The 142,160-nt window shown below is 43.6% G+C and overlaps 5 protein-coding genes and 1 non-coding gene across 8 annotated transcripts; 4 read left to right on the forward strand and 2 right to left on the reverse strand.

The window, feature by feature from the left end:
* The first annotated feature begins 6,409 nt into the window (after positions 1 to 6,409).
* Positions 6,410 to 15,920, forward strand: Spink4 (serine peptidase inhibitor Kazal type 4). Its single transcript, XM_048362655.1, has 4 exons — positions 6,410 to 6,470; positions 13,166 to 13,206; positions 14,055 to 14,167; positions 15,781 to 15,920. The coding sequence occupies exons 1-4, from the start codon at positions 6,410 to 6,412 to the stop codon at positions 15,824 to 15,826; spliced, it is 261 nt and encodes an 86-aa protein (XP_048218612.1). The 3' UTR covers positions 15,827 to 15,920.
* Positions 15,921 to 19,599: 3,679 nt separating this feature from the next.
* Bag1 (BAG cochaperone 1) lies at positions 19,600 to 34,562 on the reverse strand. The gene is made up of 8 exons (XM_048348156.1): positions 34,548 to 34,562; positions 33,448 to 34,285; positions 30,608 to 30,736; positions 29,412 to 29,494; positions 26,097 to 26,210; positions 21,398 to 21,505; positions 20,540 to 20,602; positions 19,600 to 20,022 (listed from the first exon to the last, which is right to left on the reverse strand). Exons 1-8 carry the CDS (start codon positions 34,560 to 34,562, stop codon positions 19,933 to 19,935), a joined length of 1,440 nt encoding a protein of 479 aa, XP_048204113.1. The 3' UTR covers positions 19,600 to 19,932.
* On the forward strand, positions 34,550 to 50,023 carry Chmp5 (charged multivesicular body protein 5). The gene is made up of 8 exons (XM_048362950.1): positions 34,550 to 34,718; positions 35,819 to 35,923; positions 37,791 to 37,837; positions 41,804 to 41,897; positions 42,225 to 42,296; positions 44,586 to 44,694; positions 46,541 to 46,653; positions 49,664 to 50,023. Exons 1-8 carry the CDS (start codon positions 34,650 to 34,652, stop codon positions 49,712 to 49,714), a joined length of 660 nt encoding a protein of 219 aa, XP_048218907.1. The 5' UTR covers positions 34,550 to 34,649; the 3' UTR covers positions 49,715 to 50,023.
* Positions 50,024 to 53,456: 3,433 nt separating this feature from the next.
* On the forward strand, positions 53,457 to 110,911 carry Nfx1 (nuclear transcription factor, X-box binding 1). 2 transcript variants are annotated; one of them, XM_048363008.1, is made up of 24 exons: positions 53,457 to 53,601; positions 58,144 to 59,142; positions 62,614 to 62,772; positions 66,024 to 66,101; positions 69,094 to 69,199; positions 81,121 to 81,192; positions 84,104 to 84,243; positions 84,646 to 84,745; positions 84,828 to 85,045; positions 86,575 to 86,672; positions 91,153 to 91,183; positions 94,980 to 95,062; positions 96,146 to 96,254; positions 98,407 to 98,526; positions 99,165 to 99,244; positions 101,489 to 101,719; positions 101,902 to 101,975; positions 103,331 to 103,432; positions 104,043 to 104,084; positions 106,421 to 106,519; positions 107,090 to 107,156; positions 108,290 to 108,435; positions 109,113 to 109,217; positions 110,557 to 110,911. In XM_048363008.1, the coding sequence occupies exons 1-24, from the start codon at positions 53,577 to 53,579 to the stop codon at positions 110,627 to 110,629; spliced, it is 3,357 nt and encodes a 1,118-aa protein (XP_048218965.1). In that variant the 5' UTR covers positions 53,457 to 53,576; the 3' UTR covers positions 110,630 to 110,911. The 2 variants fall into 2 exon arrangements, with proteins under 2 accessions (XP_048218965.1, XP_048219044.1); XM_048363087.1 differs by having other exon boundaries at positions 94,983 to 95,062.
* Positions 96,743 to 96,863, forward strand: LOC125341695. The gene has a single exon (XR_007209053.1). It is a non-coding gene; the product is annotated as a small nucleolar RNA SNORA26 (small nucleolar RNA).
* Positions 110,912 to 122,272: 11,361 nt separating the features above from the next.
* On the reverse strand, positions 122,273 to 136,291 carry Aqp7 (aquaporin 7). Of its 2 annotated transcripts, XM_048363271.1 has the most exons (8): positions 135,285 to 136,291; positions 134,564 to 134,614; positions 131,747 to 131,852; positions 125,123 to 125,249; positions 124,595 to 124,732; positions 123,532 to 123,650; positions 123,136 to 123,353; positions 122,273 to 123,010 (listed from the first exon to the last, which is right to left on the reverse strand). In XM_048363271.1, exons 2-8 carry the CDS (start codon positions 134,587 to 134,589, stop codon positions 122,743 to 122,745), a joined length of 1,002 nt encoding a protein of 333 aa, XP_048219228.1. In that variant the 5' UTR covers positions 134,590 to 134,614; positions 135,285 to 136,291; the 3' UTR covers positions 122,273 to 122,742. The 2 variants fall into 2 exon arrangements, with proteins under 2 accessions (XP_048219228.1, XP_048219166.1); XM_048363209.1 differs by lacking the exons at positions 134,564 to 134,614; positions 135,285 to 136,291 and having other exon boundaries at positions 131,747 to 132,247.
* Between the last annotated feature and the right edge of the window lie 5,869 nt (positions 136,292 to 142,160).

Below are 142,160 nucleotides of genomic sequence, written 5' to 3' on the forward strand. Positions count from 1 at the left end.
GTTTTAAGATTAAACATTTTCTCATGTGTCCATCCACCGCTGCCACTGTGAAGTGCAAGTTCCTTAAGCACTGGGCTCTGAGCCTCAGCCTAGGAACTGGCACAGTGGTGTCAGATAGGTGCTGAACAATGCCTGCTGTGTGGAGAGGGGATGAACCATGGGACGAGCAAATCAGCCATTCTCATCAAGTCTCCTTGGAGTCAGAGTTCAAACAAGTAGATGGATTCCTATAACAGGGGAGATTTCTCCTACTGCCCCATGCAGGGGCCCTGCCATTAGGGAGGCAAAACAAGTAGAGTGGGCTCCAGACCTTGGACATGAGTTGGGTGCCTGAGGAACCCAGGACAGGACAAACTGTGGAGCTTGCTGAATCCAGACCAGGCCTCCCTGAGTAGATGCATAGACTGCTCACAGGAGGTAATTGAGGGCTACAGGTAAAGACACTTCAAGCAGGTGGACGAGTGGAACAGGATGTGGGCTGGCAGGGATGGGGCGGGGCAGGGAAGGGGGTCCAAGGGCAAGCTGGCCTTGTCAGCCATGCCATCTGGTAGGCACAGGGCTTCTTAAGCTCAGTTAATCCACCTTAAGCCAGACAAGATCACTGCCCCCTCCACCCCTCAGTAGTCCTGGAACTCATTGTTACCGTCATCAAGGAGTGGTAGTATTGCTGAAAGAGCTGGGCCCAGTCCAAGGCTGAGCAGATGGCATGAGACTGCTGGGTGAGGCTAGAGGGATGGCGTGGCCAAGATGCATGTCTACAGTCTTCACTCGGATTAGGGCAAGAGATGAAGGAAGAACCAGCTTCCTTGGCTGAGCCTGGTTTGAAGACACTAATTTTCCTCATCCCAGAACCTATGTAGGTCATTGTCTGCCATGCTTCCAAGAATCCCCTTAAGCCCCTTCCTTGGTATCACAATGGCTCTGCATCTTATATATTTTTTCCCTGAGGCCCTCACAGACACTCTGAGAGTTGAGTTGATAGTGGTATGGACTTTCCCATTCATTTTACTCTAGCCACAATGGACTCCTTACTATTTACTTCTTGAGTATGTGAGCTTATTCCTACCATGGGGCCTTTGCATGTTTGGTTTCTCTATTTGACAGGCTCTTCCCCCAGATCTCTGCAAAACTCCTTCTCTGCTCATTCTTGCTATCCAAAAAAAAAAAAAAAAAAGAAAGAAAGAAAGAAAAGCAGCCTTCTCCACTTTGTCACTTTCTCTCCTTTTATGCCATTTTATTTTATTTATTTATTTATTTATTTATTTATTTATTTTGCCAATCCTGGGCCTTGGACTCAGGGCCTGAGCACTGTCCCTGGCTTCTCTTTGCTCAAGGCTAGCACTCTGCCACTTGAGCCACAGCACCACTTCTGGTCCTTTTCTATATATGTGTGCTTCATGTATACGAGTCAAGCACTCTTGCCACTAGGCCATCTTCCCAGCCCCACTGTTTGATTTTTTAAAAAATTTCTTCCCTCTAGCATGCCATGTTTATTATGTCCATCACTCCACTGCAGTATTAGTTCCTTCAGATATGGTTTTTCTCTCTTATTCATAGCTAAATTTTCTGGTGACTAAAACAGTATATGATAGACACCTGATAACAATTTGTTGAATGAATAAACAAACTGAATGACCTCATTCTGGGTCCAGAACTATCCCAGAGAAGCCAGAAGAGAGACACAGTGAATGAAGAGACAGTGGAGGAGGCTCAGACAGGGGGTATGGCATGGGGGAGGGAATCAGACACTCTGATCCACACCATATTCCTCAAAGTCTGGTGTACCAAGGACCCAATAGCACTTGCTTCCCATTTAGAGCCTTTCCCCCAGAACTGGCACCATCTCTATCCTTGGCACTAATGTCCTCTGTCTCCTGTTGAAACTTTCAACATTTATTGAGCACCTATGGTTTGCCATACTCAGGACTGGATACCAGGGAGCTGGAGATTGATGAAACATAGTCCTCATCTCCAGAGGAAAATTCTGAGAGAGAGGAGACAGAGGAGCAGTTGAGCTGTGGCTTTAGAGGTGAGTGTTGATGGCCATGCTCAGGCTGGCAATGGGCAATTAGGGAAGGTTCCAGAAAAGGCTCTAAATTGGAAAAAGAGATGTTTGAGTTGTTTCTTGAAGACAAAGTTGGAGAGAATGGAGAAGGGAGACCCAGTAAAAGCAGCCAAGAGAATAAATTGTACAGAAGGTTCAGTTAAACTGAAAAAGTGCGTGCAGACCCAAAGGTGAAACTGGGAAGATAGGTCAGAATTCTCAATGCTAAAAGTCCTTAAACATTAGGCTCAGGAGCCTATGTCAAGTCCTCTTGGCAGTGGATACCACTACAGCATTTCAAGCAAGGGTGACTTGGGTCAGGTTTACTCTCTTACAAGTTCATCCTGGCTGCTGTGTGCAGAGTAGTTTGGAGTGGCATGTGGAAATCCAAGGAAAGGAGTTAGGGCACTGTTGAGATGGACAGACTGGAGGTAACACTGGTTTGGACTAGGAAGTAGCAGTGGGTGTGGAAGAGCCAGGATAGGACTGAGGGACTCAGGGACTGGAGGCATGGCTTAGGTGGTAGAGCACCACTTATGAGCAAGAGCTACTCAAAGAGCAGTCCTATACAGTCAATAGGAAGACAAACTAGGTGACATTCCACTGCTGGAAGTTGTTGGGATATGGGATCTGGGAGCAGAGGTCAAGGTTGGTTTGATCCCCTCACCCCACTAACTGTCCTAGGCAAATCCTATTCTACAAAGTTTGCTTATCTTACCCTCCATGACTTCTCTGTTCCACAAAGGTACAGTCTTCTTTGCACCCTGGCTTGCTCTCTGACCTTCAGTCTTGGTTCCTCTCACAATGCTGAGCATGTCTCATGTCTCACTTCTGGGATGTTCCAGTGGTGATGATAAGCTCTGCTGCTCCATTAGTACCTGGCACTCCACTTACCCACAGGCTCCTTGAGGACAGGAACTGATATACTGAAGCCTTCTGCATGGAGCTTGACTCTTCTTTGCTTATGAAACATTTGTTGAATGAACGAGTTATGAATGAATGAATGAAATTTGCTTGAATGCCCTGACATCTATAGGTGAGTTATCCAACAGCAGTTGGATACAAGAGTTAGGCTCATTCTTGGATGATATGAGAGATTAGAAAGTTCCTAGTATGAATTAATCTAGAAAATGTCTGCTCTTTGGTGAAAATGACCTTGGGCAGGATGGGATGGTTGTAGTTCAGCACTCCATGAGCTTCCCTTGACTTTACTCTTCATTTTAAAGGATTCAAGTTTCCTAGTGCCTTACAGCAACTAGAACAACAAGGAGCCAATCCTGCCACAATGGTAGAGATCCAAAGTCTAAAACAGGAGAAGACAAAACCCTTTGGCTCACCCTTTTTTGTCTAATATGGGATGGTGACAGATAAGCCAGGGGATCGGATAAAAAGTGACAGTGGCCCAGAAGCTTCATTGTATACAAACTTCATTCATGTGTGTTATGATATATTATAACATATACATAATATAGATATGAGGGAGGCAGGCAAAGAGCTGGGATTGTTCAATCTGCAGGTGCTCCCCTGAGGTTCATGCAAGTGCTGGAGGCATGAGACAAAGCTAGGACCCCCAAGGAGACTCAGGCAGCAGATTTCTTGTGTGAGGAAGGATGTTCTCTGTTTAAAGCCTTCCAACAATGAAACTGGTGGGTAGTAAACTCCCCATCACTGAAGGATGAATGACTTCCTTATAGGGCTGCTGTAGGAAGGCCTGCACAGAAGGCAGGAAACTGAACCTAAATAACCTTTCAAGTTCTCTTCCCTTTACAAGGGAATTCTCTTGCTTTAAGGACAAGAAATAATCATTAAATATTTGCCTGGCTCAGTGATGAAAAGGTATTTGCCACCTGCCTCAGAGACATCCATGGGCCTGCTCAGGTACCTAGGGAGGGGCAGGAGGATTTTGAAGTAGAGTCAAGAACCACTGGGGACCTCAGGGTAGGCTCAGATGCCGACCCAGGGATGTCCATGGATCTATAGAGGTGGCTATCTGGCTACCTGCTACTCTCAGTGGGGCTGTTCTTAAACTACAGTGCTTCTATTGACTGTGCTGTTCTCACAACTTCTCTGGAGGCTTAAAAATATCTCAAAATAAGGGCTGGGAATATGGCCTAGTGGCAAGAGTGCCTGCCTCGTATACATGAGGCCCTGGGTTCAATTCCCCAGCACCACATATACAGAAAACGGCCAGAATTGGCGCTGTGGCTCAAGTGGCAGAGTGCTAGCCTTGAGCAAAAAGAAGCCAAGGACAGTGCTCAGACCCTGAGTCCAAGCCCCTGGACTGGCAAAAAAAAAAAAAAAAAAATATATATATATATATATATATCAAAATAGTTGGGTGCTGGTGGCTCACGCCTGTAATCCTAGCTAATTAGGAGGCTGACTGAGATCCGAGGATCGTGGTTCAAAGCCAGCTGAGCAGGAAAGTCCATGAGACTCTTATCCTCCAATTAACCACCAGAAAATGGAAAGTGGCACCATAGCTCAAGTGGTAGAGCGCTAGCCTTGAGCTAAAGCGCTCAGGGACAGTGCCCAGGCCCAGAGTTCAAGCCCCACAACCTACAAAAAAAAAAACCAACCCTCAAAATAGATATTTCACAGTAAACGATTTTGTAAACACTGATTGTGTGTGTGTGTGTGTGTGTGTGTGTGTGTGTGTGTGTGTGTGTGTGTGTGTGTGTAATGCTGGGGATGGAACCAGAGCCTTGTGCATGCTAGGCAAGCCCTCTATGACTGAGCTAGCCCTTTCTTTAGGGTCTTGCTAAAATGTTCTGGCTGGTCTAAAACTTTCAATTCTTCTGCCTCAGCCTCCTGAGTAGCTGGGATTACAGGAATGAGCCACCATGACCACCTAGCTTCCATATTTTTTAAATTTTCCATAGAGAAATCTAATCTGCCACAGAGTTGACAATCCTTAATCTAAACTAGAGAAAAGTATACATCAGTATAAGGTTTTTATTAACTTGTAAATCAGAAATTCCTTCAAGGCAGGTAATCAAATTATTCATATTATGAGAGAACCCATTCATATATATATATATATATATATATATCCACTTACATATATTATATAGGTATGGGAGAGATTTAGATATTACTTTTTCTGAAAAAGAATCTTGTCAATATTAAATTTACTAAATACAAATGAGCATATAATGTCTGCAAAGCACAAGGGCCTCTTCCTTTAATATATTTGGGGGGCAGGATATTGACATTGCTAGGTCTTGTGAAACATGTTACCAAAAAAAGTTTCTTTCTTTTTTGCTAGTCCTGAGACTTGAACTCCGGGCCTGGGCACTGTCCCTGAGCTTCTTTTGCTCAAGGCTAGCACTCTACCATTAAGCCAAAGCACCACTTCTGAGTTTTTCTCTGATTTAGTTGGAGATAAGAGTGTCACACTTGGGGCTGGGAATATGGCCTAGTGATAGAATGCTTGCCTCGCATACATGAGTTCAATTTCTTAGCACCACATATATAGAAAAAGCCAAAAGTGGTGCTGTGGCTCAAGTGGTAGAGTGCTAGCCTTGAGCAAAAAGACAACACAGACAGTGCTTAGGCCCTGAGTTCAAGCCCCAGGACTGGCAAAAAAAAAAAAGAAAGAAAGAAAGAGTATCACTCTTTCCTACCCAGGCTGGCTTCAAACCATCATCCTCAGATCTCAGCCTTCTATAGGCATGAGCTATTAGTGCCTTTCATTTTTCTCTTTATTCTATCTGTTGTGTCTGCTTCATGTTACTAAGATAAAATAAAAATAAGAAAAAAAGAAACCAAAACAATCCCTTGGGATTTTCATTGCTTCAGTTCTTTCTCTGTTAAATATCTTCCCATATGCTCTTACCATGATCATGCTAACAGCAGTCCTGAGAGAGTAGAACCATCTTGTTTCATCTCCATCTTGTACATGGGTAAACTGAGGCCTGGTTAAGAGAAGTGGCTTGTCCAAGATCACAGAGTTGGCCAAGACACCGATGAATCCATCCTCTCTCTCTGCCTCTTGCCCCCTACCACTTGCTGCTTTGTCTTTTGTTCTCCTCTGCCTTCTCTGTTTTTCTCTTTTTACTTCAACTTTCCTTTCTTTGTTCCAACCCACAGACTGGAGTCAGCTCTTCAAGTTGTCCAAACCTTTGCTCAGTCTGGAAACCTGCCAGTCCAACAGCCACAGCCCCATATCATCACTAACTCAACATCTTTGCCTTGAGAAAGCCCTTTCCAGATGCCAGGATGCAGGGATTAACTTGGGGTGACGCTCAGAACTCCAACTGGCCCCAGATAAAACAAGGGTGGGGATCCGCACTATAAACAGGACCCATCCTCCCTCCTGGCCCAGTCCCCAGTTAGCTCAGGGCACACCAGCTCAGGACCAGCATGGCTATCCGCTTGTGGGAGGTCGTCCTGGCCTTAACTGCCATCCTCATTGTGGACAAGGGTGAGTGGACAGAACCTGGACCCTGAGGGTTGGTGTTGGAGGTGAGCATGAGGTGGGGACAGAGACGAAGACAAGTTCCTTGTGAGGCCTTAGCCCTCTGCCAGTCCCCTCCTCCCTCCTTGGAGCCTCAGTTTCTCCAACTGTAGATTGTTCCAGTTCAATGTTGTACTTAGCAATTACTGGGCTGGAGGTAGCGGAGGCAGAAGGAGAAGGTGGGTCCCAGGCCTCAGGGAGACAGGTAAGCATGCTGGCTGTGGAGTGGTAGGTGCTAAAGGAAATCTGGCCTGGGTGATTGAGCTCTTGTCCACCATGGCAAGCTATGTTTTGGGATGCAGGATAGTCATCTGAGCATGTGCGAGCTCTTTCATGTGACAAAATACATGCATCAAGGGTGGGTCTTCTCTGGGCCTGGAGCACCTTGACAATCTCACAGCTTTTTTTTTTTTTTTTTTCTTTTCCAGTCCTGGGCTTTGGACTCAGGGCCTGAGCACTGTCCCTGGCTTCTTTTTGCTCACTTTGCCACTTGAGCCACAGTGCCACTTCTGGCCATTTTCTGTATATGTGGTGCTAGGAAATTGAATCCAGGGCTTCATGTGTATGAGACAAGCACTCTTGCCACTGGGCCATATCCCCAATCTCACAGCTTTTGTGTCAGGCATAGTGGGGACCAAAATAGTAAGAGCAGAGCTTAAATACTACTGGGTGGAGGAGAAGGGGAACAGACAATAAAGAAAATAAGTTCCATGAATGCTAAAAATGTTAGAATAAAGTTAGTAACGGAGGTTAAGGGGAAATATAGGACTTGTTAATGGAGACTGGGAAGAAATGGCAGTTTCCAATCAAGGAGCACCATGCTGAGAAGGTGGCGTTGAGTAAAGCTTGAAGGAGGCAAAGAAGTAAGCCATGTAAATATTTGGGAGAAGAGGGTTCCAGGCAGAGGAAACAGGTGGTACAAAGGCCATGAGGTAGAGGCAAGCCTTGAGTGTTTGAGGTATTGCAAGGAGGTCAGCATGGCTAGAGAGGATGGCATGAGGAAAGACAGTAGGAGAGGAGAGGGGAGAGGCAACTGAAAATTATACTGGGAAAGGCCTGTGGGCCAGTATGAGGACTTGCTTTTCTCTGGATGAAATGAAGTGCATCTTTAAAGAATTGCTCTAAGTGAAGCATCAGTGACTCACATCTGTAATCCTAACTAGTCAAGAGGAGGGAGATTCAAAGTCACCCAAGGAAGGAAAAAGTCCATAAGACTCATCTCCAATTAACCACCAAAGAGCCAGAACTGGAGCTATGTGATTCAAGTGGTAGAGTACCAAACTTAAGCAAATAAACTAAGGGACAACACCTAGGTCCTGAGTTCAAGCCCCAGTACTAGCACAAATAATAAGAAAGAATTGCTCTAGTTGGTATATTGAGAATACATTGAATGGGGAAGCAGAGTGACGAGTTGGGATCACCTGGACAGAAGCTACGTTATAAGGAAATATCTGGCAAGATTCCAGGGCCACTGACAAACCTCAGGACCATTTCTTCATCTATTTCTCTTGCTGGGGTCCCAAGTCGGGGAGGGGGCTGGAACAATGAGGGATAGGTCTGGGGGCTCTGGACAGAATCTCAGTCTGGCCCCCATTCCCTGAGCAGTTAGTTCTTCAGTTGGAAACATTAAGTAACCTGCCTTCAAGAAGGTCCTTGTGAATATTTGAGATTCCCACCTGGGAGGAACAGGAGGGGGCACCTTGAGTCAAACAAGCCTGAATGCAAATGCAACTCTTCCCACCCCAGATCCCAAGAAGAAACCCACAACATAGGGTAGTTCAGAACTGGGTTCTGAACTCTCTCTCCCTGCAGTAAACTGCAGAGATTGGTTCCTGAATGCTCCCTCTGGGGCAGCATTGTGGAGGCAGAGAGGCACCAGTGACTATTGAGTGGGTAGTACATGGTTTCTTAATAGAAGCTGCCAGTCTGTTTATGAAGCTTGGGGTGGGGGCACGGTGGGATACAACAGAGAGGCTTATGAGTCTTGAAAGGATGGTATGATTCAATACAAATGGGAACAGGGAAATTTCAAGCAGGAGGAAATGACATGAGAACCTGTCCCAGAACAGTGAGCTAAAAGTGAGCCAAGGAAACCGAGCACTGGTGGCTCACATCTATAATCCTAGCTACTCAGGAGGCTGAGATCTGAGGATCACAGTTCAAACCTAGCCCAGGCAGGAAAGTTTGTGAGACGCCAGTTAACCAGCTGTGCCTCAAGTGGTAGAGTGCTGCTAAGACTTGAGCACAAAAGCTCAAAGACAGAGGCTGGGAATGTGGCCTAGTGGTAGAGTGCTTGCCTAGCATACATGAAGCCCTGGGTTTGATTCCTCAGCACCACATATACAGAAAAAAACAGAATTGGTGCTGTGGCTCAAGTGGTAGAGTGCTAGCCTTGAGCAAAAAGAAGCCATGGATAATGCTCAGGCACTGAGATCAAGCCCCAGGACTGGCAAAAAAAAAAAAAAAGCTCAAAGACAGTACCCAGGCCCTGAGTTCAAGCCCCAGGACTCACAACACACACACACACACACACACACACACACACACACACACACACACGGATAAGAACAAATATTTTTAGGGGAAGAGTATGCCCAAGGTGACATTTCTTTTTTCTTTTTGCCAGTCCTGGGGTTTGAACTCAGGGCCTAGGCACTGTCCCTGAGTTTCTTTTGCTCAAGGCTAGCACTCCACTACTTGAGCCACAGTGCCACTTCTGGCTTTTTTCTGTGTTTGGGGGTACTGAGGAATTGAACCCAGGGCTTCATGCACGCTAGGCAAGCACTCTACCACTAAGACACATTCCCAGGCCCCAAGGTGACATTTCTTATCCTTTGTCTTACACAATGAAAAATGAAAAACAACCCTCCCTTCCTCTCTCCCTCCCTCCCTCCCTCCCTCCCTCCCTCTCTCTCTCTCTTTCTCTCTCTCTCTCTCTCTCTCTCTCTCTCTTACCCCCGCCCACAGATACAGAATAGAGCCAGGGATAGAGATACACATGTAATCCTAGTACTTGGGAGGCTGTGGAGGAGGGTGGAGTATTTGAGGTCAGCTTGGGATACATCGAAAGTTCAAGGCCATCCTGAGCTACTTAGCGAGACTTTGCCTCAAAACAAAACAAAATAAATTCTTTCCACTACCCCAGAAATGTTCCTTATACAGTTTGTCCTGGCCTCACCCTCTACTCAGAGGCAGCCCAGCAGAGCTCAGAGCCTAGCTCAGTGCCCAGGAGCAACCACTGCTCTAAGTTTTTTTCTGCCACAGATTAATTGGTTTGTGCTAGAATTTCATGCAAGTGGAATCCTGCTGTATGTAACGTAGTCTTTTGTGTCTGCTTTCCTTCACTCAGCAAAATGTTTCTGAGACTCAGTTGGGTTGTCTGGTGTTTATTATGAGTACTGCCCCATTGTGGGAAAGTATCACAGTTACTCATTGTCCTGTGGAAGTACACTTGGGTTATTTGTCAGTTTGGGCAATTATGACATGGAACCATTTGTGCAGAACACTGACAAGGCTAGACTGACATGATGATGCCCCGCTGCCAGGCTGAAACAGCACGTCAGAGGTGACACCCAGCTCCCTTCTCTGTCTTGGAAATCTCAGGAAAAGGGACAACTACACCACCTCACACATCTCCAGCAATGGAGAACTTTACTTCTGGAGATAGTCTCCTTTAGAATAATGTAGCTCCCACTGAGAGAAAAATTATGCTTCACATGGAACACAAATCCAACTCCTTGCAGAATCTGCATAGATGGGTTCTTTCCTGGGGTCTCCCTCAGATCCCAGAAAACCCTTCAGAAACCACAGGAAGCACCAGGAAGTGGTGGCTCATGCCTGTAATCCTAGTTACTCAGGAGGCTGAGATCTGAGGATTGCAGTTCAAAGCCAAGCCAAGCAGCAAAGTCTGTGAGATTCTTATCTCCAATTGATCACCAGAAAACCAGAAGTGGCACTGTGGCTCAAAATGATAGAGCACTAGCCTTAAGTGAAAGAGCTCAGGCACAGTCCCTAGGCCCCAAGTTCAAGCCCCACAACCAACAAAAAAAAGGGGAGGAGGAAAAACCACATGAAGCATTCTGCCCTTCTCCAACATACATACATACACAATAGCATGCATGCCCATTCTTCTCCCACCTTGTCCTTGTCCCTTCGATGTGGTTCCGGTTCCCTTATTCACCTGCTGTGCTTATAGTGTATGTCATGTCAGCACTCAGCCAAGGCTTAAGGGCTACAATTGTTGTATAGAAAGAACCAGGCTTGGGCTGGGAATACGGCCTAGTGGTAAAGTGCTTGCCTCGTATTCATGAAGCTCTGGGTTCAATTCCTCAGCCAGAAGTGGTGCTGTGGCTCAAGTGATAGAGTGCTAGCCTTGAGCAGAAAGAAGCCAGGGTCAGTGCTCAGGGCCCTGAGTTTAAGCCCCAGGACTGGCAAAAAACAAAAACAAAAACAAAATAAAACAACAATAACAACAAAAACCCGAAAGAACCAGGCTCTTGAGAGGCCATAGCTCTGCTTGAACCAAGTGCCATTTGACCTCTTTGAGCCTTTGGTTTGTCAAGGGTCCCAGGAAGTGTCCCAGCCCCTTGAGATCTGCAGGCAGCTTACTGGGGAGTATACCTGGGAGTAACACCCATAAGGGGTAAAGGATATTGACTGATAGAGTGCAACTGAAGTGTCAGATGACCCCCACAGGGACCTGTGGTGTTGGGTGGTTTCTCAATACTGTTCCGAATAGACAAGAGGGCTGGACCTTTTAAGTCACATCAGTGTGACATAGGGTTGGTCCTAGGTATGGAATGCAATGTTGTCTAATTCCTAGGAAGGGAGTTGCTATGAGTAAACAGCCAATACACCTGCTGAGACAAGGGTAGGTAACAAATCACAGCCTGCACTGCTGCCTACTTTTTTCCCTCTGTTACAGGATAGTGAGAGGTATTAAGAATAGTTCAAAACATCTGTTCCCAGCAGCAACCAATGGCTCATGCCTGTAATCCTAGCTACTTGGGAGGCTAAGAGATCTGAGGATCATGGTCAAAGCCCAGTCTGGAGTCTGTGAGACTTTTTTCTTTCTTTCTTTCTTTGCCAGTCCTGGGCCTTGGACTCAGGGCCTGAGCACTTGTCCCTGGCTTCTCTTTGCTCAAGGCTAGCATTCTGCCACTTGAGCCACAGCACCACTTCTGGTCATTTTTTGTATATGTGGTGTTGGGGAATCGAACCCAGGGCTTCATGTATACGAGGCAAGCACTCTTGCCACTAGGCCATATCCCCAGCCCCTGTGAGATGCTTATCTCCAATTAATCACCAAAAAGTTGGAAGTAGAGATGTAGCTCAAGTAGTAAAGTGCTAGCTCAGAGACTGCACCGAGGCCCTGAGTTCAATCCACACACAGAAAGTAAGTATTCTTGGGCTAGGGATATGGCCTAGTGGCAAGAGTGCTTGCCTTGTATACATGAGGCCCTGGGTTTGATTCCCCAGCACCACATATACAGAAAATGGCCAGAAGTGGCACTGTGGCTCAAGTGGAAGAGTGCTAGCCTTGAGCAAAAAAAAAGAAGCCAGGGACAGTGCTCAGGCCCTGAGTTCAAGGCCCAGGACTGGCCAAAAAAAAAAAAGTAAGTATTCTCAGCCCACATCGGTGGCTCATGTCTTTCATCCTAGCTACTCAGGAGGCTGAGATTAAGGATCCATTTTTTTAAGCCAGTCTAGGCAGTCTAGGCAGTCTGTGATACTACTCTTACCTCTAATTAACAGCTAGAAGTGGAGTTATGGCTTAAGTAATAAAGCACCAGCCTTGAGCAAAAAGCTAAGGGACAGTGCCCTGGGCCCTGAGTTCAAGCTTAATACTGGTACACACACACACATACACACACACACACACACACACACACACACACACTGTATTCTCAATGACAAGTATGTAGTTATCTGCTGGATCATTACCTATGTTAACATTTTATAAAACACAACTGGGCTGGGAATGCAGCTTAGCAATACAGTGATTGACTAGCATGCATGAAGCCCTGGGTTCGATTCCTCAGCACTACATAAACAGAAAATGTTGGAACTGGAGCTATGGCTCAAGTGATAGTGTGCTATCCTTGAGCAAAAAGAAGCCAGGGACAGTGCTTAGGCCCTGAGTTCAAGCACCAGGACTGACAAAAAGGGGCGGGAGGGGGAGAGCTGGGAATGTGGCTTAGTGATAGAGTGCTTGACTAGCATGCATGAAGCCGTGAGTTTGATTCCCCAGAACCACATAAACAGAAAAGGCTGGAAGTGGTGCTGTGGCACAAGAGGTAGGGCACTAGCCTTGAGCACAGAGAGGCTCAGGGACAGAGCCTAGGCCCTGAGTTCAAGCCCCAGGACCAGCAAAAAAAGAAAAGACAGCAATTCCAGTGAGATCTGACTAATGAGGAACAGGCTGGACTATCATCTCCCTTAGACTTTCTGTCTCTATTCCTATAACCGAACATGACATCAGTCTTCTGGCAGCCCCATTTTTTGGTGATTCATTAGCTTTCCTTGAGGAATTCCAGATTGATATCCCTGGGGAAAGGGGCAAGTCATCCAGAGAAGGAAAGACCACAGTCCTTGGACCCTAGGAAATGGAATCTAGAATTGACATCATTTAATTTGTGCCTTGTTTTCTTTTTGTCCTGCAGAAGTGCCAGCGTCAGCAAGAAAGCCCATTTTCTCAAGAATGGTAAGGCAACATCTCTCTGCAGCGACAAGTCTTCTCACCCAGGCTGGGGCACTACAGCCTTACTCTCCTCATGTGCCTACTTTCACCTTCAGTGACCTCAAGCAGTCCAGGTGGTCTCCTGAGACTGTCTGTATGTTTCCCCAGAATACCCCACTCCAGGAAGAACAGGCATAGTCCCCTTGACAAAGGCCTGTGCCTGGCCTTTTTAAAGTCCATACAATCTGCTCCAACCTGGTCTGTAGGGTCCCTTTCCTTAGTGGGCTTTCTCCACCCAGCTGGGCAGGACAAGGGTGCCTTCTCTACTTTGCACAGTGTGGGCAGCCCACAGGTGCAGGTCAAGAAGGTAACCTTGGCAGAATCCTGCAATCCCTACAGGGTGTTAGTCAGCCCCAACCACAGCTTATCATTGATCTCTTCACTCTCAAGTCTGAGTCCACCTTGACCCTGGATCAGATATCTCCAATGATCCCAAGGCAATAGTGCCAGCATCCACGGAACCCTCAATGAGCCATGTCAAATAAGTGAATGAAGTCTCTAAGCCATCTTCCTATAAAGCATCCTCAGCATTTTCCCAACTGTCCATTGATCCAGTCTCATTTACTTGATGCTACGGAGTCAAATGTTTCTCACACATTATTTCAATTAATCTTATGTGAGAACACTGCAATCTCTCGAGAGGGTTTTTATTGCCACACGCTACCTCCTGCACCCTATCCCTGGTTCCAGGACACCCTCCCCGAGTCCTGATCCTCAAGCATTGTCTGAAACCCTTTCACACCAAGCCACATGAGCTCTAAGCTCTGCCTCTGCATCCCTGAGTTCCCTCCCTCTTCTCTCCTTTTCCACAGCCCATTTGTGAGCACATGGCAGAGCTTCCACATTGTGAACAGACACCTAACCTGATCTGTGGCACTGATGGGGTCACATACAACAATGAATGCCAACTCTGTGTGACCCGGATGTAAGTTCTCCCTCCTGACCCAGTTCGCATGGATGGGCCTCATAGTCAGTACATGCAGGTCTGAAAGGAGCTGGACTTGACCACTTCTTTCCTCATACACACTTGACCTAGGAAGAGTCTTCTGACATTTGTTCCTAACCAAATGAGCACAAGTGAAATTCAAAGATGGTACATAGTTCCAAGCAGAAAGCCAGAGATGGTGGGTATAGGGGTGGATGGGTTCAGAGACCATGGGTTCTTTTCCTTGTTCTACTCCCTAGGTGACCTCATTGTTTTCTCCTCTAACCAATAACTATTCATAGGCATTTACTAAGTGCTGGGCAGAAGACAGAATAGAACATAGGGTATTAGCATTGCTGGCTTAACTGGAAACAAGGCTGATGGTTAACCAAGTGCAGCACAGAATACCCAAGGCTCAGCTAGGACACATAGGGTACCATGGAACCGCAGAGACAGGAAACACCTGAGCTCAGCCCCAATGGTTAAGTAGAAATTAGCTTGAAAAGAAAGGAAGGTAATTCCAAGTAGAAGAGTATGGAAAGGTCTAGAAGGAAATATTTGCACTGAGAAAATGTAAGAAGTTGGATATGCAGAAGGGTAAAATTAAAAGGGAGAATGGAGAAAAGACAATCAAAGAGGTAATCAGCGGCCAGAACATTACCTTGCGACATCAGATTACTTACTTGGTCTGTTTCTTCATCAGGAGAAAAACAAAACAAAACCTAGCCTGAGAGCTAGGTGAGATCATGGAAAAGAGAATGCAATAGAAAAGTTTGTATTGGAGGAAATATGAGGACATTGTCCTAAGCTTAGAAAAAAGTCATGAGGGGTGGGAGTGTCTCAGTACCACATGAACAGAAAAAGCCAGAAGTGGCACTGTGGCTCAAGAGGTAGAGTGCTGACCTTGAGCCCAAGGAAGCCACGGACAATGCTAAGGACCTGAGTTCAAGCCCTAGGACTGGCCAAAAAAAAAAAAAAAGTCATGAAAATTAAGACTTGTGGATAACAGATACATTGAGGCTAGGTATGTGATTAGATATGAAGGTTTGCGAGGAGAAAGGAACACATACTCCTTTTCTTTGTGGAGACAGGGTCTTTTTTTTTTTTTTTTTTTTTTTTTTGAGACAGGGTCTTGCTATGTTGTCCAGGCTGGTCTTGAACTACTAGGCTCAAGTGATGCTTCCTCTTTGGCTTTCTGAGTGCTGGAATTATAGGAACCACACCTGGCTTTTAACACACTGGTTTCTAATATGTGGGGAACTGAGATAAGCATTATGGGGGTAAGAGTATACCTGTTCTAGGGGACAATGATGTCTGTGATAAGCCCTGGTAGAGACATGTAATGGTCATGGACAGGACAAAGATCTGCTGGAGACATTTGGGGCAGCTATCAGCATACAGTGGGTTGAAACCCCAAGTAGTTGAACTCTCTAAGCTGGGAGGTGTTAAAACAAAGTTATAGAAGGATGTGCTGTGGACCCCTGGGATCTGCCTTGCATCTGTACACTAGGGGGAAGGGACTTAGTATAGTGTCCGGGTGGACTGGACGGGGCCTTGGGAAGGTATTACAATCCCTATGGAGATGGCCTCATTCTTGTCTCCTGTGACCCTAGGGAAACCAAAAAGGACATCCAGATCTTGAAAGACGGCAAATGCTGACTCCAAAGCAGCTCTTCCAGCCCTGAAGTTCCAGAGTAGAGAATACTAGTAGGCAAAAAAGAGGATGTGACATGAAATAAAAGATGCAGCCCAACTGAAGTGAACCAATGTCTTTGGGGACTCTGGGAGGCAGTTACAGTAAGGGGTGGACTGGATTTTGCACTGTCCTCCCTGCTCTGAATCTCCCGTCCAACTCCTCTCCATCCCTTGTCACATGTTCCCTTAGAAGTCCCAATTATCTTCTGTCTGCTTGAGAGGCCAATCTCTGGCCTCAGGACACTGCCCAGTGCTTCTGGCTGCCCCAGTGTGAACTATCAGGCCAAGAACCTAGGAAAAATCAATATCTGGTGCTGTTATTGAATGTGTGGTTCAGGCAGTGTGTGAAAGGAACTGAACGTTATATCAAACTAGTTGATTTTTCTTGTTTTGAGACAAGGTCTCACTAGGTAGCCCAGGCTAGTCTTGAACTTGCAATCTTCCCTCTTTCAGCCTCCTAAGTGCTAGAATTAGAGGTGTGTACTATTGCACCCAGCTTCAAATTAGGTCTTTAATAAACATTGAAAACTGGGGCTGGGGATATGGCCTAGTGGGAAGAGTGCCTGCCTCATATACATGAGGCCCTGGGTTCGATTCCCCAGCACCACATATACAGAAAATGGCCAGAAGTGGCGCTGTGGCTCAAGTGGCAGAGTGCTAGCCTTGAGTGAAAAGAAGCCAGGGACAGTGCTCAGGCCCAGAGTCCAAGCCCCAGGACTGGCCAAAAAAAAAAAAAAAAAACTATGCATTTCTCCAAGCCCTCTGAATTTCCTCCTGCACTTTAGGCCACCCAGATTATCACCATCCAGATTAACCCCTGGTCTCCCCAGTGTCTAGGGTTGAATTCTGGCACAGCAGGATGACTTCTAGATCCAGTTCTGTACTTCAGGCCAACATTTACTCTGACTAGCTGGCATCAGACAAAGTCCCAGGTATACACAGCACACGTGCATTTACCCAAAGATCAGAAATTCCACAAAAATTATTGATGTTATATATTGAATGTTCTCCTTTTGGGGAAAAACCATCTGAGGGAGCCTCCTGATAATGGTAGCAAGGAAAATGAGTATGGAGATGGCCCTGGTCAAGCAGTTTCAAAGACTCAGATTTCTACTCTGTGGAGGTAAAAATAGCAGTGAAGAGCCAGACATCCATCACTCATACCTATAATCCTAGCAACTCAGGAGGCTGAGAATCTTGATTCAGAGCTACCCTGGGTAGACAAATCCCAAGACTCTTATCTCCAAATATCTAGCCAGAAACAGAGGTGTGGCTAAAGCGGACCAGCACTGTGAGCAGAAAAAAAAAAAGTGAGGGTGAGATTGTCCAAAAAGAAATGTACTTTCTTAAGCTAGGTGCTGTTGGCTCACACCTGTAATCCTAGCTATTCAGGAGGCTAAGATCTGAGGATCATGGTTCAAAGCCATCTCAGTCAGGAAACTCCATGAGACTCTTACCTCCAATACCCAACCAAAACAAACAAACAAAAAACCCAGAAGAGGTGCTGTGGCTCAAGTGGTAGAGCACTAGCCTTGAGCCACAAAAGCTCGGGGATGGGGGCTGGGAATATGGCCTAGTGGTAAAGTGCTTGCCTTGTATACATGAAGCCCTGGGTTCAATTCCTCAGTACTACATATATAATAAAAAAAAAAAAAGCCGGAAGAGGTGCTGTGGCTCAAGAGGTAGAGTGCTAGCCTTGAGCAAAAAAAAAAAAAAGCCAGGGACAGTGCCAGAGTCCATGCCTCAGGACTGGCAACAAAAACAAAACAAAAGCTCAGGGATAGCACCCAGGCCCCGAGTTAAAGCCTCAGGCACAGTATAAAAAATAAAACTTAAAAAATTCAAAGATTGAATATAAACAACATGCCAGATAGTCTCCTGGATGTCTACGTAATACCGTATTAATAGACAAGGACTACACCAAGCTGTATTTTTATTATTTTTTTTCTGAGACGAAGAGTCAAACTTAGAATCTGATGCTTTTAGTCACTGACTGGTGTTTTACCACTAGCCTCCAACCCCCAAAATGTAAATGTTTGGGTCCTAAAAAACATAACTATGGATGACTAAGCTGCCCTGTCTACTGCTGATAGGCAAATAGATTCTTCCCAACAACTTATGGCCTCGTGCTTGCTAAGTGGGTATTCTACCACTTGAGGCACTCTTTATCAGTCCGTTTTTGTATTGGCTATTTTCCAGAGAGAGTCTTATTTATGCCTAGTCCAAACTGTGATCCTTTTGAGCTTGTGCTTTCCTTTTGTTTAGATGACAGGTATGTGCTGTACCTAGCTGTTCTGCTTTCAGGTTAGCGTGGGATGCCAGGCATGTATCTGCATGTCCAGCCACTGGTTGAGACAAAGTCTCACAAACTTCTATGCCCAGGCTGGCTTCAGACCACAATCCCTCAATCTCTACCTCTGGATTTTCCAAGTTGGAAAAACAGAAACAGAAGCACTTCCTCTCTGGTAGAGAAGCTATAGATATGTGATGTGAAGGCTGTTAGCAGTCATGTTTCCTATTTTGTGAAGAAGCAAGGCTAGTGAATGATGAATATAGGGAGTAACTATTAAACAGTAATAGGGATGATTATGAAAACCAAGCTGCCCGTGACCTTTCAAGTTACATGGCAGAAACTTGACATCCTGCTCACTCACTCTCTCTCTCTTACACACACACTTGACATCTTGCTCACTCAACGCTCTCTCGCTCTCTCTCTCTCACACACACACACACACACACACACACACACACTGGACACTGCTGGTAAGAGTGGGGAACAGCAATGCATTCCTATAGTCCCAGTACTCGGGAGATTGAAGCACGTTCTCTAGGCTTGCTATGTAGCCAGCCTGGGCTAAAAAAAAGGAGGGAAGACCATGACTCAAATGGGCATTTGCAAGGGCCTGGGTTGAATTTTCAGTACTGAAAACAAAACATGCTGTTAACAAGAGGGGAGAAACCAAAACACTCTTCTGACCAATAATGGACACACAAACTAATTTTATTGCAATGGAATTATACACATGGACAGGAAACAGCCACAAAGGAAGCACAGATCACAGAAGAATGTAAAGAAACATAAAGGATGTACCTGGCACTCTTGAGAAGTTTCTGATTCACTTCACCTCTACCCACTTTCCTCATTCTGGTTTCCCTTCTTTGCCCTTCTGAGTCACTGTTTTGGACTAGTATCAAGCAGTAGGCACTAGACTCTTGACATTCTGAAGATTTTCTCAGGGACAAGGCTTTCCCCCAGGAATAGCCTAAAAGGAAAATATCTCAAGACTTGTGGCTAAGGGACACTTGGATGTGAGGACAGAGTGTTTCAATCATTAATCCAGCCAGATGTTCTAGAAAACCTCACAACAAAGGACTGTGGATTGCCTGTGTGACAAACCCAACTTTCCTCATTAATAACCCTGGGACTCTGGGATTGCCAGGTCAAGAAAGCCCTTCTTCCATGTCTGAGCCCAGGATGCCCTATAAGCTTGGTTCTAGCTCAAGACAAGAACTTTCATCAAGTTGGATGCTGGTGTCTCACACTTGTAATCTTAGCTACTCAGGAGGCTGAGAGCTGAGGACCACAGTTTGAAGCCAGTCCTGGCAGCAAAGTCTGTGAGACTCTTATCTCCACTAAACTGCTAAAAAAGTTGAGCTGTGGCTCAAGTGGTAAAGTGCTATCCTCATGCAAAAGAAGCTCAGGGACAGTGCAGACCATTGAGTTTAAGCCTCAGGACTGGCACCAAAAATAAAAAAAAAACCCTAAAACCTCTCATTAGCTCACACAAAGCACCTGACTCTCAAGAAAGCTGAAAAAACTTGGGCAGGAAGGGCCACTCTAGAAAAGGCAGCTATTGGATTGTACAGCCACCCAAATACAGAATGAGAAAACAGATAAGCAACTCTACTTTAGATTGCAAAGACAGTACTTTTTCATTGAGAACCCGTGTAGGAGTAGGAAAATTGGCAATTGACTAGTTGACTCTGGTAGCCCTGGAGAAAATAGGCAATTTCTGTTCCAGAGCAGTGGTGCTGCAATTCAGAACAGTACAGCCTTTCTCCACTGTTCCTCACTCAGCAAGGGCCAAGTTTGTAGATAGTAACCGCTCGGTCTCCTGGCAGATGTTCTGCTCCACCGTGTCACACTCAGCTAGGAATGCCTAAAAGACAGACACAGGGCAGTGAGAGTTCTCCAAGGGCAAGCCAACCACTGCCCACATGAGGATCTTTGTTCATTGAGGTAAACTTGCATAGATGGAAATGGGCACCCAGCCTGGGCTCCAAGGTAAGGGGAGCAATGAAAAGGCCATGCGGCCAGACTTTCACCATTCCCTAGGCTTACAACTTCCTAAAACGTGGTAGACAGCGGCACCCTACCTCATAGCAAGGACTGTGCTACTACTCAAATGAAGGTGGCACTGAACAGTGAATCAAGCCTTCTAGAACTGTGTGATGTTCTAACCCTAGTCGCTCTCCAATAAATGTCATTCCTAGATTAAATTCAAATAGATACATGAAGTGGGATCTTTTCTGATATTCTGGGTTCATGCAGATAAGCAATAACCAAAAAAAGCCTATGCTAATTATCATATTTCTACACTACCCTACTTTGAACAGATAAACACACACCAGTTTACTAACACATTATAGTTTGTCATATGCTAATACACAACTTACCTGAACCTTCTTCACCAAGCCTTTCCTTCTTAACCTACTGTCTTTAAAATTTTCTGGTAGGATCTATGAAAGAAAAAGTTGACACATAATCTTTAGTGATAAACAGAACACACACTTTGAAAACATATTCCATAAACCAAGCAAATCATAAGTCACCAGTATGAGTGTAACAGTCATTTTTTTTCTCCAGGTCTGCGTCCAACATGGACATTGTCATAGCTTTCATCCCTATAAAAGCACCTGTTTTCCATATCTGGACCATAAAACAAATCTAGAACATAGACCTTTTTCTTTTTTGTTTTTGTTTTCTGTTTCCTAGGTATGGGTACTATGTCCTGGCCAGATCATGAGCTTACCATGCCAGGTTCTTTACCACCACCATGCCCCACTTCATAGAATCCCAAACCCAAAGCACTTCACCCTCAAGAATGAAGCATCAGGCTAGAAATATCACTACTGCCATTTCAAAAGAGAACCCAGGGTCTATGATTCAATAGTCACACAAGATCTAGTTCTGGTTGAATTCTACTCAGCAAATGTGGAATAACTAATTATCTAAGTAAAATGAGTCTTGCTGATGTTCTTTGAACATGAAATCATGGTCCACACTTAAGTCTTAGTTTCATGACTACAAATGCTGGTAGCATCCATTAGTACGTGATAAAAGCCCTCTGTTAATGAACTATGAATGCCTAGAGATCTGGAACCATCTTATTATCTGTGTATTCTAGGACCCAGAACAGCATCCTCAAGTGATGGGTTTTGCTGAGGCAACAAGGATATGGATATGTTACTGTGTGAAACTGACTGAAATATTGTCACAAGAAACTAGTTCTTCTGAGCTGAAAATTTACTTACCATTGTGTCAATCTCCTCTAAGATCCTCATAAACTGCTCAATTGTGCCCTTTACTCTCCTATCAAGTTTACAGAGAGCTTCAGCTTGTAAATCCTTAGCCAGAAAACCCTGTGAGGGGTGGGGGGAATAATGCATTATTACAAGGATTCCTTGTACTGAAAAGTAACCAAAATTTAGTTCACCACAGCCCAAAGAAGCCAACATACTACTCAGACCTGTAACTTCATCTCGTAAGAAAAAAGGAAAGGCTGACCTTAGACCAGTCCAATAATTCTACCCCACTGAAGGCTACTGTATCAAATGTTTCCTAAGGCCTCCATTGAAGCCCCTAGTCCCAAGTATATACCTGCACACAAGAAATAAGTATTAAGAGCAGAAGCTAGTGAAATGTAGCATAGTTGGCAGTGTTTGCACTAGCAAGTGTGAGGTCCAGGGTTCGATCTTAAACATAATTAAAAAAAAAGGGGGGGGAGATAGGCTTTTGGTTCTAAGAGATCTGACTTTTACTTACTACTTTTGATCTTGAGCAAGTTACTTAAGCTATCCATGCCTTAGCAACCTCATTTTTTATAGAAGAGATTATGATACCTACACCCAGAAGGGTTAGTGTGAAGAAAAAGGGGAATAACTTGACAGCAAGTGTTTGAAAGCAGCTGGACAACAGCTGCTGAAGTCTGAAATCCTAGTTACTCTGGAGGCTGAGATTAAGAGAATCAAAGTTCAAGACTGGGCTGGGAATATGGCTTAGCAGTAGAGTGCTTGCCTTGCATGCATGAAGCCCTGGGTTTGATTCCTCAGTACCACATAAACAGAAAAAGCAGGAAGTGGTACTGTGGCTCAAGTGGTAGAGTGCTAGCTAGCCTTGAGCAAAAAGAAGTTAGGGACAGTGCTCAGGCCCTGAGTCCAAGCCCCAGGACTGGCCAAAAAACAAAAGTTCAAGGCCAGCCCAGGCACAAAGTCCATACAACTTTACCTCCCAAATAACCAGGCATGGCTCAGGTAGTAGAATGCCATCTATGAGCAAGAAAGCTAAGCATAAGAGTGAGAAGCCCCCCTGGGAGGAGGGGTATGAGGGAGGAGGTAACAAACAGTACAAGTAATGTATCCAATGCCTAACGTATGAAACTGTAACCTCTCTGTAAGTCAGTTTGATAATAAAATTTTGAAAAAAAAAAAGTGAGAAGCCCAAGAGCTGGACTGAAACACACACACACACACACACACACACACACACACACACACACACAGAGCTGGCTCAACTGGTAGGGTGCCAGTTGTGAACAAAAAAAGCCAAGCAGGCAAGAGACCCTGGGTTCAAACCTCAATAGAAAAAAAAGGGTTAGAAAGCAGAAATATCTTGAGCTCATTTAATCCAACAAACAATAACCTTTGAAGATGTTTATCAAAGTTAAGTGTTATAGATGCCCATTTAACTATATGTAGCAAAAACATCAGATGGTACCTAGTGATTCTAACCCCCCAAAATCAGAAGTACCCCCAAAAAAGATCTATTTTCAAGAACATTCAAAGAAGCATTACATATATTCATGGAAAATTATATTAGGCTAGCAAGGAATGATAGCACACATGTATATCCCTAGCATTTGGGAAGTAAATTCAGGAGGATCTTGAGTTTCAGCGGGCAATAATGGGAGACCCTGTCTCCAAAATAGGGCTCCAACTAGGTGCCAGTGGCTCACATCTATAATCCTAGCTACTCAGGAAGCTGAGATCTGAGGATCCAGGTTTGAAGCCAGTGAGGTAGGAAAGTCCATGATGCTCTTATCTTCAATTAATCACCATAAAAAATGGAAGTGGAGTTGTGGCTCAAACAGTAGAGTGCTAGCCCTGAGCACAAGAGATCAGAGATAGTACCCAGGCCCCGAGTTCAAGCCCCAGGATCAGCACCAAAACAAAGGGCTCCAAGAGAGTAGCCATGGCCAAGTGATAGTGCCAGCTCCAAGTGAAAAAGGACTCAGCCCGGTTTAGTGTTTCCCACTTGCAGTCTCAGTACTGAAGAGGCTAAGGTAAGAGGGACCAGGAGTTCAAGATCAGTCTGGGTACTACTGTGAGACACTATCTCAAAACAACAACAAAAAATACCACAAGGGCTAGGAATGTAGATCAGGAGAACTCTTGCCTAGCATGCTCATAACTCTTGGTTTGACTCCCAGCACTACCAAAAAAAGACTAAGTGACAAACACTAGAGAGCAAGTTCACCACCTTATATTTATATATGATGAAATATGTAACTTTGAAAAATACCATTTTTCAGACAGTGACTCATACCTATAATCCTAGCTACTCAAGGAGGCTGAGATCTGAGGATCACCACGGATGATGAGCAAGTTACTTAAGCTACCCATTCAGCAACCTCTTTTTTTTTTTGCCAGTCCTGGGGCTTGGACTCAGGGCCTGAGCACTGTCCCTGGCTTCTTTTTGCTCAAGGCCAGCACTCTTCCACTTGAGCCACAGCGCCACCCCTGGCCTTTTCTATATATGTGGTGCTGGGGAATCGAACCCAGGGCTTCATGTATATGAGGCAAGCACTCTTGCCACTAGGCCATATTCCCAGCCCTCTTTTTTTTTTTTGAAGAGATTATGATACCTACTCCCAGGGAGGTTACTGAAAAAAGGGGAATATATGTAGATACTTATCATAACTCATGGCACAGACATAAGCTACTGAACCGGCAGCAGTGCTTGCTGTTACTACTAAACTTTCTGGTTGTTCATTCACATTGCCTAATGACAGCAGTAGAAAAGTCTGTGAAACTCTTATTGCCAATTAACCACCAAAAAGCTGGAAGTAGAGCTATGACTCAACTGGTAGGGTGCTAGCCTTGAGCAACAAAAGCTCAGGGGCAGCCCCCAGGCTGAGTTCAAGCCCCAGAACAGGCACCAAAAAAAAAAAAAAGATATAAATATATTATGTACAATATACATATATATTATATGCCATATAATATATATTACATATTACATGTAATATATTAATATACATATATGAAACCATTCTCAATGACAGAAAATTTTCAATTTTCTAGCTAATAAAAAATAATTCACAAAGTCCACATAACAGTTATTAATTTAAAATGAAAGTATATTTCAGACTTTCATAGTGGTCATCTCTGAGTCATAAGTGTATACCTATACATTAAGAGGCAGATATTAAAAACACAGACATTAAGGTCTGAAGGTCTGGGCTTGAATCCTGACAGCCAGATACTAGCTGGTGCTTTTACAAGTCATTTTTATTTTGCATATTAGTACCTATACATGTTTTTTAAACTTTTGTACTATCATTACATATTATTACAAGTTATTTTTCTGATACTGAGGGAATGATTAATTCAGGGCCTTGCACTTGCTAGGCAGGTAGTTGGGTGGCTCTATCACTCCAACCATTAACTCCCAGCCCTTTTTGCTTTAATTATTATTGGAATAGTCTTTGTTTGGTGGGGGGAGGGAAGTAGTATGGAGACTTGAACTCAGAGACTCATACTCTTGCTTGGCTTTTCTGCTCAAGGCTTGGGTTCTACCACTTGAACCATACAACTTCCAGTTTGTTTAAATGGAAATAATAGTCTCTCAGATTTATTGCCTGGTCTAGCGTTGAGCCTCAATTCTCAGATCTCAGCCTCCTGAGTAGCTATGACTATAGGTAAGAGACACTGGCACCCAGCGGGATAGGGTCTTTACCTATCCCAAATGGTAAAGAACATTTTTGCTCAAGCTGGCCTAGATGCCATCTTCCTATTTATACTTCCTGTATAGCTGGAATGCCAAATGCACACTACCATCCACAGTTGAGATAGGAGTCTTGCTAACTCCATCTTTTTTGCCTAGGCTGGTCTCCAATCATAATCTGATCTTCACTTTCCAAGTAGCTAGAATTATAAGTGTGAGCCACCTAAACATTACTCGTATAATTAAAGCACAAACACATACTCAATAGTGTTATAAAATGAAAGGGGAAATAGTTGGGCTTGAGGTATTTCTAATCTTTACTGGGTTTCAGTACCTATCTCTAATATGAAGAATTAAATAGGATAATCCTGATGTTACCAAGACCAAACTGAGCTTGGACTCTCCTATGAATCAACAAAACATTCTTCACTGGGCTGGGGTTGTAGATCTATGTGAAACACTTGCCTACCATGCTCTAGGTCCAAGGTTCAACTCTCAGCACTGAAAAACTATTTTATTTATTTTTATTTTGTTCTTTTGATTTTTTTGGCCTTGCTAAAAATAGTACAATACTTGGACCGTGAGAAGTCTATCTGTTCACACATGATGGTAACATGGTAGTTACTCCATTATGAACAAAAATGGATGATGGCTAAAGTCTGACATAACAGAACATTTACAAAGTACTTAGAAAGTACCCTCATAGCAGCCCTTACAGGGAGACACTATTATTCTTTTTGACAGATGAGAAACTTAAAGATAAACTTGACTGTAATAAGAGAAAGTGTAAGGGACTGAGGATGTAGCTTGCAGTGGTAAAAAGCAGAGCACTCATGAGGTCCTGGATTGTATCCCCAGCACAGCATTAAAAAAGCAAAACAAGATAGAAAGGTGGAGTCAGAATCCTAACCCAGGTAGTGTGACTGCAGAGCTTGCCAACATAACCACACAACATATCCACAAAATTCTTACAGGTGGTAGAAAGTCAAAGTTCATGAAGGAAGTTACCTGCTGGATTCCAGTAAATTCTTTATTCAACTCTTCCAGGTGGTCAGCTATCTTTTCCACAGACTTCTCCAAATGTCTCAACTTCTTTAGTTCAGCCTGTTCTTCTGAATTGTTCTAAAAAGAAAAAATTAAATGAAGCCAACAGTCACCAAGATCTATAACTGTTTGTCCTATTTTGAGACTATGGCCAGAATTGTTTTAAATCACTGACCTAGGAAGAATGGACTTAATTCTCCTGCTTCTTAGAAAGCAAGTCAAAGGGTTATATAAAGAAGTTTTGTACCTTAGCCTCTCCAGTACTGAGATTCTAGTCCAGAGAGAAGGAAGATGTCAGGAAAACAGTCTACTGAGGGTACTAACAAGAAAATGAAGCCAATCTAACATCTGTGTGCTGATTGGCAGCCAGACTGAAGCCTACAATGTAACAGATTGTAACCAACACTGTTGAGGGAGCTACAGCCAGAATTCAATGATTCCTTGGTTTTGTTGTTGTTTTAGTTTTGGTTTGTCTTAATTTTTCTGAGACAAGATTTTACTATGTAGTCCAGATTGGCTTTGATCAAATTTTCATTCCTTCCACACTTCACTCTCAGATGGAATTATAGGCATGCCTAGAACAACTACTCCTTTAAATGTAATTCCTAAATGTTGTCCTATTTAATGATAATAATGATAACGATGATTAGTGTTTATTATCCTTACATGTCAGGTACTATCCTAAGCGTGTTACCTGTATTGCTTTTTTACGCCTTATCAAAGCCCTTACAGATGATGAAACAGACTTAATATAGCAAAGTTATCCAATGTCACACAACCCAAATGAGATAGAACGGACTCCAAAATTCAGGGACAGCTCCAACTGCAGGTCCTAAAGCTTTTGTAGACTCAACCCATGGGTTCTACTGGATGTTTAGCAATGTCCAGCTAGAATTTAGGTTTTTGATGTAAAGAAAAAGAGAGCAGTACTGAGGTTCGAATTCAGGGCCTCACACTTAATAGGGAGGCACTCCAATCACTTGAGTCATACCCAATCCCACGAGATTTAGAACATTTTCCTTTCTCTCACCTGACCAACTGGTAGCCAGGGCCAGCAGCTTCCTGGTTTGTGTACAATAGTACTCAACTGTTCACATCTCTTTGTGGCCAAATCAAGCTGAAATTTAATCTCCTGGTAGTACCAAGTCTAGATTAGACTTTGTTTGGTTCCATTTTGTTAATCTCTGTTATCTCTCTACTTAGCCACCTAACTTGAAGCAAGGCAACTTCATATGCTCAATAATTCCACTGTGTCACAATGCAGAGCTGGCCACAGCCCTTTCTCAACACCTCAGAGGGCCACTGCCTCATCTGTCACCAGATGGCTCTTTCCCCAACTCAGTTTTGTTGTTTTTTTGTTGTTGTTATTGTTGTTTACTGGTACCACAGTTTGTATTCAGGCCCTTGAATTTTCTTTGCTTGTTTGTTTGGCTGGCACTCTACCACTGGAGCCATGCCTCCAGTTTTGCTTTTTCTTGGTTGTTCCAAAGATGGAATCTAACAGACTATTCTTATTGGGAGGGCTTCAAATACAAGCCCTTTCCCTTGCTGGGTGCTGGTGGCTCATGCCTGTAATCCTAGATACTCAGGAGGCTGATATCTGATGATCACTCATGGTTCAAAGTCAACCAGGGAAGAAAAGACTCTTATCTTCAATGAACCACACCAGAAGGAAGTGGAGCTGTGGCTCAAAGTGGTCAAGCACTAGCCTTGAGCAGAAAAGCTCAAGGACAGCGTCCAGACCCTGAATTCAAGTCCCACAACCAACCAAAAAAAAAAAAATGCAATTCCCTAGATCTCAGCATCTTGAATAGCTAGGATTACAGATGTGGACCACCAATGCCTGGCCCTACTCTTTCAAGTCAAAAAGGGTATTCTCCTTGTGGGAGATTTTAGTTTAAAAAGTGATTTAAGGCTGGGAATATGGCCTAGTGGCAAAAGTGCTTGCCTCGTATACATGAAGCCCTGGGTTCAATTCCCCAACACCACATATATAGAAAACGGCCAGAAGTGACACTGCGGCTCAAGTGGCAGAGTGCTAGCCTTGAGCAAAAAGAAGTCAGGGACAGTGCTCAGGCCCTGAGTCAAAGGCACAGGACTGGCCAAAAAAAGTGATTTAAATGTACAGGCTTATGAAACTGGCACTGAGTGTGTGTGTGTGTGTGTGTGTGTGTGTGTGTGTGTACAGGCTTATGAAATTGGCACTGAGTGTGTGTGTGTGTGTGTGTGTGTCACTCTTGAGGCTTGAACTCAGGCCTGGGTGCTATCCCTGAGCTTTTGTGCTCAAAGCTAGCTCTCTACCATTTCAGCCACATCTCTACTGCTAGATTATTTTTGTAGTTAATTAGAGATCAAAGTCTCAGAGACTTTCCTACCCATGCTGGCTTCAAAATGTGATCCTCAGAGTAGCCTCCTGAGTAGCTAGGATTGTAGGCATTAGCCATTGGCACCCAGCTTGAGTCTTATTTAATATCTACAGATTCATTAAAAAAAAAAAAACAACTCTTGCAAATTCCACACCACATAGGGTCTATTCTAGGCACCATTTTAACCATACTGACAGTCCTCCACCAAGACAAAAGCCATGTTAAGATAGCAATACTGACCCAAATTTCTACAGCAAAAGCTCAAGCACTAAATCAACAGGTGCAAGAAGGTACAAAAATCAGGACAACAAAACTGGTAATTCAAACATACTGTATACAAAGGCCTGTTGCTGGATGCCATGTAGTCCTAGCTACTCAAGATGCTGAGATCTGAAGATCACTGTTCGGAGCCAGCCCACATTGAATATGAGACTCCTACCTCCAATTAACCAGCAAAAAGCCAGAAGTGGAGGTGTGGCACTGTCCTTCAGCAAAAAGCTCAGTAAGAGCAGCCAAGTCGAGTTCAAGCTCCAAGACACACACACACACACACACACACACACACACACACACACACACACATATCCTGTCAAGCTTGGTGTTCTATTTATTTTTATTTATTTTTTATTTTTTTTTGGCCAGTCCTAGGCCGTGAACTCAGGGCCTGAGCACTGTCCCTGGCTTCTTTTTTGCTCAAGGCTAGCACTCTGCCACTTGAGCCACAGAGCCACTTCTGGCCATTTTCTGTATACGTGGTGCTGAGGAATCGAACCCAGGGCCTCATGTATACGAGGCAAGCACTCTTGCCACTAGGCCATATTCCCAGCCCCAAGCTTGGTGTTCTAAACAGAAATAAATGTAAAAGACTTTAGTCACTTGATTCTGACCAATTTTGGTAGAAAAAGTGATTTACCTTTTCCCCAATTAACATAACCCGGCAACCATTTTGTATTCCAAGTGCTGACAAAGGTGCCTCCATTTCCTTCAAAGATTTTCCTGAAAAGAGAAGAATAGTATGTCAAATTATACTGATTATGCATAATACTGATAAATTCCAGAGAGAGAGAGAGAGAAGGAGGAAGAGGAAGAAGAGGAGGAGGAGGGATGGAGGGAAGGAGGGGGGAGGGAGGGGAAGTTAGAACAGATTTCAGCAAATGTATAATTGTAATCACTAATGAAATAAGCATAAATTTGTATAGCCATCTTAGATATTTTCTGTTTGCTTCTTTGATTCTTTTGGTAGTACTGGAGTTTAAACTCAGGGCTTCATGCTCTACTCTACTGTTTGATGCTCTACTATTCGTGTTCTACTATTTGAATCATGTCCCCAATCCTTTTTGCTTTATTTTTCAGATAGTATCTCAGAGTTTTTCTGCTAGGAGTGGCCACATACAAAGATCCTGAAGCCTGTGGCTGAGATTACAGGCTTGTATGACCACACCTAGCTTACTGATTGAGATGTGAAAACTCACTAACGTTTTGCCCAGGCTGGCTTCAAACTGCAATCCTTTCAATCTGCCTCCAGAGTAGCTGGTATTATAAACATAAGCCTGCTATACCTTGTTTGTTTTTTGGGTTTTGTGTTTGTTTTTTGCTTTTGAGACAAGGGCGCAGTATGTTGCCTAGTTTTGCATGAAACTTGAGTTTGTCTCTAGAGTGCCTAGGATATAAGGGTACATGATCATGCCCCAACTTGAAATGTCAAATCCCATTGCTTGTATAATTAAGAAATGTTTTTAAAAAGTGGCTAAGTTCCTTATGACTGTCGTTCAATGAGATAAATCTAGCTGTGGGAGTGGGAGGGCAGAGAACAGGGGTGGAGAAGGAGATAGGTTCTAGCACAAATAAGCATTGCTTAGCAGACTTTTAAAACCAGGCCCCTTATTAAATTGGTTTATTGAAGCAAATGATGAGATTTCTGCCATCTTTATGTCACTTCAAATTTGACACCTGTTCAGATGTTTGAATCTAGTACATAGTCCTTAATAAAGATCTGTTAAAAAGACTAAATGAACAAAATTAAAACTACTCCAATTTGAAAACTGAAAGTTACCATTAGGTATGGGTAAGCATTTACCACAGGGCCAAAGCTGAGAGAGAAATACCCACCCTTAAATATAAGCTTCTGAAAAGGCTGTGGAACCCCTGTGGCCTCTTCAACAACTTGGGCCAGGTCTTGGACAACTGGTTCACTGCTGCCCATCTGCGGGATAACATAAAGATCGTGCCTCTCATTGCCTAAGGAGAAAGAAAAGATGTAATGAAGACAACTCTTTTACATAAACCAATACACGTTGATGCTTTACTATATTTTATGCAGGCTTCAAGGCCCAACTCATCTGATACCAACTCCAAAGTGCTTGTCCCCAGCTGCCTAGGCCTAGCCTTCCTTTGGTCATCTGCTCAAGAATTTTGTTTCTTTTATTAGCAGAACTATTCTAATGGTTGCTAACATTTTAAACACTTATTTAGGAGATGCTGTACTAGTCTAATTTCACACATCATGCTGTTTATTCCCTGGAATCCTCATAAAGCACATACTATTTCATTAATAATCAGTGAGTCCATATTCAACAAATAAAAGATTAATATCCAGAATACACAAAGAACTCAAAAACTAAAACAGAAAAGAGAATAATTCAATTAGTAAATAGGCAAGCAAACTGAACAGATAGTTCTCAGAAAAAAAAAAACACAAATGGCTGATACTTGAAGAAATATTCATCATCCTTAGCCACAAAGGACATACAAATCAAAATCACACTAAGATTCCATTGCACCCCAGTCAGAAAGGCATCCATCCAACAAGGAAAGAAATAGCAACAAATGCTAGTGAGATGCAGAGGAAAAGGAACCCTCATATACTGCTGGTGGGAGTTAAATTAGGACAACCATGTGGAAATCAGTAAGAAGGTTGTCCAAAAAGAGTAAAAAACAGATGCCGTTGGCTCATGCCTGTAATCCTAACTACTCAGAGGGCTGAGATCTGAGGATCACAGTTCGAAACCAGCCCAGGCAGGAAAGTCCCCATGAGACTTTTATCACCAATTAATCACTCCAAAACCAGAAGTGGCACTGTGGCTCAAGTGGTAGAGTGCTAGCCTTGAACACAGAGGTCAGCGCCCAGGCCCTGAGTTCAAGTCCCATAACCACCAACAACAAAAGACTTTCCTTATGATTGTACCTTACCACTATTAAACATGTATCTGAAGGAGAGTAAATTAATATATCAGAAAGAACCTGCATACCTATGTTTATTGTAGCACTGGTCACAATAGATAGTGAAATAGTAAAGTCGAATTATCTAAGATAACCAGCAATGAATGAATGGCTAAAGATGTAGTCTATATGTACTGTGGAATATTACACAGACATAAGGAAAAATGAGGTGGCAGGGCTTCCAGGGGATTCTATGGTTTTTATTTACTACAAATTCATAACTTCCCCCAAAAGAAAAATGAAATCATGTCAATTGCAGGAATATAAATGCAGCTGGAGGAAATACATCTAGTAAGACAAACCAAGCTCAAACAACTAAAATGCTGTTATGTTTTCACTTATATGTAAAAGCTAGGCCTAAAAGATTTCAATGGGCATGTACATTTGCATATACATACAAATGTATACATAAATATACATAATTATACACATGGAAAAGCAAAGAAAAATAAAAAGTGGATAATTTTGAAATACATGGTACATATATATGAAAAAACAACAAAAACTCCAATGAAATGTTGATCAACAGGGGGATGGAAGAATGAAGAAAGAGAAACAGGCTCTATGGGAATGGGGGTGAGAACTGTAGGAAAAGTGAAGAGTATGAGTAGGGAGTGGGGGGAATAAGGGGTGGGAGAAGTGAGGGAAGGGGGAATATACTAGTTGGAATGGGTAGGGCTAACCAGGATTAATATGGAAACTGTTTTCAACTATAAAAATAGAATAATGAAACTTGTTGAAATTGTTTGGAGAAGGGAAGAACAGAAAGTGATAGAGGGGTGAGACTGACTGGAAAATATTGTAAACATGTGGAAATATAACAATGAAATCCTTCATTGTATAACTAATGTGAGGTAATAATTTAAAAAAGATAATAAGCAGTTAGGTCAGTCTAATTAAGACTTGCCTACTGAGCTGAGGGCATGGCTATAGTGGGCCATAAGTTCAAACCCCACAAAAGTAAAATAAAGGCTTGCCTGTGGAGACTCAATTGGTAAAATCAAATGTAACATTAGCTCCAGCTCATTCCAAAACCCCTATTTTTCATCATAAGCTCTGTGGCCTGGCTGATTGGCCTGTACTCTGGTATTGCTTTGGTCTTCCTTGAATAACCATCAATGAACTGTTTTCCTTCTAGTCTTTCCCACTGGGCACACCATGAAACAAAAAGTATTTTTTGGAAGGCACCAATTCCTTTCCAGGTATTTGACCTTTAGGAGGTTGTCCAGCAAATGACACCAAGCCATTGATGTCTCCCAACAGGTCCATAAGGTCAAATGGGTCAAGTGTACTGATTTTGTTTAGTTTTCTGTCAACCATAAGGGGTGCCAAGAGTGAATGCCTGGATTCATGGATCTTCATCGTACCAACACGAGGAAAGGCAAAAAGAGCAGCCTGCCAAACAAAGTTCAGTATCATGACACACGTAGGTGTCCAGACACACAGCAGTTGTACATTAACATGGCCCAAAACAAGTGTGACACAAGATCTACAACTGGGCTGACACAGACACTCACACAACTTAGACTCACGATGTTCAGATATGCTCTAACAAGTACAATCCAACAAATAACTACATATAAAACACACCAAGAATAAGGAAAGGTGTGCTCACAGAAGCCCCACACCAAAACCAGCCCCACCGACGGCGCTGACAAGAATCTATGCTTCGCACTTCCTAAGTTCAAAACCCAACTTGGAGACCACACACCCGGCAGCCCGGCGCTCACTGTGGCTGACGGTCACGTTGAGCCCGGCTGCCGCCATATCCTCGATCGGGGTCGCCACCTCGATTGGGATCATGTACTCGCTCCGGGTCAACTTGGCGGTGGTCAACTCGCAGGGCTGGGTAAACTCCTCGGGCTGGATCACCACCGTGGCATGGGTCACCTCCGGTGCCTGGGTCAGCTCCGCGGTCTGGGGCACATCCGCTGTCTGGATCACTTCCGCCGTATAGATCACCGCTCGGGGCCGGGGCACCTCTCGGAGCCGGGGCACCTCTCGGGGCCGGGGCACCTCTCGGGGCCGGGGTACCTCTCTGGTCCGGACCACTTCTCTGGTACGGGTCACCTCCTCGACCCGGGCCACCTCCTCGGCCTTGGACACCTCCTCGATTGCTGCGACTTCCTCAGTCCCGGCCACCTCCTCCGACGTGGTCACCTCCTTGTCCTTGCTCCGGGTTGCCTGCTTGCCCCGGGATGAGTGCCTGCTCCCGGGCGCCTCGTGGGCCTGGGTCGTCTCCTTGCGCCGGGTCACCTTCTCGCTCCGGGCCGAGCGAGGATGGCCTTTCTTCTTCACCCGCGGCCTACCGGTGCCGGTGGCGGAGCCTCTGGTGGATCGCTCATTTCCGCTGGTTGTACTCCGCAAGGAGGAACGCTGAGAGGGAGGCGGGCGGCGCTCGGCTGGGTGTTCCGACTGGCGCGACTCCCGGCCAGACCGAGGACCGCGCCGCCGGGGGCCCAGCCGCTCCCGGTCGCCTCGCGGCTTCCGCGCGCCGCCCCGCTCCGCCAGGCCCGCGCTTGTTGACCGCTCAGCGATGGTAGCTGAGCGTCCGGGAATCCTGAGGGGCTACTTCCTGGCCCCGCCCCTGCCGACTGGTCACGCCCCCTGTGTTGGACTCTCTCCGGCCCCGCCCAATCCGCCAAGGCCGCCTTCAGGCCCCACCCACCCAGCCAGGGCCCCGCCTCGCTCATCTGGGTTTCCTCTGCTGCCGCCAAGGCCCCGCCTCCGTCAGACCCTCTTTCCGCCCCTCCCAATGCTTTGCGCCAGTTTCCCTGGAAGGCGGAGCTGAAAACCCGGAAAAGAGGGATGAGGGAACTAGAGAGAGCACAGTGCGCTTGCGCATGGAGGGGCCGGAAGCCGGAGTGGCACTGACTCCACTTCCGCCTCGGGATTTTTCTCCAGTGTTTGGGTTTCTTGTCCGCCGTTCGAGATGAACCGATTCTTCGGAAAAGCGAAACCCAAGGCTCCGCCGCCCAGCCTGACTGACTGCATTGGCACGGTGGGCACCTAACCTTGAGTAACTAGACTCAAAGCTTCCGATGCTCCCGACCCCGCCCATCCCCTGTCCCCGGCTCCCACTCTTTCACTCCAGTCCTAGTCCCCGGCGCTTCAAAAACTCGGCCTTCTCCATCTCCTCGCCTCATCCCTGTTTTCTAAATCATTCCTGACGCCACAAACCAGGGATCCTCCTAGCCCCGACACTGCTTGGCCCTACCTGCACCCCACCCACTCATTGCCCAGGCTACTCGTTCTCAGCCTGGCCTCCTCATTCCAATCTACTTTAGGCCTATACGCTCTCCCTGATTCATCTAAGCTGACCTTTTCTTCTTACAAACCCTTTTTCATCTTTCGTCCATCGCCCATATCAGCTCGTTCTGTAATATACTAGGTTAACACATATGTACCTCAGATCTTAATCTCTGAAACACAGAATTCAGAACCTTGGGCTCTCAGATTAGCACCCCCATCCCATCTAGGGAATGGCATTAGAAATAGTCTTAGCCTAGCTGGTGGCTCATGCCTGTAATCCTAGCTACTCAGGCTGAGATCTGAGGATCACGGTTTAAAGCCAGCCAAGGCAGCCAGACTTGAGACGCTTATTTCCAATTAACCGCTAGAAAACCGAAAGTGACAGCTGTAGCTCAAGTGCTAGAATGCTAACTTTGAGCAAAAGAGCTCAGGGACAAGCCCAGGCCCTGAGTTCAAGCCCCATGATTGACAAAAAAAATCTTAACCTATGTCTTCACTGGATACAGGCTCATTTCCTCTGCCTTCTTGTTGAATCCACAACCTGACTCATCCCCATGAGAAATCTCAGTCCAGTGATTCTCAAATTGTTTTTCTACCTCAACACTTGAGAAGAACTTTGGGTATCAAACCAGGAAATGGAGTATAGTTTACAAAGCGTGTTTGACTGGAAATCTACACACACACACACATACACACACACCCCTCTACCTCTACCTGAACCACTGTTTTCTACCTTTCCTCATATACTTCCCTTGTTTTGCTTCCATTGAAGTCCTTCCTCTCCTCCTGCCCCCTTCTCATGTGAGTATGGTGTGGTAACTACCACTACATTTGATATTTTTCCCCAAGGTGGATAGCAGAGCAGAATCCATTGATAAAAAGATTTCCCGGCTGGATGCTGAGCTAGTGAAGTACAAGGATCAAATCAAGAAGATGAGAGAGGGGCCTGCCAAGGTAAGATAGGCAGCTAGTGCTGTAGAACATACTGTAACAGTCTCATTTGAGCACCTATGAAATGGGGCCTCTTGGTAGGGACTTGTGCAGTATAATGAAGAGATGCTCACAGTCTGGTAAAGAGGAAACATGTGCAGGCATATGCTTCATAGAGTAGAGTTTGAAGCTAGAGTTTTAATATTTTTATTGTTATTAAGGTATTGTGCAGAGAGGTTACTATTTCATAGGTCAGGTAATGAGTACATTTCTTTTTGGACAATGTCATCCCTTCCTTTATGAAGCTAGATATTTGAGGGTTTGATCTTGTGGAGAGAGGATGTCAATCACATTCCTGAAGCATGTTCATAGGAATGAGTACATTCACTGGGAAGGTGGCACTCTGGAGAGGACTGGGTCGTGATTAGGTTTAGGGAGTTACCAGGTTGGTCAAGTTAGGTAATTAGACTGGTTAAAGAGTGGCATACTGGGAAAAAGTGCTGAATTAGGTATTACTATTAGCTATTACTGTCACTCACTACTAGCTGTGATAATGTCACTTATATTTAACTTCTGTCAAGTAGGAATGTAGAATGTTATGTTTAGGTGCAGACTGTGGATATAGAGTACCTTATTTTTTCCAGCTCTCTTTTTAATCACTATAAGCCAGGGCCTTGGAGAACCTTGGTTTTTCCTTCTTTTTTTTTTAAATTTTAATGACAAGGTGATATACAGAGGGGGTACAGTTACATAAGGTAGTGAGTACATTTCTTGTGTTATTTTGTCCCTCATTTTACTTTCCCTAGCTCAGATGAACATATATACAATATCCAGTGTACCAAAATCATATACAGTGACCACAGGGGGTACGCCAAAGGGGTTTTTCCTTCTTTATAATGGGTATGGTAAGTGCTTAGAAGTGTGAAGATTAAATAAGGCAATTTATGTGACCTGCATAGTATATCTAGACCATAGTAGTACCCAATAATGCCAGTTATTATTGTCTGTGAGGTAATAATGTCTGCTTTCCCCCCCTCATTGGAGGAGACAGTATCACATATAGACCAGTTTAGAGGGAAAAATTTTCCCAGCCACCTTAGTTGATTTTTTTTTTTATTGTTGCTGTTTTGTTTGTGCCAGTGCTGGGGCTTGAACTCAGAGCCTGGGTGCTGTCCCTTAGCTTTTATACTCAAGACTGGTACTTTTTCACTTGAACTAGGCTCTACTTCTGGCTTTTTGGTGTTTAACTGGAGATAAGAGTCTCATGGAAGAAGTGGTGCTGTGGTTCAAGTGGTAGAGTGCTAGCCTTGAGCTGAAGAGCTCAAGGAGAGTGCCCAGGCCCAGAGTTCAAGCCTGCGACTGACAAAAAAAAAGAGCTTCATGGACTTTCCTGCCCAGACTGACTGCAAATTACAGTCCTTGGATCTCAGCCTCCTGAATTGCTAGGATTACAGATATGAGACACTGGTACCTGGTGGTGTAAAAATGTTTTAGCTTCAGAAGTGAGAGGTTAGTGGGCCATGGTTGGTTGTTTCCAAGGTGAAATAGGATAAAGGAGTTTGTGCTTGTTAGGTTTGGATTGAGAGTAGGTGTCCAACTGGGGACTCTGCTAAGGTAATTAGATATGTAAGATGGACACTGTTGCCACTGGAAGTAGAGATAATATGCATCAGGAAAAGGGAAAGCAGTTTAGGATTCTGTGATATGGGATGCAAAAACAGATAAGACTACACATTGGTGATATTTGCACTTAGGAAGGGAACAAAATCCAGGAGTCACTATTCCTGTCTGTTCCTTTGAAGAAGAGATGTGAATCTGAGGATATGGAAGATTTCTTTTACTATATATGTGTTTTCTACTTACTTTTTATTTAACATGTTTTTCTCCTCAGAATATGGTCAAGCAGAAAGCCCTGCGGGTTTTAAAGCAAAAGCGAATGTAAGTTACATGTGTGAGCTCCTTCTCTGGCAGTTTTAATAAAAGGAAAATAAGTCTTCCATCTTACCTAGGTTTCTTACCGTTTTCTAAATGTTCATTTAATTACAACTTTTCAAAGTTTTAATTTTATTTAATTTTTAAATTTCAGTAAAATTAGCAATAGGTGGCTAATGACTTAATATTTTGAGTGGGCCAATATTTTGAGTGGGATTTGGTTCTCCATTATTTAGGTTGTAGAATAGACCCTTGGTATCCCTTGAATATATGGTTCTGAGGAGTCTACTACTGGGGAAAAACTACAACTGCTCAGGATGTGCAGGTTTCAGTGCTGTATTTTGAATGCTTGATTCCTATTTCCCATAATGCCATCTAGTGTCTTCTAAAGACATGTTGTCTTTCAACAATCTAAAATTTTCATCACTTAAAATTTGTTTTGGGGGTACCATTTGAAAGACATGTTTTTATAAAAAGGTGGGGAAATAATGTGTACTGACATAGGATTTCTCTGCATGAACTGATCTGCATAATGTATGTGCAGTAAATTATTCTGTCGTGTCCCATGTCCTTCCACCCCGCTTCTGTGCGTGCCCCTCATCCCCCGCTTGAATTCAGGGCTCAGGTGCTCCTGCTTTTTCTGAGTAGTTTATTGGAGAAGAGTCTCATAGACTTTTCCTGCCCAGACTGGCTTTGAACCACAATCCTCAGATCTCAGCCTCCTGAGTAGTATAGGTGTGAACCACTGGCACCCAGCTAATTGTTCTGTTTCTGAAATTTCTTTTGATTTTTTTTCACTCTTGGTCAAACCCATGCTAACTATGCAAATATGACAGGCTTAATGTATGCTCTTTTTAGATTTATTTGTACAATTACAAATGCTGAGTATTTCCACATAACCATAACAGATTTTTTTTTGCGAATCCTGGGACTTGAACTCAGGGCCTGAGCACTGTCCTTGGCTTCTTTTTACTCAAGGCTAGCACTCCATCTCTTGAGCCACAGTGCCACTTCTAGCTTTTTCTGTTGATGTGGTACTGAGGAATCAAACTCAGGGCTTCACTACCACTAATTCATATTCCCAGCCCCTCTATTCATTTTAAATGACTATTTATAATGTATTAGGTATCGTCTTTCCTTTTTTTTTTTAATTAAATCACATTGGGGAAAGAAATTATAGTGCCTAAGATGATCAGAGTACGTTAAAACTATCCTCAGGTCTCAGCCCTGAAGTAGCTAGGATTATAGACATGAGCTGCCTGTGCCTAGCCTCTATTACTTTGTTAGTAGCATTTCAGTTGTGTGTGTGTGTGTGTGTGTGTGTGTGTGTGTGTGTGTGTGTGTGTGTTTGAGTGATGGGGCTTGAACTCGACCTGAGTGCTGTCCCTGAGCTCTTTTGCTCAAGGCTAGTACTACACCATTTAGAGCAACAACTTCACTTCTGTTTTTTCTGGTGGCATTTCAATTTTTTGTTCTTGTTTTGAGGCAGGGTTTGTTGTTGTTTGGTTTTTTGTTTTTGTTTTTGTTTTTTGTCAGTCCTGGGGCTTGGGACTCAGAGCCTGAGCACTGTCCCTGGCTTCTTTTTGCTCAAGGCTAGCACTCTACCACTTGAGCCACAGTGCCACTTCTGGCTTTTTCTATATATGTGGTGCTGAGGAATTGAACCCAGAGCTTCATGTATACAAGGCAAGCACTCTACCATTAAGCCACATTCCCAGCCCTGAGACAGGATTTTGCTCTTCTAAGCCCAGGTTTGCCTCAAACTCTCCATTCTCCTGCCTCAGCTTCCTGAGTGCTTGTATTACAGGTGTCACCACACCGGACTCATACTCCACCCCTCTCATGCCAGGGATCAAACCCAGGGCCCTACAAATGCTGAGCAAACATTCTACTAGTGAGCCACACCCTGAGCTCAGCATTGTAATTTTAAAATATTTTCTATTGATATAGATTCATTGTAGAAACATGGGGTATACATAAACTTGAGCAGAAGAAAATTTACCTAATGGGATGGGAATGTGGCTTAGTAGTAGAGTGCTTGCCTAGCATGCATGAAGCCCTGGGTTCGATTCCTTAGCACCACATACACAGAAAAATCCAGAAGTGGTGCTGTGGCTTAAGAGGTAGAGTGCTAGCCTTGAGCAAAAAGAAGCCAGGGACAGTGCCCAGGCCCTGAGTCCCAAGCCCCAGGACTAGCAAAAAAATAAATAAGTAAATAAATTACCTACTTTCTTACTACTAGAAATAATCACCTTTAAAATGCTGAATTCTAGGCTAGGGTCATATGGGAGGCCTGGACTTTAAACCTCAATATTACCCCTTCCCCCCCTCCCCAAAGTGAAGCAAAATGCCAAAATTCTGATGAATGGTGCATACCTGTAATCTTATGTAATCTTAGCACTAGGAAGGCACTGGGAAAGGTAAAGCAAGAGGATCCCATTCTGTCTCCAAAGAAAAAAAGAAAGGTAGCCAGGAGCTGATGGCTCATACCTGTAATCCTAGCTACTCAGGAGGCTAAGGTCTGAGGATCATGATTTGAAGCCAACCAGGGCACAAAATTCACTGAGACTTTTTTTTTTTTTTTTTGCCAGTCCTAGGCCTTGAACTCAGGGCCTGAGCACTGTCCCTGGCTTCCTTTTGCTCAAGGCTGGCACTCTGCCACTTGAGCCACAGCGCTGCTTCTGGCCATTTTTTATATATGTGGTGCTGGGGAATCGAACCCAGGGCTTCATGTATAGGAGGCAAGCACTCTTGCCACTAAGGCCATATTCCCAGCCCACCACTGAGACTCTTATCTCCAGTTAGTCACCAAAAAGCCTTTGGCTCATTTTGTAGACCACTAGCTTTCACACAAGAAGCTTAGGGACAGGGCTTAGATCCTGAGTTCAAGACCCAGTATCAGCACCAAAACAAAAGCGGGGGGAGGAGGGAAGTTATTTTTTCCACTGCTTTTTCCCTCTGCTTATGTATACCTACCATATTTACATAAAGTATTTAGAAGAAAATGAAATGATAATGTCTTTATAAATCATTTTCTATTTAATGTTAAATATCATGGGCATTTTGGTGATGGTTCATCAGTGGCTGATGCCTATAATCCTAGATACTCAAGAGTCTGAGACCTGAGGATCCCTGGTTTGAAGCCAGCCCAGGCAGGAAAGCAATTGAGACTTTTATCTCAAATTAACTACCAAGAAAGCGAAAATGTAAACCTGTGGTTTAAGTGATGAAACTCTAGCCTTGAGCAAAAAAAAGCTCATGGACAGTGCCCAGGCCTTGAGTTCAAGCCTCAGAACCAACACCAAAAAAAAGTATTCCCTCTTTTCTCTCTCTCTCTCTCTCTCTCTCTCTCTTTCTCAGTACTATAATTTGAACTCTATGACTTGAGCCATGCCCCACAGTCCAATAATTAAGATATTAAGATATGTAGCAAGGCTAGACTTGATGGCAGTATGCCTGAAACCTAGCACTAAGAAGGCTAAGGCAAGATTACAAATTTATAAGCCAGCCTTGGCTACATAATAAGACTGTCTCAAAAATGCTTTAATTAAAAATAAAACTATATATGTAATTATTAAAATAATTTCTATAATGTTAAGTGGAAAATAGCATTGTAAGGCTGGGAATGTGGCTTACTGGTAGAGTGTTTACCTAGCATGCATGAAGCCCTGGATTCCATTCCTCAGCACCACATAAACGGAAAAAGTCGGAAGTGGCACGGTGGCTCAAGAGGTAGAGTGCTAGCCTTGAGCAAAAAGAAGCCAGGGACAGTGCTCAGGCACTGAGTTCAAGCCCCAGGACTGGCAAAAATAAATAGCATTGTAACTTAACCTGCAAAGGAAAAATATCTAGAGACATTGTGTTAATTTTTTAAAGTATTTTGCCCTTTTTAACCTTGAAATTCTGATCAAGATATTTTGTTCCAGTGGATTTCTGACTCACATTTCCCATTCTCACTTAATTTTATAAAAGGTATGAGCAGCAGCGGGACAACCTTGCCCAACAGTCCTTTAACATGGAACAAGCCAATTACACCATCCAATCATTGAAAGACACCAAGACCACGGTATGCCCAAAGCATCTTTACCATTATTTTATTAGTCTTGTACTCTTTCTGAAGGCTTTTTTTTTTTTGCCAGTCCTGGGGCTTAGACTCAGGGCCTGAGCACTGTCCCTGGCTTCTTTTTGCTCAAGGCTAGCACTCTGCCACTTGAGCCACAGCACCACTTCCGGCTGTTTTCTATATATGTGGTGCTGGGGAATCGAACCCAGGTCTTCATGTATACAAATCAAGCACTCTTGCCACTAGGCCATATTCCCAGCCCCTCTGAAGGCTTTTTAAAGTCAGTTTAGTCAGCATGACTTCTTAACATACTATATTTTTTACTCTTAGGTGGATGCAATGAAACTAGGAGTAAAAGAAATGAAGAAGGCATATAAGCAAGTAAAAATCGACCAGATAGAGGTAAGATGTATACTAGTTTCTGCAAGAATGTGTACTAGTTTATTTCTCTCTCTCTCTCTCTCTCTTTCTCTCTTTCTCTCTCTCTCTCTTTCTCTCTCTCTCTCTCTCTCTCTCTCTCTCTCTCTCTCTCTCTCTCTGTCTCTCTCTCTCTCTCTCTCGGTCAGTCGTGGGGCTTCAATTCTGGGCCTGGGCACTGTCCCTAGGCTCCTCAGCTCAAGGTTAGCACGCTACCACTTGAGCCACAGTACCACTTTCGATTTTCTGGTGGTTATTTGGAGATAAGAGTCTCATGGACTTGCCTGCCCAGGCTGGCTTTGAACTGTGAACCTCAGATCTCACCCTCCTGAGTAGCTAGGATCACAGGCAGAAACCTCTGGCACCCAGCTTGCACTAGTTTCTGTAAGATCCATATATATGTGCTTGATAGGAAGAGCAAAGAGTAATTGAATCTCAAGTCTGCCATTACTAGTAGAAAGAATGCCAAAACTATCAATTTCATTATTATTGATGTAAAGTTCCTAATAGTTTTTATACAGATGAAATAAGTGAACATCCTGACAGAATAAACTCCAATTAATTTTTTTCTTTTTATTTATTTATTTATTTTTTGTTGGTCATAGGACTTGACCTCAGGGACTGGGCACTGTCCCTGAGTTTTTTCACTCAAGGGTAGCACTCGTACTACTTTGAGCCACAGCACCACTTCTGGTTTTCTGAGGGTTAATTGGAGATAAGAGTCTCATGGACTTTCATGCCTGGGTTCGCTTTGCACTGCAGTCCTCATAGCTCAGCCTCCTGAGTAGCTAGGATTATAAGCATGAGCCACCAGTGCCCAGTTTCTCAGTAGTTATTTCTGACTCCATATGTTTTAGTCTGTTCCCTCAATTGTAAAATAATGATGTTATTGCTTATCTCCTAGTATTGTCATAAATGTTACATGAGGATATGTATGTAAAGTGCTAAAACAGTATTGGGCATGGAATCAGTTCCCTTTCTAATAATTTTCCTTATATTTTAATAGTAAGTTATTAGTTCCTTAAAGTTAGTGCATCTTTTAGGGGCTAGGTTTGGTCCAGGAAAGAGGCTGAGATCTAGAGAAACATTGTTCAAGGCCAGCTGGGTCAGAAAAAAATCTAGAGATTCCATTTCCAATTAGCCAGTAAAATGCTGGAATAGAGATCAAATGGTAGAATGTTAGCCATGAGAACAAAGCTGAGTGAGAATGTGAAGCTAAGAATTCATGCCCCCCATAGCTGAACAAAAAAACTTAGGATTATAAGTGTATACCACTATACCTAGCTCCAAATTTTTTCTTTCTTTCTTTTTGGTCAGTCATGGGGCTTGAACTTGGGGCTTAGGCACTGTCCCTGAGCTCTTTTGCTCAAGGCTAATGCTTTACTACTTTGAGCCACAGCACCACTTCCCAGTTTTCTGGTGGTTTATTGAAGATAAGAGTTGCATAGACTTTCCTGCCTGGGCTGGCTTCAAACCACAGTTCTCCAATCTCAGCCTCATGCATAGTTAAGATTACAGGCATGAGCCATCAGTGCTTGGCTCCCCATGTTACTTTCCCCCATGTTACTTTCTACCCTTTGTACTTGTATATGGAAAAATACAAGAAGCTAGGAAGAAATTTTCAAAAATCTTGTATTGCTCTTGAAATTCTGAAGGATAAATGATACTGATTTTGATCTTATACATTACCAACACTAATTTGTTCCCCAGTGTGGAATGCAGAATGTCTCGTAATTCCATCTTTAAGTGAGAAAATTAAGGCCTAGCAACATTTCTCATTAAGTAATGCAAATTCTTTACTGTATTCACATACCTTGAGTTTAATCCCTAGCCAAAAAAATAAGGGGAAAAAATTGAAAGAATTCTATAGAGACGTTTGTTTTCGAGGACTATCCGTTCAGTTGCTGATCAAAACCAGTCAAAAGCCAAGAACAGGTTATGGAGGTGAGCTGACAGTTATACTCTTGGCCTTCTATCTACATTATCATTTTAAGAATTGCTCATTTCTCTTGCAAAACTGTTTGGTGTAAGTGAACTGAACACCTCCGTGGGGGGTGGGGAAGGGAAAGGGGGAGGAGGGAGGGGGGTATGAGGGACAAGGTAACAAACTGTACAAGAAATGTATCCAGTGCCTAACATATGAAACTGTAACCTTGCTGTACATCAGTTTGATAATAAAAATTTGAAAAAAAAAAAGAATTGCTCATTTCGAAGAAAATGTAGGGGAAGAGGGCAATTAAAGGAAAATGCTAAAAAATAAATACACTTCTATAGGACTTACAAGACCAGCTAGAAGATATGATGGAAGATGCAAATGAAATCCAAGAAGCACTAAGTCGAAGCTATGGCACCCCAGAATTAGATGAAGATGACCTAGAAGCAGGTAGGTTCTAGGAAAAACAATTATGATGTGTATTTAGTTTCAGAGTCTGAGGCCTGGGGTCTTTTCTCAATGTTAGTGAAAATTCCTATCAAGATTCCCTGATAATTCACTGGATTTCCTCAAGATTCACTGAGGTAGAGAAACTGAAGGAAGGTCCAGGGGAAGGCTGACCTAATGCTGGCCTCAACTTGTCCTTTCTGTGCTATTTTTTTTTTTTTTTGCCAGTCCTGGGCCTTGGACTCAGGGCCTGAGCACTGTCCCTGGCTTCTTCTCGCTCAAGGCTAGCACTCTGCCGCTTGAGCCACAGCACCGCTTCTGGCGGTTTTCTGTATATGTGGTGCTGGGGAATCGAACCTAGGGCCTCGTGTATCCGAGGCAGGCACTCTTGCCACTAGGCCATATCCCCAGCCCTCTGTGCTATTTTTCTTTTGATTTTGTTCTGTTTTCCTTTCAGAATAGCAAAGCATCTCCTACATACTAGGCATTTTATTATGTGCTAGTGGGCTCAGCACTGAAGAGACAAATGGTTTTTTAATATATGAAGCTTCTATTGTAGCAGTGGGAGAAATATAAACTGCCTGAATCTTTTCTTAATTATAAAAACTCATGGCTGGCAAGTATGAGGTATCATGGGATGATACAAGGGAATCTAACCTAGTTTGTAGTTTATAGGAACAGGCTTGGGACCTCTGCTAGGGGCTAGGACAAAAACAAAAAGTGAGGAGTGTTGTTGAGTAGCCTCAGAGAACGTATTTTCTTCTGGTATACTTGGGCTTGAACACAGGCTCTGGTGCTTACTAGGTGGATGCTCTACCATTTGAGATATACCTCACACTAGAGAGAGAATTTAGAAGCTATTACTATGGTCTGAAAGGACAAGAGAGAGAAATGGACAGATAGAATGGATGAGATTTGATGATTGATTGGATATGAAAATATGAAAATAAATATGCCAAGGATATTTGTTAGTTTCTATCATGAGTAACTAGGTGCATAGAGGACCCACATCTCCACACTGGATTTTCTATTAAGCAATGCTTGTTTTATGTTAGTACTCCCTCCCTCCCTTGCTATCCTCTGTTCCTCTCCCTTCCTCTGCCTTTTTCTCTCCCTCTTCCCATTCCTCCTCCTTTCTCTAGCCTACTTCCCTGTTCTTCCAATTATAATTTTACCTAGAACCTTTTCTTTAGTCATTTTTTGTTTTGTTGTTTATTGCCAGTCCTGGGGCTTGGACTCAGGGCCTGAGCACTGTCCCTGGCTTCCTTTTGCTCAAGGCTAGCATTCTACCACTTGAGCCACAGTGCCACTTTCGGCTTTTTCCGTTTATGTGGTACTGAGGAATTGAACCCAGGGCTTCAAGCATGCCAGGCAAGCACTCTACCAGTAAGCTATATTCCCAGTCTTCCTATTCATTTTTTAAAAACTTTGTCTTGAGTTTCCTCTAATGCATCTCTACCTGATGTTATTATTCCTCTTATTTACCTCCACCTCACTTAGCAGAGTTACTCTTACAGCCTAAATTTCATGTAATTATTACATAATATCCAACAATCTCATGCCTCCTTTCACTGCTTTATTTTAAGTCCATCAGTGAATGAGAGACATTTATTATAATCAGAATTACCCAGTTGAATTGTCTTCTCAAAACTAGGAACCTATAAAACCTCTGGGGAATTGGTTCATTTGTTTGTTTTATTTTTATTTTCTGTAGATTTTATATAATCATCTTTTAAAATAGAAGTTAATAATCTATTTCCCTTTGTACTTAAATTTTAGGCTAACCTTTTAAAACTAGGTGCCAGTTTCTTCACTTACATTGTTGAAATGATGTATATGTTAATTTCAGAGTTGGATGCATTGGGTGATGAGCTTCTGGCTGATGAAGATAGCTCTTACTTGGACGAAGCAGCATCTGCACCTGCAATTCCAGAAGGTGTTCCCACTGACACAAAAAACAAGGTGAACATTCTTCTGCTTATTTTTACCTGAGTTTATTCTATTCTGAAATGTGGGAAGAGTTAATATCCACCAGACTGAGAGTCCATTGTTTTCCCCCTTGAGATAGTTGTGTCTGTGCAACCCAGGCTGGACCCAGACTCATGCCTTCTACCTCAGTCTCTCAAGTGCTTTAACAGGTATTCTTGGGATTGGAGGCACTGCTCAGTTCGTAGGATGCTAGCTAATGAGCAAAAGCAGCAGGTACTAAGTTCTAGGCCCAGTCTTGGACCTTAAAAAAACGGTAAGGAAAAGGTACTCTTAAGTAAGAACAAGATAAGGTTTTTATTTGGGTTATTATTTTGGGAATTCTGTTTTTTTTTTTTTTTTTTTGGCCAGTCCTGGGCCTTGGACTCAGGACCTGAGCACTGTCCCTGGCTTCTTCCCGCTCAAGGCTAGCACTCCGCCACTTGAGCCACAGCGCCGCTTCTGGCCGTTTTTCTGTATATGTGGTGCTGGGGAATCGAACCTAGGGCCTCGTGTATCCGAGGCAGGCACTCTTGCCACTAGGCTATCTCCCCAGCCCTATTTTGGGAATTCTGAAAAGCCCCATTTGACTGGGTGCTGGTGGCTCATGCTTATAATTCTAGCTACTCAGGCGGCTAAGATCTGAGGATCATGCTTTGAAGCTAGCCTGGGTAGGAAAGCCTATTAGATTCTTAACTCCAGTACACCACCAAAAAAGCTTGAAGTAGAGCTCAAGCTAGCCTGGTTGGGGGGAGGGGGGCGAGGAGAAGAAGAAGCTGAAGGACAGCACTCAGGCTCTGAGTTCAAGCCCCAGGACCAGCACCAAAAAAAAAATTTTTTTAAACTCTAAGATTTGTCTGCTCAGGCTAGCTTTGAGCCACAGATCTCAACCTCCTGAGTAGCTAGGATTATAGGTCTGAGCCATTGGAACTTGATAGGAATGTCTGTACAATATCTATTTGTATAATCTACAAAATCACTCTTGTGAGTTAGCACTGGAAATCATTTATTGATTTTTACCATTTCCTAAGAAGTCATCAACAGTGCAACACATGCATAAGTCTTGGCTGGGTGGCAGTAATGAATTTGTTTTTGAGATAGTCTTGCAGAGGCCGGCTTTGAACTCCTGGACTCACATTATGCCCTATCTTGGCCTCCCAAATAGCCAAGATTACACCATACCTGGCTTTTAAATACCATATTAAAGAAATCCCCACTTTCTAGACACAGTAAATAATTACTGAGTGGATTTGTGTATGTTGTGGGAGTGGTGGGCTGGACCAAGATTCACCTATTTACATTTCCCATTTAGCCAAGATGACAGGCACACACCATTTCATAGCTATTGATTGAGAATGAGTCTTTAAGGTTATGCCCAGGCAGACCTGGAACCATGATCTTCCCAGTTTCTACCTCCTGAGTAGCTAGGATTATGAGCATGAGCGACCAACACCTAGCCTTGAATGATTTTTTTTTTCTTTTGGTCTGAGGCTAAGATAAGAACTCAGTACCTGGTGCTTTCACTCACTGGCTAGTGCTCTATTAACTGAGCCATGCCTTTAACCTCTTGAATGATTTTTTAATACCAGTTAATAAATTAAATATAAAACATACTCTGAAAGATTCTAATTTAACAAAGTAAGAAATAGTATTTCTGGCATTAATTGTGACAGATTAGCTATTTAGAGGTTTCTTATTCCTTGCAAATATAAATTGAAGGTAATTTACAAGTATCTCACATAATCACATAGAGTAACTTAGAGGCTGGTATGTAAAGGATTTTGCATACTTCAAACCCTGTCCAAATGTACATAGTTGTCTTTATTTTTATTTTACTTATTTACTTTTTGCCAGTCTTGGGGCTTGAACTCAGGGCCTGGGCACTGTACCTGAGCTTATTTTGCTGAAGGCTAGCACTCTACCACTTGAGCCACAGTGCCACTTCCAGCTTTTTCTGTTTATATGGCACTGAGGAATGGAACCCAGGGCTTCATGCATGTAGGCAAGCACTCTATCACTAAGCCACATTGCCAGCCCCAATACTCTTTAAGAGTATATATATATATATATATATATATATATTTTTTTTTTTTTTTTTTTTTTGCCAGTCCTGGGCCTTGGACTCAGGGCCTGAGCACTGTCCCTGGCTTCTTTTTGCTCAAGGCTAGCACTCTGCCACTTGAGTCACAGCGCCACTTCTGGCCATTTTCTGTATACGTGGTGCTGGAGAATCGAACCCAGGGCTTCATTTATATGAGGCAAGTGCTCTTGCCACTAGGCTGTATCCCCAGCCCCTTTAAGAGTATTTTATTGCCTACAGAATTTCATGTGCTTCACCTTAGCTCCTAGTATAATTTATTTTTTTCTCTATTGTCACTGGACATTTATAGCCCTAGTCTTTCCTTACATCCTCATATGTACATTAAATATACATTATAAATGACAGAATTTTGAGTAGAAGCTACTCTTAGCTCTAATTTTAAGCAAATTAGAAATTCATGTCTACTTTAAGAATATCAAAATTTCCCTCCTAAAAAATGTGGGGAGCAGTCTGGGAATGTCACCTAGTGGTAGAGTGCTTGCCTTGCATACATGAAGCCCTGGGTTCGATTCCTCAGCACAACATATATAGAAAAAAGCCAGAAGCGGCCTGTGGCTCAAGTCGTAGAGTGCTATCCTTGGGCAAAAAGAAGCTAGGGACAGTGCTCAGGCCCTGAGTCCAAGCCCCAGGACTGGCAAAAAAAAAAAAAATGTGGGGAGCAAATGATGGAATATGTCATTTCTCAGGACCCTTATAGCTATTTTCTGCAAGTGTTTATCTTGTGCTTCTTTCTCCCCTTTAGCTTGGGGTAGGTGATCTTCACTCATTACTCTTCAGCTCATTACTATTGTCTTACGTGAAAATTTGGTTTGGATCAATTAAACACTTGGAAAATAATTTTTATTACTAAATATAATCCTTTAAAAAAAATTAAGATTGACACTAAACCTTGATTACTTTTCACAGGATGGAGTCCTGGTGGATGAATTTGGATTGCCACAGATCCCTGCCTCATAGACTTGCATCATCCAAGTACATCATGTAAAATAAATACATATTCTGGAATTAGGAAATATTTCCAAATTTGCTAAAACCAATTTAGGTTTCTTTGCTTTCTTTTAAAAGAAAGGTTAATTACATTGCTCCTACTCATTTTTTTTCCGTTAAGAAACTTATTACTTGGGGAAAGCTTTCTTTGTACTAAAATGTGATTCTTTTTCTCCTAGAGAATACTAACTTACAAGTAACTTCAACTTTATATAATTGGTTTTCACTCATTAATAATAACTTGAAATAAAACCATGGATATTAGACTCTTAAATTCAATGACAGTGTTAGCTGGGTGTTGGTACTCACTCCCGTAAACTTATCTACTCAAGAGGCTGAGATCTTAGGATCACTATTCAAAGCCAGACCAGACAGGAGTCTATGAAAAGTGTATGATGAGACTCTGACCTCCAATTAGCCAACAAAAAGCTAAAAGTAGAGCTGTGGCTCAGGTGCTTTAATGCCAGCCTTGAACAACGAAGTAAGCAAGTGCACAAGTTCCTGAGTTCAAGCCCTTAGTACCAGCACATAAACACACACACACACACACACACATACATACACACACACCATTCTATGGTAGTGTAACTCTTAGTCTCAGTGTGACTTGGTATTGATGAGATAAAGATGACATTATTGAGACTATTCAAATCATGATTCAAAACCAATTTCTCTTGTATTAGAGGTTAAAGTGATGGCTTTTTGATAGGATTTGTTGTGTCTTGTGATTTGTGAACAACTCATTATTGTGTTCAATATTGGAATAATGGAATTAACACTAATGTGTCATGAGTGGATATTTTGGTTCTGTAGTTTCCTCAGTATTACAGCTTGACTTGTAATCAATAATGAATATTTCTTGATATTTAATGTATAGGACTTTATTTATACTCAATAAATATTTTTCAAATGGATATAATTTTAATAGCACTTTCACCTAAAACTTCCACATCAATTTAAACTCAGTAGGATAGTGGTATTAATGAAAGAGCAAGCACAGCACTAGTGGCGCACACCTGTAATGCTAGCTACTCAGAAGGCTGAGATCTAAGGATCATGATCCAAAGCCAGCCTGGTAAGAAAGCCCATAAGGCATATCTCCAATAAACTACTCAGAAAAAAGCCAGAAGTGGTGCTGTGGCTCAACCTGATAAGAGTGCTAGCCTTGAGCAAAAGAGCTCAGGACACCCAGGCCCCAAGCCAGAAATAGTGTCTCTCACTTATAATCCAAGCTACTCTGCAGGCTGAGGTCTGAGGATCTTGGTTCAAAAACCAGCCTAGGCAGACAAATCTGAGATTGTAATCTCAAGTTAAACACCAAAAAGCTAGAAATGAAGCTATGGCTCATGTGGTAAAGCACAAAGATACCACAAACACAGGACAAGAGCTCAAGCAATAGCCAGTATAAAGCCCTTGAGTCCAAACCCTAATATGACCAAAAAAGAATAAAAACGATGATAAAAATAAGTAAGCAAAGCAAAGAGGGCCAGTGGTGTGGCTCATGTGGTAGACCATTTAGCTAGCAAGTGTGAGTCCTTGAGTTCAAGCACCAATACACACAAAAATAATGAAAATAAAATATTCTGCAGGTGTCTCTAATGCATACATTTTGCCTCACCCTATCAGAGAGATAGAATAGGGCAATTGGCTATATATTTTTAAATTTCTGGAAATGACATGCAAAGCCAAAGCTAAATGAAAACCTTATTTTAAAATCTTACTTTCTAGCTGGGGCTGGTGGCTGGTGGGTCACACTTGTAATCCTAGCTACTCAGGAGGCTGAAATCTGAAGATCACTGTTCAAAGCCAGCCTGGGCAGGAAAGTCTGTGAGACTTTTTTTTATTATTATTTTTATTGGTCATGGGGCTTGAACTCTGGGCCTGGGCACTGTCCTTGAGCTCTTCAGCTCAAGGCTGATGCTGTATCACTTTGAGCCACAGTGCCACTTCTGGTTTTCTGGTGGTTAATTGGAGATGAGAGTCTCACGGACTTTCTCACCTGGGCTGGTTTTGAACCTCAATCCTCATATCTCAGCCTCCTGAGTAGGTAGGATTACAGGTGTAAGCCACCAACGCCCAGCTCTGTGAGCCTCTTCAATTAGCCACCAGAAACCCGGAAGTGGCACTGTGGCTCAAAGTGGTAGAGCACTACACTTGAGAAAAAAAAAAGCTCAGAAAGAATCCAAGCCCCATAACTGAAACAAAAACAAAAGACATTTTAAAAAATTCTAGGCTGCATAGTAAATCACTCTCAAAAACATTCCCATTAGTGAAATCTTTCTGTAATTATTTATTTTTCTAGATAGAATTGGTTCTGGAGCCTTGTGCATGCTAGCCAGGCAAGCATTCTCTACACTTGAGCCACCTTTCCAGACCTCCTCTTCCATTTTTCTTTGTTTTCTTGACAATTGCTACATATATGTACTACAACCAACTTGCCCATTTGTTAGTTATTATAAGTCTTTTATTCAACTTTATTGGTAAACAACATAAAACGTACCTCCATACATTAAACTTTTATTCTTAAAAATTATTAGTAATAGCCAGACACCACTCACACCTGTAATCCTAGCTACCCAGGAGGCTGAGATCTTAGGATTTCAGTTGGACCCAGCCTGAACAGACAAATCTGAGACTCTTATAATCAGTCTACTACCAAAAAGCCAGATGTGGTGGTGCAGGTCAGATGATACAGTGGTAAAGCACCAGCTTTGAATGGAAAAAAAGCCCTGGGTTGAAGCCCTTCCATCCTCACATGCACACAAAAACTAGTAATAGATTGGGGTGTGGCTCAAGTGGCACAACTGCACAAGACTGGCAATGATACTCCAGTACCCCGCCTGCCAACATTTATTGGTAACTCAAAATTACCTCAACCTATTTATCATTATTGACCATTGCTAATATGTGATTTGTCATTTTCTGACTTTTCTAGGAGTTCCATTTGAGCTTTTTGGTGATTAATGGGAGTTAAGAGTCTCACAGATTTCCCTTCCCAGGGCCAGCTTCAAACTCAAATCCTCAGATCTTAGCCTCCTGGAAAGCTAGGATAAAAAGGCGTGAGCCACCGGCCTCGGTCTTCAAATTTACTTTTGACTTTTTAAGGTTATGTCCCAGCTGACAGGCTTAGGTTGGCTACTCGAAGGGCAAAAGGGCATTTCCAAAACATCACCACCAACACACACTCATAGGGCAAAAGGGCATCTCCAAAACACCAACACACACACACACACCAGCCAAGGGCCAGTGGCTCACGCCTGTAATCCTAGCTCCTCAGGAAACTGAGATCTGAGAGGATCGCAGTTCAAAGCCGGCCCGGGCAGGAAAGTCCCGGTGAGACTCTTATCTCCAATTAACCACTCAAAGATCGGAAGTAGGTGGCTGGGAATGTGGCTGAGTAACAGTTGTAGCATAAATGAAGCCCTGGGTTTGATTCCTCAGTACCACATAAACAGAAATAGCCGAAAGTGGCGCTGTGGCTCAAGTGGACAACGCCTAGGCTCTTCAAGCCCCACAACCGATCCACAAAAAAAAAAAAAAAAAAAAAAAAAAAAAGATACCCACAGTTACGCAACTCCTCCCTAACTCCTGGAGTTACTGGCTACTTCCTGCCACTTCGACCATTTGTCCTCTCCTTCCGTCCGGCGCCTGGCGCGTGTCCATGACGTCAGTAAGGCGCCGCACAGTGGATTCGGGCCGCGCACCCTCCGTGGGTGGGTGCCTCCGCGCGCAGATGCGAATTTTTTTTTCTCGGTGCCGGAAGTCCGGGGCACGTGACCGGGTGACAGCGCTCGCTTGGCTGCAGAGCTGGTTTTAGGTGCTGCGGCACGGGATGGCGGAGGCGCCTCCAGTCTCAGGTACTGTCTTGGCCCTCACGGGGCTGGTCCCCTCTCAGGAAGCGGCAGTTTGGTCAGGGATGAAGATATGGCTTCGGCCATATGTCTCGCGAGAGTGGCGCATGCCGGAGTTGTGGATCGTGGCTCTGAAGGGCCAAGCCACGCGTCTGGCGCGTACCGAGGTCCTCCACCATCTTCTCGTGGGTGGTGAAGCCCAAGCAGCTGGGTTTCTGGGGAAAGAGGGCTCGTTCCCGCGCCCAGCGAGGCGATGTGGGTGTCCTAGCCTCGCCCCACAGGGGTCACCGGGCCTTCCGAGGACAGCGTTACCCCGATCTCCGACGGGCGGGCGTCGGCCGAATCGTCGTGACCGTAGCGGCCTTTCGAGTCCGCTGAGTTGGTGCCCTGTGCTTGGTGTGTGTGGCGGCGCGCGCGCGGGAGCGGAACGCTAGTGACAGGAATCTCAGCCTGCCGCAGACTGCGTGATCGAGTCTCACTTTCCTCATCTGTCAGTCGAGAGTAAATAAGTTCGTTCCTGTAAAGGCTTCTGCCCTGTACCTTTTTTTTTTTTTTTTTTTACCTGTTCCGTAATGGTTAACTTTGTGTAGAGAGCCTGGTTTAACTTATAACATCCATTTCAATTTTCCTTCAGGATGGAGGGACGATCCATGTTCTCCAAACTTGGATGGTGACCAAAAAAGAAACATTTTGCATTACTGTCTTAGTGCAACCTTACCCAAGTATAAAAATAAGCTACATGTTTTTAAGAAACACTCGTTTTAGTGCCAGCAATATTATTTTTATTTTTCACTTTAAAAAGATATTTATTGCTGGGAATATGGCCTAATGGTAAAGTGTGCTCACCTTATACACATGAAGCCCTGGGTTTGAGGTTCCCCAGCACCACATATACAGAAAATGCCAGAAGTGGCGCTGTGGTTCAAGTGGTAGAGTGCTAGCCTCCAGCAAAAACAAAGACAGTGCTCTGGCCCTGAGTTCAAGCCCCAGGACTGGCAAAAAAAAAACAAAAAACATATTTATGACAATCTACCACATTGATTTGATTTTTATCACTCACACTTTTCTAAAAATCAGCAAGCATAGCAACTTGCACCATGAAAACATTTATTGTTTTAAATCGTTTTAATACTGAACATTAGGACTCAAATAAGACTGTGTATTTATGTGCTGGGTGGCAGGTAAAATGTATTAGCATAGATCTCAAGTTTTACAAGTTGGGAAACATACATTATTTATGTACCATAAGTCCTGTGATAAGTATTAGGTCATCTTGGGTGTTGGAAAAGTTTTTTTGTGTTTTGTTTGTTTTGCCAGTCCTGGTACTTGAACTTGGGCCTGGGCACCGTCCCTGGGCTTTTTTTTTTTTTTTTTCCTCACAGTGCTATCACTTTGAGCCACGGTGCCACTTCTGGCTTTTTTCTGTGTATGGGGTGCTGAGGAGTCAAACCCAGGGCTTCATGAATGCTAGGCAAACACTCTACTGCTAAGCCACATTCCCAGGCCTTGGAAAAAGTTTTAGGTTGGTGTTTATTTTTTCCATCTCGTCCTTCCCCCAGAATCTTTTTTTTTTTTTTTGCCAGTCCTGGGCCTTGGACTCAGGGCCTGAGCACTGTCCCTGGCTTCTTCCCACTCAAGGCTAGCACTCTGCCACTTGAGCCACAGCACCGCTTCTGGCCGTTTTCTGTATATGTGGTGCTGGGGAATCGAACCCAGGGCCTCGTGTATCCGAGGCAGGCACTCTTGCCACTAGGCCATATCCCCAGCGCCCCCCCCCCCCAGAATCTTTAAAATGATTTCCTATCCTCACACTCACTTCTGATGCTTTTCTTTGAGGGGGGGGGGAGGGAGATAGGTTCTTGCCCAGATTAAACTTTTAATCCTCCTGACTGTACCTCTTGAATGCTGGAGTTACAGGCATCCAGCACTCATTTTAGGGCAGAGTTTTTCTTGTTTGGTTTTGTTTTTTTGCCAGTCCTGGGGCTTGAACTCAGGGCCTGAGCACTGTCCCTGGCTTCCTTTTGCTCAAGTCTAGTACTGTCTACCACTTGAGCCACAGCTGTCATTTCTGGCTTTTTCTGTTTATGTGGTGCTGAGGAATCAAACCCAGGGCTTCATGCGTGCTAGGCAAGCACTCAACTGCTAAGCCACATTCCCAGCCCTTTAATAGGATTTTGAACTGGACCTTCACTTGCTAGGCAAATGTGTGATCATTTGAGCTGTGTTCCTTGTCTTTTTGCTTTTATTTTTCTATAAAGTCTTGCTTTTGCCTGAGGCTGGCCTCATACTGCAGTCCTTTTGCCTTTCCCCTTGTGACTGAAATTACAGGCAGGTACCAGCATGCCTTCTTTGTTGAAATAAAGCGGTCTCACTTTTTGCCCCTGCTGGCTTCAAATTTCAATCCTACTGATCCTATTATCCATCACTATTCCAGCTCCTAACTCATTTCTGTGAACTTCACTGCTTGAAGCGTTAGTTGAGGGATAGCTTTGAGTCACAAATATTGGCCTCAGGAGTTGTGCCTCAGGTTATATTACCTCCACTCTAATGCATTTTCTCCATCCCTTTATCTGAGACTTCCACTTCCTTTCATGTTTTTGATGTAATTCCTATTCAATATTGTTAACTTAATATCATCTCAAACCGAGACACCCTCAAGCCTTCCATTTAAGATCCTTAAACTAAAGGCTGTCTAGTCCAGGAGTGCCTTTTCATTGGAAGACTCTCCAATGCCACCCTTTCTCAGGACTTTATAAACTACCAGTTGGACTTCTTTTATTCTACTCTGTTCATCTGTTCATATGTGAGTCACCTGCTTGTTATCTTGGATCTCTGGACCCACTTATATTAATATCTGTGCTTTAGTGAGGAGACATCCTATTTACTGAGTAACTTCCTTTTTAAATAACGAAAGGAGTGTCTTATCTTTGCCATGACCCACTTTGTCTGACTTGTGTGTCCCTTTTCCCTTCTTCGTGTCTTTTAAAGTGAACCTTTCTGAGGACTTTGCCTGCTATCTCTTCTAGTGGAATATAAACTGATTAATTGCATCCCTATCTGGATCAGTTCATTACTGTTCAACATGAAACACCCTTTTTGCATATTTCCCAGATTAATCTGGACAAGTTCACTGACTCTGTCCCTCTCTCCAGCCTTGCTTCTTTGTTTTTAAATTAATTTACTTGTTATTATCAGGGATTACAATTATATGAGTCAGGTAATGAGTGCATCTCCTTTCATACAATGTTTCTGTTCCCTCAATTTCTCCCAGTCCCTCCCTCCCATCTCTACCCATGAGTTGTATAGTTCACTTTCATCAATGCAGCCTTGCTTCTTTTTTTTTTTTTTTTTTTTTTTGGCCAGTCCTGGGCCTTGGACTCAGGGCCTGAGCACTGTCCCTGGCTTCTTCCCGCTCAAGGCTAGCACTCTGCCACCTGAGCCACAGCGCCGCTTCTGGCCATTTTCTGTATATGTGGTGCTGGGGAATCGAACCTAGGGCCTCGTGTATCCGAGGCAGGCACTCTTGCCACTAGGCTATATCCCCAGCCCCGCAGCCTTGCTTCTTAAAGGAGAGAACTGCACCATTTACCCATTCTCATTTAAATTGTCTCATGTTTCCAGAACACCTTGGCCACTTTCTGAATTTATCTAATCCCTTTACTCCTTTTTTTTTTTTTTTTCCTGGTGCCCGTCCTGGCCTTGAACTTGGGTTCTGGACACTGTCCTTGAGCTCTTTTCCTTTCTCAATGTTAGCACTGTGCCACTTGAGCCATAGAACCACTTGCACCTTTTTGGTTAATTGGAGATAAGAGTCTCACAGGCTTTCCTTCCCTGGCTAGCTTCGAACCCTGATCCTTAGATCTCAACCACTGAGTGGCTGGAATTATGGGCATGAGCCACTAGTGGCCAGTCTTTTTTTTTTTTTTTTGCCAGTCCTGGGGCTTGAACTCAGGGCCTGAGCACTGTCCCTGGCTTCTTTTTGCTCAAGGCAAGCACTCTACCCCTAGGCCATATTCCAAGCCTCCCAGCCTTGCTCTTGTTTGAGGTCCAGCACTTTACCCCCAGAACTCTGCCTGTTTGAAAGTATTCAGGAAAAATCCTGAATTAAATGAGATATTACTCTGAGACTTCTATGATCTTGTTCAGTTCTTCATTATATTTCTATGGTATCCACTGCTCTGCCTCTGCCAGTGTAGTGAGTGTAAAAGCCACATATTCTAAGGATTCTGAGTCTGTCTTGGAATACCTCTATGGCCTTGAGCAACTTACTCTCTTTGTGCCATTTCTCATTAGAAATGTAAAGACTAAATGAGTTAAAATATAAAGTCCTTATAATAATGTGTGGCACATATTGATGTGACTGTTCAACATGAGATTATCAATCCTCCCCAAGTGCCTTGAACCCATCATATTCACAAGAAACACTTTTTACTAAGTCTGTTTTTTACAGTGTCTTTAGAAAAATAATTTGTAGACATGTCTTTATCTTGTGGATTTCATGGATAACACAGTAAATTCCTTACTGAAAGTCTATTTCTTATGTCCTAGGTACTTTTAAATTCAATACAGATGCTGCTGAGTTCATTCCTCAGGAGAGAAAAAATTCTGGTCTAAGTTATGGGACTCAAAGACGACTAGACTCTAATAGGATTGGCAGAAGAAATCATAGTTCATCACCTCCCTGTCATCTCTCCAGGCAAGTCCCTTATGATGACATCTCTGCTGTTCATCAGCACAATTATCCTTCTGGAAGCAAACCTAAGAGTCAGCAGGTGTTTTTCCATTCTTCTTTAAATAAATCACTCAAGAATCATGGTCTTCAGAATCAACCTTGGCAAAAATCGAGGAATGAAAAGCACCATATGAAAGTCAAGAAAGCACAGGGGCTTGCTGATCAGTACTCAGACACAGCTAGCTTAGAAAGTGTGGCCAGATCTGAGAGTGGGACAAACCCCAGAGAGCATAGCCCCTCTGAAAATGAAAAGGAAGTTGTCAGCGCAGATCCCAGGGGAGCAAAGCCCAAAAAAGCAGCACAATTTGTGTACGGCTATGGTAGAGGACCAAAAGTCAAGGGGAAACTCAAATGTGAGTGGGGTCATAGAGTGACTCCAAAACCTGAGGATGCTGGACCTGAAAATACAAAACCTGTGGGAGTTTCTCATTCTGACTCTTCAGATATATCCAGTAGAAAGGGAGTATTGGATGGGTATGGGGCCAAACGAAATGAGCAGAGAAGATACCCCCAGAAGAGGCCTCCTTGGGAAGTAGAGGGGGCCAGGCCAAGACCAGGCAGGAATCCACCAAAACAGGAGGGTCAACGACATACAAATGCAGGATCCAAACACATGACTCCCATTCCAAAGGATAATCTTAATGAAAGACCAACACAATCTGCCTGTGACAGTGGGAATTTGGCAGTCATCAATAAGTCTTCCAGAAGGGTTGACCAAGAGAAAAATGTTATAAAGAGACAAGATCCTAAAGTGGTATCTCCTTTTCCTCGGGGCAAACAGAACCTTGTGCTCAAGAATGTGGAAACACATACAGGTAAATGCATCTAGGTGTATAAAAATACACATTTAATATTAAGTGATATGTTTATATAATTGAAAAGTAGGAAACATAAAAAGGTACATGGTGAAAAATCTAGCATACTTAAAAGTTTATTTTTATCTTAATCCACCATCTGTCTAGGGCCTGCAACTATCTATTGCCTTTCTCCCTAGGAAACAACCATGAATTGGTTTTATATAAATCAAAAGCAAACGCAAGTAGATTTCATTCTGAAATAATGAGGGCTTTTTTTTTTTTTTTTTTGGCCAGTCCTGGGCCTTGGACTCAGGGCCTGAGCACTGACCCTGGCTTCTTGCTCAAGGCTATTACTCTGCCACTTGAGCCACAGCGCCACTTCTGGCCATTTTCTATATACGTGGTGCTGAGGAATGGAACCCAGGGCTTCATGTATACGAGGCAAGCACTCTTGCCACTAGGCCATATCCCCAGCCCATAATGAGGGCTTTTTAAATGTAGATATAGGTGCTGTGGTTGTCTGGTTACAAGATTGTTTTGAGTTGTGAAAGCAGAATGGGGTTAATAATGTCCCTGCATCTACTGGATCCAGTCTGCCTCACCTCATCTGTCTGCTCAGGTGCAACAATTCAGTTTCACTGTCTCTCAGTCTCTCTCAGCTCATCTCAGACACATCTTGAGAATTCTGTCCTTGCCCTGCTTACTTCCCTCTGAGGTTCTCAGCACCCACACATTCTGTCTTCTGATCCTCACCAGTTACATCTTCTGTCACCTCTGTTATTCCCTGGAATCTACTGTTTTGAGTTTTGTGCAAGTGGATGCAGCTCCCACTGTGTAGAGCTCCTACCACACAGTTCACTTCACTGATTAATTCCTTTTACCTGTTTTCTTTCTTTAGTGTGTGTGCCCTGAGACTTGAACTCAGCTTTCATGCTTGCTAGACAAGTACTCTCCTACTTGAGCCATATCTCCAGCACTCAGCCCTTTCTGCTTTCAGATAGAGTTTCACACTCTTTGCCCAGGCTGACCTCAGACCAGAAACTACATACAGGGATAGCCCTACCTATCCCTCAACTGTAGGTAGAATTGTAGGTACGAACCACACCCAGCTTGTTTTTGTTGAGATGAGGTTTTTCTAACTTCTTATCTAGGTTGGTTTTAAACCTCAGTTATCCCTGTCTCCTCCCAATTAGCTGGAATTATAAGCCTGGCCCCGTACTGGCCAGTTCTTAACTAATGTTTCTCAAGCCAGTTCAACTACATTCAAGAACCTGTTCTCATCCCTATAGATCACACTCATCTCTTCTAGCCTATTACATACACACATTTCTGTTCAGAGCTTAACACTGGAAACCATTGTTTATGTGTCTGTTATTCCGTAAACCTCCTCTGGTCTATAAGCCACTTAAATGTAAATATTTTACTTTTCATTTTGTTGTAGTATTGTTGCTCTTGGAACACAGTTGTTTAGTTCTGATTATTAAGACAGTTCATCCTTACATTGAACTGAAAACTTCATTATAAAAGAGCAGCATCCCAAGTCCTTTTTATTCTCTAAGACCAGGACTCGAACTCAGTAGCTGACACTTTTACTCATTGGCCAGTACTCTGCCAATGGAGCCAAGCCTCCAACCCTAAGCAACTAAATCCTTCCAGCTTTCTTCCTCCTCACTTCAAATCAATCTTTTGCATTATGTAAATTCATCCCTCATTTTTCCCTGAGTTTGTAATTCGTCAAGGCTAAATAACTAGTTGGTGTACACTTACAATCCTAGCATTCATAAGGCTGAGGCAGGAAGAATGTGAGATCAAGGCCAGCCTGGGCTACATAGTGACACCTTTATCTCAAAATATTAAACAAAAAGACAAAAATAACTATTCTACTAGCTCATCCTCATGAGCCTTTACCATTTTGACCTCCTTTTGTTGTTTAAGTTACTTAGAAGTAGAGCTTGTTTTTACAGTGCTTCACTAAGCAGTCCTTCTTGGGGCCCCAACATAAATGTGAAGCAAAGCAATGTTATCCCAAAGTTGGTCTCGTGTGTGTGTGTGTGTGTGAATGTGAAGCAAAGCAATGTTATCCCAAAATTGATTGTGTGTGTGTGTGTGTGTATGCACACATGTGCTGCTGGCTCACACCTGTAATCCTAGCTACTGAGGAGACTGAAAGCAGAGAATCTTGGTTCAAAGCCAGTCCCAGCAGACAGTCCAATAAATTTTTATATCCAGTAAACCAACATAAAGCTGGAAGTGAAGGAGGTGCAGCTCTAGTGGTAGATTACCAGCCTTGAGCAAAAAAGCAAAGCGAGAAGCCCTAAGTTCAAGCTCCAATGCTGGCACAAAGATAGTATGAACATTACAGCCTGATGAGAGGGTTATATAATACATGTAAACTAACCATTTTAGCACAATGATTGGTATGTTATGTATGCTTACTAATCTTGTTCAACCTATTTGGACCTGAAAACAAATAGTAATAATACTTTGAATAAATGCTAATGTACTAAAAAAAAAAGGAGAGAGAGCACTTTGAGATGAGGTTAGATAGCTGTATTAGGAGATAGAAAAACTACTTCAAATGTGTTTGACTTAAAAATCTGGAAATTCCTGTCTAGCAAGCAAGTACCATCAAAAATATGTTTTAGGGTTTAAAAAGAATATATACATACATATATTATGTGTTACATATATTTATATATATGGAAGTGAGTAAAGGTATTGATTCAGGAGACAGTCTGGGAGTTCTTTTTTTTTTTCCCCCTTCTCTGGACCGTGTCTTGCCGTGTTGCCCAGGTTGGTCTTAAGCCATAAGCTCAAGTGATCCTCTGCCTCAGCTTCCTGAGTAGCTGGGACTCTGGGACTGCAGGCATATGCCATGCTCCCAACTTAATCTGAGAGGATTTTATTATGTTGTACACTGATCTCTCACTAAATGGTGAATTTCTTCCATCAGAAACATGTTTCTTCTTGAGTCTGTAACCTACTGCAAGGCTTGTAGTAGGTGCCAAACATCTTCATTGAATGAATTGCCAGTTTTCAGACCAACTGTTGCAAGTATCTCACTGCCCACAGGTTGCTAGAACCTGTACAGGCTTACAGCTGACCACTGTAGTTTAATGAACCCTAATCATGGCTTCAGTAACTCAGAGAATACAAGGCAAGATCCCACAGCACAGTGCCCAGGGGATGCTCAAGCTGTGTTATAAGTAGCATTTGGCTACTCTACTATCTTCTTAGGCAGCTTCTTGGGAATTTTTCCTGAATTATAGGATTCTTCATGTGAATATCTCCTTTGTAAATCTTCTACCTCAGCATATTCCTGCCCCATCTTTGTCTCAAAACCTGAATAGCCATCCTACACTCAGGTAACCCATTCAGTATGTCTGTGTGTGGATTCTCCTCTTAAATGACTTAAAGTGAAGAACAGTTGCCTAACTGAAGTGGAGAACAGTTTTCTGTTAATCTTTCCTTGTTTTATTTTTAAAATAGGTTCTCTAGTCGAACAACTAACCGCAGAAAAATATGAGTGCATGGTGTGCTGCGAATTGGTTCGAGTCACAGCCCCAGTGTGGAGTTGTCAGAGCTGTTATCATGTGTTTCATCTGAATTGCATAAAGAAATGGGCAAGATCTCCAGCGTCTCAAGCAGGTCAGTTATTTTTCTCTTCTTGGTAGTTTCAATGTCAGCCATTTGATACATTCAGGTTATAAATCTACCTTTGCACATATTATGTAGTTACTTCTAAATATTTTATCTGCAAGTAAAGTATGTTGCCATTATCACATGTTTCAGATGACCAGCTAAATTAAAATATTTAGAATATGATAAGCTGGGCACCAGTGGCTCATGCCTATAATCCTAGCTACTCAGGAAGCTGAGATCTGAGGATTGGGGTTCAATGCCAGCCCAGGCAGAAAAGTCCCCATGAGACTCTTATCTCCAATTAACCACTCAAAAAACAGAAGTGGAGCTGTGACTCAAGGTGGTATAGCAGTAGCCTTGACAAAAGAGCTCTGGGAATATAGCTTAGCAGTAGAGTGCTTGCCTTGCATGCATGAAGCCCTGGGTTGGATTCCTCAGCACCACATAAACAGAAAAGGCTGGAAGTGGCACAGTGGCTCAAGTGGTAGAGTGCTAGCCTTGAGCAAAAAGAAGCCAGGGACAGTGTTCAGGCCCTAAGTCCAATCCCCAGGACTGGCAAAAAAAAAAAAAAAAAAGTTTAGGGACAGCATCCAGGCTCTTGAATTCAAGCCCCAAGACTGACAAAAAAAATGAAAAATAGAGTATGGTAAAATCAGTCACTGTTAGTGAAAATGGAGGCTTTTACCCAAGTACCAACTATAGAAAGTACTGATTATATAATTTGGTTTAGAAATGTATGCAGATCCGGGCTGGGAATATGGCTTAGTGGTAGAATGCTCGCCTCATATACATGAAGCCCTGGGTTTGAGTCATCAACACCACATATATGGAAAAAGCCAGAAGTGGCACTGTGGCTCAAGTGGTAAAGTGCTAGCCTTGAGCAAAAAAAAGCCAGTGCTCAGGCCCTGAGTTCAAGTCCCAGGACTGGCAAAAACAAAGCAAATGTATGTAGATCCATTATTTCATTTACCTTTAGGAAATAAATTTGTTTTGGCCTTTCACTAGTCTGCATAGTATATTTTAGGCTCTTCTTAAAGCATATTAGTATTAGCCATATGCTGTTGGCACATGCTGTAATCCTAGCTACTCAAGGCTGAGATCTGAGGATTAAGGTTTGAAGCCAGCTCAGGCAGGAAAGTTCTTGAGATTCTTATGTCCAATTAGCCAGCACAAAGCTGGAAGTTGAGCTGTGGCTCAAATGCTCGAGCACTAGTTTGAGCGAAAGTAAGGGACAGTGCCCATGCCCTGAGTTTCAAGCCACAGTACTAGCACAAATAATTATATAAAGTAAGGAGGATACTTTTAGGAGAGGAATAGGCAGCCACACTGGCAATGTGTATCTGATCATACAAAATAATATTTATTGAAATGAACTCCAGGAAATTGTCAGTTGTAAGGCTTGTATTCAGGGCCTGTATCCCTGAGCTCTTTTTTGCTTAAAGCTAGCACTTTACTTTGAGCCACAGCATCATATCCTCACTCTTTTTTATGCTGGTACTGGGGCTTGAACTCAGGCTTGAACTATGCCAGGCACCAGTGGCTCACACCTGTAATCCTTGCTATGCAGGAGGCTGAGATCTGAGGATTGTGGTTCAAAACCAGCCTGGGCAGGAAAGTCCATGAGACTTTTATTGCCAATTAATCACACAAAAAGCCATAAGTAGTGCTTTGGCTCTAGTGGTAGGATGCTAGCCTTGAGCAAAGGGAGCTCAGGAACAGCACCAAGGCCCAGAGTTCAAACCCCAGGTCCAAGAGAAAAAAAAACGGTTGAACAATATCGATAGCTTATCACTGTATCTGAAAGTCCTTAAAAGCCCAATCCAGTACTTAAGCAAAGCATTCTTTACTGTACATTTGTTTCTTAAATATCTGATACATTCAACTTTGAAATTACTACCTTTGATTGTGTGGCTCATGCCTGTAATCCTAGCTATGCAGGAAACTTGAGATCTGAGGATGGTTCAAAGCCAGCTTGGGCAGACAAGGCTGTGCAATTCACCCACCAAACAACTAGAAGAGAGTTGTGGCTCAAGTAATAGAGCACTAGCTTTGAACACAAAAGCTCAGGGACACAGTGCTTAAGCTCTTGAGTCCATGTCCCAGGACCAACACACACACACACACACACACACACACACACACACACACACACACACACACACACTCAATCAAATCTATTAAAAAAAAACTACACTATTGAAACAAATTTTTGGTGGTTAATTGGAGATGAGAGTCTTATAGACTTTCCTGCCCGGGCTACCTTTAAACTCAGATTTTACGCAGCACAATTTGTCATAGCTAAAATATGGAACCAAACCAGATGCCCCTCAGTAGATAAATGGATCGGGAAAATGTGGTACATCTCCACAATGGAATTTTATGCCTCTATCAGAAAGAATAACATAGCCCCATTCGTAAGGAAATGGAAGAACTTGGAAAAATTATACTAAGTGAAGTGAGCCAGACCCAAAGAAACATGGACTCTATGGTTTCCCTCATAGGGAATAATTAGCACAGGTTTAGGCTAGTCACAGCAGAGGATCACAAGAGCCCAATAGCTGCTATGCCCTTATGAAACACATACGATGATGCTAAGTGAAATGAACTCCATGTTATGGAAAGAAGTGTTATATCACTGTTACAATTGCTTTCAACATGCCATGTGAAACCGTAGCTTCTTTTCTTGATGATCCTCTTGTATCCCCTTCCTGTGTTTGTCCTCACGTTATTACCGAATCTCATCTGAGTACCCTGGATACTGTACGTACTGGTATTAGAACTAGGGAAGTGAAAGGGAATATCAAAATCGAGAGACAAAGGATAAAAAGACAAATGACTCCAAAAGCAATACATTCAAAACCATTTGGTGTAAACCAACTGAACAACTTATGGGGGAAGAGGGAAAGGAGGAGGGGGAGGAGGGAAGGAGGGAGGAGGTAACAAATAGTACAAGAAATGTACCCATGGCCTAACATATGAAACTGTAACCCCTCCGTACATCACTTTGACAATAAATAAGTAATTATTAAAAAAACAAAAAATCCTCAGATTTTAGGATTACAAGTGTGAATCACCAGTACCCAGTTATAGATTTAAATTTTAAAAATTTACTTGTGCTTTTTGCAATGAGGGTGCTAGAGATTGACCTCGGGCCTTACATATGCTAAGCATTCACGCTTAATACTGAGCTACACTCCTAGCCACCCTTGTGCTTCTGAAAAAATGTATTTAATGTACTCTTGTTTTTTTAATGACAGATGGCCAGAGTGGTTGGCGGTGCCCTGCCTGTCAGAATGTTTCTGCACATGTCCCTAATATCTACACTTGTTTCTGTGGTAAGCTTGTTTGCATACACTGGGGCATCTTTCATTCCATGCATTGTACCTTAGTGCTCATTCCAGGAGAGGTAGTCTGTTGGTCTTGTGTTACTTGAAAGATATGAGTCTGTAAGAGCATATGCTGTGGTCTATCACACAGCTAGTTAGGGCCCCATTGCTCTTAGCAAGCTGTTAGGAAGATGGACTTTCTCATTGTGCCAACCAGACTCATGCTGCTTCTGAGTTGTGGAGCTGGCCTCCTTGGTCTTAGCTTGATACTAGAGCTGATAAAGAGACAGAGGCATGTATTAATTAATATGGGCAGAGTTGATATTTCATATGTGATTAGCATGAGTGAAAGTAGGATTTATTTTAATCAAAGAAATCATTTGCCTTTATTTTCTACCCTTGCATCTTCCCTCTATGGATTATTTCTTTGTGTTGTTTTTTTTTTAATTGCTTGGTTCCTCTGTGTATTAGGGAAAGCTTTCTTTGATCCAGATGCTTATTGATAATATCAGCCTATTTCATGTATGTGCTTTTTATTTCCTTCCTGACTTTTAATAGCTAACCTTTACCATCTAGTTGATTTTTTTTTTCAGATTTTGTTTCATAACTATTTGTCTGCCTACTTAAACCATTGCAATTTTGCTTCTGTGCTCATTGCCTCACTGAAACCATTCAGAGTTACCAGGGATCCCCCCGGCCATGCTTAGGGCTGATATATCAATTCTTAAGTTTTTTGTGAGAATAACTGTCAAAAATGTTCAGGGCATTTGTTGTTGCTGTTCCTTTGTTTTGTGTGTGTGTGTGTGTGTGTGTGGTGGTTCTGGGGATCAACTGAGGATCTCATACATGCCAGGATACAGCTCTCATACACTCTGCCACTGAGCTATATCTCCAGTTCTCCTTTTCTTTAAATTCTCATCCACTTACCATTCAAGGCTGGACCCTAAATGCTCTCTTCCCAAAGAAGCTTCATTTTGTTTTTCCTTTTCTCTTTTAGCATCTCTTTTATTTGGAATCTGCTGGTTTTATATGTCTTATTGCCAAAATCTGAGCCTAGTAGATATTAAATTGCTATTAGTTGAAGGAATAAGTATTCTTGAATATACTGCTCAAAAAATATCATGACCTGGAGCCAGAAGTCGTCGTACAATTAGGCAAATAGAAGACTATTAAGGCATAATTACCTTAAAGAGATTTTAGGCGAGCGCTCTACCACTAGGCCATATTCCCAGCCCCTCTTAAAGAGATTTTAAACATAAAGTTCTATAATATAATTAAAAATCTTGTGGGGCTGGGGATATAGCCTAGTGGCAAGAATGCCTGCCTCGGATACACGAGGCCCTAGGTTCGGTTCCCCAGCACCACATATACAGAAAACGGCCAGAAGTGGCGCTGTGGCTCAAGTGGCTGAGTGCTAGCCTTGAGCGGGAAGAAGCCAGGGACAGTGCTCAGGCCCTGAGTCCAAGGCCCAGGACTGGCCAAAAAAAAAAAAAAAAAATCTTGTGAAAAGGCTCCACTGGCAAGTTAGATAAGAGGCTCTAAGAAAGCGTAAGAATTTGAGATGAGGGTGGAATAAGGAGACTGGGTCTATGCTTCCCCTAGATAATAATTAGGTTTAGTTCCTCACATCTTACGTGATTTTTTTCTTATATAAGATTTGTGCTAGCTGCACTCGAAACTGCTGGTCTTTGAGACAAGAGTCCACCAACAGTCCTCAAGCTCTCCAATAAAGACTCACATTAAGTGGTGTCTCCTCTGTTTCTCATGACTGAGTTTACTTACAGCAGCTGTCATTTTTGAAGGTGTGACTGGATTCTTCAAGAACAAGAAGTGTGGGCCTGGGCTGGGAATATGGCCTAGTGGCAAGAGTGCTTGCCTCCTACACATGAAGCTCGATTCCCCAGCACCACATATATGGAAAACGGCCAGAAAGGGGCGCTGTGGCTCAGGTGGCAGAGTGCTAGCCTTGAGCGGGAAGAAGCCAGGGATGGTGCTCAGGCCCTGAGTCCAAGGCCCAGGACTGGCCAAAAAAAAAAAAAAAAAGAAGTGTGGGCCTGGGGATATGGCCTAGTGGCAACAGTGCTTGCCTCATATACATGAGGCCCTGGGTTCAATTCCCCAGCACCACGTATACAGAAAACGGCCAGAAGTGGCGCTATGGCTCAAGTGGCAGAGTGCTAGCCTTGAGAAAAAAAAAAAAAGCCAGGGATAGTGCTCAGGCCCTGAGTCCAAGCCCCAGGACTGGCCAAAAAAAAAAAAAAAAAAAAGAACAAGAAGTGTGTCACGATTTTACTCTTCCTACCTCTGTGCTAAGTCCAAGGAAGACCTCAATAAAGATTCACACAGTGACATTGACTATGAAATTATACCCTTTTGTGTATTTTATAGCTTTAGAATGGGCAAGTTTCTACCATATAGGGAATTTATGTCCTTCCCATCTTAGAGCCTACCTCTTCTTTTACTTCAGTATTTTCCCTTGCTCTCTCTCTTCCCTTTCACCCTTTTCCCTTTCTCTTTCCTTCCCTTTCTTCTTTCACTCACTTTCCTTACTTCTTCCCTCCCTCCCTGTTTTGGAGATCAAGCCCAGAACATAGTTCTCTACCCTGAGCTATATCTCCCAGTTTTCTTCACTTATTTCTTTCTCATCTTTACCAAATAAATTCCCTTATCAGTCCAGAGATCCATTTAAAGAAGGTTTATCTAATATTTATCATAGCTTTATCATATCAAAGATAGTTTTTATTCATTAGACAGAATGGCATTTTCATAAGTAAAAATATCTGTTTTCAGGTAATCTAGAATTTAATATTTATCATGCTTGGTGGAGTTTTGGTAACTAGCATTCAACCATCTTTTTTAAATTTAGGATGTGAGATAATGTATTTGTCACACTAATAAAAACTACTTTTAAGGTTCATCCTGTCTAGATATATAGTATTGTTTAGAAATGAGGACATAGTTGCAATTTGTAGCATTGACTCTCTGATCTAATATGTTTTAGGCAAGGTAAAGAATCCTGAATGGAGCAGAAATGAAATTCCGCATAGTTGTGGTGAGGTTTGTAGAAAGAAGCAGCCTGGCCAGGATTGCCCACATTCCTGTAACCTGTAAGTTGGAATGCTAGACCTCTGGGGATTCTTGGTGCACATGCTTTGCTGGTTGCTTTGAGTATGCATACCTGGTTAACATGTAACAAGTTGAGGTAAAAAGTAATAGGGTACTATGTACTGAACAATTACTCTGTAACCAAGTACTCTATAAGTTAACTTGTTGAGCCTAACCACAGTCCAGTGATGATCACAGAAGCTCAGAAAAGCAACTTGTCCAGTGTCACAATTGTAGAACATAATGGAGCTGGAATTTTGAAATCTAGTGTTTCTTCAACTGTATTACATGGCTGTTTGTGTGTGTGTGTGTGTGTGTGTGTGTGTGTGTGTGTGTGTGTGTGTGTGTGTGTGTGTGATTGCATGTGCACTAGACCTTGAATTCAGAAACTCTTCTCACTTGGCTTTTTTGCTCAAGGCTATTGTTCTACCACTTGAGTCGTGCTTTCAGTTCTACATTGCTTCTAAAAAGAATTAAGACTCAGATATTTTATTCCTCAGTGATCTCCAGATTCAAGAGGGAGTATAGGATGGCCAGGAGAAAAGGCATTTGTGTAGTATCTTCTCTGATAGTATTTTTAGAATATGAGTCCTTCCCAACAGTAAATAACCAGCTTTAGAATGTATACACTTAGGGCTGGGAATGTGGCTTAGCGGTAGTGCTTGCCTTGCATGCATGAAGGCCTGGATTCGATTCCTCAGTACTACATAAAAAGAAAAAGCCAGAAGTGGTACTGTGGCTCAAGAGGTAGAGTGCTAGCCTTGAGCAAAAAGAAACCAGGGACAGTGCTCAGGCCCTGAGCCCCAAGCCCAAGAACTGGGGAAAAAAATTTTTTAAAAAGGAATGCATCCACTTAGCATCTAAAAATAAGTAGTAGTAATATGAAGGCTCATAGAGAAACTGATAGAGTTGATCACTTACAAGAGAAAAAAAAATTCTTCAGGCTTTGGCCTTGCATACAGAGTTAAATCCTGGATTTGGGTCACTTAAAATAGTGATGTGACCTTGGACAACTTATTTAACTTCTCTAAGCCTGAATTTCTGCATCTGTAAAATAATGTTGCTATGAGTAATACTCACATGAGTCTATGAAAATGAAAGAAATTAATGTACCTTAAGAGGCTTGGCACAGAGTCAAGTGGGTAAAAAAATGATTTTTTTTTTTTTTTTTTTTTTTTTTTTTTGCCAGTCCTGGGCCTTGGACTCAGGGTCTGAGCACTGTCCCTGGCTTTTTTTGCTCAAGACTAGCACTCTGCCACTTGAGCTACAGTGCCACTTCTGGCCATTTCCTACATATATGGTGCTGGGGAATCAAACCCAGGGCTTCATGTATACGAAGCAAGCACTCTTGCCACTAGGCCATATTCCAAGCCTGTTGGACCCAGGAACTGCAACCGTAGTCAGGACACAGGGGATGCAAGGCGAGTAAACCAATGCATACTTTATTTCAGGAGGGCCAGAGTTTATATATCATTAGAAATCAACTCACAATTTTCAGGGTAAAGGTTAACATAGCATATTACCCACTATAAATTACAAGAATTCGAGGAATGCCATTTCTGGGAGGAAGGGAACCAACACAGAAGTTTATCTACTACAAAAGTTTACTGCTTCAAAGAGAGTTTACTTATTTAGGGCTAAACTATTTACTATCTAGCTACTGTTTGCTCTGGACCTTGACCAGGGCTCTATACACCTAAAGGAGACTTCTCTGTTTACTATGGGAAGAAACTATCCCGATTATTGAGAAGGGAATTTGCTATTTGCTAAGAAGAAGCTATCCTGGGCTGGGGATATGGCCTAGTGGCAAGAGTGCTTGCCTCGTATACATGAGGCCCTGGGTTCGATTCCCGAGCACCACATATACAGAAAATGGCCAGAAGTGGCGCTGTGGCTCAAGTGGCAGAGTGCTAGCCTTGAGCAAGAAGAAGCCAGGGACAGTGCTCAGGCCCTGAGTCCAAGCCCCAGGACTGGCCAAAAAAAAAAAGAAGAAGCTATCCTATCTATAATGAGTAACTATCACTAAAGGCAGCTGTGCAAACTAGTCTCCTCAGGGAGACTTTGTATGGGGGAAGGAGAAATTCTCCTGACAAAAGGCAGCATCCTTTGGTCCACAGACACAAAGAAACTTCTAACTAGGAATATGTTCCCAGGAGCCTGTCAGTATGCTGACGCGGCATTGACGCGACTGTGCTGAGGCTAAGTCTTCCACTTGGTCAGAGAAATTCTCCCACAATTCCCCCTTTTTTATTAATTATCAGCAGCTGCTTTATTACTAAGCTTAAGGGCTGTCAGTAACATATCAGAAGATTTATTCCTAGTGAAACACTTCATTATTGCTATGATAACACAATATCCTAAGAAGAAGACACATAACATTAGTAATAAGGCAATAGAAGCACTACCAATACTATGGGTAATACTTTGCCACCACCCTCTGGGGTCTAAACCTGGGCAAGTCCCTGAGCTATCTCATCAATAGAAGAAGCATCTGGCAATTCCTTTTGGAAAGCCTCAACTTCCCAGTACAAACTTTGCTCACTTAAAGTACCATTTGCTATGGCCTCATCCATAAGCATTTGTATATCATTCCATTCACATTCAGAGGCATTATACTTATAAGGTGTTACACAGACATGACTAGAATTCCAGTCACAAGTTAAAAGCAATCGTTGCTGTAAAGCCAAATATTTCTGTCCAAGCCAAAATCTCCTCCTTTTACAGCTTCTATCTCATCTTGAAGGTGGGTGTTTACTTCCAGCTGATGTTGCCACAAATTGTGGGAGTCCTGGTGCCACTGCACCACTAAGTCATGAGTCTGTACAGGTTTTTGTAATGCGGCTCCAGATACTGCTGCAAAAGTACCAATGGCTATCAGTCCAATGAGTCCAGCAATGATCAGTCCAATCGCACATCGACTCCTCTTTAAAAGCTGCTTAAAGAATTGCATCACTAGTCCTTGTACCGGTCCTCTAGCCCAGGGACGGTGCATACGAACAGGAACCCAAAAGGAGTTGCGCTGGGTCAAAATCATGATCCTATCTTGACTAAAATTAAAGGTGACATTGTTATTCAAGCAAGTATACAGCTTACAATCAGTGCAGGTGATGGTATTATTAGTTACGTTTATGGGGCCGACCATCAGTACTTGTGGAAAATGAACACAAGCTGAAAGGTTATAGGCCTTTATAACTTTGAAGTTGTAAGAAGCTGAAGATCTTTTAGTACCCATGTAAGTTCCATTGACCAGCAGAACAGGGGCCAGAGAAGCTGCTAGTTTCCACAAATGACGTTGTAGAGGAATAGCCTATTTCCATGGGCGAGAGCAGGTCGGGGGTCACTAAAGCCCGCTCCAAACCACCCTAAAAGCTGTTTAGCAGACATGGTATTGGACATATTCATAGATGAAGTAGGGTCACAAGATGAGTTATATTCAGTGCAGTTTTGTAACCACACACCAAAAGGTCCCCAATCATACCAAGTATGCCGAGATGTATTCCAAATAGTTGGAAAAATTCCTCGACAATTTCCCCAACGTCTTTCAGTAAAGTTCAGGTTCTGATAAGTAAAACTGTCACATCTACGCAGGCCGGCAGGACTAGGATAATTGTCCAACTTATAAGTATGCGATCCCACAGACCAAGAGGACAGTCTAACCAGCCGAGTTCTACTGGAATTATATGAACCTCCATGCTGAATCCAATATTGATATCTAAAATGATAACATGGGGAACGGCCTAAACAGCCTTAGAAAACTGAGCGTAAGAAAAATTAAAAGATCGTCCTGCTTCCATAGGAAAGACTGGAATGCCAGACCCATAAGGGGGAGAGAGTAAATTAGGAATAGATGTAAAAACAGAGACAGGGGCTTCTGTCCATAAATATAGACATAATAAAGGAGGGTTAGAAATATAGGCCCAATACATTACCTCTGATGTAGCCCCTACAGGTTATCAGGGCATATCTGTCCATTAGAATGGCCTTATCACTTGGATGAGAATGTCTCACCCAGGTCTTGATGCACAGCGGGGTGTTTGTTGCTGGATCCACTGGAGCAGGTACTAGAAAGATGGGCTGTCTTCTGTAGAAACATAAGCATAGCCTCACCTCTGGGGTATTATCTCCCCTGGAACACAATCTAGCCCCACACCCAATCAAGTCCAGACAGCCTGTGGCTTGTTTAACAAAGGCAGGGTTAAGAAGTGGTACTCTGCTCTGGCCATTATATCTCCTAGAGGCAAATTTTAAAAATTAAGAGCAAATATTGCTTCTGCAAAGTACTATCCATACTCCCCCTCTTTAACTTTTTAATTTGTGTTTTTAAGGTATAGTGAGCTCTTTCTACTATACCTTGACCTTGAGGATTATACTTAATTCCTGTAGCATGAAGAATGTTATGAAATTCTAAAAATTTTTGTACTTGTTTACTGGAATAAGCTGGTGTATTGTCAGTTTTTATTTGAGAAGGAATCCCCATGACTGCAAATGTTTTTAGTAAATGTTGAATGATATGAGTTCCTTTTTCCCCTGGTAGAGGCGTGGCCCAAATAAATGAAGAATATGTGTTGATGGTTGTTACATGCACATATTGTAAGTGGCCAAATTCAGGGATGTGTTACATCCATTTGCCAAATTTCGTTAGGAGCCAGGCCTCGAGGATTAGCACCACGGGAAAGAGTTCGTAAATGCAAAGGTCGGCAAGTAGGACAATTGGCAATAATTTGTTTAGCCTGTTTAAAAAGAATCTTATAAGTGACATGTAAATGACCTGCATTAGACTGCCGGGCAGCATGGTCTTCTTCTGCAGAGGCAAAAGAGACTAAAGCATCTACCTTAGAATTACCATATGCCATAGGACCTGGTAAATTAGAATGAGCACAAATATGAACTACATATAAAGAGTGCTGTCTCTGGTGCAACAGGCTTTGTACTTGCTTAAATAGTGAACCTAGTGGGGGTTTCATCTGAGAAATAACAGCAGAATATATATTGCACAAGACATGTGCTGCATAGACAGAGTCAGTAATTAAAAGGTACCAAGAAATTTTCCAGAACATATATTATAGCCTGTAATTCATTTTGTTGTGCTGATTTCCAGGGAGTAAGGAAAACTTGATATTTATTTTCTGTCCAGAAAGCACATTTGTTATTTTTGGTACCATCTACAAAAACATTAGGAGCATTTAGGATGGACTCAGAAAGTAAAATATTATCAATAAGTGTGTCTTTGAAAAAAATGCCATAAAGGGCTAGAAGGTAGATGATACAAGATTTCTCCAGTAAAGCCATTTAATGCTAGAGGGAGGATATCAGAGGTTTGTAAAGAAAATTCGAATTTCTGTTTAGGTATAGTGATGACAATAAAGTATATATCTTGTCCACTGATTTGCAGGCATGTTTTACGGCCTTGCATAATAATGAAGCTGATCATCTCCAAATAGGTAGTTAATGTTTTGGAGAATGTGTGTTTGATATATATCCATTCCAAAGGCTTATTGTGCTGTGCTAGCACCCCTGTGGGGTAGTCTTTGGTAAGTAAAATTAACAACCCAATAGGAGCAGATAAGTCTACCTGAGCTAAGGAATTTTGAGTCAAGGCCTTTTCTACTAAGAGCAGTTCCTGACGTGCCTCATCAGTTAATTTACGAGGGCTATTTAAATCTGAATCTCCTTGAAAAATGGAAAATAGATTATGCAAAGCATATGTGGGAATTCCTAAGGAAGGGCGAAGCCAATTAATGTCCTCTAATAACTTTTGAAAATCATTAAGAGTTTTTAACTCCTCGGTCCGAATTTTTATTAATTGGAGGTAACTGCTTGTCTTCTAACTAAATATCCCAGATACTTAATCCTCTGTTTGGATTTTTATCAGGAGCAACTACTAAACCATATTGTTGCAGATGCAAAGGCAAAATTTTTAACAACTCTGATAGAACATCTTTATGAGGTGCAGCAAACAGTAAATCATCCATATAATGAATACATAAAACCTGAGGAAATCTTTTTCTAATAGGTTCTAATGCTCTGGCTACAAAAGTCTGACACATAGTAGGTGAGTTCATCATGCCTTGAGGCAAAACCTTCCATTGGAACCTTCCACGGGGTCCTTGGAGATTTATTCGAGGTAAAGAAAAAGCAAAATGCAAGCAGTCCTCAGGGTGTAAGGGAACAGTAAAGAAACAATCTTGCAAATCTATTACTATAATATGCCAATTTTCAGGGATCATAGATGGCTGGGGCATGCCAGGTTGTAAAGCACCCATAGGCATCATAGCTGCATTTACAGCTCTCAAATCAGTGAGCAGCCTCCATTTGCCAGATTTCTTTTTTTTTTTTTTTTTTTGGCCAGTCCTGGGGCTTGGACTCAGGGCCTGAGCACAGTCCCTGGCTTCTTCTTGCTCAAGGCTAGTACTCTACCACTTGAGCCACAGCACTACTTCTGGCCATTTTCTGTGGTGCTGGGGAATCGAACCCAGGGCCTCATGTATACGAGGCAGGCACTCTTGCCACTAGGCCATATCCCCAGCCCTCCATTTGCCAGATTTCTTTTTTTCTTTTTTTTTTTTTTTTTTGGTCAGTCCTGGGCCTTGGACTCAGGGCCTGAGCACTGTCCCTGGCTTCTTCCCGCTCAAGGCTAGCACTCTGCCACTTGAGCCACAGCGCCGCTTCTGGCCGTTTTCTGTATATGTGGTGCTGGGGAATCGAACCTAGGGCCTCGTGTATCCGAGGCAGGCACTCTTGCCACTAGGCTATATCCCCAGCCCCCAGATTTCTTTTTAATGACAAAAATACGAGCGTTCCAGGGAGAGGTAGATACCTCAATATGATTTTTAGCTAACTGATCTTCGACAAGCTGCTCCACGGCCGCCAATTTTTCTTTAGATAAAGGCCATTGCTCAATCCAGAGTGAACGATCTGACCGCCAAGAAATCTTAATTGGGGAGACATCCATCTGAATGTTAAGGGAAAACTAAATGAGCTCCCTACTGTTCCATTACATCTTGACCAATGATGTTAAATAGGCACTTCTAAAACATATGGTTTAACAACAGCATGCTGGCCTTGACCATCAATAACATCCTGATATTCAACACTTTGTTAAATAACTGAAACTGGTGTACTACTGACAACCTTTTATTTCACATTGGATGGTTTGAGTCACCCAGCCTCAAGGCCATTCAGTCTGTCTGATTATAGTAATGTCAGAGCCAGTATCCAGCAATCCTTCACACTGTCTCCTATATAAAACTTACAACAAGGTTGTTTTTGTGCTACATTTAAAGTCCAGAAAACATATTGGGGGTCCGTACTGCCAAAACCTCCTTGTCGGGGGTTGGTAGAAGACGATATAGATATGTAAGGAAGTAGAATTAATTGTGCAATACGATCTCCAGCATTAATATCATAAGGTACAGGGGAGGTCATAAGGACTTGAATTTGTCCCGTATAGTCAGAGTCAATTACTCCTGGTATAACTAACACCCCTTTTGCGTTTAAACTCGAACGCCCCATAAGGAGGCCCCAGGTCCCCGATGGCAAGAGACCATATATGCCAGTTTTAACTCTGGTGGGAGAGGAGTTAGCAGGGAGAGTTAAGGTCTGGCTTGAGAGAAGATCCGCTGCTGCACTCCCACTGGTGTCTGGCTGTAAGGAAAAGGTGGTAGGGAAACCTCGTTCATTGGAGCGGGGCCACAAGGCTGGCTGGCCCTTTGCCCTGTTTCCCAAACGCCTTGCACTTCCTCCCTGCACAGTTCCCGCTAGCGGGGGCAGCATATTCCCATCAGAGTCAACTTTAGACTGACATTCTCGGGGCCCAATGCACCCCACGTTTGCAGTGAGGGCATTTCCCCGGTGGCTTACTTGCCGATTTTCTTTTAACACAATTCTTTTTAGTATGTACCTTGTCCCCGCAGCCAAAACATCTAAATTCCCCAGATTCGGGTAACTTCAGATTGGCAGCCAAAGTCTGTCCCAACAGCCTCATCTTCTGAGAGTTCGAATATACATTCCAACAAGCTTTGGCATATACTAGTATATCCCCAGTCTCTCTAACAGGCAAAATAGCGCGTTGACAATCCTCATTAGCATTCTCAAATGCCAGTAATTTAATTAATTGATCACGAGCAGCAGCATCTTGTACTGTCCTATCGATGTTTTTCTGAAGGCACGCTATGAAGTCTAAGTAGGGTTCTTGGGCCCCTTGAACAATGTGCGCCCAGGAACCTTCCTTTTCACCCAAAGGACCTACCCCACCCGAAGGACCTACCCGACCCCATGCCTCTAAACATATCTCCTGCAGCTGATCCTGAATCTCCCTTGAACTATTTACTTGGTCCTGGGTGCTCTTGTTAGCAATGCCTGTTAGCATAGCATGTGTTATCCTGCTAAGGGCAGGATTACGGGACTGAACATTTTGGGCTGCTTTGACTGCGGCAAGATCACTATACCACATTAGCCATTGTAAATATTCCTGAGGTTTTAATAACGCTCTACACACAACTTTCCAATCCTCAGGGGCCAAGTTTCCATAAGCAGAGACAATTGCCAACATTAGTTCTTTAACATATGGCGCTTGCAGTCCATATAAGGTTACTGCCTTCCTTAGCTGACTTAAATGGGCCATATCAATGCTCTCATAATGAGGAGGCTGTACTACCCCATCGACCGGAGGGGGTCCAATGATGGGGAAGGCTTTCTAGCGAGGGAGAGGAACAAAGTCATCAGAGTTAGAATCTGAAGAAGAGAGGAGTAAAGGCAAGCTTTGCAGCTGCGGTTTTTTCTTTTCAAGTCTCATTTTCATTGCAGTCCATGGCAGATCGCTAGAGCGTCTGTAATGCTTTGACTGCCCTGCTGAGCTATATGGACCGGCTTCATTTTCTGAACAGATATGGGTAGTGGCCGAAAATTTAATTTTTGGCACTACTTCTTCTCTATCAGAGCTGGCAGGAGATTGCTCAGGTGTAGCCATCTCTTTTAGCTCCTGCCCAATTCGAGTTTTTTCCTCCTCGGGCAAATTACAAGCCTTCATAGCTTTCTCCACATCAGCCTTCAGCTCAGTGGCTGTTGTTACGACAGCATCGCGAGACATCATACTTAGTGCTGCATGTGTTAGTGCCCAAACAGACCAAAATGTGACTGGAACCTTATCTCCATGCCTATATGCCTTTTCCACATTATTCTTTACTCGTTTCCAGACTTCTAAATCTAAAGTACCTTCCTCCGGGAACCATGAATTATACTCCACTACCACCTGTACACACTCATCTATTTGTGAGCGGGAGACTATAGCTCCATTCCGTTTCAGTACATGGTGGATGAGGTTAGAAAATGGAGTTGATTTAGCTTGTCCCATAACCCCGTAATTCTTTGAGAGTAGGAGCTCACCACACAGATGTCTTATCTCCTGTGAATTACAAAATATCTCTCACCTCACTCGAGAGCTCGACAGTTCTGCGACCTCCTATGGATCAGAATATCAGGTCCCTGGTTTCGGACTCCAGTTGTTGGACCTGGGAACTGCAACCGTAGGTCAGGACATGGGGGATGCAAGGCGAGTGAACCAATGCATACCTTATTTCAGGAGGGCCAGAGTTTATATATCATTAGAAATCAACTCACAGTTTTCAGGGTAAAGGTTAACATAGCATATTACCCATTATAATGACAAGAATTCGAGGAACGCCATTTCTGGGAGGAAGGGAAAAAAAACGTGCATTCGAGAGCTGGGAATGTGGCTTAGTGGTAGAGTGGTAGAGTGCTTGCCTACCATGAATTGAAGCCCTGGGTTTGATTCCTCAGTACCACATAAACAGAGAAAGCCAGAAGTGATGCTGTGGCTCAAGTGGTAGAGTGCTATCCTTGAGCAAAAGAAGCTCTAGGACAGCACCCATGCCCTGAGTTCAAGCCTTAGGACTGACAAGAAAAAAAAAAAGATATGTCTTCAGCGGATACTGTCTGCTGAGGGATCACCTTAGAAGACTAAGCTCTTTTTCCTGGATTGTTTCCACTGCTCAAACTTTTTGGTTTGTGCCAGTCCTGGGGCTTGACCTCAGGGTCTGGGCACTGTCCCTGAACTTTTGTACTCAAGGCTAGTGTACTCCTTGAGCCACAGCTCCACATCCAGCTTTTTTGGGTAGTTAATTAGAGATAAGTCTCCTGGGCTTTCCTGCGCAGTTTGGCTTTGAACCAAGATCCTCAGATTTCAGCCTCCTGAGCAGCTACAGGATTACAGGTGTGTGCCCCTGGCTCCCAGCCTGAGTCCTTAGTTAAGAGTTACTATTGTTGGTTTAGGAGTTACATATAAAACTAAATATCCAGTCAGATTACTTTATAAGCATGTTTGGCTTTTTTTTAACATGAAATTTTATTACCCATGCGTTAGATGTGCCTCATATTGATTTTTAATTCTGAAAAGTTTATACTTTCCATCACTTAGAATGCTTGTCCCCCCAAAAAGTCATAGAAGGTCCCAGAATGTAAATAGTGATACTTCTGAACCAGTGTATACTCTTTAACTTACTGGGATGCCTGTTAGAAAAGGGAAATATTTATTTGAAAAATGTACAAATTTTGTTTGTTTTTGATCTCTATAGTATGTGGTTTTTCAGATGTCTAGTTCTGACATGTGATATATCACTGATCTCAAGTCTACCCATGACACCTGCCTCTTCGACCTCTTTTTTGTTTCTTACCAATGTGTCACATCTCATGCCAATCTTTCACTGTCCCCATTGTTACTCTACCATTACTCTGTTGCTTGAGTATTACTTCACTAGCTGGTGAGAAAAAAAAAGAAGATAGACAGATAGATAGATAGATAGATAGATAGATAGATAGATAGATAGATAGGCACACACACACATACACTTCAACCAGGTAGATTTGAGATGTATTACTTTGCTCAGATTCTGAGCAATACCTCCCAATGGTACCTCCCAATACCATTCTGCCAGTCAATAGAGTGGCAAATTCTATTATTTCTTTTCCTCTTTTGCTTTCTTATTTCCCTTCCTCACTTCTTTCCATCTTTCCCTTTCTCCCTCCCTATGTAGCACGGGATGGCTTTAAGCTCAGTCCTCCTGCCTCTGCCTCCCAAGTGCTAGGATTTTGAATGTAGTTCACCATTTCCTGGCTTGTTTTTTTTTTTTTTTTTTTTTTTGGGCCCAGGAATCCCTGGCTTCTTCCCGCTCAAGGCTAGCACTCTGCCACCTGAGCCACAGCGCCCCTTCTGGCCGTTTTCCATATATGTGGTGCTGGGGAATTGGACCGAGAGCTTCATGTGTAGGAGGCAAGCACTCTTGCCACTAGGCCATATTCCCAGCCCCCCCCTTTTTTTTTTTTTTTGGCAGTGCTAGAGATTAACCCAGGACTTCCATATACCAGTAAGTGTGCCACAGCTGAAGAACAATAGGCACATTGCCTGGGTAGACCCAGGCCATATATCAAAAATGTCATTATTAAACCTGTATAAAACCAGTGTTTTGTAATTCCCGTGATTCCATTTTGACTTAGGCTTTGTTCTTCTGCCTTAATACTCTAAAATGATAATGCTGTCTGTCTTGTATAAAAATGTAATTGCTAACCAGGTGCCAGTGGCTTATACCTCCTAGCTACTCAGGAGGCCAAAATCCAGAAGATCATGGTTTGAAGCCAGCCTAGGCAGAAAAGTCTGAGAGTTCTATCTCCAAAAAAATGAGCAGCGAAAAGCTGAGGTGGAGGCATGGCTCAAGTGAGTTCAAACCCTGGTTCAGCCAAAAAGGAAAGAATAATAATTGTTTATTTAGTTTAATCAAACTTAGAGATATACTAAGATATTTCGTGGTGGGTTTATTTGTTGCTATGTTTACAATAGGATCCACTTGAGGCAGCTTTGTTTTGGTTGGTTCTGGTACATGATTTATTCATTGAAGCTTTTCTTTTTTAGTCTCTGCCATCCTGGACCATGCCCACCCTGCCCTGCATTTATGACTAAGACATGTGAATGTGGACGGACCAGGTAAAGATAACAGTTACACTCCACAGAAGACCTCAGCTTCTACATGCATGATTTACTTGTGAATTTTTAAAGTAAAAATATTTATAATTAGGTATTTTTTAAATGGTAGGTATAAATAAAGTCATCCCTTGGTATCCATTGGGGATTTTCCACCAGGACATCTTAGGATTAAAAATTTATTAATGCTCCATTCTTTAATCATCTTTATATATCACGTATTAATACAGTGTAGATAGCTGAGGGGGCTGAGTTCTGAAGATCATGATTCAAAGCTAGCTTAGGCAGGAAAGTCCACGGGACTGTCACCTCCAGTTAACCACTGAAAAGCTGCAAGTGGCGCTGTGGCTCAAGTGGTAGAGTGCTAGCCTTGAGCAAAAAAGCTCAGAGACAGGCCTTGAGTTCAAGACCCCAGACCAGCACAAAAATAAAAAGTCTACACATTCAGTATAAACAATTTTTAAAAATAATATTAGGCCAGGCACTGGTGGCTCATGTTTATTACTCCTAGCTACTCAGTATGCTGAGATCTAAGGATTGGGTTTGAAGCCAACCTAGGCAGGAAAGTCCATGAGATTCTTATCTCCAGTTAATCACAGAAAAAAGCTGGAAGTGGTGCTATGGCTCAAGTGGTATAGTAGTATTGGCCTTCAGCAAAAGGAGCCTAGAGATCCCACCCAGGCCCAAGACCAGCAAAAATAAATAAATAATTAAAAATAAAATTTTTTTAGATGGGGCTGGTAATATAACTTAGAAGTGGAGTACTTGTCTAGCATGCATGGAGCCCTGGGTTCCATTCCTCAGTACCACATAAACAAAAGGCTGGAAGTGGCGCTGTGGCTCAAGTGGTAGAGCACTAGCCTGAGCACAAAGGGTTCAAGGACAGAGCCCAGTCCCTAAGTTCAAGCCCCAGGTCTGGCAAAAAAAAAAGTGTGTGTGTGTTTGTGTGTGTGTGTGTGTGTATTGTTGATCTGCGTATTAAGGTGTGTGTGTGTGTGTATGTGTGTGTGTTGTTGTTGATCTACATATTAAGAAATCTTGGATGTGCAGAGTCAGCCTTAATGTTTTTATATAGATAGTTCCCTGTGATCTCTTGATTCTGTTTTGCAATCTTATAACTGTTGAAGAAGTTGTATGCACAGTGAAGTAAGATTACCCAATTCACCTAATATCCATCATCTACAGAGAACTCAAAAAACTAACCCCCTCCAAACGCAGTAAACCAATTATTAAATGGGCAAAGGAGCTAAAGAGAGACTTCACAGGAGAAGAGATAAAAATGGCAAAGAAACATATGATGAAATGTTCAACATCCCTGGCAGTAAAGGAAATGCAAATAAAAACAACCCTGAGATACCACCTCACTCCATTTAGAATGGCCTATACTCTGAACTCAGCCAACAACAAATGCTGGAGGGGATGTAGGGAAAGAGGAACCCTTCTCCATTGTTGGTGGGAGTGCAAATTAGTACAACCACTTTGGAGAACAGTATGGAGGTTCCTCAAAAAACTCAACATAGACCTGCCCTGTGACCCAGCCATACCATTCCTAGGCATCTATCCTGAACAGGTCTCAGGATATCAAAAAGACATCTGTACCTCCATGTTTATTGCTGCACAATTCACAATAGCCAAAATATGGAAACAACCCAGATGCCCCACTACAGATGAATGGATCCAAAAAATGTGGTACCTATACACAATGGGATACTACATAGCAATTAGAAATTATAAATATTGGTATTCACAAGGAAATGGTCAGAACTTGAACAAATAATGTTGAGCGAGACAAGCCTAGAACACAGAGAACAAAGGGGCATGGTCACCTTGATATATGACTGGTGGGGGGGGGGGGCAGACAGTAGAGACCAGGTCTGTGAAACAGAAAACTTCTTTTCAAATGGTATTTCCACAGGTTTGGGTCAGCAACCTTACATTATGTATCTAAAACCAAACAACTACTAAACATAAAAAGGTCTAGAATAGACCTATCAGTGGATCACAATAGCTCAACAGCCATGTACATATGGTCATATAAGACGAGGATAAGCAAAAACAACTCCAAGAGAAGGACACAGGAGGATTCTATTGTTGACATTACATTTAAAGTTCTAGGTGAATTTCCTTTGGTGTATGCTGCGTGGTTATTGTATATGATTTGGTACACTGGGTATTGTATATTTGCCTACCTAATCTAGGGAACGGAAAGAAAAAAGAGGGTGTAAGATATCACAAGAAATGTACTCACTGCCTTATGTAACTGTACCCCTTTTGCACAACACCTTGTCAACAAAATTTAATTAATACAAAATAAAAAAACTATTAATGACCCATTAACAGGTAATTTTATTTATTATTTCCTTTTTGTTCAATACAAATAAATATTGCCCCAAATTAAAAAAAAAAAAAAGAGGATTACCCAATTCAAGGGCTGGAAATGTGACTTAGTAGTACAGTGCTTGCCTAGCATGCATGAAGCCATAGGTTTGATTCCTCAGTACCACATAAACAGAAAAAATGGGAAGTGGTGCTAGGGCTCAAGTGGTAGAATACTAGCCTTGAGCAAAAGAAGCTCAGGGACAGTGTCCAGGCCCTGAGTTCAAGCCCCAGGAGTGGTTAAAAAAAAAAAAAAAAGATTACCCAATTCAGATGAAATGTCAAGGTAGCAGGAATTTTTTTTGAGAGGGGGGGGCATCATGGGCTTGAACTCAGGGCCTAGGCTCTGTCCTTGAGCTTTTTTACTCAAGGCTAATGCTGTACAACTTTAAGCCATGGTGCCACTTCCTGTTTTTTCTAGACTGGCTTTGAACTGTGATCCTCAGATCTCAGCCTCCTGAGTAGCTAGGATTACAGGTGTGAGCCACCAGCACCCAGAAGGAATTTAGACTAACCTATTTGTATCTATTCTTTATAGGCATACAGTTCGATGTGGCCAGGCTGTCTCAGTCCACTGTTCTAACCCATGTGAGAATATTTTGAACTGTGGTCAACACCACTGTGCAGAGCTGTGCCATGCAGGTCAATGTCAGCCTTGCCGGATCATATTGAACCAGGGTAAGCAGTGCTTGGGGACTTTTCTGGAATTAGATGGTATGTGAATTGCATTGCAAACAAAAAAGCACAGGGGCAGTGCTCAAGCCCTGAGTTCAAGTACCACCCAATTCATTGGGTCCATTGTGGGCATAAGAACCAGATAGTATCCTCTTTAGTCAAGAAGTCATGTTAATGCTGTTCTTAGGATATGCTGCAGAGGCATGATGAGATATTGGCAGAGTAATGAGTCTTTTTTTATTCCTGTGTAAAACTTTATGTGTAGAAACACATTAATTTCTGCATCAAGTCTGATCACCACACAACCAAAGAACATTTTGTGTCATCTTATAAATTGTTGGAAGTATTTTTAAGAAGACATTGAAACTGCTAATTTCTTGTTTTTTTTCTAATTGTTTCTTCTAGTATGCTACTGTGGCAGCACCTCCCGAGATGTATTATGTGGAACAGACATAGGAAAATCTGATGGATTTGGAGACTTTGGCTGTTTAAAGATATGTGGCAAGTAAGGTTTTTACATTTTCCTCAGTTAGAAAGCAGCTTTATCTAATGCAACAGTTATGTAATAGTCTTGTTTTTCTTAATAGGGACTTGAAATGTGGGAGTCATACCTGTTCTCAAGTGTGTCACCCTCAGCCCTGTCAGCCTTGCCCACGGCTTCCCCATCTGGTGCGTTGCTGCCCTTGTGGCCAGACTCCTCTCAGCCAGTTGCTAGAACTTGGAAGCAGTGGTCGGAAAACGTGCATGGATCCTGTTCCTTCATGTGGAAAAGTGTGTGGCAAGCCTCTACCTTGTGGTTCCTCAGGTAACTAGTCAGCATAAAGTGGCTTTAAAAATAGTCATGTAAACGCTTGGCAGCAGTGACCCAAATATTAAGTACCATTTATGGGATAAGAGGTTTTTATAAATATTGTTACCAAATTGGTATGAGTACTTTTTCCTCCTCACAACATGCTTGGGAAAATAACATCTCTCCAATTCAGGTATTTTATTTATTACCACCTGGTAATTTGTGGGATGCTATTCCTCAGGGGAATTATGATTTCTCTTTATCAGCCTACTCTATTGTAAACATCCTCTGTACTTTTACTACTCTAAGGTTCAGCAAGTGTTTAAATTTTTCTATGATAGGAATATGCTGAAACAACTGGGTGGGATGTTTGAGAACTACTAAGGTTCTAATAAAATTTCAGCCAGGTAGACCAAAGAATGTCATTTTCTATAAGTGGATTTTCCATATAGCTGAGAATACTATTCACTTTTGATGAACATCGTTTTGGATGAACATGGTTCAGAAATTCTCTTACAGGCTCAGATTGATCATTTTCACAACCCTTATGACCCTCTTACCTTAAATAAATACCATGATGCTCTCAGGGCCTACTGAGGTGTCTCAGGCTGCTTTGCCCCATACCAATATACAGTTTGAATTACTTTTTAATGATTGTTGATGCTTTTTGTTGCTTGTTTGCTTGCCAATACTTGTTTGTCTTTTTGGGTTTTTTGTTTGTTTATTTGTTTTGGGGTTTTTTTTTTTTTGCTGTTATGAAACAGGACTTGAACTTGGTACTTGACACTTGCTCATTGGCTGGCACTCTACCAACTGAGCTACTCCTCCAACCCCTTGCCAATACTTTTTGTATGCCTGTTTGCCAGTATTCAGTGTTTCCCTTTCAGATTTGTCCTTGAAAGAGACTTGTCCTTAACCTGAATATAGATCATAACTTAAGAGTTATCCGTAAATAACTTTCTGAGTGAAGAGAACTTCAGTGATATACTTAAATACAATTTTAGGAGATCTGAGTCTATTCTGGAGATGAGGGATTTTTTTTTTTTTTTTTTTTTTTTTGGCCAGTCCTGGGCCTTGGACTCAGGGCCTGAGCACTGTCCCTGGCTTCTTCCCGCTCAAGGCTAGCACTCTGCCATTTGAGCCACAGCGCCGCTTCTGGCCGTTTTCTGTATATGTGGTGCTGGGGAATCGAACCTAGGGCCTCGTGTATCCGAGGCAGGCACTCTTGCCACTAGGCTATATCCCCAGCCCCTTGAGGGATTTTTTTTTTAAGTCAAAAAATCTATTCTTGTACTTACACAAAGCAACATTCATGCCAAAGTATATTCCTGTGACTAACTAATTCCTGGAACCAGTCTGTAAAGGCCCTTCCTGCTGGATAAAAAGAAGATAGGGGAAGAAGTATTCACTACATCCTTCTTTTCCTCAACTATTCTTGGAGTTTCATGGAGCAGAAGTGACAGACCAGAGTGGCGAGTGAATTTGCCAGTGTAAAAATGAGTAGTGGCAGTTTTCATTCTTAGTTCGTTTCATTTTTATTCAAGATTTCATTCATACCTGTGAAAAGCTCTGCCATGAAGGAGACTGTGGACCATGCTCTCGCACATCGGTTATTTCCTGCAGATGCTCTTTCAGAACAAAGGTAAATTCTAAACAATGCTATAATTTTTGTGCCTTTTAAAATAGTAATTAGGGAATAATCTCAGTTTTATTCTTAATGTATGAGTCATTGAAGCCAGCCAGTGTATGTGGACACTTAGATCTACCATGACCCAGTTGTAGGATAGATGTGGGGGTTTGCAGCATTCAAGGCTCAAAGATAGAGGGACCCAGTCCACAAAGCTCCTTATTTTTGACATCCACCATAAGAATTTAGATAATCCAAATAGTCCATATGACTACTTACTTCTGATACCAATTTATATATGATAACCACTGCAAGTTCAGTGGTTTTCGTGGCTTGATAATTTAGTAGAATGACTCTCTGAGATCACTGAAACCTTATATAGTGATGGTTTGCATTATTTTATTTTATTTCATTTTTGTGCCAATACTGGCCTTGCACTCAGGGCCTCTTACTGTTCATTATCTTTTTCACTCAAGGCTGGTGCACAACTACTTGAGCCACAACTCCATTCCTGGCTTTTTGCTGGTTAATTGGTCTTTCAGGTTTGTCTTCCTGGGCTAGCTTCAAACCAAGATCCTCAGATCTCAGCCCTCTGAGTAGCCAGGATTACATGTGTGAGCCACCAACGCCTGGCTATGATTGTATTTTTAATATGTTTGCAGGGGAAAGTCCTTGAAAGAACCAGATGCAGAGCTTCATTTGTTCTTCCCCAGAGTCAGGACAGCTTTACTTCTTAGGGACAATGTAACTATATGCACAGAAAGCTCACTCAGGCTGGTGGGTTTAGAGGTTTTATTAAAGCTCCATTGTTTGAATATGGTTTCTTTGTACATGGCCAGTCTTTGTTTCCAGTCTCTTCAGAAGTCTCTTGATATTGTGTGACTCAAATCTCATACCCTAAGACTGCTTCTAAAATCATGTGTTTAAAACATTTAGTGACCCATAGTTTTTGTTTTTTGTTTTTTGTTTTGTCTCAGCAAGGAAAAATTTATTGCTGCAGAAGGGTCAGCCATCAGCCAAAAATCTGGCAAGCAAGCACACAGGACCCATAGTTTTAGACAAGTAATGATATACTTATCAGACATAGAATTGCAATAGGCTTAGAGATTACCTCTTAGAAGCCAAGTATAAAAGTCAGAACACTTATAAGCCTAGCTACTTAGGAGGCTTAGATCTGAGAATTCTGGTTCAAAGCCAGCTGGGCAGGAAAGACCATGAGACTCTACAATAAACTGAAAGTAGAGCCATGTCTCAAGAGTACTAATCTTGAGCAAGAGAAACTCAAGAGACAGTACCCAGGCCTTGAGTTCAAGCCCAGAACCAGCACCAAAAAAAATTTTTTAAGATTAATTTTCCACTGTACAACTGTCAATTTCAGCTTTCTGCCCTAGGTAGTTATGACTAGAATTGGTGCTATAGAAGAGACTTCTTAAAGACCAGCGGTGTGAGCAGTTGCATGTCTGCCTAGCAAATGTGAGGCCCTGAATTCAAATTTGAGTACTACAATATATGAATGTATGAATGAGCAAATGGAACTCTAGAGATTTCTGTCTCTAACCAGAAAAGGAAGGAAGCCTTCTTAGAGAAGTCTTCAGTGATGAGCCATCCTGTGTTTGACATGCTTCAGTACATGTCAGCACTATCCCAGCAGACCACAGGCTGGAGTGGAAACAGAATTCTGAACAGTTCTGTTCAAGTCTGCACAAGAAAGGCTATAGTCTAGAAATTGGAAGTTAGCTTAATAGGTAAGCTGCTTAATAAAAGAAAGAAAAAAAGAGCAAAAATAATAATAGTTTATTAAGACAAAAGTTGTATGAGTTGGTCATGGGGCTTGAACCAGGGCCTGGGTGCTATCCCTGAGCTTACACGTTTAAGGCTAATGTTCTTCCACTTTGAGCCTCAGCACCACTTCCTTTTCTGGTGATTAACTGGAGATAAAAGTCTCTTCAGCTGGGACGCCTGTGGTTTACCCTTGTAATCCTAGCTACTCAGGAGGCTGAGATCTAAGGATCATAGTTCAAAGTTTAAAACCAGCCCAGGCAGGAACCTCTAGTTAACCACCAGAAGACCAGAAGTGGCGCTGTGGCTCAAGTGGTAGAGCACTAGCCTTGAGCTGAAGAGCTCAGGGACAGCACGCAGGCCCAGAGCTCAAGCCCCACAACTGACAAAAAAAAAAAAGTTTCACGGACTTTCTGGCCCCTGCTGGCTTTGAACCATCATCCTCAGATCTCAGCCTCCTGAGTAGCTAGGATTACAGATGTGAGCCACCAGCGCCTGGGTTTTGTTTTTTGTTCTTATTAACTTGTGGGTGGAGATGGAATGGGAGAGAATGAAGGAACAGATGACACTGTATAAAAGGAAATGTACCTATTACCTGATGCATGTAAATGTAACTCCACTGTAGGTCACCCCTAACAAATTTTTTTTTTTAAAAAAGGGTCTTGAGCCAAGCATTCATCATTATAATAATCATTATTATAAAATAACAAGATTTTCTTTGAGCATATATTTTTCTTAAAATGTTTTTTGTAATATGAATGAGTTCTCTAGATAAATAAAATAGTCCTTAAAACTGGTAGCTCATGTCTACAATCCTAGCTACTCAGAAAGCTGAGATCTGAGGATCATGATTTGAAGCCAGCTTGTGAAGGAAAGTCTGGGGGACTCTTATCTCCAGTTAACCATGAAAAAACAGAAGTGGAACTATGGCTCAAGTGGTTTAGCACTAGCCTTGAGCAAAACAATTAAGGGACAGTGCCCATGCCCTTAGTTTAGCACCAGTACCAGTACACAGGAAAACAAAACAACAACAAAAAACTTCAAAAGCTGCTTCCTCTCTCCCTCCCCTTTATTTGACAGAAAAACTTTGAGAAATGTGTTTGCTGTATTTTATGACATTGTAATAATGAATGCTGTGTTTTACATTTTTACTGGTAATTCATTACAAGGAATTTAGGGGGCTCTGCCTTTCTCCACATCTAGGATATGACTTCAGCATGTAATTTCTCTGTACGATCCAGATTTTGAATTAGCAGTTTCATGTCACTTGGGCTTTGGTATCTCTGGAGCACAGTCCTGGGTCTTAAGCTCTGGGCCTGGGTGCTGTTGTCCCCGAGCTTCTTTTGCTTGAGGCTAGCACTCTACCATTGAGCCACAGAGCCACTTCCAGATTTTTCTTGGTAATTTATTGGAGATAATAGCCTCACAGACTTTCCTGCCAGGACTGGCTTCAAATCCCAGTCCTCAGATCTCAGCCTCCTGAGTAACTAGGACTACAGGTGTGAGCCACCAGTGCCCAGCAGTGGAGAATTTTATCATATTAATCCTGGTCAGCTCATTTTTTAAAACTGAAACATTTATTTTGCAGCTAAGAACCTTCAACTTCTTAGACCTTTTCATATCTGTTAACTTTGTTAAGCTTCTTTTAAAATTGGGGTCATTTTTACTAAGAAATACATATGTACATACACATTTGTACATGCATGCAGGTGTGTGTGTGTGTGTTTTGCTGGTTTCTAAGTGAGTATATGGCTACCTGTAAATGAGATCAAAGTCAAATTCAGATGTAGAATGCTTGGCAGCTAGCTGGCTTATACTACCCTAAATGACTGACTAACTCACTCACTCCCCATATATTCAGGATCCTGTCTCAGCAAATAACATATGATAAATCTTTGACCTGTTTACACATAATGAAGCCACAGTATTAAGTAAGACTCAAAGGCCCAAAAGTTTAGGACTGGAGTCATGGCTTAGTTGGTAGAGCTCCAGCCAATGAGTATCAGGTACCAAGTTCAAGTCCTCGTCTCAGACAATTTTTTTTTTGCCAGTCCTGGGGCTTGGACTCAGGGTCCCTGATCTCTTTTTGCTCAAGGCTAGCACTCTACCACTCTGAGCCACAGCACCACTTCTACTTTTCTAGGGATTAATTGAAGACAAGAGTCTCATGGACTTTACTGCCTGGGCTGGCTGCAATCCTCAGGTCTCAGCCTCCTGAGTCACTAGGATTGCTGGCTTGGGCCACCAACACCCAGCTAATTATCTTATTTTTGAAACAAGGTCATACTGTATGGCCCAAACTGGCCTCAAATCTATAATCCTCCTGCCTATGCCTCCCAAATGATGAGATCTTAGGTATATGCCACCATGCCAGCCTTTATTTTCAATTCTTACATCTGTATTTTATGGCTTTTTCTATTTGCATGCTTGCCAGGCAAATGCTTCACTTCACTTCTGCACTTTTCACTTTAGCAGCTCCTCTTTCCATTCAGATTCATACTCTATGATGTTGGAAACTGGATCATAAAGATTGTCAGAATGGTATTTGTACAAAGAAACAAACCAGGGTTCATTTGTGAGTAAAGCACATTAATATAATCAAGCTAGCTCTAGGCAGGCGGAGCTGGTGAATAACTGTGTTAGTCGGCATTTTTCTGTAGGCTGTTATTTCAATTGTTTCTAAAGTAGATATTGTTTCTTTTTCTTCCTTCTATAGGAGCTTCCATGTACCAGTCTCAAAAGTGAAGGTATGACAAGGAAGGGGTATGGGGTAAATCATCTAGCCTGAGAATAATGTTCTACATATTAATAGAGAATTGAGTTACATATTGGTCAAAATTCAGTTAAGATAAATTTAAATTTTGTTCCTTAGTTCCTTACTACCTTTACCTCTAAAGGAGAAAAAAAAAATCATAAATTGAATTCTAGTTCAAATGCTAGAAAATTCACTGAAGCCTTTTGCTTAATTTGCTTAAAATTTTTTTTGAAAAATTTGCTTTAATAAATTAAGTCAAGCATAGTCATGTCAGTGGCTTATTTACTTCAAATAATATTAAAAATAAATTGGTAGGTGGGTAGAAGAATGGATAAATGGATGGGAAAAGTAATTATATTAATGGTAGACTCTGGGTAGTTGTATTGATGTTCACTGTACAGTCATTTCAACTTTTTAATCAATTTGAAATTTTCATAGTGAAATGTTGGGGAACAAATAATACCTACCACATTTTTACATGCCAATTCTGACACTTGGCCTTCTTAAGGCTTGTTTCAACTACTAGATATCAGGAGCCAAAATCAGACATATTTGCAACCAGCAGCCTTTTTAACCTTGAGGCCTGGAACATTGTTTCTTCCTTAGTCCTGATTGTGAGTTCTACTCTAGCTGGTGCTATCCCTGTCTTAATAACCATCACATAGTCTTGTTTAAGTCATCTTCAAACCCTTTTGGAAAGGTTTTAGAAAACAGCATGTACAAAATAAAACTTTAATTCAAGTCAGGAAGAAAGAGCAGCATTGGTTAGGGAGATTCTGAATCTTTTTTTTGTTTTTGTTTATTTTTGAGACAGAATCACGCAATATAGACCAGGCTGGCCTGGACAACTCATGATTCTCCTGCCTCAGCCTCCCGAGTGCTGGGATTACAGGTGTGTACCACCACATCTGGTTTTCATTTCTTCTCTTTGTTCCTTTTTTTTTTTTTTTTTAATGCTGGTACTGGGGCTTGAACTCAGGGCCTGTGCTATTGTGCTTGGCTTTTTCACTTAAAGCTGGTTTTCTACCATTTAAGTTACTCCTCTAGTTCCTGCTGTTTGCTGGTTAACTGGAGATACAAGTCACAGATTTGTCTGCTGAGCTGGCTTTGAACAGAGGTCCTCAGATCTCAACCTCCTAAGGAACTAGAATTACAGGCATGAACCACAGGCACCCAGCTTATCCCTTTTATGGCTGAATATTCCATTTTATCTAGATACCACATTTCACTTATCCATTCATTTCGTTGGTGGGTATTTGGGTTATTTCTACCTTTTGGTTATAATGAATAATAGTGCTTAAATATTTATACACAAGTTTTTATTTGAATACATGTTTTCATTTCTTTGGGTACATAGCTAGGAATAGAATTGCTGAATCCCATGATATTTCCCCTCCTCACTCCCACTTTCAGCTAGTGTTCTACAACCTTGAGCCATACTTCTACTTTCAGCTTTTTCCTGGTTAATTGGAGATAAATGTCTCAAATTTTGTCAGCCTCGTCTGGCTTTGAGCCAGTCATCCAGATCTCAGCCTCCTGAGTGGCTAAGATTATAGGTGTGAGCTAACATGGTGACTCAGCCCTATGATATTTCTTTTTTTTTGGTCAGTCGTGGGGCTTGAACTCTGGGCCTGGGCCCTGACCCTGAGCTCTTCAGCTCAAGGCTAGTACTCTACCACTTGAGCCACAGCACTACTTCCAGTTTTCTGGCAGTTAATTGGAGATAAGAGTCGCATGGCCTTTCCTGACTTTGAAACACCATCCTCAGATCTCAGCCTCCTGAGTAGCTAAGATTACAGGTGTGAGCCACCGGTACCCAGCTCCTATGATATTTCTTAATGTTTTGTTTTGTTTTGTTTCACCTCTGAGGATCAAACCATGTGCCTTGAACACTAAGTCATGCTCTACCACTAAGTACCTTCCCATCCCTGTGTTTAATTTCCTGAAGAACTGCCATATTGTTTTCCATAGTGATTACACCATTTCACATTCCCATCAGAAATGTATAAGGGTTTTCATTTCTCCACATCCTTACCAGTAAAACTTATTTTCTGGGTTTAAAAAATTAAGCCTTCCAAAGTGAGTGTGAAAGAAGCTTTGCTTTACATTTCCCTAATGACTGAGGCTGAACATTTTTTTCCCTGCCGGTACTGGGGCTGAACTCTGGACTTGGGTGCTGTCCCTGGGCTCCTTTTGCTCAAACATTCTACCACTTGAACCACAGCATTACTTCGGCTTTTTCTGTGGTTAATTGGAGATAAGAGTCTCATGGACTTCCTGCCTAGGCTGGCTTCAAACCTCGATCTTCAGATCTCAGCCCCCTGAGTAGCTAGAATTGTAGGCATAAGCCATAAGTGCCCAACTGAACTTTTGTTTTTTATGCCAGTCCTAGCACTTATGCTAAGGACCTGGGCACTGTCCCTAAGGTTTTGTGCTCAAGGATAGCACTCTACTAGTAGAACCACAGCTCCACTTATAGCTTTTTGATGTTTAATCGAAGATGAGTCTCACAGAGTTTCCTGCTCAGGCTAGCTTCAAATCATGATCACTCAGCTTCCTGAGTGGCTAGGATTACAGGCATGAGACACTTGCACCCAGCTTGAGGCTGAACATTTTTTCATGTTCTTGATGGCCATTTGTATATTGTCTTTGGAAAATGATCTCTCCATGTCTTTTTTTTTTTTTTGAGTATGTTGGTCTTTTGTAATAGTATTCTTTTATTTATCTTAGATCCTAAACCATTAAGAGATATGAGATTTATAAATATTCTATTATGTGAGCTGTCATTTCACTTGCTTCATGATATCCTTTGATACACAAAAGCTTTTAATTTTATGCAGTTAAATATATACAATTTTGTGTGTATTGCCTTTGATGTCTTAGTCAATTTTTGCCCCTGTGGATTGAACCCGAACCTAGGGCCTCACATATTGCTGGGCAAACTGCTCTAGTAATCTTAATCTCTAGGTCCCCCTCCCCCAAGTTTGAAAGTATATATGTAAAAGATTCCTTAAAATGGAATTTCCACTTAAATTATTTTCAGGGAGGAAGATGTTATTTGTTTGTGCTGGGGATCAAACTTAGGACCAGGCAGGGATTCCACCACTGAGGTACATTCCCAACCCCCACTTAAATTTTTGGTAGCTCCATATGTACTTTTTTTTTCATTTCTTTATTGTTAAAGTGATGTACAGAGGGTTTACAGTTTTATACGTAAGACAATAAGTACATTTCTTATCCAACTTGTTACCTCCTCCCTCATTTTCCCCCTGCCTCCCCTTCCCCATTTCCCTCCCCCCTCCACATGAACTTTAAAAGTATATACAAACATATACATATATTAGATATGAGTGTGCCTTTTTCTCTACATCCTCATGCATTTAGTCAATCTTGGTTTTTTTCTAATTTTTTGACAACCTGACAGGTGAAAACTTCATAATCTTTTTTTTTTTTTTTGTCTTTGTTTTTAGTGTAATACTGGGGATTGAACTCAGAGCCTTGTGCTAGCTGGGCAAATGTCTACCATTAGCCTAAAATATAATGTTCCCTCTTTTTTTTTTGGTCTGAGACTAGAAATCAGACTTGGTACCTGATGCTTTCACTCATTGACTAGCACTCTACCAAACTGAGCCATGCCTCCCACCCCAAAAATGTTTTAATATGCATTTTCATCATCTTTTTGTATTTACATTATTTTGCTTTATATTTTCAGCCTGTAGTCATTCATGTGTGTTGACTGAATGTTTACATCATTTGCATGTTTGTTTGTTTTTTTTAATTGGCCACAGCAGATGCTACATTTATGTGTGACAAGCGGTGTAACAAGAAGCGGTTATGTGGACGGCATAAATGTAACGAGATATGCTGTGTGGTAAGTGGACTTACCATTATACAGTCTGAATTAGATTCCATTCATCTAAAAGCCTTGACCATCTGAAATGTGGCCAAGATTCAGAAATCAATGGAAGGAGCCTCTACCTAGCAATTAGAGTGATCACATTGTCTTCAACAGAAAGACTAAGTTGTTGTTTTGTTTTTTGAGACTGAGCTTTTTTTGAGACAGAGTCTTTTTAGGCCTCAGCCAAGTCATGAAGTCAGACAGTGGCATCAAGGGGCAGTATGGATGAAGAGAAAGAGGAAAGGCAGCATGCACACCCCATGAGCACACTATCCTCTGCAAGAAGTGATGTTATCCCCAAAAAGACCTGGACTTAGCAACTTCAGCTCTATGCTTTGTATACATGATGGACAAAATTGCTGTGGCATTTTCTGAAGGGACAAGTTTCATTTATTTGAGATACTTACATCTATGAAACTATTATCAAGAAGCACATCCTAACTATTGATACTGTTTTCCTGTGTTACTTACACATATACCTATGTAGAAATTACATATGTGTATATGTGTATATATGATAGGATAACACATGTATATGTACATGACCATATACGCATGTCTATGTACAGACAAGATAGCACAATACATATATGCATATACCATATATGCATATGTGTATAGATAAAGACAAGATAGTATCAATACTTAGGTAATGCATATGTATGTATGTATGTATATAATTGTTATTTTTTTTTAGTGTCTGTATTGACAAGGTGGAGAGTGGTGAAATTGTGCTATATACTGAGGTTGATAAATCAATGTTTGAAGGCCTAAAGACTTATCCAGTTTCAAATGTATACAAAAGTAAAGATACTAGTGTAGTGAGTCCCATATATACAACATTTAGCTCCAGTAGTGATCAACTCATGCTTATCTTTTCTGTATACCTACCTATGGCCTCTTCCTGGTATTTTGAAGCTGTTCTCCAACATCATTCCATCCTTAAATATGTTGAACTTGGTTTTTAGTAGCCTTATTTTTTATGGATAATACATACACATACATCTGTATACATACATATTCTATTTATGAATAAGTAGAAATTTCTTCTTGTAGGATAAAGAGCACAAGTGTCCTTTGATTTGTGGGAGGAAACTCCGTTGTGGCCTTCATAGGTGTGAAGAACCTTGTCATCGAGGGAACTGCCAGACATGTTGGCAAGCCAGTGAGTATCACTAATTCTTTCTTCTTCTTCTTCTTTTTTTTGTATTAGGAATTAGGGCCTCATGCTTGCTAGGACAAGAGCTCTACCACTTGAATTATGTCCCCCAGTCTACATTTTTACAAAAGTTTCCTAAGCCTTATGTAAAAGCATACTCCTATAATCCTAACACTAAAGAGGTAGAGTCAAAAAGATTGTGTGTTTGAGGCCTACCTGACCTACAGATAGGTCTGCCTGTCTCAAATCCCACCTACCCCCACCCAAAAAGACCCTCAAGTTTCCTAAAAGTTCAGACATAATATATTTTGAAAGATTAATTTGCTACAATCAATTTGAACTACTGAACTAAGTATTTCAGGTAGATTGAGACTTAGGATACAAGCCTGTAATTTCAGCGCTTGGGAGGCAGAAACGGGACAAGGAAGAATTCAAAGCCAGCTGAGGTACATAATGGGACCCTGCTCAAACAAGCAAAAAGCCCATCCTTTCCTATGCCCTTTTAAGGCTGACAGTGCTTTAAAGAGGCTAACACAGGAAGGTAAAGGATACCTCCATAAAACCCAGAGAAGAGCTTGTCAAACTCTTGTTTGGATCCTGTCTGGAGTCACAGCTAAATTAGGGGGGGGAAAAAGTTAGTGTACAAAACTTAAGATATGTGCAGTAATCTTGAAAAGGCCTGATTTGTCAGTTGAGGTCCTTTTCTACTACCTGTCTTTAATATATTCATTACATGTTAACAAATCACATTTTTAAAAAGCTATTTAAAATTAGTAAATTGGGGGCTGGGAATATGGCCTAGTGGCAAGAGTGCTTGCCTCCTATGCATGAAGCTCTCAGTTCGATTCCCCAGCACCACATATATGGAAAACGGCCAGTAGGGGCGTTGTGGCTCAGGTGGCAAAGTGCTGGCCTTGAGAGGGAAGAAGCCAGGGATGGTGCTCAGGCCCTGAGTCCAAGGCCCAGGACTGGCCAAAAAAAAAAGAAAAAATTAGTAAATTGAATGACTGGTTTTACAGAAGATAGCTCTGCTTCTGCCTTCAGTCTGTTACAGTATAGTTGAGGCACATGAGTAAAATCCAGCCTCATACAGATAGCTAGTTGGAAAATGGGGGGAAAAAAATCTAAACCTTTTCAAATAATTATGATTATTAAACAAAACTCAGCTTCATCTTAAAAAGGACAAGTCAATGTTAATTTTCTCATTGCAGTACATTGATTTACCTTGTACTGTTTTTTTTGGGGGTGGGGGGAAGATACGGGGGCAGGAGGGGCAGTTCTGGGGCTTAAATTCTGGGCCTGGGCCCTGTCTCTGAGCTTTCTTGCTCAAGGTTAGTGCTCTACCACTTGAGAGACAGCTCTGTGTGTGTGTGTGTGTGTGTGTGTGTGTGCGTGTGTGCGTGTGCGTGTGTGTGCATGTTGTGATTAATTGGAGATAAGTAAGAGTCTCGTGGACTTTTCTGCCTTGTCTGGCTTTGAGCTACAATCCTCAGATCTCAGCCTCCTGAGTAGCTGTTATTACAGGTGTGAGCCACCTGCAGCCAGCCTATCTTATGCTTTGAATGAATTTTTTTTTTACTCGTGTGTTTTTTTGGTTAGATTTGGCTTTTGAAACAGGATCTTGCTCTGCACGCCAGACTACCTTCAAACTAACAATCATACTGCCTCATTTTCCCAAGTGCTAGATTACAAATATATGGCTATATACTACATCTGGCCTTTATGCATGTTTATACAATAATTATTCATTTGGAAAATAAATGTTGTGTTGTGCAGATCTTTAAAATAGTGACAGATTTTTTATTGCAATTCTTACTTTCAAACACACATACACACACACACACACACACACCTATCTGTGCATATTATATGTATATTCCAAACTCATGAAAGATTCTTGTTGTTTTTGTTTTGTTTTTGCCAGTCTTGGGGCTTGAACTCAGGGCCTGGGCACTGTCCCTGAGCTTCTTGTGTTCAAGGCTAACACTCTACCACTTGAGCCACAGTACCACTTCCAGCTTTTTCTGTTTAGGTGGTACTGAGGAATCGAACCCAGGGCTTCATGCATGCTAGGCAAGCACTCTACCACTAAGCCACATTCCCAGCACTCATGAAGGAGTCTATTGTTTCGTCTACCTTTTGGTTTTTGTTTCACCAGGTTTTGATGAGTTAACTTGCCACTGTGGTGCATCAGTTATCTATCCTCCAGTTCCCTGTGGAACTAGGCCCCCTGAGTGTACCCAGACCTGTGCCAGAATTCATGAATGTGACCATCCAGGTGAGTCCCATCTCACCTTCACACCTCACAGCCTGTTCGTACATGTTCAAGATATTTCTGTTTAACTGCTATGAGGTCATGCTGGGATAACTGCCTGTATTCCTCGTTTTTCCCTGGAACAGCCTTGTACCATAATCCTCTTACCTTTGCCTCCAAGTAGCTGGGATTATAGATGTGTATCACCATGCTTAGCTATGGAAGCATTTTAGAGTAAGTGGCAGATACCTAATTACTATTGAACACATACAGCATAAGGAGGGCTGAAAGAATGTTATAATAGAAGTAGACAGACCAAGTGAACATCTGCAGGAGATGATGTGAAAGCTACCTCATTTGGCGTGTCCCTTTCCATCTCATTTTGGACTTCTTTTTCTACTTGTGCTCATTCTTCAATATTTCATTTTAAAAAGATATTTTTACTTTCCTGTGACCACTTAGAAAAAGTATGCTGAGCTCCAGAATTCATTTCTTTATTTTTTATTAGGTTTTGCAATACTCGGGCCTTGCTCTTGCTAAGCAAGCTATCCCTCCAGTTTCTAGCCCCACAGTTTGAAAGTTCCATATCATTTTAATGTTTCATCTTATTTCTATGGCCTCACTTAGAGATTATTCCTGATGTTACCTCTCTCTTCCTACAGTGTATCACTCTTGTCATAGTGAGGAAAAGTGTCCCCCTTGTACTTTCCTGACTCAGAAGTGGTGCATGGGCAAACATGAGGTAAGTTTTCTCTCTGAGCTGTTCTTTATCCCAGGCAAAATTATGACTTTTTTACACAAGAGTTCTTAATCTCATTATTTCTTGAAGTTAATATACTCTTAAAAAACAGCTCTCTATTGCACTCATTTTTTTTTTTTTTTTTTTTTTTGCCAGTCCTGGGGCTTGGATTCAGGGCCTGGGCACTATTCCTGAGCCTCTGTGCTCAAGGCTAGCACTCTACCACTTGAGCTACCACATCACTTCTGGCCTTTTCTATTTATGTGGTACTGAGGAATTGAACCCAGGGCTTCATGCATGCTAGGCAGGCACTCTACCACTAAGTCAAATTCCCAGGCCTGCACTCAAATGTTTATACTGTAAAATACCCTTTTAAATGTAAATGTCTCTGGAGGGTTTTTTGTTTTGTTTTTGTTGGTTTTTTGGTGTTTCTTTTGTCAGTCATGGGGCTTGAACTCGGCCTGGGCACTATCCTTGAGCTCTTCACCTCAAGGCTAGCGCTTTGCCACCTGAGCCAGAGTGCCGGTTTTCTGGTACTTCATTGAAGATAAGAGTCTCAGGTCTTTCTTGCCCAGGCTGACTCTCAGTCCTCAGATCTCAGCCTCCTGAGTAGCTAGGATTACAGGCATGAGCTACTGGAGCCTGGCTTTTTTGTTGTTTGTTTTTAACAACAGTATCCATCCTGGCTGGGAATGTGGCATCCTTACCTTATTTTTACTTTCAGTTCAGGCTGTCATCTCCACATACCTATGATCCCAGCTACTTGGGAGGCTGAATGAGATAGGAAGATGGCTGAAGCCAACCCTGGGCAAAAAAAAAAAAAACAAGACTTTATCTGTCTTAGTTTCTTGACAGTATCACCTAAAGGATAGGCCAGACTATTCTTGTATATGTGTATATGTGTATATATGTATGTATGTACAATACTCTGGAAAACAGTCTCTTATGTATATTGGGATCCTTGAGCTCCTTTTTTATTTCCCCTTTAAGACAGATATGGATTTTCATTTATCTTTGATAATGAACCTTGTCTGCCTTTGCTGAGTCTTGAGATTTTCCTGTTTTGGTCTGTTTTTGTGGAACATCTAGGTGCTTGTGCTCCTAGCAAGTTTACATGAAAATTGCAAACAATGGCATTTTGCTTCTTGGCTTCTTGGGATCGCCTTTGCCCATGTTTAGTCACTTTTCCTCAGCAAGGGAGACTTACTAGCTGCCTATGCAGCTCTCTTGCCCCAGCACTGCCTCTGTAGAGCACCATGTATTCCAGTGGCTGTGAGAGGGAACACAGCACAGCTCCCTCACTCACTGTCCACTCTGAACATCACTTTCCAGCTAGTGCAGCTCCTACATTAGTTACTGCCAACTTATTGAGACAGTTGGAGAATGTTTAAGTATTCCTAGTTATCTGGTTTCATTCCTTGTTGCCTTAGAAAGTTTGTTTCAGGTCACATGTGGCTGCTACCACCAATCTTCTTGTATCATAAAAAGCATTATTATTAAATAAAGTTCAAAAAAATGTTTTTTTCAGGCTAACATCTCAGACTTTGAAAATCAAACTAATTATTTTCAGATAAAAAGCTCAGAGCCTATGCTGGTGGCTCACACCTATAATCCTAGCTATTCAGGAAGCTGAGGTCTGAGGCTCACAGTTCAAAGCCAGCCCAGGCAGGAAAGGCTGTGGGACTCTTATCTTCAATTAACCACCAGAAAACTGGAAGTGACACTGTGGCTCAAGTGGTAGAGTGCTAGCCTTGAACTGAAGAGCTTAGGGACAGTGCCCAGGTCCAGAGTTCAAGCACCACGGCCAACAAAAAGAAAACAACTCAGACTGGTAGCATGCTAGCCTTGAGCAGAAAAGCTTAAGGTCAGCACCCAGACCCTGAGTGCAATCCCCAGGACAGAAAAAAAAAACCTTTTCTGACTGATTTTTTGTTTGTTTGTTTTTTAACCAAACCATCTATACAGTCATGTAACCACCATCACAGTCAAGGTGACACACACCTGTAATCTCAGCACTCAGGAGCCTGAAGCAGGAAGATTAGAAGTTCAAGGTTAGCCTGGGCTGTGTATCAAGATTGTTTTGTTTTGTTGTGGTTTTTTTTTAATCATACTGGGCAATAACTCAGTGGTGGCCTACCTAATATGCACAAGACCCTGGATTCAATCCCCAGCATGGTAAAAAAAAAAAAAAAAAAAATTCCAGACCTCATACAGAAATGAGAACCTGGCTACTTCCTTCTCTCCTAGTTACGAAGCAATATCCCTTGTCACCTGGTTGATATCTCTTGTGGATTACCCTGCAACGCCACACTACCATGTGGGATGCACAAGTGTCAGAGACTTTGTCACAAAGGAGAATGTCTTGTGGATGAGACCTGTAAGCAATCCTGCACCACCCCCAGAGCTAACTGTGGCCACCCATGTATGGCATCCTGCCACCCCAGCTTACCCTGCCCTGTGACCGCTTGTAAATCCAAGGTTTGTATCCTAAACCATGTCACTCCTAGTATGTCAGTTACCATGTTGTCAGTTTGCACATGTGGTTACTTTCTTCTGTCTTTAGAAAAGACACTCACTGACTATTCTCTGCTGTGGTTTGAGAGAAGCCTGCTTATTCTTATGGTTCCCATAACACTAACTCCAGGCAAATTGTATTTCAGGTAGAGCTACAGTGTGAATGTGGACGAAGAAAAGAGATGATGATTTGCTCTGAAGCATCAAGTACTTATCAAAGGTTAGTGCTACTGCAATTTTTTTTTTTTAGGCAGTATGGAGATTCCATGTTTTTTAACAAGGATTTATTTTCTGGACACTTATGCAGGCTTATGCCTGCAATGCTAGGTACTCAAGAAACTGAGATCTGAGGGCTGCGGTTTAAAGCCAGCCCCGGCAGACAAATCTGTAAGACTCCTCTACAATTAGCCAGCAAAAGCCCAAAATGGAAATGTGTCTTGAGTAGTAGAGCACCAGTCTTTTCTTTTTTTTTTTTTGGCCAGTCCTGGGCCTTGGACTCAGGGCCTGAGCATCATCCCTGGCTTCTTCCCGCTCTGCCACCTGAGCCACAGCGTCCCTTCTGGCCGTTTTCCATATATGTGGTGCTGGGGAATCGAACTGAGAGCTTCATGTGTAGGAGGCAAGCACTCTTGCCACTAGACCATATTCCCAGCCCTAGATCACCAGTCTTGAGCAAAAGTGCTGAGTGAGATACCAAAGCCCTGAGTTCAATCTCAGGTATAGGCATGTGCACACATACACACAAATTATTTTAGTATGTTATGATAAATAGGGAATGTTAACAGTTTGTGGGTATAAATGAAGAAAATTCAATCTTGTGACTTTTCCATAGATTAGAAAAGTTTTTTGTTCATTTTTGGGTTTTGTTAGTTTCTGATGTAAAGAGATCAAATCCACAGGCTTCACACATGTAGGCTAGCACTCTGCCCACACAACTTTAACCCCAGCACTAGAAAGGTTTCTAATACATTTTTTTAAAGTTGAATTTTTCAGATTGAAAGAAAAGGTCCTGCTTTAAAGTTAAGTTTTCTTCCCTGACTTTAATTTGAGGAATTTTTTTTATTTTTCTTCCACTTTCTTCCCCTCTCCCACCCCACTGCCGCCTCTTAAACCATGAGATAGGAAAGGAAAATGTCCTGAAGAACCTTTACCAGCACAGACTTCTGATTGCTCTGGGAGTCTTGGTCATTCAGAAATCTACATATATGGGTGAAGGTATTAAGGAAAGACTGGCTGTCTCTGATTATATGTAGAGGTGTGCCTTGGATGTAGGGCCTTAAACATGAACAGACATGAGGTTGACCGTATTTGAATACCTAGGATGATGGACCTTGGCCTGAATGTTCAAGGAGATACTAAGGAATTGTTACCTCGTCACTTTTTGTATAGCTGCTTGGAGTCTAATTGAGGATATATGCTATACATATGGAGGTAGCTGGGAGGTAGCGGGGAATAGACAGGCTTACAAGGCCATACAATTGCCTTTTGATAGTTTGGCTTGGAAAGAGGTCTTCTGTATCCTTTTTCTAGAAAGATTCTTGTGAAAATGCAATGCCTCTTTTTTTTGTGTTTCAGAATAGCTGCTATCTCTATGGCCTCTAAAATAACAGACATGCAGCTTGGAGATTCAGTGGAGATCAGCAAGTTAATTACCAAGAAGGAAGTGCAACAGGCCAGGTAAATTTGAAAGTGAATGTATATAATTTCTTTTTCCAGTTAGACTTAATTTGTAGAGAGCCAGACATTTACCCCAGTCTCACACAGTGGTGCCTCACACACAAAGCAAAGCTTTACTAGACTTTGATGTTGAGGCCACACACACTCCAACCTGACAAGCTAAGACCTAACTAACCTAAACATAGCTAAGACCAGAAAACATTATCCAGGCCTTACTCCAGATAGTTGGCAGGAATGTGGGTAGCCTAGCCCACAAGAGAACAGAACCATAATGATAACTGTACCTAGAAGGGGTAGGGATACTGTCAGACATATATTTGTGAAGCATTTTAAACACTGAGGATCCAGGGAACACCTGAAGCCCACCAAGGACTCCTAGACTTGCTTTATTCCTGCGTACTTTTCACCAGTTGTCCCTGGTGTAGGGCCCAAGGGAGGCAATGAGATTTGGAGGGTAGAGGGTGCTAGAAACCTGTAAAGTGGGAGGCCTGAAGGAAAATCTTTTGACAAGGGTCTGTTGTGTTCTCAGGTAATCTACCTAAGATTTTCCTGCTGGATAGGAGCTGTAGAGCCTGTGCCTTGACTTTATTTTTTTCATTTGCTTTTCAAGGCTAGAATGCGATGAGGAATGCTCGGCCTTGGAAAGGAAAAAGTAAGTGGTTTCAACAGCTTGTTATCTCCTTCTCCTTGAGCCCAGTGTAATTACTGGGAGGGAGTAAGCTGAGTCATTTACTGCTATCAGACAGCAGCAGAAATGTGATCATCAACAGTTGAATTGACTAAGAACCACTGAAATAAATTCAGTGTTTCAGAAACATGAGCTGTGTGGTTTAGGGTGTAATATAAACATGACATGCCCCACTACATGCTTATTTAGTGACTGGCCAACTTCCTGATTCCAACATAGATAAGAGGCTTTAAAAAATATCTATCATGTATATTGAAGTGTATGTAAGTGTACAAATGAGTGAATGATCAAGTAATTACAGTGGTAGAACTAGCACCAGGGGTAAGAAAAAAATAGAAAATTACTAGAACCCTCTCTTAGACTCTACCAAGTTGTAATGTCTGTCCGACTTTAGCACTTCAGTTTTGTCTGATTTTGACCTTTATAACATTTTTGTTGTTGTTGTTTATGTGAATGTTTGTGCTGGTCTTGGGAATTGAACTCTGGACCTGGGCACTGTCTCTGAACTTTTTTCCTCAAGGCTAGTACACCCTACCACTTGAGCCACAGTTCTCTTCTGGTTTTTTGGTGGTTAATTGGAGATAAGTCTCACAGATTTTATTGCGCTGGCTGGCTTCAAACTGTGATCCTCAGATCTCAGCCTCCTGAGTAGTAAAGATAACAGGCGAGAGCCACCAGTGCTTGGCTTAAATAACATCGTATAGTTTGTTTCTTTTTTTTTTTTTTTTTTTGGCCAGTCCTGGGGCTTGGACTCAGGGTCTGAGCACTGTCCCTGGCTTCTTTTTGCTCAAGGCTAGCACTCTGCCACTTGAGCCACAGCGCCACTTCTGGCCGTTTTCTATATATGTGGTGCTGGGGAATTGAACCCAGGGCTTCATGTATGTGAGGCAAGCTCTCTTGCCACTAGGCCATATTCCCAGCCCCATATACTTTGTTTCACTCCACATCTGACCCTCACTGTTGCTCCATACAGCAGTACCTTATTCATTTTCACTTCTGCATGGTATTTTGCTGCATTCATATATTTAACCAGTCTAACATTTATGGGCATATATATTGTCATCACTACTGGGCATTATAAATAGTGCTGTTAAGAATATTTTTATTTTTGCTGTATATATGCACTTGTTTCTGTTAGATATAAACAGGAGTAGAATTGCTGATAGAGTATAAAAATAAATGTTAGTAGATTCAGCTAAACAATATTCTGCTAACAGGATGGAAATTCCCATTGCTACATATTTTTACCAGCACTTGGAATTGTCTTTTTAACTTTCACCATTTTCCTGGGTTTATAGAAGAACACGTAGGCCAGGTTTACATGTTTGAATGTGTAGATGGTAATGTGATGCCTAGTGGTGCTTGGCTTGACTCTCGTGGCATCTTTCTAGTGAGTGCTGTTCAAACCATCAATTACAGTGCTCTCAGCTACAAAATGTGAACCTGAGAAGAGTTCTTGCCAAATGCATTGAGTATCCTAAAGTCCTCCAAAATGTGAGAATATATCAGTAGTTGAGAGACAGCATTGAGCTGTCCAGAACTCCAAAGTCAGATTGCCTGAGTTTGAGTCTACTTTCAGAGTTCATAACCTTGGCCTAGTCATATTTTCTTCTTAAGAACCTGTCAGTGGTGATAATAACAATTTCTACTTCCCATAGTTATTGTGAGGACTGAGATAAGCTTCACAGGTTTGTCTGCCCAGGCTGGCTGTGATCCATGATCTTCAAATCTCAGCCTCTTGAGTAGCTAGGATTATAGACATGAGCTACTGGTACCTGATTTACTTATCTTATTCTTAATTTAAACCTCAGAGAAAGTGATCTCAGAAACTGAGCCTTCTCTTCCCCTAAAGAATCCAAGTCTCTGGCTGGGGATATGGCTTAGTGGCAAGCCTTGTGTACATGAAGCCCTGGGTTCTATTCCCCAGCACCACATATATAGAAAACGTCCAGAAGTGGCGCTGTGGCTCAAGTAGCAGAGTGCTAGCCTTGAGCAAAATGAAGCCAGGGACAGTGCTCAGGCCCTGAGTCCAAGCCCCAGGACTGGCAAAAAAAAAAAAAAAAAGAATCCAAGTCTCCAGTAGTCAGCTCACTCAAGTCCAAATAGATTTATCTTGTGTATTTTCTTCAGTGGAGACAGTACTACACTTATCCCAAATTGTTCTTTCTTTAGTAATCTAGTTTACTGAAATGAGACAATACATAAAGAACTTAGGACTTGATAATTGTTCTATTTTACTGCACAGTAGAAGATAATTTCCCTTCTTTCCTTGTATTTGCATACTTCTCTCTCACTTGTAGGAGATTGGCAGAGGCATTTGATATCAGTGATGATTCTGATCCTTTCAATGTACGATCTTCAGGCTCAAAATTTAGTGATAGTTTGAAAGATGATGCCAGGTATGTAACTTTCCTTTTTTTTTTTTTTTGTAACTTGTTACCCCCTTTTAAAATTGTAATTTTTTAGAATGTTTCATATAAACTAGTATGTGTTCCTTTGGGGATTAAGTCATATTAGCTAATTTATTTACTGTAGTGAATTACATGTTGTTTCATAAAACCCATCCCTAGTTTCTCAAAGCTGATCCCTCAGAGAATGAACTTAGTGTTGAGAGAATGATCCTGGTAGGATTCTGAACCTCTCAAGGGCTGGACCAGGCTGAAGTGAATGGTCTCTTGGTCACATTCCACCTCTGTATACCCAGGTCTCATAATCACATATTCTTCACTTGGGGCAGTAACTCTTACTCTCCTATTCCCTGGTCCTCTGATGACCGTTTTTCCTTCTTCTCTCGTCATATTTGCTTTTTCTTTTTCTGTTTTGTGACTCAATTATCTTAAAATTTTCGATCCTTACAGTTTTTCTGCTAATGTTGCCTTTTGTCTGCACTTCAGAGGCAAGGGTAGGTAGAAAGGGTTCCTAAAAGGGCAGGAACAGATGGAATTAACTGTGATGGTTTCTCATTTCAGGAAGGACTTAAAGTTTGTCAGTGACGTTGAGAAGGAAATGGAAACCCTTGTGGAGGCTGTGAATAAGGTTGAAAAAATGCAAATTGCTATTTCTCCAGGGCCAACCTGATTATTTAAAAAAGAACAAATCATGTCCCCAAAACACATTCAGGAAAAAAGCCACAGCTTCCTTGAGGATCTTAATCTTTCCCAAAAGCCATGTGAAAAGAGAACACACTCTTCCTTTGTTACCTCAAAGGCAGAACAGAAACCCTGGAGGAAGATAAAACACTGTATGACTATTGCTGAAGAGGAGTGGAGATAGACTGCTTAAAGAGAGTGAGACCCAGGTCGTGGAGTCAGTCATGAGTGCAAGGAGGTAGACTTAACTGAAAAGTCTTAATTTAGTCAATGCAGCCAGCACAGCATTGGTTCCCTCCAATATCAGTGGGGATTGGGAGATGGCTGCATTAGCTCCCTGTCTATATCCTTCCTATTTTCCTCACCCTCTTCCCATTCCCTACCTTCCCCCTTCTTGTTATTTTCATGCAGAAGAAAGTGGAATATATGTTCCACTCCTAATTATAACTGGAGCATGTCTTTTGTCACATACTTCTGTTTTTGTTTTTATTGGGTTTTTGTTGTTGCTTCTGCTTATACCGGTCTTGGGCTTGAACTCAGCCTGAGCACTGTCCTTGAGCTTCTTTTCTCAAGGCTAGCACTCTACCACTTGAGCCACAGCTCTACTTCTGCCTTTTTGGGGAGTAGTTAATTAGAGATAAGTCTCATGGACTTTCTTGCCTGAGTTTTCTTCAAACCAAGATCCTCAGATCCCAGCCTCCTGAATAGCTAGAATTATAGGCATGAGCCACCAGCATCTAGCATATACTTGTTTTTAGGTCTTTAGCTTATTTAGTCATTTCGTGGGGATATCATTTACTCCCTAGCTTCCTCAGGAGGAACAATTAAGCTCACCACTAAAGTCTCAATTCACTTACATTTCCCAAACCTTGTCCCTGTGCTCATCAAAGCCTAGAAATGTATCAGTTCCCATCCTCCTAAGCCCGTCTGGGATTACATAGCAGGGAGGGAAGTACTGTATAATGTGAACCTCCAAAATTCAGTCACTTCTAGTTGGCCAAGCTGATCTTTGATAAGCATGGTTGTGTATTCTGTTTTCAGGATGATGTTATCAATCAGTCATTTCTTCCCTCAATACAGGGAAAGAACAGTAAGAAAAGCCACTGCTTCCCTCCCATGAACAGAGATCACCGCCGGATCATCCATGACCTGGCCCAAGTTTATGGCCTGGAGAGTGTGAGCTATGACAGTGAACCAAAGCGCAACGTCGTGGTCACTGCCATCAGGTGGGTTGATCGCATTGTCCCAAGAGGAACTCCTTGAACCCATGAGACAGGGTGTATCAATATTTGCTTCCCTTGCTTCCCCTCTCTCTATTGGAAGAATAGAAGGAAAATCTCATCTGAGACACCCATTTTACTATGATCTAAAGCCTCTGCCCCATTCCACAGGACAGATACACCTAAGGTACACATGCCACAAATCTGCCCCATCCATGACAAATGCTAAAGGCATCATTTCTGCAAGTAGAGGGGGCCTGAGCAGTATAGCGGCTCATGGAAGTATAGAAGTGTTTAAACTCCCTTTTCCTTCTCTGTCTCTGGTTCCTGGTTCTGCCCTCCTGGCGTAATAAAAACAGAAAGAATCTCAAGGCATTCTCTGTAAACAGTGTTTTGCCATCAGGGGAAACGGGTAGTAGTGTGAGTCAGAAGAGGACAGGAAGAAGCTGGGATTCAGAAGCTAAGGTCATCAGAATTCCAATGTGAAGAAAAGTGTAGCATGGGAGGAAGCAGGCAACATAACAGTCAGTCAGGGGTAAGTGGAAGGGTAAATGCAAGTGACCATGCCTGAGGGAAGAGGCAGACTATATGAGGAATTGCTCAGCAGCATCACAGTGCCAAAGTCGAGTGCTGAGTTTCTAGTTTTTGCCTGATCTCTATAGCATTGTGTTTTCTCTTATCAGAGGGAAGTCTATTTGTCCTCCCACCACGCTGACAGGTTTGGTTGAAAGGGAGATGCAGACACGGCCTCCACCACCAATTCCTCATCACAGACATCAGGCAGACAAGTAAGGATTCTTCGGTTGCTTTCCTAAGACCATCTAGTGATCAAAGCCAACAGGGGTCAATTGGCCTGGGTTGCATCAGCCATTGGTGACCTCCTTGGGCTTGACCTTAGGATGTAATGTTAAATTCGGGTTAAGTAAGGAGTCCTTCGCTCAATCCAAAGAGTCTTCAAGTTTGATGTTTGCAATTCTAGTTTCACTCCACAGAAAGCATGATTTCCATAGTATAGAACATAATTTCCACAGCGTAGAAGGTGGCCCTAGGAAGTAGATTCAGTCTGTCACCAAATTAAAACTGGAACATTACATAGTTAATAATAGTCACTGTGCTTATGGAAGTGGGACTAGGGTAAGAGTTGGCAGTGCCTAACTGGGCAAAAAAGAGCTGGGAGTATATGGAGACTTCATGTTTTGTTTGCCTCCATGTGATTTGAATGATTTTTGGGGGTGTGGGGGGGATCAGTCCTGGGGCTTGAATTCAGGGCCTGGGTGTTGTTCCTAAGCTTTTTCAAACTCAAGGCTACCACTTTACAAGTCACCATTTCACCCCTGGCTTTTTGGTGGTTAATTGAAGAGTCTCACTTCCTTCCTTGCCCAGGCTGGCTTTAAACCATGGTCCTTAGATCTTAAGCTCCTGAGTAGCAAGGATTACAGGCATGAGCCACCAGTACCTGGCTTTCATGCTTGACTTTTATGTAAACTTTTATTATAGTTTTTTGTTTGTTTTGATGCCCTACTGGGTACTGTCCTTGAACTTCTTTTTGTTTAAGGCTAGTGCTGTGCCACTTGAGCCATAGCTCTACTTCCATCTTTTTGGTAGTCTCACAGGGGGCTGGGAATATGGCCTAGTGGCAAGAGTGCTTGCCTCCTACACATGAAGCTCTCGGTTCAATTCCCCAGCACCACATATATGGAAAACGGCTAGAAGGGGCTCTGTGGCTCAGGTGGCAGAGTGCTAGCCTTGAGCGGGAAGAAGCCAGGGATGGTGCTCAGGCCCTGAGTCCAAGGCCCAGGACTGGCCAAAAAAAAAAAAGAGAGTCTCACAGATTTCCCTGCTAAGCTGGCTTCAAAGACTGAAAGCCTCAGATCTCATCCTCCTGAGTAGCTAGGATTACATGCATGAACCACCAGCACTCAGCTTATTATGGATATTTTTTAGAGTAGAAATAATAATGCCAATGAAAACCTGTGTGCCCAGTGCTAAATTTCAGCAATAACCAATTTGTGTTTGCCGTTCTGTCTTATCAAAACTTCACAAAGTGGTTAAATCAATCTGTGACTTTCTGAAGATTTGTATCTGTTTCTCCCAGAGAAGATTGGTCATTCTTTTTTTGTTTTTCAGGAATTCTGGGAGCAGTAATTTACAGAAGATAGTCAAGGAGCCAGTAATTGACTACTTTGATGTCCAGGACTAAGAAGAGGAAGATGCACTTAGACAATGATTAGGTGTAATAGATAGAGACTCAATTATCAGCAGATTAATCATACTTGTTTCTCACTGCCTGGCAGAATCACAGTCTTACATGCTGTCTTATACTGATACATCCAAAGCATGAATGTGTCAGAAACCCCCTTGTCCATTCTTGTCTGTATAAAGTGTTCCTCTCTGGCCAGATCTCTGATTGTATGGTCACTAGGTTTTAGTCATATATTTTAAGAGGCTCCTCACACCATCACTGTGATTGCATTGAGGATTGGGGGAATATTGAACTTTATTTGAACAAGCCAGAATTTTATCCTCAAGCTGACTTCATGGCACCTAATCATAATCTTAGTTATTCCATTTGTTCATTCTCCTGCAAATGCCTACAACATCAGATTGGACCTCACATGGAATCACATGACATCTTAAATGCTGCCATCTTATATAAGTCTTTTGCCAAACACTCTGATAATTCTGTCTTTTCATGTTTTCCATTTTAGGGCAGAGTCAGGTTGCTTTATAGAATTCCATTTTCCCAAGTCCCTGCGTCTCTTCACACTACATCACCAAGCCTGTGTGTTGACAGTTTGGCCCTCCCTCATTTGTGGAGGACGTGGAGCATGTTTTTCCTTTGCCAGGTTCACACTGTGGCCCACGAGAACTGATCAGTGTAGCCCTAACTCCTCTCTGATTGATAAAGAGTCTCAGACAATTGCTCTCTGTTGCTTTTTTTCTAGGTGATTTTCTTGTTGTTTACTTGTTGTTTTTGGTGGTATTAAGGTTTGAACTCAGGACATTGTACTTATTCAGCTTACTTGCTCAACTGGCACTCAACCACTTGAGCCCAGCTTTTTTATTGATTATTTTGGAGGCAATCTCACAGACTTTCCTTCCCTGGATGGTCTCCTTTTTTCTTCTTTTTCCAGGCTGGTCTTTGAACTGTCTCCCCTGAATCTCAGCCTCCTGAGTAGCTAGGATTACAGGTTTGAGCCACTGACACCTGCCTTAGACCTCTGTTTCAAAGTAGTATGTGGATAGTCCAGAGCTTATGCTAAAGCAGCCCACTGAAGGCTAATCTCATGCGCCTGTGACACAAGTACATTCACAGTTACATGTTATGGAGGCCAGACTTCAGCAACTTCCCTCTGTTTCAAAACAAACCTTGAAGCTGAGCACCGTTGGCTCATATTGGGAATCCTAGCTACTCAGGGATTTGAGATCCAGAGGATCATGATTTAAGGCCAGAAAAGTACACAAGACTCCATCTCCAAAATAATCAGCAAAAAGCTAGAGGCACGGTAGAACATTGGCAGCTGAGCAAGTATGAGTTCAAAACTCCAATACTGTCTGTCACAGCCAGATTTGAAAACAGACCAAGGCAGGGAAAGAAAATGGGGGGAAGAGCCAAGTCTCAGTTGTTCTTACAGACTTAGGTTTCAGGAGTCCCTGTGGTGCTGGCCATCTTGCTGCTTGTGGAAAACCTGGATATCTTGTCTCCTAAGGAGAGCCTGCTTGAGTTCCTAGTCTTCTAAAAGGAGAAGTACTGTTCCTTACTTTCCTCATCAGTCACTCTCAACTTTCATGGACACTGAGAAAGTTCTGCCTCCCAAACTTCACATGGTCTTGCAGATCCCCCATACAATCCCACATGGCCTTTTAGAGTTCAAGGATCCCCAAGGGTTATGGAAGGCAGTCTGACCCCTCAACCTACAAAGACTGAGCCCAGAAGGAACAGATCCCTTAGAATCACAGTATGAAATCCAGGACCATTCCAAACCTAAGAGTGCTATGCACCAGGACGAGGCTAAGCCTTTAGGAAAAAGTAATGTTTCCCTCTCTGGCTTACTCAAATAGATTACTTTGAAGACTTGCCCAGTGACTCAGGCAATCCTAAGCCCCAGGCTTCTTCCATAATGTTGCTTTTGGTATTACACAGCCTCCTGGAAGACCTGGGGGGTAGGGGGTAAACAGCTGAATAGCCACAGTATCTGACTTGCTGCTACAGCTTGCTTATAATAAACATTGGTTCTACCTGGGCATGGTTCAGGTGGAGTTCCTTCCTGTGTGCTACCTTGAGCTGTCATGGAAGTAGCATACAATATCAGAAGTATCAGGGGAGACTCCCTGTGTCACATCAGTACTGTCAATCCTTCAAGTCATACCAGGACAGCCTCAGGTAGCTCTTGGGTACAGGGAAGGGACAGATCAAGCTTCCCTGACAAGGACAGGAGTGTCCAGTTACTTCTCCTTACCTGATCACCCAGTACCAGTGAAGGAGTCATAAATCCATCTGTTCACACTTTACCAGGAAAGAACAGGTATTAAGCAGAGCACAGCGTTCAAATCTTACATACACCTCAAAGCCCCCGGAAGCATGTATTCTCACCCCTGTTTTACCAGTAGAGAAACAGGATGAGAGTAGTTCAGTCAGTTGCCCATGTTCACTCGGTGAACAACAAGGAATCTCCAATCCCTACTGGGCCTGTAGCACATAAAGCTCAGCTGGAGTCCCTGGATCAGGGTGGTCCAGCAAGTCATATCAAGTGGGCTGGAAGGTTATATATACCAAGTCCCTAAGCAGAACACACACCAGTAAACCAGTGAAAAGGCCTTTTTCAGAAGTGTCCACTAGGGTGCAGTATGGATCTCAAACCCTAAAGGGGTTAGGAGTGCTTTTCCTTTGGCCTCAAGAAAGTTCTCCATTTCAGACTTTTCAGAAGCATGCATGCATTTATTTGTGTATTTATTTATTTGCCAGTATTGGGGCTTGAAATCAGTCAGGGCCTGAGTACTGTTCCTGATTTCCTTTTGCTAAGGCTAGCACTCTGCCACTTGAGCCACAGCACCACTTCTGGCTTTTTCTGCATATGTGGTGCTGGGGAATCAAACCCAGGGCTTCATGCATGCTAGGCAAGCACTCTACCACTAAGCCACATTCCCAGCCTCTCAGAAGCATTTATAACCAGTGTGTGTGTGTGTGTGTGTGTGTGTGTGTGTGTGTGTGTGTGTGTACGTGCGCGCACATGCATGCGCACATGCACACAGATACTAGGGCTTGAGGGTTTTTTTTTGCTCAAGGCTAGCACTCTACCACTGGAGCCACAGTTCCATTTCCAGCTTTTTGATAGTTATTGGAGACAAAAAGTCTCATGTACTTCCCTCGGCATGCTGGCTTCAAACCACCATCGCTAAGACTACAGGAAGGAGCCACTGGCATTCAGCTTACAACCAATATATTAAATTTGTCATATTTTCATTGTGTTTTAATAGCTTCTTGATAATGCACGGAGTATAAGCACAAGGAGAAAGCATCTGAAGGAGAGCTATTCCAAGCAGAGAGAATAGTCATTGCAAAGGCTCTACAGAGGAAATGCCTTGAACCATAACCAGCAAAGCCATCCACTAAGCAGAAAACTCAATGCTGCAGCACCATGGAGACCAGTGGAAGACAAAGGGCAAGGGCAAAATGAGAAGACCTAGCTTACTTTCAAAAAGATTCCCCATGGGGCTGGGGATATGGACTAGTGGCAAGAGAGCTTGCCTCGTATACATGAGGCCCTGGGTTCAATTCCCCAGCACCACATATACAGAAAATGGCCAGAAGTGGCGCTGTGGCTCAAGTGGCAGAGTGCTAGCCTTGAGCAAAAGGAAGCCAGGGACAGTGCTCAGGCCATGAGTCCAAGGCCCAGGACTGGCAAAAAAAAAAAAAATTCCCCACCCCCATTCCAGCTTCTGTTTGTAAGACTAGATTATAGGATGAATAGAGACAATTGAGGAGTCTGGGAGACTGACCAGTCAGAAGACCACTGCTTATAATCCAAGAAAGATACCAGTGACTTGAAGCAGGGTTGGTGTGATAGGGTGGTGAGAGGTGGCTGGATTCTGGGTACATTTTGCTCACAATACCTAAGGGACTTGCTGACAGCTGGCATGTGGGATGTGATGGGTGAGGGAGTCAAGAATGACTTCCACGTTTTGGGTCTGAGCAGTTATAAGACTGAATCTGCCATTTTCTGAGGTAGAGTGTGGGAGGGACAAGCTTGGTGGAGGAAAAGCTGGCTAGTAGGCGGTTGAACATGAGCATCTGAAGCCTGGAGACAGGACTGGGCTAGGGATCTAATTTGGGGAGCTTTGGCATATAATGGTATTTAAGGGCTGGCAATATCGTGTTGGGAGGGCTGGGATAAAGCAGAGGTATGAAGACTAGGCCCTGGACACTATCATCCAGAGACACAGTGAAGGAGCTGAGCAGTAGCTGCTTTCAGCCCCTCCCTACCTTACCACCTCTGTCCACACTGAGCAGCCTGGGGTTTGCAAACCTGAGCCTTGGCTCCTGCTGTTTCCCTGAGCTAGACCACTCCCTGATGTGTCCCTGGTAGAACATCCATAGCCAGAGATGGCAGAGAAGGTTCATGGTGTGAAGGTACCTGGGGTTTTCTTCCAAGCTGCCTTGGAGGATGTGGGCTTCTCTTGCTTGTTCTAACCTGTATGACGCTCTAAGAGGAATGATTGGGCCCAAGTCACTTCCAAGCTCCCAGGATCAGGGGAGATCCTCCTTTCGTTTTCTGCTCCTTGAAAATGGGTTCTCCCTAGGGATCCATAATCTCTACTGGGACCCCTTGGTCCTCCGAACTACCAACTGCCAGTCCCAGGCTCAAAGACTATCTCCAGCCCATGTCTGTTTACCTCTAGACATCTCACATCTCCAGCTCAGCATGTCTAACATCAAACCCATCATTTCTTCCCAAAGTATCTCCTGGTATCTCTACCACATACCCAGACCCTGAGCAAAGAGCCCTGGGCAGCCCTACCACATTCAACTCAAGGTCCCTAGCTTCCACCTTCTAAATGCTGTTATCCCCTCCCCATCCTGTGTCTCACCAGCTGCCTCACTGCAATCCTTTTCCATCCCTCCTCCTCTAAGCCAACATAGAGGTCGAAGGGCACTGTCACAAGGCACCAGTCTGGCTCTTCAATTACTTAGCTAACATGCTTCAAATTTCTCCAGGATTCAAGTTCCATTGCCTCTGTGGCCCTAGGCATTTTGAGACACTCTACCTTGTCTCTTCTACCCTATTGATTCTACCCAGTGATTCACATACCACCCTGTATCCGTACTACTGCTATTCTTTCTAGCTGGAGCACTCTCACCTCCTGTTCCTAGTTAACAAGACTCTAGGGCCTGGTGCATGTGAGAGGTGCCTGAATGCTGAGGTAGAAGACAAACTGCTAGGCACTGGTGGCTCACAACTGTAATTCTAAGATCTGAGGATCATGATTTGAAGGCAGCCTGGGCAGGAAAGTCCTTGGTACTCATCTCCAATTAATTACCAAAAAGCTGGGCACCAGTAGCTCACACTCAGGAAGCTGAGATCTAAGGATCGGGGTTTGAAGCCAGCCTGGGACGGAAAGTTTGTTGAGACTCATGTCCAATTAACTACAGAAAGCCAGAAGTGGAACTTGTGACTCAAGTGGTAGAGCACTAGCCTTGAGCAAAAAAAAAAAAGCTCACAAACAGCATTCAAGCCCTTAGACAATCTTGTAGTGAAGCTTTGGAGGCCTCCGAAAGCAGGCATCCCCTTCCCAGTCAGAAACTGCTGGGCTGCAGCACGAGGGGGACCTTCAACATGTGTCCGCACCCCTCCACATGGTAGGTCTTCTTTAGTTGTAAGGCAGCCTGGCCTGGAGCCAGGTGTGAAGGAATGGCAGAATGGGGGCAGGAACACATTTTGGGTAGAAGAGTGTGGGGATTGAACCCATAGTCTACACACGCTTTACAAATGTTCTCCCACTGAGCCCAAGAGAGACATCGTTGCTGGCAGGACTCACACCACCTGAGAAATCTGTGTCTGTCCCTGAGGGTTTAGTTGGGTCTCTGGAGATCTCAAAGGTGTGGAAGACTTGTGCCTGTATGCTTGAGTGTGCCTGACTGGGCTATATGTCTTTTCCCTGGGTCAGAGCATCTCTCCAGATCCCCCTCACACACCTCTAACACTCCCATCCTGGCTCCTAGTCCGAGACAAGGATCTCAAGGTATGTGCTCCTGAAAACCTTACTCTTTCCCAAGTTTAGTGGTGTGTTCAGATGAGCATGGTTCTGTTTTGAGGACTTTTGAAATTATGTTGCTCTGATTAGCCTTAAATTCCCAAGCTCAAGGAATCCCCCTGTCTCAGCTACCTGAGCATGGGCACCTGGCTGGGTTTGGTTGGTTGGTTGGTTGTTGTTTTTTTGTCAGTTGTGGAGCTTGAACTCAGGGCCAGGACACTGTCTCTGAGCTTTTTACACTCAAAGCTAGTGCTTGACCACTCTGAGCCACAGCTCCACTTCTGGTTTTCTGGTGGTTAATTAGGTCTGAGAGTCTCATGGTCTTCCTTGACTCGGCTGATCCTCAGATCGTAGCCTCCTGAGTGTCTAGGATTACACTGTGAGCCTCCTGGATACACGTGGCTGCTTTGAGTATTTGTGTTGTTATTTTAAGTATACCTTTATGTTAGTTACACTGATTGCAGAGCACAGTTCATGATTTGAATTGTAAGCTTACATTTTTGGGTACAGAGTCAATGTGAGGCTCCCAGAAGTACACTAACATATACAGTTCCTCCTCTGCCCTTACAGAACCCATCTCCTCAGCCTCAGTTTTCTTGTATGCCAGAGGCAGGTGATGATGTGTGCTGTTGCCATAGTGATAAAACACTTATGTACATTCCCAAGTGCAGGTGTGACTCTGTCGCAGCCACTCTGTGGGGAGGAGCTCTTAGCCTGTCTTACCTCACTCTACACAGCCAGGAAGCAGCAGAGCAGGTATTTGGCTTCGTCGTGCTCTTGGCGCCCGTGATGTGTACAGGTTGGCTGGGATGGCTGAGATCCACCTGAGGTCAGTGCAGAGCTGGAGGTGGAGCCAAGTTCCAGCTGCACCAATGGGAAGTGGCCACAACTTCCTAACACTGAAGATGTCAGCACAAGGGCTGGACCTGAGATACAGGACCCCATGAGAGGGACAGTAAGGGTGCTGCCACCGACCCTTGGATAGCCGTGGAATGAGGCAGGCAGGGCCTCTTCTCAAAGCTGGGACCAAACTTGCTTTGCTCTGCTTGCAAAGGGCTTGCAAAAAAGCCCTGGAGGAACCTGGCCTGAGGCTGGGAGTTGTCCCTGTTCAGGCTCTGTGTCCATCTCAACTTCAGCCTCAGCTAGAGAGGATAGGTTAGAGAGTGGGCCTCTAAAAGGAGGACTGTGCTGGAAGAAGTCAGCTAGGAGGACCGCAAATACCAGCAGGTCACATCTGACTGTAGAGCCTGGAAACCAAGGCCCAGAGAAGAGAAGGTTGTCTGTGTCACATAGCCAGTCTGTGCTAGAAGAATGGGAACGTGTGAGCGCGTGCACATGTGTGCACATGCATGTGTGAACATGCCTGCATGTGTTGGCCAACAACAAGGCCCCACAAGGGGCTATGACACCTACCCCACCCATCCTGCTTCCTTCCTTCCTGCACTAGGACCTGCCTTTCCCTTCCAGAGACTCTCCCCAACCTTTGACCTCACCTCTCCCCTGGGCTTGGCCTCAGTGCACCCATACCCCCTACTTCTCTGACCTCATCTTCTCTTTCCTGCTCTCTTTCCATCCCGGCACAATGGCTTCTCCAGGCCCCACCTTCTGAGTTCTGCACTGGCTGTTCTTCAGCCTGGCATGCTCTTCCCCCCAAAATCCCCATAGCTCACTCCACCCTACCCCCCAGGCACTCCCTTAATTAGCTTCTCAGCAAGGTTGTCTGCTGTTCACAGCTCCCCAAAACTTCCTGTTTATCCTTGGCATCACTAGCTCACCATATATTTTGCACAGTATAAACTCCATAGAAACAGGGATTTGTTTGTTCTTGTTCCCATATCCTTGGTGCTAGAATGGTGTCTGCCACATTGTAGGCGCTCAACCAGTATCTCCTGAGAGAATATGCCTGGACTCAGGGCCCATCTGAGCCTGCCACTGGGCCGAGAACCTGCAAGTTATGACAGAAAACATCAAAGGCGAGTATGTGGCAGGGCAGGAGGCAATAGGCAGGGGTTGTAGATGAACACACTCCCAGGAACATGAGGCTGTGAAAGGCTGGTGTTCAGGGCCAGGCACTGGTGGCTCATGCCTGTAATCCTAGCTACTTGGGCTGAGAGATGAGGATCAAGGTTCAAAGCCAGCCTGGGTAGGAAAATTCAGGCAATTCATCTCCATTTAGCCACCAAAAAGCCAGACATGGAGCTATGGCTCAAGTGGTAAAGCTGCAAAAAAGTTTTTTTTTTTTTTGGCCAGTCCTGGGCCTTGGACTCAGGGCCTGAGCACTGTCCCTGGCTTCCTTTTTGCTCAAGGCTAGCACTCTGCCACTTGAGCCACAGTGCCACTTCTGGCCATTTTCTGTATATGTGGTGCTGGGGAATCGAACCCAGGGCCTCATGTATACAAGGCAAGCTCTCTCGCCACTAGGCCATATCCCCAGCCCCTGCAAAAAAGTTTTTAAATAATTAATTAATAGAAAAAGCTAAGGAGGAGGGGCAGGGATTGTGGTTTAGTGGTAGAGTGCTTCCCTAGCATGCATGAAGCCCTGGGTCCATTCCTCAGCACCACATAAACAGAAAAAGCCGGAAGTGGCACTGTGGCTCAAGTGGTAGAATGCCAGCCCTGAGCAAAAGCAGCTCAGGAACAGTTCCCAGGCCCTGAGTTCAAGTCTCAGGACTGGAAAAAAAAAAGCTAAGGAGGATACAGAGTCCATGGCTCAAGCGGTAGAGCACCAGCCTCGAGTGAGGGTATAAAGTCCTGGTTTCAAGCCCCACTGCACACGTGCACGCGCACACCCACACAAAGTTAAGAAACAGCTCCCAGGGCTTGAGATCAAGCCCCAGTGCTAGCATAAAAGATATTTGGATAGATTATAGATAGATAGACAGACAGACAGACAGACAGACAGACAAAGAGGCTGGTGCTCAGTGAGGGGCAGAGGAGAGTTAGACTCAGAGGCCTGGGGCCTGCACATGGTTCTCGGCTATCATTGAGGCCTAGGGGTCATGTTCCCCTAAAATGCCTGGACACCACCTCATGCTCACAAGGCTACTGAGGCTGGCTAGGGGAAAGGGCTTGCCTAGGGTCAGATGGGGGCCACTGGAGACTTTGAGCTACCAGCCCTTCCCTAGTCACTCCCAGAGCTGGTTCACCAAGCTCAATGCCTGCCTCCAGGGCCCCTGTGATCTTTGCAGGGTAAACTCCCTGTCAGCCTCTCCTGTTCTCACACCACAGCTATTTCTTCTTGCTGATTATAGATTCATGACATACACATCACATGTGTATATGTTATCAGCACCCCAGGCCTAGAGCTTGAAAATTACTAAAATGTGGATTACATTACCCAAGTGTTCTGGTATCTGCAGGAGTCCTCTCTTTTGGAAAATTATCAAATACACATATGTTCAGAAAACATGTTTATTTTTCAGCTGTAAAATGGGTATCATACTGTATAGAATCTACTGTATTATCTTTCTATGCCTCAAATTTTTTCCACATTGTACAGAATCTGTTATACCCTAATTTTTCTCCACAATATAATATTCTGTTATATGCCATTGAACAGATATGTTTATCTCTTTGTGCTGATGGACTAATATTAGGTTCCAAGTGCCTGCTGTCACCTTGTGACTTACTCCCTGACCCTCCTTTCATGTTTCCACAGCCCAGTTGTATCCATAAAACTGTGGTTTCTATAGCTCTACCTGTAGTTCTCTTCTCTCCAGACTACACAAAAGGCTTGACTGCAAGGTTTACTGAGCACTTATCCTGAGCTAAGCACTACTCTGAACATTTTTACATGTCTTAGCATACTTAATAAGTTGTTATGCTGCTCCTGAGACTTGAACTCAGGACCTGCACACTGTCCCTGAGCTTGTTTGGCTCAAGGCTAGCACTACTTGAACCACAGCTCCACTTCTGGATTTTTTGGTGATTAATTAGAGATAAGTGTCTCATGGACTTTCTTTCCCTGACTGACTTTGAACTGTGATCCTCAGCTCTCAGCCTCCTGAGTAGCTAGGAATACAGGCATGAGCCTCAGAGGCCTGTTGGTAGGTGATATTCTTAACCCCATTCTACAAGTGAAAAGAAGATTCAGTTTCAATGTCTGCCCAAGACCACACATCTCTCATCCCCCTTTCCGAAGTCCCATAGGCAACTCCAATGGAATATATCCATAATGTAGCTAATCTTCCTCTCCAAACCAAATCCTGTTCTCAGTGGGGATCCTCAGCCCCTCAAGTTCAAGCCAGAGACTGGAAGTTATATCTCACTCTTCCCTTTGCCAACTACTTTACCCAAACCGAGCCCAAGTCCTGCCTGGTGCAGCTCCCAAATGTGGATCAAATCCCATCTCTCTCTCTCTCTTTTTTTTTTTTTTTTGCCAGTCCTGGGCCTTGGACTCAGGGCCTGAGCACTGTCTCTGGCTTCTTTTTGCTCAAGGCTAGCACTCTGCCACTTAAGCCACAGCACCACTCCACTTCTGGCCATTTTCTATATATGTGGTGCTGAGGAATCGAACCCAGGGCTTTATGTATACGAGGCAAGCGCTCTTGCCACTAGGCTATATTCCCAGCCCCAAATCCCATCTCTTCTCTCTCTGTCCATAGCACTGGCCATTCGGCACCTTGCTGGGCCTCCTGACTCACTGCCTTCCCGTTTCCATCATCCTACATGTTGCTGCTCAGATGTGCTGCCTAAATTGCCTCAGCTCCAAAAGGAGGCCCTAGCCCAACTTCCTTGACCCTGTCCTGTAAAGTGCATATCTTAGCCATACCCTTCATCCCCCACTCTCTTCTGCCTTCTCTGGAACCCAGCCCTGGCCTTAGCCCCAAGACTGGCTATGCCAGCCCCACTGTCTCCAAGCCTCCAATTCTCCTCTACTTCCTTTGCTACTAGACTGTACTCTTCCACACAGGTAGAGAACCAGCTTCATCCATTCATTATACATGTCCACATTATGTAGGCCCCAAGCACCTGCACACAGTGGGTACTGGAAGATTATGGAAAGGCTAACTGTATGAGTGATGACAGAAGATGACTTCCCCAAACCAAGATGACCCCTGCCTGGCCCTGCCATCAATGAATCTTGGCTACCCCATCCCAATTCCAGACCCAGCTCCTCTTGAGCCGTGCGTGTGTATGTGTGTGTGCGTGCGTGTGTGTTTCTTATCTCTTCACTATTAGAAGGAACTGCCAAGCTGGGAGCTGGTGTCTCATGCCTGTAATCCTAGCTACTCAGAAGACTGAGACCTGATCTTGGAGGTTTGAAGACAACCAAGCAAGAAAAGTCCATGAAACATCTCCAATTAACTCACAAAAAAGCCAGTAGTGGAGCTGTGGTGCAGGTAGTAGAGCACTAGCCTTGAGCACAATAGTTGAGACAGCACCCAGGTCCAGAACTCAAAGCCCAGAACCAGCACCAAGGAAAAACTATAAAGAATTGCCTTGTTACATCCTCCCTCCCAATGCTGGACTTCATCCTTCATGTGCCAGAGCTCCAGTGTCAGGAGAGAGGAACAAGAGCCTGCCCCTTAAAAGTTCCATCCATACCCAGTGTTCCTATGGGGATGAAATGAATTCAGGGAACGTGGTGGAAAAAGTATTAATCTTTTATGTATAAAGCACAGATACAGTACACAAACAGATTACAGTATATAGGTAGTATTAATATGAGTAATTAACAAAAAAAAAAAAAGCTGCTGAGGAGGCACCGATTGGGAAGGAAGGTTGAGACATTCTGATCTAAATGCATGGGCTTTGCCTGCTCCTAAAAACCTCAAGTTGTCCCCCAAACTGGCCCCCACCAGCTCTCGCTCAACCCCCCCAATCCCCTATGCCTGAAAGAAAGCCATTCTGTGTGAATTTTAATCAGAGAACCCCCAAGTTTGCTCTCCCACATTCTACATTCTAGCCTGCTAAGAAAGACCCAAAAGAATAATCCTGGAGCTCCTGGAAGAACTCCAGAGGGAAGCCTGCCCCGGGAAGCCCTTAAGAAGTGAGGGTGCTGGTGTGGGACTAGGCTTGCTTTATTAGAGTAGGGTTGAGATAAAAAATCCTCTCTCCTTAGAAACGTTCTGTAAGCCTGGGGCTGCTTAAGGGCTGGGCAGGCTGGACTGAAGCAGAGTTCACAGAGACAGGGGTAAGAGTAGGCTTGCATGGCCTGCCCTTGGGCACTATGGTTATCTTGTGGTCTTCATATGACACAGAATTCTCCATTTTCGGGGGTTCTTGTGAGCTGTCACAGCCAGTGAAGATCAAGTACACGATGCCACCTAGGTAAGCACCCAGGGGCGGTGCCACCACTGGCACCCACCACCAGTTATCCCCAGCACTGCAGACAAAAAAGAGGATGATGCTCAGGATTGCCTTCATGTCCATCTGAGGCCACCTTCTCCCTCCATCTGCCTCAGGGGACTCATAGAGAGTTTCAGAAATGGAGCCCCGCCAGAGCAGTACCTGAACACTTGTGTTCCCCAGCCGGCCATGAAAGTGAAGAAGCGGGGAGGCAGATCCCGGGAAGGGTTGATAGCGTATCCTGTGTTCATGCCTAGGGACACCCCAATGAGGCAAATGAGGATCCCAATTACCAGGGCCTCTGTCCCTGAAAGTGCTGGATTGTTCTTCTTGTCTGTGATGGCGAAGAGACACAGCTGGAGCATCCCCGTCAGGAACACCTGAGGAACAGAGGCCATGGCAGAGCGCAGAGGCCCTGGCCTGGCCACGGGGCCTTGGCAGGGCTCCAAGCCCAGATGTTTTGGCAGAGGCATATCTTGGTACACTCCTCGTCCAAATTGCTCTTGTCCTCTCTGTCGTGAGGATATTTGGGAAGGGGCCCCTCCCTGAGCTACTCACCTCATCCAGGAAGCCCCGCCACAATGTCATGTGGCCAGGAAGGTAGGTGGCAAAAATGCCCGCTGTGGCTTTAGGGCCGCTCACTGTCAGCAGCCCACCTGAGAAGTCTTGAATGGCCGCTGTGGAGATAAAGAGTGACCTCAACCACTAGATTCCCACCAGTTTTCTTTTCTTTTAAATTCAGGGCCTGGGCTGGGAGTGTGGCTTAGTGGCAGAGTGCTTGCCTAGCATTCACAAAGCCCTGGGCCCGATTCCTCAGTCCCACATACACAGAAAAGGCTGGAAGTGGTGCTGTGGCTCAAGTGGAAGAGTGCTAGCCTTGGGCAAAAGAAGCTCAGGGACAGTGCCCAGGCCCTGAGTTCAAGCCCCAGGACTGGAAAAAATAAATTAATAAATTCAGGGCCTGGCATCTGCTCCATAGGCCCTCTACCACTCAAACCACACTCATAGTCTTCTTTTAAAGTAGTTATTTTTTAAGATAGAATCCTGAGTATTTGCCCAAACCTATCTGGACCGCCATCTCCCTACCTCTGCTTCCCTTATGACTAGGGTCACAGTTGTGCATCAACTTGCCTAGCTTATTGAGATAGGGGTCTTGATGACTTTTGCCAGAGCTTAACCTTCAGCAATCCTCTTCTTGATCTCCCCCTACATAGTTGATATTAGGAATGTTGAGTCTCTGTGATCAGACTCTACTAGACATTTTTTACAGACTAGGGTACCAGGAGTTCATCTGCTAGCCAGATACCAGTGGGTCATGCCTTTAATCCTAGCTACTCAGGAGGCTGAGATCTAGGACCAAGGTTTGAAGCCAGCCCAGGCAGAAAAATTCAAAATTCTCCAATTAACCAGCAAAAAGCCAGAAGTGGGTCTGGGGTTCAAGTGGTAGAGTACCACCTTTGAACAAAAAAGCTAAAGGACAGTGCCCAGACTCTGAATTCAAGCCCCAGGCCTAGTATGTGTGCATGCACGTGTACACACACACACACACAAACACACACACACAATCTGATTCACTCATATTTCAGAGGAAGAGACTTGAGGTTGGAGGCAGAAAACTCACTGTAGAAAAGCATGTAGATGGAGGCAGAGGCCATGAAGGAGCCCAGGAACTGGCCCAGCACATACACAGGGAATTTCTTCCAGGGCACACGGCCCAGTGCACAGCTGGTGAAGGTCACAGCTGCATTCATGTGAGCCCCTGTTGTTGTGAGGGGCAGGTTTTAATGTGGGAACAAAAACGGAAGTGAACAACAAAATAAATAACATTGAAAGCAACAGTACTAACTGCTAGTGTTTATGGAGTATTGGCTGTGTGACAAGAACACTCTTACAATGACTTTAGGGACCCACCTTCAGTTTAACCCCTCCACCCAAGAAAAGTGAGGGACAGAGAAGGTAAAAGTATTTCTTAAGATGACCCAGCCAGTGAAAGCAGAGGGGGAGAGGGCCCAGGGCATGTCCGGGGAAGCGTGGTCACTAATGAGGCCCTGGCTGGGTCAGAGAAAGGGGCTATCTGCAAGTGGGCACAAAACAACCCATCAAGAAATACCTTACGGTGCCTAGTCAGGTAAGGATTGGGCTCACTCACCAGAGATGCCGCCTGCCATGTGTATTCCCATGGTGACTCCAAAGCCAAAACCCAAGTTGATACCAAGGTAGCTCCCTTGTTTTTGGTTTGTTAGAACACTATGAGCCACAGAGCCAAGGCCAAACACCTGCAAGGGAGGACTTCTGAAGGGTCTGCCCGCCCAGCAGCCATACCCTCAGAGGAGAGCTCCCCACCACATCCATTCCTTCAGCCTCCCTGGTGTTGCCCTTAAAGTCCTTCTACCATTTCCTCATTCTCCAGAGCCTTCTCTCTGATGCCCTCATGGAGACTTTTCAGACCTGACCCAGTGAGAGCTGATGGTGAGTATAAAAACATCCAGGGCCTGGGTGCAGTGACTCATACTTGTCATCCTAGCTACTCAAGAGGCTGAGATTGAGGGGATCAAAACTTGAAGCCAGTATGAGCAAAAAGGAAGATCTCCCCATCTCAGTTAATAGAGGTGGGTGTGGCAGAGTGCACTGGACATCCCAGGTACAGAGACAGTGCAAATTGGGAGGCCCACAGTCCACACTGCCCAGACAAGAAAAGCAACACTCTGCCTGGAAAATAAGCATAAAAGAGCTTGGGGTATAGTACAGTATAAGTAGTAGAGTACCTGTCTTGTAAGTGGGTGGCCCTGAGTTCAAATTCCAGTGGCACACACACACAAAAAAAGGTTCTATTTATGCAGAATCAGAGATCTTTATGACATTTCCAGGTACCTTGATCCTAAAAGAGGTGAAGTTGGAGAGTAGAGATAGGGCTTCAAGAAGGAGGTTCCTGGGGTAGAATGCACAATTCAGGGAATCTCACACTACAGGCTAGGCTCTAGGAAACTCCTTTTGTTCATTCGTTTGTTCTTCCTTTCTTTTTCTTTCTCCCTTCTTTCCTCCCTTCCTTCCTTCCTTTCTTCCTTCCTTCCTTTCTTCCTTCCTTCCATCTTTCCTTCCTTTCCTTTCTTCCTTCCTTCCTTCCTTCTTGCCAGTCCTGGGGCTTGAACTGAGGGCCTGGGCACTGTACATGAGCTGCTTTTGCTCAAGACTAGCACTCTACCACTTGAGCCACAGTGCCACTTCCAGCTTTCTGTTTATGTGATACTGAGGAATCGAATCCAGGGCTTCATGCAAACTAGGCAAGCACTCTACCACTAAGCCACATTCCCAGCCCCTGAAGAAAATTTCTGATAGCATTTGTGTATGTGTGGTATGTAGTGTGGTGTAGTAGTGTGTGTGTGTATGTGTACCTGCCACTACTGGGGCTTAAATTCAGGGCCTAGGTACTGTCTCTTAGCTTTTTCATTTGAGGTTGGTGCTCTACCTCTTGAATCACATTTGCATCCATTTCCAGCTTTTTAGTGGTTAGTTGAAGAAAAGAATCTCACAGATTTTCTGCCTAGCTCAGCCTCTGAGTAGCCAAGAGACAGGCATGAGTCACAGGCAGGGCTTCTGATAACACTTTTTTTTTTTTTTTTTTTTTGCCAGTCGTGGGCCTTGGACTCAGGGCCTGAGCACTGTCCCTGGCTTCTTTTTGCTCAAGGCTAGCACTCTGCCACTTGAGTCACAGCACCACTTCTGGCCATTTTCTGTATATGTGGTGCTGGGGAATCGAACCCAGGGCTTCAAGTATACGAGGCAAGCACTCTTGCCACTAGGCCATATCCCCAGCCCCTGATAACACTTCTTAAGGATGCACTATTTTTCTCTGCATTTGACAGACCTGAAGTTTACAATGGCTTCTCCAAGGTCCCACAGCCTTTAACATAATGAGACAGGGCTGAATCCAGGCAGTCATTCATGCTAGATGGCCTCAAAGCAAACACTGCCATGTGTGCCATCGTGTCAGCACTTTATTTATTTTTGACAATGCTAGAGATCTAATCGAGGATCTTGCTCTTGAAAAGGAAATGTTCCATCACAAAGCTACATACACTCCAGCAGATGAGAGAGTTGAAAGGTGCCAGGGGAGACACCACTTGGAGAATTTTCCTGAAGACACAGAGAGAGTAACAAATGAAGAGCTCACAGGGTAAAAAGAGGGATGTTTTATTTTGTGTTGTTTTCAATGAAGGGACTCTGGTATGCTTATAGGCTGAGACTGAGGCAGGATAAGGATAGAGAGAGAGAAAAGAACAGAGCATGGTCACTGGAGTGGGCTGGGCGAGAGTAGGCCGGTGCAGATAATGGAAAGGTCCTCTATGTTTGGAGGCATCTCTGAAGCGTGCGGAGGAGAGGACAGAAATTGATGGATGGGGATGGAGTGGGGGTAAGGCAGGGCAGACTGACAGGCTCAGGATAGAGGAAGGAAAGAAGAGGGTATAAGACCTGACGACCCCCTTACCCTTCCCACCTTATTCAAAAAAATCATTTGCTGAAAGAAATGAATTAAGAATGAACCCCACCAGGCACCCCCGTGGTTCACGCCTGTAATTCTAGCTACTCAGGGGGCTGAGATCCAAGGATTGCGGTTCAAAGCCAGCCAGGGCAGGAAAGTCCCTAAGACTCTTATCTTCAATTAATTAACCACCCGGAAATCATGGCTGTGGCTCTCAAGGCTCTCAGCCTTGAGCTGAAGAGCTCAGGGACAGGGCTCAGGCCCAGAGTTCAAGCTCCAAGACAAAAAAAAAAAAAAATGAACACCACATGATCCTGCATGCACCTGCTCCACAGTGAATTGGGTTTAATCTGGATAACTAGATTGTTCATTTTGTACCAATACTAGGACTTGAAGTCAGGGTCTTAAGCTCTTGTGTGGCTTTTCTGTTCAAGGCTGGCACTCTACCATTTGAGCCACACCTCCACTTCTAGCTTTTTGGGTGGATAATTTAGATAGGAGTCTCTCGGGGATTTCTTTGCTCAGGCTGGCTTTGAACTGAGATTCTCAGATCTCAGCTTCCTGAGTAACTGAGATTACGGGCATGAGCCATTGGGGCCAGGCTTGGATAACTTGGTTTTGAAGACCTCAAGTTTCAACTTTTGAAAAAAAATGAGAAGCCCAGGCCATACTGGCCTATGTTCTACCTCTACAGCCACAGTCAGTGACAGCCATTCCCTTACCTACTCGGCAATTAACAGAAGCCCCTGGAACCTTGATTTGACTGTCTTGGCCTTTGTAGCATCTAAGTTTGCAATCTGTACCCAGTGGCTCAAGGGTACAGCTGTGTCTCCAGGGCCTTAATAACTCTAGCCACTCCTCTCCTTGGTCAGTGAATAATAGCCCAGCCCTAAGGTCTCCACAGAGTCAGGAAATCTGCTCCAAAGACAACATCTCTAGAGGTGGTAGAGTAGAACAGTCCACTTCCCTCACCCCAGCCACAATAAATGGGGCCCAAGGTCACACTAGCCTTTTGCGCAAAACCTTTACCCTGGTGATTCACTAAGCTTCCGATCAACTGAAAAAGCCTCCATTTCTTGGCTTAGGATGGTGACTAAAAATAACAACAACACAATGTCCTACATAAACTTGAACCTCAGAAAGGTTTTTCTGTTTTTGTTTTTCAGTACTAGGGATGGAACTCAGACACTCACAGGCAAACAGTGTACCACTTGAGCCACAAGACCAGCCCTTTTGTTATGTAGCTTGTTTTTTTAGGTAGTCTCTATCTAACCTTGCAAAAATGAACTCAGAGATATCATGTCTCATTCTCCCAAGTAGTCAGGATGCCAGGCATGTATTACCATGCCCAACTCACCAGGTTCTTTTTATAACCATTACTTTCTTTCAACCATCACAGAAAATCTGTGTAGCAAATGTTTTATATTTGTCTTCCACCCTACAGATGGAAGAACTGGGGCTGAGAAAGGCATTTGAACTATGCAAAGCCTGCAGGTATGGGGCTGGGAATATGGCCTAGTGGCAAGAGTGCCTGCCTCATATACATGAGGCCCTGGGTTCGATTCCCCAGCACCACATATACAGAAAATGGCCAGAAGTGGCGCTGTGGCTCAAGTGGCAAAGTGCTAGCCTTGAGCAAAAAGAAGCCAGGGACAGTGCTCAGGCCCTGAGTCCAAGCCCCAGGACTGGCAAAAAAAAAAAAAAAAAAAAACACAAAGCCTGCAGGTGAAGGCCTTAACCTCGCTGGCTAACAAGACTGGTAAGGAGGAAGGCTCTGGTGGCTCAGGAGGCTGAGATCTGACAATAGCAGTTCAAAGCCAGCCTGGTCAGGAATGTCTGCAATACTCTTATCTCCAGTTAACCACCAAAAAGCTTAAAGTAGAGTCTAAGAATGTGGCTCAAGTGATAGAGTGCTAGCCTTGAGCAAAAAGAAGCTCAGGAAAAGTTCCCAGGCCCTGAGTTCAAGACCCAGGACTGACAAAAAGAAATGCTAAAACTAGAACTATGACTCAAGTGGTAGAATGTAAAGCTTGTTGGCAGGGATGCGGGGTGGGTAGGGAAAGCAAAGGAAGGGGTGACAATGTCCAAGAAGCATAGTACTCATTCCCTGGCTTATGGAATCGTAACCCTTTTGTACAACTCCTTAATAATAACAATTTTAAAAATAATTAATTTGGGCTGGGAATGTGGCTTAATGGTAGAGTGCTTGCCTAGCATGCATGAAGCCCTGGATTCGATTCCTTAGTACCACATAAACAGAAAAAGCCGGAAGTGGCGCTGTAGCTCAAGTGGTATGGTGCTAGCCTTGAGCAAAACAAGCTCAGGGACAGTGTCCAAGTCCTGAGTTCAAAGCCCCAAACTGGAAAAAAAAAATAATAGTTTAACAAAAAAAAAAAAAGGAAAAGAGAAAAAGACAAAAAGAAGGACGGGATAAAAAGTACCAAACCAAAGACTTGTCTAACGCATACAAAACCCTGAGTTCAATCGCCAGCCCTGAAAAGGAGAGAAAGGAGAAGGGTTGGGTAGGTAATGGGCAGGTATCAAGGAGTGTCGGCAGTGCCTGCTTTCCTAAGAACTTCCCAAGGAATCACTCTTCTGCCTCCCAGGTTCCAAGGTTTAACGGCCCTCATGGGACTGGAATGTCTTGTCATAAATGAATTACTTTGTCCTGGATTAAAGTGGGACAGAAATTGGGCTGTTGTGTTCACAGCTCAGGAGCCAAAGCAGGTGAGAGAGGAGGAAAAGGAGGGGAAGAAGAGAGGCTGGGAACAACAAGGGGCCAACCATGGGATCACAGGTGTGCCAGGTCCTGGCACCTGGCCTTCTTCACACAAGTCCACCATCTGCGTTAGTGCTCACACTTATCAACAAGGAAGCTAATGTTCTGCACCATTAAGATATGTGTTGGACATTACATAGCTGGAAGACAGCACAGCCAGAGTTCAAACCTAACTCCTAAGCTTATGAAGGGTGGACTGTATGGAGTCTATGCTTCAGAATTAAGAAGACAAGCTTGGAGTCAGGGAGAAACCTGCCCAGTGAGGTCAAGATAAAAACCTTTCCGGGGCTGGGGATATAGCCTAGTGGCAAGAGTGCCTGCCTCGAATACACGAGGCCCTAGGTTCGATTCCCCAGCACCACATATACAGAAAACGGCCAGAAGCGGCGCTGTGGCTCAAGTGGCAGAGTGCTAGCCTTGAGCGGGAAGAAGCCAGGGACAGTGCTCAGGCCCTGAGTCCAAGGCCCAGGACTGGCCAAAAAATAAAAATAAATAAAAAATTAAAAAAAAAAACACCTTTCCATCACTGTGTGTGTCCTGGGGTGGGTGTCAGTCAGGTGGCTTGAACTCAGAGCCCGCGCAGTGTCCCTGAACTTATTTCCTCAAGTCTGGCACTGTACCACTTGAGCCTCACATGCACTTCTGGCCTTTTGCTGGTTAATTGGAGATAAGAGTCCAATCATCTTTCTTGCCTAGGATGTCTTCAAACAGTGATCCTCAGATCTCAGCGGTCTAAGTAGCTAGGATTACAGATGTGAGCAACAGGCACATAGCTCTCTAGATAATTTTTGTAAGTACCACCCATATTCTTACAAACTTTACCTCTCTGCTTCCAGCCCAACCCTCTTCGGGTGCCAGAGTCCTGCATTTAACTACTTTCCATCTCATCTGGTGATGACCAAAGCAACTTCTTCTCTGGCCCTGTGCTGAGCCTATACTCTAGAATGGCCCCTAGTGCTTTTTTCATGTTGGTTGCTTGAAGAATTTCTGTCTTCTGTCATCTATAAATCTTCAAATAGGCTTTTTCTTCTCCACACACCCCAATCCATCACTCCCTCCACCTCAGTCATGGCTACACCTCCTCACTGGCTCACCTGACTGCTTAGACTACACACTGTACCCTCAGTTACCTTCCAAAATCCAAATCCAACCGCATGAAATTCCCCTGTGTGGGAGCCTTCAATGTCTCCCCATTGCCCTCAGGATTAATTCTCAAAGCCTAACATTCTCTTCCACACTTCCCATCATTCCTCCTCCTCCTCCTTCTTCTTCTTGTTCTTCTTTTTTAATGCCAGTCCTGGGGCTTGAACTCAGAGTCTAGATGCAGATCATGACCTCTAACTCATAGTTGTACTCTATCCTGGCATATTATGAGCCCTTCCATCCCCAAAAAGATTTGGTGAGGAAGACCTCTCTCCTTTCCTTTGCTTCTTTCCCAGACTCAGTGCCAGGGGAAGGAATAATGTGCCCTGTGGGGTAAGGGCAATAGGGAAGGAGGAATCCCACCCACTTACCATCATGACATATGTGCTCAGAAACTCTGCCAGGAACTCTCGCACCATCTCCTTCCTCAGTACTGTTTTTATCCTTGCTAGGACAGGCCAGGAGTTCATCCTGGAGCTGGGGGTGGGTGTGAAGCAGCAGCAGTCCGAGCCCATGGACAGAAAGAACACTCAAGTCAGCCTGCTATGCGTTGGCTCTTCAGCTTATGATTGAGTTAATGAGTAACCCAGAAGCCTTGCTACCTAAGCCTTCTCCAGCCCAGAACGGCCGGGACAGCTGGGATATCTGGAGGCATCTGAGCACCACAGGGACATGGGGAGGAGCTGGGGCTGATGGTTCATCCAGGCCCCTTTCTTCTAGCCAAGACTGGACAAGTGGCACAGTGGGATGTAATTGGCAGCCAGGTGCTCACTCACACCTGTAACCCAAGCTCCCCAGGAAGCTGAGATCCAAGGATCAAGATTCAAAACCAGCCTGGGAAGGAGTCTGTGAGACTCCTATCTCCAATTAACAACCAGAAGGGGAGCGGTGGCTCAAGTGGTAGAGTGACACACACACACACACACACGCGCACGCGCGCGCGCTTCTGCTGAAAATGAAAATACACCAGCCTTGCAATCAGGTGGACATAAAAGAGAAATTTTGAGTGACTGAATGCATGAGTGAATGAGAGAATGAGAGAGAAAAGGAGGAAAGGAGGGACCAGACCTTTCATCATGGTTTATCCTCATTGCTTAGAACAGGGATAATGTGCAATAAATATTGGTTAAATGAGAACTGAAGAATCTGTTTCTTACTCTGAACTAGATCCCAAAGCTTCCCACAGTACACAGTACTGCGTTGTTAGTACTGAGTGTTGGATAGACAGATAGATGAAAAGATTAGTTTCAGGCCCCAACATCTGTGTGGAAGGAGGTCTGAGACTGAAATTTGGGAAGGTACCGTGGTCTGGAGGATAAAGAGGAAGAAGAGGGCTGGGTGCTGGTGGCTCACACCTGTAATTCTAGTTATTCAAGAGGCTGAGATCTGAGGATTGAGGTTCAAAGCTGTAGGGAGCAGGCAGCAAAGTTCATCCTGACCTCTTGCTATGTTGTTATCTCAAGGATGTGCTAGGACATGGCTTACCGGAAAGACAGGACTAATCGGAAATGCTTTACTATGTCCACAGGAGTCCATTCTTTTTTTTTTTTTTTTGCCAGTCCTGGTCTTGGACTCAGGGCCTGTCCCTGGCTTCTTTTTGCTCAAGGCTAGCACTCTGCCACTTGAGTGCCACTTCTGGCCATTTTCTGTATATGTGGTGCTGGGGAATTGAACCCAGGGCCTCATGTATACGAGGCAAGTGCTCTTGCCACTAGGCCATATCCCCAGCCAGGAGTCCATTCTTATGTTAACCAACTTCATCCTGTCTTTACTGCCATTGGATATTGCGGACTTAGAAGCCTTTTTGTGTTCTTGAACTTTAGCTATTCCCTGGTTCCTAAACTGCATATAAGCTGGAAGTTAAGAATAAACGGGGCTGCAGTCTTGAGCTACAGTCTTGAGCTGCAGACCTCCCGAACCCCGTCTTTTGTCTTTTGTCCCTTGTCTTGTATCTTTCTTTTTCTTTAATCCTTGCCCCCTCAATCAGGATTCCCTTTCGTTGCCGGCTGGCTCCGACACAAAGCCAGTGCAGGCAGAAAAGTCCCTGAAACCCTTATCTAATTACCCCACCAAGAAGGCAGAAGTGGAGCTATGGATCAAGTGGTAGAGTACCAGCCTTGAGCAAAATAGCCAAGCAAGAGCCTGACACCCTGAGTTCAAGGGCCACTATCAGCACCCAAAATAAAAAAGGAAGAAGAAAACAAATGGTGTCTCAATCAGGTAGGAACAATGACAGGAAATTTACATGTTCTAGATATTTTAGGAGAAAAACATCAAGGATGTGATCTTGACCCTTGGCTGAGCAGAGACCACAGGAAGAGGAGTAGGCTTTGGAGAAATCTATTTTCAACTGGAATCTGGGACACCAGTGGGTTTGTGGAAGCCCAGGAGGGAGGTATGGGCTAGAGACAGAAATGTCAGCAGTATACAGTGGAATCTACTTGTCCTCTGCATCCACAAGGGCACCCACAGATACCCCAGCTCACACAGAACTGGCAGTGCTTGCATAAGCAAGGACACTCACTTGTTAGGAAGCAATTAAGTCCCATGGGAAAATATAAGGCAGAGAAAGGGAACTGAGAGCACAGGGACTGGGCATGGTGTTTGATTTCCAATAAGGCAGTCATAAGCCTTGCAAAGATGGTGGCTTCTGAACAAACATGGAGGAGATAAAAGGAGTAATGCAGAAGACCACTTCAAGTAAAAAAAAAAGTCAATGAAGGACTCCACATGGGTGCAGAAAGTGAAGGAGGTTGGTGTGATTGGAGCAGGGAGGGTGAGGCTTAGGATGCGGGCTATAGAAGCAAAAGGGAGCAGATAGGTAGAGTCTTGTCAGTACAAGGACATTGGCTCATGCTTTTGCCCCCAAAAGAGTTATGCCTGAGAACTTGAGGGGTGATGAGTTCAGTTCAACTGAGTGCCACCTACACGGGGGCAGTCAAAATCCAATGACCCACTCCGATCTCCAGGTCTTTCAAGGTCCCCCTTTACCCCAGACCCCATTTAAACTGTGTTATGAGGACGAGAGACAGGTAGGAGGGACCCTTCTGGGGATCAGTGTGCTACTAGGTGGATGAAAAGGAGGGGCTCTAGGAGAACAGTTTCTGCAAGGGAGAGACTAAGTCAGAGGATGAGGTACACTGAGCCAAGAATTAAGGGGGCGGGGAGATAGAAGTCAGGTTGCTTACCGTCCCTGCCTGGTCATCTGAGCCATATTTTGTCTTTCAGATTTTTAAAGGCTGTGGAATCAAAGAGAAGTCAACTAGGAATGGGGAACACAGAACTTGACTCATTCATCAGCTCCCCTCTTCTCCAGGGGAGAAGACACTAGGCAGTGCCTGCTAATGCCACCCCTCAATCCAGCCAAGCTGGGCAGGGAGAGACCGGGAGGGTTGGGTGTGCCTCAGCCAATGAGGACAGGCCCTGGAGTCCCACCCTCCTATTTCCATGTGGGCCTCTGGAAGCCAGACCTGTGGGCCAGGCCCTTCAGAGGTCCTGCTAGCCTTCCCAAGTCTTAGCAAGCACAAACTCATATCACCAAATTCTAGGTACAGAACCCCTGATAGAGCCTCTGATGGGGAGAAAACACTCTGCTAAGCTTGACCTGCTTCCCTTTGCCTAGGACCAGTACAGCTGGTCCTCAGCTCTTTCTTCCTTCCATCCCCAGGCTCTGCTGACAATCCAGCCCAATACATCCTCCCCATCTCTGCTGCCCATAGCTGCGCCAGTCCTGCCAGCTGCTACCTTACAGGTAAGGAAACTGAGGCTAGGATAGAAAGGCAAGCCTTCAACTCCCAGCTGGGGCTTCTTTCCAAAATAAAACTCCTCCATCACCTCCTCCTCATACAAACTCCAGGCTTGGGAATCCCGAGGAGCTCATCCTGCCCCAGCTGCCTGGGCCCCACTCACGCTGTTGACATGTCCCAGCCTCTGCCTTAGGAGTTCCTTGAGGGAAGCAGGTCTTGATCTCATTCCTCCATGTGTGTCGCAGGCTCAGCTGCACCTACAGCTGAGGCTCTGCTATCTTTGTGTCCTCAGCCTGGAGCCCGCCTCTCAGCCCTCCCCAGCATGGGCCCAAGGCTATGTCCGCTCCTCCAGGGGAGAGGTCAGTAGGGAAGGGGTTTGGCCTGTGCTACTTGAGCCACATCCAGACACACGGCCCAAAATAGAATCTCTCCTCTGGCCAGTAGCATCATAGTGACCGAGTTCTAAAGCAGCTTGTGAGGTCAGAGATGGAAAGTGGGCTCTCTGAGCTTCAGGCCCAGAGGAAAGAAGGGCTGGTGCTCCAAGCCACGATTTTTGCCTGTCTTTGGATCCAAGGCCTAAGGAAGCAGAGGTCACCTACCGGGAGAGCTAAAAGAATGGAAACTAGAGGTAGAAATCTCTGGAAATCACAAGCAAATGGAAAGGTAGAGACCTTGTGTCAGTCCTCGTGGAGCCTTCCATTGAGCAGCCTTCATTCTCATCTGAGATAAGAGGGAACCCCTCTCCCCAAGCCTGTTCCTATGGGTACCCTACCTGAGGTCAGAAGGAGGAAACTTGGGCCTCGCCCTCAGGAAAATGCTTCCCTTGGGAAAGGCAAGCTCCATTGAGGAACCAAAGCTGGCCCTGTGTGAGGTTCAGGCTGAAGGCTGGCGAGCTGAATGACTGAAGTTGGGGCCAAGAGGGAGCCTGAGGAACATCTGAAGACCAAATCCTCAGAGTCACGGCCTGCTGGGTCTGAAAGGACAAGGCAGAAGTTGGAGACTTGAGCAGGTGACACTGTGCTGAGACATGTGGGAGCCATTGCTAATCTTCCAATCATGCAGAAATCTGCCAGTGGGGTGCTGGGTGACAGACAGTAAGTAAAGAGTTCATGAAGCCCGCAGCTTCTATTATATGATCTAGGATTTGGTTACTCAAAGCAGAGGTATGAGGATGAAATATTCCTCTAGAGGGCGCCAAAGACCAGGCCAGGTCTGGGATCTGCATGGCTGAAGTCTCCATTCAGGACACCCAGTTGTCTAGCTGCTCACTGCAGGAAGAGGCAGCAGTAGGCGAGGGTGCCATGCCCAGGCTTCCCAGTCAGGAACCAATTCTTGCCGCAACCCCAGAGGTTCCCCTATGCAGATCCTCAGTGGATCCAGACCCACCCTTACTACTGTCCTCAATGTACTATGTGTGTACTCAGGGTCACAGGTGAAGTAAAATCAAAAGAGAACTGGAGGGAAAATTAAAAATTGTTGCTGGGAATATGGCCTAGTGGTAAAGTGCTTGCCTCGTGTACATGAAGCCCTGGGTTCAATTCCTCAGCACCACATATATACAAAATGGCCAGAAGTGGCGCTGTGGCTCAAGTGGCAGAGCTCTAACCTTAAGCAAAAAGAAGCCAGGATCAGTGCTCAGGCTCTGAGTTCAAGACCCAGGACTGGCAAAAAAAAAAAGAGAGAGAGAGAGAGAGAGAGAGAGAGAGAGAAAGAGAGAGAGAGATGGAAAAGATGGACAGCAGTGGCTCACACCTGTAATTCTAGCTACTCAGGCGGCTTAGATCTGAGGATCACCATTTGAAGTCAGTCTAGGTAGGAAAGTCCATGACCATTTATCTCCAATAAACTACTCAAAAAAAGCCAGAAGTGGTGCTGTGGCTCAAATGGTACAGTGCTAGCCTTGAACACAAAGAGGCTCAGGGACAGCACCCAGGCCCTGAGCTCTTGACCCAGGTTAGGCAGAGAGATAGACAGAGACAGAGAGATAGAGAGATAAGTGTGGCTGGAAGGAATGTTTGCCTAGTTGACAGAAGGCTCTGAGTTCAAACACAGTACTGCCAAAAAAGAGAAAAGAGAGTGCACTGGGGGATGGGGGAGGGGAGGGAGCTGGGACAGGCATTGTGTCAGCAACTGTAATATCAGCTATTCTAGTAGTAGGAATGAAGTTTGAGGTCAGCCCAGGCCAAAAAACAAAAACAAAAAAGAAAGGAGAGAACCAACATTTGAAGCTCAATGAGGTTGTGAAAGCCTAACCTATTCTGGGAATGTAGAATACCTTGCAGAAAGCTAGAGACATGGTTTGGTGTGTTTTTTTCTTGACTTTATTTATTGACTTTATCTTGAGAGCCAAGTAGCTTCCAAAGTATTCTAAGCAAGGAGTAGAGTGAAGTCTTCTCCTTCGGATGCCCAAGGCCTTGGGCATTTAGCAGGCAACTGAGGCCTGGGAACTGGAGGAATGCCCAGCTGAAGAAGGAACAAGAACCATTAGCTCTACCACTGAGCTATGCCCATAGTACCTGAAATTCATGTTGAATTGGATATCTACTGGAGATATAGATAGATCATAGATAGATAGATAGATAGATAGATAGATAGATAGATAGATAGATAGATAGACAGTGTGTGTGCACACATACACATGGGTGCCAACACCAGAACTTGATTTCAGAACCTTGCATCCTCACTCAGCTTGCTTGTTCATGGCTGGCACTGGTCAGTTTATTGTAGATAAAGTCTCATGAATTAGTTTGCGCTGACTTTGAACTGTGATCCTCTAGATCTCAGCCTCCAGGGGAGTGAGGATTATAGGCATGAGCCACGGGCTTCCATCTGTGTTTTTACTTGTTAAGTGTAGCAACCCTCTGTGCTGAGTGACACATGCTCTGAGGGCTGCACTGACCCGGATTTGAGTCCTCCCTGAGCTCAGTCCATACTCAGCTTAGTCCCTGCCTGCCTCAGCTTCTGTTTCCCCATCTACGAAGCAGCATTGGAGGATATGAGGTCTTTTTACCCAGATATTTCTGCCCCAACAAAACTGTGTGAAGTAGTCACAGACCACTAAGTCAGAAACGAATTTGGTGGGAATGATACATTGGTTGAAAATGAATTGGTAAGATCGGTGCCCTACAGGGCCATTTTGCAGACTTGGATGTATCCTTAAGCACTGGGTCCCTCTTTTAGAAACTGTTAAGTTTCCTATTTCTGTCTGTTGTACAACTATGTCTGCTACTGAAGGTTTGGAAATCACCCAATGCCCATTGACCTCTCACTTATTACTACACTAAAAATCACAATGAGAGTTGATGATTGGGGACATTAATGTGTACCTAAGTGAAAAATTAAATATTTATAAATGCATTGGCCAAACGAGTCGAGAAGACACAACTGTGTATCACTGAACCGGAAATGGGTTATTGTTGATTTTTTTTTTTAAAGAGTACATTAGATTGCAGATCCTTTTTCCCCCTCAGGTCCTAGGGCCTGAACTCAGGCTTTAGGCACTGTCCCTAAGCTTCTTTTGCTCAAGACTAGAGCTCTACTACAGTGCCACGTTTGGCTTTTTCTGTGTAGTTTGTTGGAAATAAGAGTCTCATGTAGGGCTGGGGATATGGCTTAGTGGCAAGAGTGCTTGCCCCATATACATGAGGCCCTGGGTTCAATTCCCCAGCACCACATATATAGAAAATGGCCAGAAGTGGCGCTGTGACTCAAGTGGCAGAGTGCTAGCCTTGAGCAAAAAGAAGCCAGGGACAGTGCTCTGGCCCTGAGTCCAAGCCCCAGGACTGGCAAAAAAAAAAAAAGAGTTGCATGGACTTTCTTGCCCCGGCTGGCTTTGAATCGCAATTCTCGGATCTCAGCCTCCTGAGTAGCTACGATTACAGGCGTGAGCCACTGGTGCCCCACTTCTTTTAGTATGTGATTACCTAAAATACAAACAAGCCAGGACTGGAGGCAAAGCTCAAGTGGTAAATCCTTTTCCTACCAAGTGTATAACCCTGATTTCCAGCCCTAACCAATACTAAATAAATTACAAACAAGCCAAAAGGACCTCAAAAGAATCATGTCCAACTATACTGAAAATGAACTATGCAACATGCTAAGTAGGGATGAGAGGGGAACCCTGGGAGACAGCAAGGGAAGGGGTGACATTGTCAAAAAAGAAAGGTACTCTTTCCCTGTCCTAGGTGACCATAACCCCTCTGTATATCACCTTTATAATAACAATTAAGAAATGAAAACTAAAAAAGAATTATGGCCAGCTGGGTATTGGTGGCTTGAATTTGAAATCCTAGCTACTCAGGAAACTGGGATCTGAATATCTAGATTCAAAGCCAGCCCTAGCAGACAAATCTGAGACACTGTTATCTGCAATTAAGCAGCAAAAAGCTGGAAGTAGAATTATGGCTCAAGTGGTAGAGGGCTAGCCTTAAGCCAAAACGCTAAGGGACAGTACCCAGACCCTAAGCACAAACAAAATCCTGCTATATCTCCTGTCCATATTTTGTTCATATTTTGGCAGACATCCCAGAACCAACAAATCTACTACAAGCTTTGTCAGTACTACCAGTGATACATGAAGCCCATTCATTGAGTGCATCTTTCTCTAGCAGTTGGTTTCTAGCATCTGAAGCTTACTGCTGTCCTGTCCTGCATTCCACTGGGCAAATCCTCCATGTCGCAGAATCCCTTACTGGTAGGCCTGTAGGTTGTTCCTGACTTCAAATGTATCCAACTCTTTGTGATTATGAACAGCCTAGGGCAGACACAATTGGCTGAAGCCCAATTAAAAATAAAAATGCAAATAGACATTTTTCAAAAATCACAATGACCAAGGATACTAAAAACTTCTTTGAACTTGCCCCAAATGCTCCCAAAAAATTTGTTTTGTTTTGTTTTTGGCCAGTCCTGGAGCTTGGACTCAGGGCCTGAACACTGTCCCTGGCTTCTTTTTGCTCAAGGCTAGCACTCTACCACTTGAGCCATAGCACCACTTCTGGCCTTTTCTATATATGTGGTGCTGTGGAATTGAACCCAGGGCTTCACGTATATGAGGCAAGCACTCTACCACTAGGCCATATTCCCAGCCTGGCTCCCAAATTTTTGATGTATAAAATTTGAATCATTAAAACTAATATACCTTTTGATTACCTAAACTGCTTTTTATTCCACTGTTTTACACACATACTCTTTCAGATTCTTTATAGCCATGGAACCCATTGTGCAACATGGCAGCCTGAGGTGTAAACAAGTCAGGGCTTCGGGCTGGGGGAGGAGGTGGCGTGGGATGGGTGGGAATATTCTCTCTGGAATCACCTGAAGCTAGGAAGATTCTCTGACTTGCCAAAAATAAGACTTCCTGAGCATTATGCATACCTGTAGCCCAGCTGCCAGGAAGCTAAGGCCAGAGGATTGTCAGTTCAAAGCCAGCTTGGGCAGCACAGTGAGCCGTTGTCTCAAAAAAAGAAAGAGAGGGGGCCTGGAGAATTAGCTCAGCGGAACAGCGCCTGACTGGCGAATGCAAGGCCCCTAGTTCGGTCCTCAGGTCTGGGGGGGGAAAAAAAGCTATAAAAAGGAAGAGAGGAGGGGGAGGGGGAGGAAGGAAGGAAGGAAGGAAGGAAGGAAGGAAGGAAGAAGGAAGGAAGGAAGGAAGGAAGGAAAGAAGAAAGGAAGGAAGGAAGGAAGGTAAAAGGGGGAAGGAGGGAAAGGAAGAGGAAAGGGGGGAAGGAAGGAAGGAAAGATAGAAAGGAGGGAAGGAGGGAGAAAGGGAGATAATACTTAAGCCTGACCCAGTAAATGTTCCTTCCAAATTCATTTTTCCGGGGCTGGGAATATGGCCTAGTGGCAGAGTGCTTGCCTCATTTACATGAAGCCCTGGGTTCGATTCCCCAGCACCACATATACAGAAAACGGCCAGAAGCGGCGCTGTGGCTCAAGTGGCAGAGTGCTAGCCTTGAGCAAAGAGAAGCCAGGAACAGTGCTCAGGCCCTGAGTCCAAGGACCAGGACTGGCCAAAAAAAAAAAAAAAAAGCTTAAAAATAAGAATAATGAGCAAGAGACTATAAGAAACCATCACTCCCAAATTCATTTTTTCAGGGAGGAAAACTTAGATTCAAGACAAGGTAGTAACTTTCCCAAGAGAATCCAGAACTAGAACTAGAACCAGGCCTCTGCCCTGCCTTGGGCCAGGAGACCAGGGAGCCTCAGGGAACTGGGGGATAGGTGACTAAACTAAGGAGGAATGGGGCACTTCAACCCTTGTACCCACCAATTGCCAAAACCACTCATCAACCAGACTCTCAGAGTCATACTAGAGCCCCAGGACAGAGTGGACAGAAACTAGTGCAGACAGGACCAGGCATGGCCACTCTTAAGTCGAGAAACCAGAATTTACCAGTTTCTCACCCTTTTTTTTTTTTTTTGTCAGTACTGGGAATTGGACTCAGGGCCTCAAGCTTACTAGGCAGGTGCTCTACCACTTGAGCCACACCCCAGGCCTTGGGAAGTGGCTGGATCTGGATTTTTATTTTTGCTTTTGGTTTTTTTTGTAAGAAGGTTTTGCTACTCAGGCTAGCCTCAAACTTAGAATCCTTTTGCCTTAGCCTCTCACATGCTGGGATTACAAGTGCATACCACCATGCCTGGATCCTCTGGGTCTGGTTTGCATATGAAAGCCTTTCTGTGGATATGCCCCCCCCAACACACACAGGTGTGCACATGTGAACATAACAATGTGCCCGCCCATTCAGCTAGGTTAATATTTTCCTGCCTGCGTCAGCATGGTCCCCGTCAGCAGGCAGCTTGCTGCAGGAACGTGCCCTATCTGATCTGGTCAGGGGCTGTGGGCCTGGCACCAGGGGCTTAAGGTGGGCAGGGAGCCCATCTCAACCTCCCCCAGGGCAAGCTGCACTTTCTCCTCTCCTGCTCGCCCTGAGAAAGGAGGCAGGCCAGAAGCCCTGGCAGCCCCAGTGTGACCGCCTGCCGCCTCACTTGCACTGGGATGTCCCAGTGGGGCAGCCTCTGTGCCACTCTGCAGATGGAC

The sequence above is a fragment of the Perognathus longimembris genome, chromosome 1 (assembly GCF_023159225.1).
Source record: "Perognathus longimembris pacificus isolate PPM17 chromosome 1, ASM2315922v1, whole genome shotgun sequence".
Taxonomy (NCBI): Eukaryota; Metazoa; Chordata; class Mammalia; order Rodentia; family Heteromyidae; genus Perognathus; species Perognathus longimembris.

What these genes read in the sequence shown, in the direction of transcription:
- Spink4 (XM_048362655.1), top strand. Translation starts at nt 6,410, where the DNA reads ATGGCTATCCGCTTGTGGGAGGTCGTCCTGGCCTTAACTGCCATCCTC. An exon ending in CATCCTCATTGTGGACAAGG is followed by an intron (nt 6,471 to 13,165) that starts GTGAGTGGACAG and finishes TTTGTCCTGCAG; the next exon opens with AAGTGCCAGCGTCAGCAAGA. An exon ending in AGCCCATTTTCTCAAGAATG is followed by an intron (nt 13,207 to 14,054) that starts GTAAGGCAACAT and finishes CCTTTTCCACAG; the next exon opens with CCCATTTGTGAGCACATGGC.
- Bag1 (XM_048348156.1), bottom strand. An exon ending in AATTTACTGGAATCCAGCAG is followed by an intron (nt 21,506 to 26,096) that starts GTAACTTCCTTC and finishes CACCCCTCACAG; the next exon opens with GGTTTTCTGGCTAAGGATTT. An exon ending in TAGAGGAGATTGACACAATG is followed by an intron (nt 20,603 to 21,397) that starts GTAAGTAAATTT and finishes TTTCTTTCATAG; the next exon opens with ATCCTACCAGAAAATTTTAA.
- Chmp5 (XM_048362950.1), top strand. Translation starts at nt 34,650, where the DNA reads ATGAACCGATTCTTCGGAAAAGCGAAACCCAAGGCTCCGCCGCCCAGC. An exon ending in TGACTGACTGCATTGGCACG is followed by an intron (nt 34,719 to 35,818) that starts GTGGGCACCTAA and finishes TTTTTCCCCAAG; the next exon opens with GTGGATAGCAGAGCAGAATC. An exon ending in TAAAAATCGACCAGATAGAG is followed by an intron (nt 42,297 to 44,585) that starts GTAAGATGTATA and finishes ACACTTCTATAG; the next exon opens with GACTTACAAGACCAGCTAGA.
- Nfx1 (XM_048363008.1), top strand. Translation starts at nt 53,577, where the DNA reads ATGGCGGAGGCGCCTCCAGTCTCAG. An exon ending in TGCCCACATTCCTGTAACCT is followed by an intron (nt 69,200 to 81,120) that starts GTAAGTTGGAAT and finishes TTTCTTTTTTAG; the next exon opens with TCTCTGCCATCCTGGACCAT. An exon ending in TGTTTAAAGATATGTGGCAA is followed by an intron (nt 84,746 to 84,827) that starts GTAAGGTTTTTA and finishes TTTTCTTAATAG; the next exon opens with GGACTTGAAATGTGGGAGTC.
- Aqp7 (XM_048363209.1), bottom strand. Translation starts at nt 131,890, where the DNA reads ATGGGCTCGGACTGCTGCTGCTTCACACCCACCCCCAGCTCCAGGATG. An exon ending in GGCGGGGCTTCCTGGATGAG is followed by an intron (nt 123,354 to 123,531) that starts GTGAGTAGCTCA and finishes TCTGTTCCTCAG; the next exon opens with GTGTTCCTGACGGGGATGCT. An exon ending in TGGGGAACACAAGTGTTCAG is followed by an intron (nt 123,011 to 123,135) that starts GTACTGCTCTGG and finishes TTTTGTCTGCAG; the next exon opens with TGCTGGGGATAACTGGTGGT.